This window comes from Perognathus longimembris, chromosome 1 (genome assembly GCF_023159225.1).
Source record: "Perognathus longimembris pacificus isolate PPM17 chromosome 1, ASM2315922v1, whole genome shotgun sequence".
In the NCBI taxonomy this organism is placed as follows: Eukaryota; Metazoa; Chordata; class Mammalia; order Rodentia; family Heteromyidae; genus Perognathus; species Perognathus longimembris.
The window spans coordinates 45,588,061-45,708,207 of NC_063161.1; the positions used below are offsets into that span (position 1 = coordinate 45,588,061).

At 46.4% G+C, this 120,147-nt stretch overlaps 6 protein-coding genes across 19 annotated transcripts; 1 reads left to right on the forward strand and 5 right to left on the reverse strand.

The window, feature by feature from the left end:
* Window positions 1-5,112: 5,112 nt before the first annotated feature.
* On the reverse strand, window positions 5,113-37,729 carry Ikzf4 (IKAROS family zinc finger 4). 5 transcript variants are annotated; one of them, XM_048362138.1, is made up of 9 exons: window positions 37,292-37,729; window positions 26,410-26,461; window positions 20,140-20,233; window positions 18,795-18,899; window positions 17,550-17,810; window positions 15,602-15,769; window positions 11,513-11,662; window positions 10,659-10,790; window positions 5,113-8,986 (listed from the first exon to the last, which is right to left on the reverse strand). In XM_048362138.1, exons 2-9 carry the CDS (start codon window positions 26,428-26,430, stop codon window positions 8,226-8,228), a joined length of 1,692 nt encoding a protein of 563 aa, XP_048218095.1. In that variant the 5' UTR covers window positions 26,431-26,461; window positions 37,292-37,729; the 3' UTR covers window positions 5,113-8,225. The 5 variants fall into 5 exon arrangements, with proteins under 5 accessions (XP_048218095.1, XP_048218104.1, XP_048218086.1 ...); XM_048362147.1 differs by lacking the exons at window positions 20,140-20,233; window positions 37,292-37,729 and adding an exon at window positions 29,783-30,070; XM_048362129.1 differs by lacking the exons at window positions 26,410-26,461; window positions 37,292-37,729 and adding an exon at window positions 22,017-22,649.
* A 361-nt stretch (window positions 37,730-38,090) lies between these two features.
* On the reverse strand, window positions 38,091-43,333 carry Suox (sulfite oxidase). Its single transcript, XM_048362176.1, has 4 exons — window positions 43,206-43,333; window positions 41,180-41,239; window positions 40,789-40,963; window positions 38,091-40,069 (listed from the first exon to the last, which is right to left on the reverse strand). Exons 2-4 carry the CDS (start codon window positions 41,227-41,229, stop codon window positions 38,660-38,662), a joined length of 1,635 nt encoding a protein of 544 aa, XP_048218133.1. The 5' UTR covers window positions 41,230-41,239; window positions 43,206-43,333; the 3' UTR covers window positions 38,091-38,659.
* Window positions 43,334-50,685: 7,352 nt separating this feature from the next.
* Rab5b (RAB5B, member RAS oncogene family) lies at window positions 50,686-74,238 on the reverse strand. 2 transcript variants are annotated; one of them, XM_048362474.1, is made up of 7 exons: window positions 74,115-74,238; window positions 72,923-73,001; window positions 57,554-57,816; window positions 55,278-55,429; window positions 54,765-54,887; window positions 53,902-53,995; window positions 50,686-53,288 (listed from the first exon to the last, which is right to left on the reverse strand). In XM_048362474.1, the coding sequence occupies exons 3-7, from the start codon at window positions 57,714-57,716 to the stop codon at window positions 53,173-53,175; spliced, it is 648 nt and encodes a 215-aa protein (XP_048218431.1). In that variant the 5' UTR covers window positions 57,717-57,816; window positions 72,923-73,001; window positions 74,115-74,238; the 3' UTR covers window positions 50,686-53,172. The 2 variants fall into 2 exon arrangements, with proteins under 2 accessions (XP_048218431.1, XP_048218441.1); XM_048362484.1 differs by lacking the exon at window positions 72,923-73,001.
* Window positions 74,239-75,856: 1,618 nt separating this feature from the next.
* Window positions 75,857-83,635, reverse strand: Cdk2 (cyclin dependent kinase 2). 3 transcript variants are annotated; one of them, XM_048362355.1, is made up of 8 exons: window positions 83,293-83,634; window positions 82,492-82,569; window positions 82,251-82,371; window positions 79,746-79,916; window positions 79,179-79,280; window positions 78,138-78,281; window positions 77,624-77,827; window positions 75,857-77,117 (listed from the first exon to the last, which is right to left on the reverse strand). In XM_048362355.1, exons 1-8 carry the CDS (start codon window positions 83,406-83,408, stop codon window positions 77,013-77,015), a joined length of 1,041 nt encoding a protein of 346 aa, XP_048218312.1. In that variant the 5' UTR covers window positions 83,409-83,634; the 3' UTR covers window positions 75,857-77,012. The 3 variants fall into 3 exon arrangements, with proteins under 3 accessions (XP_048218312.1, XP_048218317.1, XP_048218327.1); XM_048362360.1 differs by lacking the exon at window positions 82,492-82,569 and having other exon boundaries at window positions 83,293-83,635; XM_048362370.1 differs by lacking the exon at window positions 78,138-78,281 and having other exon boundaries at window positions 83,293-83,633.
* A 2,424-nt stretch (window positions 83,636-86,059) lies between these two features.
* On the forward strand, window positions 86,060-95,875 carry Pmel (premelanosome protein). Of its 2 annotated transcripts, XM_048362276.1 has the most exons (11): window positions 86,060-86,430; window positions 88,624-88,734; window positions 88,889-89,035; window positions 90,834-90,968; window positions 91,976-92,137; window positions 92,386-93,093; window positions 94,048-94,164; window positions 94,309-94,393; window positions 94,499-94,704; window positions 94,783-94,891; window positions 95,506-95,875. In XM_048362276.1, exons 1-11 carry the CDS (start codon window positions 86,361-86,363, stop codon window positions 95,645-95,647), a joined length of 1,992 nt encoding a protein of 663 aa, XP_048218233.1. In that variant the 5' UTR covers window positions 86,060-86,360; the 3' UTR covers window positions 95,648-95,875. The 2 variants fall into 2 exon arrangements, with proteins under 2 accessions (XP_048218233.1, XP_048218224.1); XM_048362267.1 differs by having other exon boundaries at window positions 94,499-94,891.
* A 76-nt stretch (window positions 95,876-95,951) lies between these two features.
* On the reverse strand, window positions 95,952-119,862 carry Dgka (diacylglycerol kinase alpha). Of its 6 annotated transcripts, none has more exons than XM_048362200.1 (25): window positions 119,847-119,862; window positions 117,319-117,442; window positions 110,464-110,608; window positions 109,283-109,356; window positions 108,810-108,942; window positions 108,467-108,541; window positions 107,681-107,730; window positions 106,837-106,911; window positions 106,564-106,683; window positions 106,348-106,462; window positions 104,271-104,359; window positions 104,024-104,143; window positions 103,750-103,848; window positions 102,993-103,076; window positions 102,673-102,746; window positions 102,466-102,540; window positions 101,167-101,252; window positions 100,992-101,081; window positions 99,873-100,033; window positions 99,329-99,393; window positions 98,719-98,809; window positions 98,233-98,431; window positions 97,997-98,117; window positions 97,721-97,781; window positions 95,952-96,435 (listed from the first exon to the last, which is right to left on the reverse strand). In XM_048362200.1, exons 3-25 carry the CDS (start codon window positions 110,525-110,527, stop codon window positions 96,352-96,354), a joined length of 2,205 nt encoding a protein of 734 aa, XP_048218157.1. In that variant the 5' UTR covers window positions 110,528-110,608; window positions 117,319-117,442; window positions 119,847-119,862; the 3' UTR covers window positions 95,952-96,351. The 6 variants fall into 6 exon arrangements, with proteins under 6 accessions (XP_048218157.1, XP_048218167.1, XP_048218185.1 ...); XM_048362210.1 differs by having other exon boundaries at window positions 108,467-108,544; window positions 110,464-110,539; window positions 119,847-119,861; XM_048362190.1 differs by having other exon boundaries at window positions 95,953-96,435; window positions 108,467-108,544.
* Window positions 119,863-120,147: the final 285 nt, after the last annotated feature.

Genomic DNA, 120,147 nt, shown 5'->3' on the forward strand with positions numbered 1-120,147 from the left:
TCCTTCCTTTCCCTGAGTTTTTCTGCTTAAGGCTAGTAGTGCTCTACCACTTTGAGCCACACTTCTCCATTTCTGGTTTTCAGGTGGATAATTGGAGAAAAGAGTCTCATGGACTTTCTTGTCCCGGCTTGCTTTGAACTGTGATTCTGAGATCTCAAGCTCCTGAGTAGCTAGGATTACAGATATGAACCACATGCTTTCTTATAGGTAACCTCCAAAAATAACCTCTATTTGCCCCTCTATTTCTTCCCATCAAAGCCAGGAGAAAGGTTTGAGCCTTGAGCACCAGAGGCTATCTGTGGCCAGCCAATCAATTACTTAGTTGTCTCCACACTAGAGTGGCAAGGGAGACTCCTACCACTCAGAACCTAGTTGGAATAAATGGAAATGGGACATTCACTAAACGTTCATAAAATCTATTTTCTAACTTTCCACTTGAGCCACAACACCACTTCTGGTTTGTTTGTTTTTTTTGTTTGTTTGTTTGTTTTTGGCCAGTCCTGGGCCTTGGACTGAGGGCCTGAGCACCATCCCTGGCTTCTTCCCAGTCAAGGCTAGCACTCTGCCACCTGAGCCACAGCGCCCCTGCTGGCCGTTTTCCATATATGTGGTGCTGGGGAATCGAACTGAGAGCTTCATGTGTAGGAGGCAAGCGCTCTTGCCCCTAGGCCATATTCCCAGCCCCACTTCTGGCTTTTGAGTGGTTAATTGGAGATAAGAGTCTCAGGGGGACTTTTCTGCCTAGGCTGTCTCAAACCATGATCCTCAGGTCTCAGCCTCCTGAGTAGCTTGGGCTACAGGCATAAGCCGCCAGTGCGAGCCACCACTGTCCAGGTAATCCCAGATTTATTTAAATAGATTCTCTGAAGGATAGAGCCCACACATCAGTGTTTTGTAAAAAGCTGTTGTAGTGATCCTTCCTTGTTTCCTTCCTTCCTTCCCTCCCTCCTTTTTGCAGTTATCCAGGCTGTGCTCAGGCTCACAAGTCTTCTGCCTCAGTTTCCTAAGTAATTGGGATTATAGGTATAGGCTTCTTTAGGCCTTTTTTTTTTTTCTTGCCAGTCCTGGGCCTTGGACTCAGAGCCTGAGCACTGTCCCTAGCTTCTTTGCTCAAGGCTAGCACTCTACCACTTGAGCCACAGCACAGCCAGCTTTTTCTATATATATATGTGGTGCTGGGGAATCCAACCCAGGGCTTCATGCATGCTAGGCAAGCACTCTACCACTAGGCCACATCCTAGCCCCCTTTTGTTTTGTTTTTTTTTTTTTTTGGCCAGTCCTGGGCCTTGGACTCAGGGCCTGAGCACTGTCCCTGGCTTCTTCCCGCTCAAGGCTAGCACTCTGCCACTTGAGCCACAGCGCCACTTCTGGCCGTTTTCTGTATATGTGGTGCTGGGGAATCGAACCTAGGGCCTCGTGTATCCGAGGCAGGCACTCTTGCCACTAGGCTATATCCCCAGCCCCCCTTTTGTTTTTTTTTTATACATAAACACAGGTGTATTTTGCTATTATTAACTGTTACTCCCCCCTTCCTTCTCTTTTCTCCCTACAAACAGTCCCATAGTTACAATCAAGCTTTATACACTCTCTCTCTCTCTCTCTCTCTCTCTCTCTCTCTCTGTCTCTCTCTGTCCATTAAAGTCTAGCTACTGCAAATGAGTGAAACCATCCAATATTTGGCTTTTTGAGCTTGGCTTATCTGTTTCAGCATAGTGGATTTTTTAATTTTAAATTTTATTGTAAAGGTGATTTACAGAGGTTACAGTTACATAAGTCAGGTAATGAGTACCTTTCTTTCTTTCTTTTTTTTTTTTTTTTTCGTCATGAGGCTTCAACTCTGGGCCTGGGTGCTGTCCCTGAGCATTTTTTGTTCACAGCTAGCATTCTAGCACTTGAACCACAGTTCCACTTTTGCCTTTTTTTTTTTTTAAGTTTTCTTTTTTTGCCAGTCCTGGGGCTTGGATTTAGGGCCTGAACATTGTCCCTATACTTCTTTGTGCTCAAGGCTAGCATTCTACCTCTTGAGGCACAGGGCCACTTCCGTCTTTTTCTGTTTATGTGGTGCTGAGGAATCAAACCCAGGACTTCATGCATGTTAGGTAAGCACTCTACTGTTAAGCCACATTCCCAGCCCCACTTCTGCCCTTTTGGTGGTAGTAGTTAATTGGAGTTTAGAGTTCCATGGACTTCCTATACAGGATTGGCTTTAAACCATAAACCATGATCCTCAGATCTCAGCCTCCTGAGTAGTCTTTTTTTTTTCTTTTTCTTTTTTTAATATGTATTCCAGGGCTGGGAATATGGCCTAGTGGCAAGAGTGCTTGCCTCCTACACATGAAGCTCTCAGTTCGATTCCCCAGCACCACATATATGGAAAACAGCCAGAAGGGGCGCTGTGGCTCAGGTGGCAGAGTGCTAGCCTTGAGCGGGAAGAAGCCAGGGATGGTCATGCTCAGGCCCTGAGTCCAAGGCCCAGGACTGGCCAAAAAAAAAAAAAATGTATTCCAGACTAACCTCAAAATCACAATTGTTCTGATGTGGCCTCCCAAGAGCTAGTACTGCAGGCATGAGCCACCATACCTCACTCTCTTGGGCTTTTATTTCTTCACAAATAATTGTGATCATTCCTTTGTAGATATTTCTCCAATTTAATGAAGACTAGGCCCAATACTTGGCATTTATAAAATGTTTGAGTGGTGGATTCTGTTATTATCTTCATTCACGTTATTATAACTTGTATCTCTGGGTATAAAATGTGTTTTATAGCCAGACACTAGTGGCTCATGCCTGTAATCTTAGCTACTCAGGAGTCTGAGATCTCAGGATGACAGATTGAAGCCAACCCAGGCAGGAAAGTCATGAGCTTTTTTTTCTTTTCTCTTCCTCTCTCTCTCTCTCTCTGTCTCTGTCTCTCTCTCTTTCTCTCTCTCTCTCCCCTCTGTCTCTCTCTCTCTCCCCTCTGTCTCCCTCTGTCTCCCTTCTGTCTCTCTTTCTCTCCCCTCTGTCTCTCTTTCTCTCCTCTTTCCTCTCTCTCACTCTCGCCAGACCTGGGGCTTGAACTCAGGGCCTAGACACTGTCCCTGGGATCCTTTTGCTCAAGTCTAGCACTCTACCACTTTACAGCTTTTTCTGCAATTAATTGGAGATAAGAATTTCATGGAGGGCTGGGGATATAGCCTAGTGGCAAGAGTGCCTGCCTCGGATACACGAGGCCCTAGGTTCGATTCCCCAGCACCACATATACAGAAAACGGCCAGAAGCAGCGCTGTGGCTCAAGTGGCAGAGTGCTAGCCTTGAGCGGGAAGAAGCCAGGGACAGTGCTCAGGCCCTGAGTCCAAGGCCCAGGACTGGCCAAAAAAAAAAAAAGAATTTCATGGAAGGGGCTGGGAAAATGGCCTAGTGGCAAGAGGGGTGCTGTGGCTCAGGTGGCAGAGTGCTAGCCTTGAGCGGGAAGAAGCCAGGGACGGTGTTCAGGCCCTGAGTCCAAGGCCCAGGACTGGCAAAAAAAAAAAAAAGAATTTCATGGAGGGCTGGAAATTTGGCCTAGTGGCAAGAGTGCTTGCCTCATATACATGAAGCCCAGGGTTTGATTCCTCAGCACCACATATATAGAAAAGGCCAGAAGAGGCACTGTGGCTCAAGTGGCAGAGTGCTAGCCTTGAGCAAAAAAGAAGCCAGGGACAGTGCTCAGGCCCTGAGTCCAAGTGCCAGGACTGGCAAAAAAAAAAAAAAAAAAAAAAAAAAAAGAATCTCATGGATTTTCTGCCTGGGCTGGCTTTGAACTGTGATCCTCAGATCTACGCCTCCTATGTAGCTAGGGTTACAGGTGTGAGCCACCAGTGCCAGATTCTAGGAGACTCTAATCTCCACTAAATTAGCAAAAACAAGCCAGAAGTGGAGCTGTGGCTCAAGTGGTAGAGTGCTAGCTTTGAGCAGAAATTCAGAAACAGACCCTTGGCCCTAAGTTTAAACCCTAGCATTGGCATGGGTGGCACTCCCCCTACCCCTGTCAATTTTCTTTGCCAATCCTAGGGCCTGAACTCAGGGCCTGGGTGCTGTCTGCTCTCCTTGAACCTCTTTGTGCTCAGGGCTAGTGCTCTACCACTTGAGCCACAGCACCACTTCCAGGATTCTGGTGGTTAACTGTACATAAGAGTCTTAAGGGCTTTCCTGCCCGGGTTGGCAAACCACAATCCTCAGATCTCTGCCTCCTGAGTAGCTAGGATTACAAGTGTGAGCCTGGCACCGGGCTAAATGGGTTGTTTTGTTTTTGGCCTTAGTGTTTAAACTCAGGGCCTAGTGCTAGGTAAGCACTGACTGTACTATTTGAGCCATACCTCTAGCGTATGTGTTTTGCATACAGTCAGTATGTGGCAAGTATCGGATGAATCTCTACTTTTTTTTTTTTTTTTTTTTGCCAGTCCTGGGCCTTGGACTCAGGGCCTGAGCACTGTCCCTGGCTTCTTTTTGCTCAAGGCTAGCACTGTGCCACTTGAGCCGCAGCGCCACTTCTGGCCATTTTCTGTATATGTGGTGCTGGAGAATTGAATCCAGGGCTTCATGTATAGGAGGCAAGCGCTCTTGCCACTAGGCCATATCCCCAGCCCCTGAATCTCTACTTTGTATAAATAGGCAAGTCAGAGCCAAGGCTGGTGACTCGTGCTTGTAATCCTAACTACTCAGGAGGCTGAGATTAGAGGATTGAAGTTGGAAGCCAGCCTGGGCCACAAAGTCCCCATGAAACTCTTATTTCTAATTACCCACCCAAAAACCAAAAGTGATGCTGTGGCTCAGTGGTAGAGCCGTAGCCTTGAGCACAAAGAGGCTCAGGGGCAGTGCCCAGGTCCTGAGTTCAAGCCCCACAACCAATAACAACAACAGAAAAGATAGGCAAATCAGGTTTTATCCCCTCCGTCCTGATGGCATTCCTGACAGGAAAATCTCCTTTACTTCCATTTTAGATAGGTCTTCTGTTTTTCTCCAACAACAACCTGAGCATGAATGCCTGTTTCCTGTCAATGTAGACTTGTACATCTCCTATACTGATTAATACAACATGCTTCAAGAAGTTGCCCTTCCTCCCAGTTGAAGGCAAGGCAAAGGAAGTCTGCAGGAACACCCAGGGGTGTTAAATTACTCATGTTTATTTATAACAGACCTTCAGCCAGTACAGTACAAAACTTACAGTAGTATATCTCCGTTACACAAATATTTACTTACAATATATTACATATACAAAATGCTTTGCAATAAGTCTCAAAAGCTAGCTTCACTCCTCTTGAGAAAGGAGAAAAACTCTTTAAAAAAGAAGGGACTGGGTGGGCAGAGAACCAGAAGAAGAGAGGAGGTAAACGGGTCAAAAAAGACACCAAACAGGCCACAAAGGAAACCGTGGGAGAGGGGAGAAGAGTGGTATTGCACTTGCTTCTGTATTTTGTTTTTTATTTATGTTTTTGTTCTTCATAATTTCTGATTAAAAATATAGATGTTTATATATTATGTACACATGGAAAGAAGCTGCCAGAAGTATTACAAAAATTCCACCTGCAGCTTGGACACTGACACAAAAAACAAAGGTCTGGAAAAGTGTCTATTTAGAAATTCTTCTTTTTTATTTTTTATTTTTGTAGTGATGATTTTGAATAGCAGTATAAAAGGAAACACCTCTTTTCACCAGGTGGGTTTCAGGGTAGGTGTGTGTTGTTTTTTTAACTTTTTTTTTTATGCAAAAGGGACTGGGAGAGAGCATGAGGAGGCTTGAGGCTCCAGAGCTGGAAGGCTCTGAAAAGTAGGACTTTGTACCTAAGACCCTGGTTAAAGTGCAGTGATGGTCTGGAGAGAGACCAGATGTCTCTCTCTCTTCTCCCTAGCACCTGGTCTTGCCCTTCCAGTGTCTGCTCTCAGGGGCACAGAGGTTAGCTTCAGAGCAGTCCTTCATGTTTCAGGAGGTTAGAGGTGCCAAGGCTGACTAGAAGAGGGGATGGGAATGCCCAAAGGCTCTGCTGCCCCTGAGGGAACTCATCCTTGGCATCCCCCCAAATGCACAGCAGACACAGAAGAGGTGGGAGGGGCAGGTCTAGTGGGAAGAGTGACCATAGAGTTCAGGAGAAGCCTGGATATTAACCTCATTCCAGTGCCCTCCTAAACAAGGAGCTGCTACCAAGAGGGAGCAGACCCTTCCCTCCTCCAGAGACCACTCCCTTCAGCTGACTCCCAGCTGGCCCTTGGCAACACCTGTTTATTGCGATGTTGTCAAGGAGGAAGAAATTGCCTACAAGGCCTCTCTGCCATTCTGGTTCTTCTGGGGAAACCAGAATATTGGGGGCAGGGGTGGGGGAGACGGAAAATGTTTTGTGTGTTTTGTTTTGTTTTTCCTTTCCTATGATACAGGTAGACTCTTCCAAGAACCCTTAAAAGCCCTAATCCCAGGGTCTGATCCTTAGCCCACCCTTTACTATTCCCCCCAAATATCCCTGAAAGGGAGTGAGAAAAGCAGGATAAGCAAAAGAGCTAATAGGAAAGGACACATAAAAAGAAAGATAGAAGGGAAGGGAAGAGAAAAGGATCAAGGGTTACAACTTATGAGGTGTTGTGTTTGGTTTTTCCTATTTTTTTTCTTTTTTTCTTTCTTTTTTTTCTTTTTTCATTAAACATAGAAAAACAGCCTTTGGTTTGAATCTCAAGGAAGCAGATAGTGATGATTGTGGCCTCGGGCAGGGAAGTCTTTGTAGAGAGAGATCTCTACTTGCAGTGGAACCGTTACTCCGCATGCCCCTTCTTCTGAATCCTTGGTTATCCAAATAGCTAGGGGTCTCTGCAGCCACCAGGGAAGAGTGCCCGCTGCCCCGTGTCTGTGGGCTGAGTGTTGGAAGGGCAGTAGGTGGCCCTCCCTCCCCCCAGTTAGTTGTGCCTATCCCATTCTTGTTGAAACAAGGGTGGAATAGGTGAGAGAAATATGCCATTGCTCATCCTGGGAACATTTTTGGTTATACTGAAAAATTAGAAGAGAGAAAAAAAGACACCCTTTTTCTCCTGGCCTTGGGTGAAACAGGGCCGGGGCGCCTAGGAATGAGAGGGTTAATGAATCCTGCTGGGAGGGAGAGGAAGAAGGCAGCAGGACTGAGGGCTTGGGAACCCTGGGTGTTGGACAGTGACCCGCTGCTTTCTCCTGGGATGGGGACTGAAGGAGTCCCTGAGAACCAAGGAAGGTCACTAGGGTGAAGAAGTTGGAGAAGTGGAGGAGAGAGATTTTGACCCACCCCCTTTCCATGCCCTGGTTCCCAACTAGGCACCTGTGGCTCCCAGTGTGTCAGAGACAGAGGGCTTACAGACTTCTCCTTGGCCCCACAGAAGCTGAACTGGGGGAGCACTCCAAGGAGAGAAAGCCACCACGGAGTACTGCGGCAGGTTGGAGATTTAAAGTGGTGTTGAGGTATGGGTTGGGAGGGGGAAGAGCTATAATCACATCCTGGAGGGAGATCCTGAATGTAGGCTTTGGGGAGCTCATATTCCCCGGGGGAGGTCGGATCCTCCGACCACAATGCCTCGGGAGAGTTGCTTCAGCCTCTCTGACTTCCAAATGAGGAAATAAGTCATTCATTCAAGAATAGTGCAAGCTGCCTAAAGTGAGAGGGCACGAGAGGTATGGAGTACCAAGTTGAAGGGTCCCAGAGAGGAGATATAATGCCACAGAGCTAAGGTAGGGCCATTTGGGAGGTATGAGCATCAAAAGTGAAGAATCAGATAAGTTAAAGAGTGAGGATTAAAGCAAGAAGCTCAAAGTCTCTTAGGATAAAGAGGAGCTTCAACCCCTGGGGCTGTTGGAGGATGCTAGATCCACAAGAAACAAACAAGCAAAAAAAAAGATTAGGCCTAGGGGAGAAGGGAGCTGTGGGCAGGAGGGTAAGGTAGTGGTAAGAAACTACCATACATATATATATATATATATTTAAAAAGGCAAAAGAAAAATCATTAATAAATAACTCAGCAAATATGCTGAGAGGAAGATGAGAGGAGAAGTTTAGGACAAGGAGAAACATAAGCAAAAGACCTATTTCGTCACAATGCTTAACTCGGTCAGAGTAGAAGAGAACAGGTAAGCAGGGTCAGAGTTGGGTGTGAAGTCGGATGATGGCCAGGGGTGGCGGCTACAATACAAAACACCAGCGCTAGACACCTGGAGGTGGAGCCATGGAGTGGTGGGCCGAGGGCAGGGGGAGAGGTCACTAGCCCACCTTATGCTCCCCGCGGACAATGTGGGAAGAGAATTCATACCGGTCTTGGCTGTGGTAACCGCAGATGTTGCACTCGAAAGGGTCTCTGAAACCGTGGCAGCCCATGTGGATGGTGAACATGACGTGGTCCAGGAAGAGGATGCGGCAGTGTTCACACTTGAAGGCTTTCACGGGCTCACCGCTCTCACCCACCACCCGAAGCACTTCCTTGGAGGGGCCTGGGGTGCCCCGCAATAACCCCTCTTGTGGCTTGGGGTCCTCTTTGGCATAGGCAGGACTGTGCCGGCCCACCACTATGGTGGGAGGTGGCTGGGGTGGGGGACCCTGAGGCAGGGAGACCACCCCCCCAACCCGATCTTCATGGTTGCTCTCTGTGTCTGTGGAGTCCTGGCAGCCATTGCTGGGGGATGCCCCAGGGTCAGTCAGTGGGCCTCGGGCCCGGTAGAGGAGGGGACCTCCATCACCCAGGTCATCGGGTCCCTCTCCTGCTTCTCGAGACCCGGGGAGCTCCAGCCGACTGGGGAGGGGCTGCATCTGAGTGTAGACAGAGCTGATGACAGGCGTGAGTTCTGAGATGCAATTGGTTGGTGGAAGGCGAAGGGGACGCAGATGCTCCGTGCCCACAAAGGCCAGAGAACCACCAAAGCCAGGATCTAGGCCATGGTGTGCCACCAATTCCACATCCTTTTCATAGCCACCCGAGTTCACATCATAGGGGAGGTCCGAGAGGCTGAAGCGCATCTGTTTCTCACCTGTGAAGGAGAGGATCTGAGCAGGGCCAGCGTGCGAGAATTCCTGAGTTATGTTCAGGATGGCTTCTTTGTTTCCTTATCCAAGGGACTGGATCAACGTCATCATCATTTTTTATATTAGGGATCAAACCCAGGGCCTTGCACATGCTAAGCTCACACTACCTATATCTCTAACCTCTGGTAACATCACTTATTGCACCTCACTTATTTTTTATTTTATTTTATTTTTTTTGCAGGTCCTGGGGCTTGAACTCTGGGCCCGGGCTTTTTTTGCTTAAGGCTATCTACTGTTCTACCACTTGAGCCACAGTGCCACTTCCAGCGTTTTCTAAGTAGTTTACTGGCGACAAGAGTGTTATAGACTTTTCCTGCCCAGGTTGGCTTTGAACTGCAATCCTCAGACCTTAGCCTCCTGAGTAGCTAGGCTTACAGGCATGAGCCCCTGGCATGGGCTTACACCTCACTTATTAACTCTGAGATCAGGTCAGATCCTCTGTGGGACCATTCCCTGACTGCAGGCTGTCATTTTAGCAAAGGATTCCGTCTCATTCCACCCTACCTTTAACTGAGGGCCTTATGCTCTTGTTTAGCTTTTTTGATCAAGACTGATGCTCTACCACTTGAGTCACAGCTCCACTTCTTGCCTTTTGCTGGTTGGTTAACTGGAGATAAGTGTTCCTCAGATTTGTTTGCCCTGGCTAGCTCTGAACCTTTTTTCCTTTTTTTTTTTTTTTTTTTTGTACCTGTCCTGGGGCTTGAACTTAGGCTCTGGGCACTGTCCCTAAGCACTTTTTTTTTTTTTTTGCCAGTCCTGGGGCTTGGATTCAGGGCCTGAGCACTGTCCCTGGCTTCTTTTTGCTCAAGGCTAGCACTCTGCCTCTTGAGCGAGGAATCAAACCCAGCGCTTCTTATATACGAGGCAAGCACTCTTCTACTAGGCCATATTCCCAGCCTCCTGAGCACTTTTTTACTCAAGGCTAGTGCCTTGAGCCACAGCTTCACTTCTGGCTTTTAATAGTTAATTGGAGATAGGAATCTCATGGATTTGATCTTCAGTTCTCAGCCTCCTTAGTAGCCAGGATTATAGACATGAACCACAAGTGCTGGTGTCAGGTACACCCTACCTATCTTTAATTCCTTCATGATCCCCCATAAATATACATATATACTAAAGCCCTTGTTATTCTCAAGAACTGGGAGAGCCAGTCACCAGTGGTAATCCTAATTACTCAGGAGGTTGAGATCTGAGGATCGTGGCTCAAAGTCAGCCAAGGCAGAAAAATCTGTGAGACTCTTTATCTCCAATAAACTACTCAGTAAAAGCCAGAAGTGGTGCTGTGGTTCACGTGGTAGAGTGCTAGCCTTGAGCAAAAGGAGCCCAGGGATAGCACCCAGGCCCTGAGTTCAAGCCCCAGGATGGGCAAAAAACCAACAACAGCTGGGAGGGCCTGAGCCCCTGACCACCTTCCCTTACAATTGCTCCCCAGAGTCCCCAACAGGACTCCCTCTCTTCTCATGAGAACACTTTCCCATTTCACTCCCTCTTGTACTAGAGGTGAATTCTGCCAGGCTGCTTTCTTTGTCTAAATCAAATCTCCAGGTACAAACTGCTGATCTATGGCAACCAGATCTCAGACTTATTTGCACTGTAGCTTTCCAAGTGGACTCTTACCTACAAACTTCTGTGGGGTTGAGCGCTTTCGTTTGGTGAGGCTGTTGGCCAGGCGATCAATGAAAGTTGGCCGCTCAGATGATGAGTGCAGCATGGAGTCTGGCACCATCTCCAGGTCCCGGATTTCATCACCTAGTGGGGTGGGGTGGGGGGACAATTAGCAGAGTAGGGGTAGAGCTGGTTCCTTAGCCTGTGCCTAGAGAAAACCAGGGCTTTAGTTATCAGGGAAGGTTATACGCCTGGGAAACAGGGCCTCTGTTTACCCTACCTAAAGCTCATGCCAACAACATTTCACACTATTTGGGGACAGACATATATATAAAACTATGAAATATATATATATATACATATATATGTATGTATATATATAATATATATACAGAGAGAAAGAGAGAGAATTGTCATTTTGTTTTGTAGTACTGGAGTTTAAACCCAGGGTTTCACACATGCTAAACAAGTCTTCAACCACTAGAATCATGTCCCCAGCCTTTTTGTTCATATTTTCATTCTGGAGATAAGATCTTTACACTTTGTTCAGATTCGCCTTAAGCTCAAGTTCCTGCTGAGTAGCAGGGGATTCTGTGTACAAAACCAGGTCTGGCTACAGTTACATATGTTTGTTGCTGGGTAGTATTTAGACTGAGGCTCTAGACCCACACTTCCTATCTGTGGATTGGATTTCTCCATAGTTCCTAACACAGGGTTCTGCTCTTCACCAGCTGGGGTGCTTAAGAGAGTGCTCCTTATTCCAACACACCTTATTCCTTTGCAGGAGGAGGTGCTATATTCACCCTTGTCCTGCACTCCTTCTGGCCCTCCCCACAGCTCCCCCATGGTACTGCCCACAGCCCCACCTGGCTGGCCAGCCAAAGCTTGGGCTTCAGTGCTGAGACTCTGTAGGTAGTTGTGGCACCGCTCTTTGTGCTCCTCAAGGGTACTCTGCTGTTTGTAGCTCCGGCCACAGTAGTTGCACTTGTAGGGTTTGCCCACGGTGGGGGAGGAAACTGTGGAGGAGGAGGACAGCAGCAGTTACTTATCCCATGCACTGTCTTCTAGGAGCAAGCTGGGCTCTGGTGGCTCACACCTGTAATCCTAGCTACTCAAGAGGCTGAGATCTGAGGATCAGGGTTCAAAACCAGCTCAGCAGGAGAGTCCTTGAAACTCTCATATCCATTTACTCACCAAGAAACTGGAAGTAGAGCTGTGGCTCAAGTGGCATAGCACTAGCCTTGAGTCAAAAAAAGCTCAGGAAAAGTGCCCAGGTCCCAAGTTATAGCCCCAGGACCAGCAAAAAAAAAAAAAGAAAGAAAGAAAGAAAGAAAAGTCTGAGGAGCAGAATTGTATATGGATGAAAGTATTAACTAGACTGATTTTTTTTTTTTTTTGCTTCTTCTCTTTCCTCAACTCCATCTGTAATAATGGACAAATGAACCAAACTTGGGAATGAGGGTTCATGACCAGCTATGGGCGTGGGGTGGGGGCACACAGTGGTGAGCTTCCGGATGGCCAAGTTGCTGCTGGCCTAGGGACTTCGTAGGGGATGGACCCTGACAGGCAAGCAGGCCCCACCCAAGGATCTCAGAGTGTGGGGCCCAGCCTGTGGTTTAACCTTTCCATGTGGCAGGTGGGTGAAAACGTTGTTTATCAGACAAGGGGATTTTTTTGCTTACGAACTATCTGCTTTGATTTGGGGGAAATTGGTGGGCTTGAGTGACAGAAATGAGAGCCCTGAGCTCTGCCACGTGGGGAGAGGCAGTTTTTATTGACCTTTACTTCTATTTTTACTATAGCCCTAGTCTGGTTTTACCGCTTATTTTCTTTCTTTATTTTTTTTTTTCTGGTTCCCTAGCAAAATAGTCCCAGAAGGACCACCCCTACAAGAATTTATTTATTTTTTGCTTTTGTGGTGGTGCTTGGGTTTAAACTTATTGCCTTGTAGTAGTTAGGCAAGAGAAATTCTTCAAAGAGTAAAAGAATGAAAGAAAAGAAAAGTCAGGTACTGGCAGCTCACTCTACAATCCACTCTACTTGGGAGGCTAATTAATCAGGAGGACAAAAGTTCAAGGCCAGCCCAGGCATAGATGTGAGAACCCTTTTTCAACCACTAGTTGGTCACAGCGACATATATATGTCATCTCAATTATATGGGAAGCTGAGATAGTGAGGACTCCTGCTTCTGGCCAGCTCAGGAACCCACAACTCCATCTCAATGGAAGAAGCTAGATGTAGGGATGTGTACCTGTCATCCCAGGTACAATAGGAAGCCTAAAATAGGCCAATTGTGGCTAATGTGCTTATCCATGGAAAAGCAAGACCATGGTCAAAATGGGGGGAAAAGGCTGGAAAGTGTAGCAGTAGGACACTTACCTGCCTACCATATGTGAGGCCCTGAGTTAAACTCCATTACCACAAAGAAAAAGAAAAAAAAAAAAAAAAGGAAAAAGAAAAGCTGGGTGCCAGTGGCTCACACCTGGAGGAAGTTAAGATCTATGGATCACTGATCAGAAAAGGTCGCTGGCAGGAAAGTCATTGAGACTTTTTAACTTTAAAAAAAATTAATTTCTTTATTTTGCCAGTCCTGAGGCTTGAATGGGGGGCCTGGGCACTGTCCTGAGCTTCTTTTGCTCAAGGCTAGCACTCTACCACTTGAGCCACAGTGCCACTTCCAGCTTTTTCTGTTTATGTGGTACTGAGGAATCCAACCCAGGGCTTCATGCATGCTGGGGGAGCACTCTACTACTAAGCCACATTCCCATCACTGAGACTCTTATCTCAACCAAGCATAAAAAGCCAGAAGTGGCACTGTGGCTCAAGTGGTAGAGTGCTAGCCTTGAGCACAGAGAGGCTCAGGGACAGAGCCCACGCCTTGAGTTCAAGCTTCAGGACCCTTAAAACAAACAAAACACAAAACAGGAAATAACAGCCAGGTGCTGATGGCTTACAACGGTTATCCCAGCTATTCAGGAGACTGAGATCCGAGGATCACAGTTCAAAGCCAGCCCAGGCAGGAAAGTCCATAAAACTCTTATCTCCAATTTACCACCAAAAAGTCTGAAGTGAAGCTGTGGCTCAAGTAATAGAGTGTGTTAGCCTTGGGTAAAAGAAAAGAGCTCAGGCTAGCACTAGGCCCTGAGTTCAAGCCTTGTGATGACAAGAAAGAGAGAGAGAGAGAGAGAAGAAAGAGGGAGGGAGGAAAGGAAGGAAGGAAGGAAGGAAGGAAGGAAGGAAGGAAGGAAGGAAGGAAGGAAGGAAGGAAAGTAGAAGGTGAAATGACTGCTCTGTCACCTTAAGTCTTGGCTCAGAAGAATTGAAGAAAATAGAAAAATAGTGAGGATGGGGCTGGGAATATGGCAAGAGTGCTTGCCTCATATACATGAAGCCCTGGGTTCATTTCCTCAGCACCACATATATAGAAAATGGCCAGAAGTGGCGCTGTGGCTCAAGTGGCAGAGTGCTAGCCTTGAGCAAAAAGAGGCCAGGGACAGTGCTCAGGCCCTCAGTCCAAGGCCCAGGACTGGCAAAAAAAAAAAAAAAGAAGCCAGGACAGTGCTCAGGTCCTGAGTTCAAGGGCCAGGATTGGCAAAAAAAAAAAAAAAAAAAAAAAAAAAAAGAAAAAAAGAAAAGAAGCGAGGAAAGTTTCTGAAAACAGACCTTACTGGTTCTTGTCTTCTTCCTGCCTTTGTCAATGTTGAGCTCCTGCCTTCCTGCCAGTTCAGCTCCTGGTCCCAAGTCCAAGCAGTGAAATGCTGGACAAGAACTATTTGTCCAATTGATTATGTTCAAACAGCCACGATTGGGCAGGCTTGAAAACCTTGCCAATCAGTTCCCTCAGTCCTAAACCCTGAGCCCCAGGGGCTCCTCTCTGGGTTTGCTTCTGCCTCTGGGAAAGTAACACCCTCTTGGAATGGGGAAAAGAAGTGGGATGCTCTTGCTGTTTAGAGGCCCTAGGTTCCCTTTTTCCTAGTTTGGGGACCAGTAATAAGTGGCAGAGAGACCAGACTATGGTTTCTCAAAACCCCTAGTTCTGTGGAGTGGGTGGTGGTAAAGATGTTGTGAGGGTGTGGATGAATGGGAGTGGGAAGAGGACCTTTCCTTTCAGTGGGGCTCAGGAATGAGAAGGTGACAGGAGAAAGAAGTCTCTTGCATTCTCATGTTTATAAAACCAAAGTTGGAAGGGGTGAGGGGTGTCTATAAACCTAGCTAATTAGGAGCCCAAGATCTGAGGATTGTACTTTGAAGCCAGCCAGAACAGAACAGTCCATAGGATTCTGTGTCCAAAATGACCAGCAAAAATGCTGAATGGAAGTGTGGCTCAAGTGATAGAGTGCCAGCTATGAGCAACAAAGCTGAATGAGTTCAAAGTTCTGAGGTACAGCACTGGCATGAGAAAGAGAGAGAGAGATGGGGGGAGACAAAAGCCAATGCCAGGCTTGGTGCTTCATGCACACAATTCTAGCTACACAGGCTAAGATCTGAGGACCATGACTGGAAGCCGGGGTGGGGGTGGGGTGGCTGGAAAGTCCCTGAGACTCTTATCTCCAATTAACCATCAGAAAATGGAAGTGGTGCTGTGGCCCAAAGTGGTAGAGCACTAGCCTTGAGCAAAAAAGCTCAGGGACAGTGCACAGTGCCCAGGCCCTGCATTCAAGCACCAGGACCACCACCAACAACAACAAAAAAGATGATTGCCCAGGCCCCTTTTGATTCATGTTGTAGAGTATGGCAGTAAAATGCTTGAGCAAGGAGTCCCCCTAAATTCTTCCTAGGCCCTAATGTCCTAAGTAGGGCTTAGAGAGACAGGACCCTAATTGCCCTGTGATTGCTCTGTGAGTGTTTCTTTTGTGACAGACCCTCTAACTGCCCAGGGTAGAGAAGTGCTGGAGCTCTAGTTACTGGGTGTGCCAGGGTCCCACTTTCTCTCCTTCTGCTGGATGGTCACTGACCTGAGTGTGTGCGGAGGTGGCCAGTGAGTGCGTCACGCCGTCGGCAGGCATAGTTGCAGAAGGGACATTTGAAGGGCTTTTCCCCAGAGTGCAGCTTGATGTGGCGCAGCAGATTCCCCTTCTGGGTGAAGGAGGCGCCACACTGGTTGCAGTGGAAGGGCCTCTCACCTGCAAGTGGAAGCACAGGTCCTAGAGGACTGGGCATGAGGAGTAGTGACCGCTGGACCCTGCTCCTCACCCTGCCAGGGGAAGGTTCTCCCAACACATGTGGAGGAATGTGGCATATACATGAATCCTGCTTTACAGACTTCACTTGGGGACAGGCCTATCCTGGGAAGGTATAGATTATAGGTTCATGGAAAGAAAGGGTACCAGGCCTGGAATAACAGGCTAAAAGATGGTTATCCTCTGTGCCCCAGACGCTATGAGTTTGAGGAGGATGATCCTAACAGGCTTCAGTTTTCTATACCTCTTTTAGAAAACATCATAGGATGAGTGTCAGTGGCTCACGTCTATAATTCTAGGCAAAGATCGGAAGGATACAGCTCCAAATCAGACCAAGCAAAAAGTGAGGGAAACCCTCATCACAACCAATAGCAGAGTGTGGTGAACACCAGTTGTCCCAGCACAGGGAGCATACATGAGAGGATCATGGTCTAGGTTGGCCAAGGCAAAACAAGACCTTATTTCAAAAATAGCCGGAAGAGCTGGCTGGGCTCCAGTGGCTCAGCCCCATAAATTCTAGTTACTCAGGTGCTCAGATCTGAGTATCAGGGTTTGAAGCCAGTTTGGTCAGAAAAGTCCATGAGACTCTTATCTCCAGTTAACCACCCAAAAACTGGAACTGGAAGTAGAGGTGTGGCTCAAGTGATAGAGTACTAGTCTTTTTTTTTTTTTTTTGGCTAGTCCTGGGGCTTGGACTCAGGGCCTGAGCACTGTCCCTGGCTTCTTCCCGCTCAAGGCTAGCACTCTGCCACTTGAGTCACAGCGCCAGTTCTGGCCATTTTCTATGTATGTGGTGCTGGGGAAATGAACCCAGGGCTACATGTATATGAGGCGAGCTCTCTTGCCACTAGGCCATATTCCCAGCGCTAGAGTACTAGTCTTGAATGAAAAAGCTCAAGGACAGTGACCAAGCCCTGAGTTCAAGCCTCTGGACTAGACTGACACATACACACACACACACACACACACACACACACACACACACACTCATTCTCTCACACACACAGACAGAAAAACAAAATTGAACAAAAAAAGGACTAGAGGTAAGATTTAAACAGCAGAGCCCCTAGCAAGTGGGAAGCCCTGAGTTTAAACCCCAGTACCTCCCCCACTAACACACACACATATACACACACACACGAAAGGGAAGACCCAAATAATACCCAGAATTGCTATAGCATTCTTTTTCTTCTGATTGAACCCAGGGCCTCAACCATGCTACCAGTGATATATATACACCAGCCCCAAGGATACTTCTTGAAGCTGCCCTTCTCTCTCATATCCTGAGAGAAAAAATAGCAACAATAAGAAAAGTACCAGAGGGGCTGGGAATATGGCCTAGTGGCAAGAGTGCTTGCCTCTTATACATGAAGCCCTGGGTTCGATTCCCCAGCACCACATATATAGAAAACAGCCAGAAGTGGCGCTGTGGCTCAAGTGGCAGAGTGCTAGCCTTGAGCAAAAAGAAGCCAGGAGCAGTGCTCAGGCTCTAAGTCCAAGCCCAGGACTGGCAAAAAAAAAAAAAAAAAAGAAAAAAGAAAAGTACCAGAGGTACTTTTTTTTTTTTTGGTCAGCCAGAAAATATTTTGGATGTGACCCTTCTATTTCTGAGGCCACTCCAACATGGCCTCCTCCAGCCCTCTAACTGCTATTGTCCCACCACTGCCCTCTACCTGCCAGCCCTACTCCTGGCCTCCTCCCTGAAATGTTCTGGCGTACTCACCAGTGTGACTGCGCTTGTGCACCATGAGCACGTTGGGTCCGATACAGACCATGCCGCACACGTCACACTTGAGCTTGCCGTTGGGCAGCCGGATGCCACCAGGGGAGTGAGGCTCTGGCCCACTCCCATCACAGTAGCCCAGGGGCTCAGACAGCGAGTCTTCCACAATCACGCTGTCATCCTTTTCCAGGAGCCGCTCGTCTGGTCCCAGCAATCTGCTTGACTCCTCATCGCTGTACATCTCCACCTTGATGGAGTTGGCTGGAAGTGGGCATGATGTTTAGACTAGAGACAGGCCAAGAGGGAACCCATCCCAGGCCAGAATGCCACTCCTGAAGCCCCACAATGGTGTCTTTAGGCCCAAAGACATATAGGCCTTTAGGAGGGGCCAGTGCCCTAGCTTCCCTCAGTGATATACCAGAATCCGGCTAGAACCTGAAATAACCTTCCCATCTCTCTCACCAACCAGGAAAATAGGTACCAAGAAAAAAAGTTGGGGTATATAAGATGTCTTTTGACACTGGGGAGAGGTGGCCGCTTAGGAGAGTCTTTTTCTCTACTCTCTTGTCATTAAGAAAGATGTCCGGGTTGGCCCTGGGCAGGAAGCCAGCAAGTAACAGTGGCGGGAAAACAGTTCTAGGAAGGCTGAAAGGGGACAGCAGGCTCAAGAGAGAACAAAATTGAAAGACAGGCATGCTTCACATGCTCCTCCTAACCCATAGGACTGAACCCCCTAGCCATCTCCACTCAAATCTAAGGGGGTATAAGAGGGGAGGGAGGAGCCAAAGGAGCCATTGAGGAGAAGGTTTTGGCTGTAGCTCTGACCTACATTCCTGGCTATTCCAACCATTTAGAGAATGTCACAGATCTAGGGCCAGATGGGGAGGGGCAGTAAGGGGAACCCTGCCTGGGCAGGAGAGGGATTGTGTGGAGATGGGAAGTACTTCTACTCTCTGTTTCCTACCTATTTCTACCTAATGACCATTTATATCAATCTGCTTCTCTAGTTATAGAATTTCTCCTTGGAGCCCATACCCATAGACCCACCCTATTCTATTGGCTTTTTTTTTTTTTTTAGAAGCCTGGGAATCCTGGATGCTGGATTCCTTCATGTTTTCAGGGACTCTGGGTAGGAAATCATAGGAAAGAGACCATGAGGAAATGGATGCCAATGGAAGGTAAACTGAAGGCCCAACAAAAATGGGGGTGCCTAATGCCAGGAGGGAGGTAGGGGGTTGTACTTACCACTGAGTGAGCGGCTGGGAGAAGAGTGCTGGCTGTTGGGGGTGCTCACTGAGGGGCCCACTGGGGCCCCAAGGAACTCCTTCTCCAGAGATGAGTCCCCGCTACCTTGGAGGAGAGAACAAGAGGGCAGGTAAAACTGGGGCTGCACTATCTACAGTCCATAGCCTAATCTTTAAAAAAAAAAAATCCAGTTAAAATCTTATAAGCATTTATTCTACAGCCATGTACAAAGCAGTGTCATACGCTGGGTACCATACCTTATATCCGCACCAGCCTGGTGTCAGGTGCTGCCTTCCGTTAACTCAGGGGTTGGGCCTCGCCTACCCTGCTTTATCTAGGCCTGAAGGGAAGAGCATCACTGCCTGACGTCTGCAGGAAGCAAAGCGGGCTGGTGTTGTGCAGGCCAGGGTGGAGAGAAGACTGGGGGCCCGAGGTGGCCATAGTTCAGAACAGACAATTCTTCCCTACTGCTCCTCTCTGAACTCCCCAGTACAGTTTCAGGGACGGCTGGGAGGGCATCTCAACTAGTCTCGGAATTGAAAAAAAGCACTAGTAACAATGGTGGTGGCTGTTTACTGCATATGTACCATGTGCCAGACATTAATTTATGCTCTTGAAATAAATTATCTCCGCAACCACCCTATGAAATAGGTGCTAATACTATGTTAACTTTTCAGATGAAGTGATACAAAAGAAACTATGTTCCTGGGCTAAGCCGGTTGTAGTGAAACTGAGGTTGGATCACAGACAGTAAGTGTCCATATCCTTAACCATCGCTTACAGCCTGTAACTTTCCTGGAGGTGAGTTGGGCCCATTCAACTAAGTCCAGCAAAAAATTTGAGTACTCTAGACACTATCCTCTTAGCTAATCTGATTCTAATTACATATTTATTATTTGGTGTTCTTTTAAGTGTTAGCTATAAGCTTACTCTCAACATATTCATTTTAATTGGTTACAAATTGCTTTGTAAAAGTGCATTTTGAGAGCATTATAATGTTTGTAAAAATCAGATAACATACCTGAAAATGAGTGCCTTTAAAACAAATCCCTCCTCCCCACAATCTTCTGCACAAATATATGCGTGAAATAAAAAAATAGATGAAGATAAACATACACAAAGACTCAGATCACATATGTAGAGACACAGAAAGACAACATAGCTACTGAGATAAACACACCCACAGCCTGCTACATGATCTAACATGGACATGCATGAATGTGTATACACAGGCCTACATATGCAAGACAGAAAGAGAGAGAGAGAAAAAGAGAAATCCTAAAATTCATCCCTAAAGTCCACCTATTAGTATTTTACCCAATTGCCCAGCTATGCACATACTTACTTTCACAAAATAAAGATTCCATTATAAAATGGTTGGAGTCTTGGGCCTGAGGCAAGAAATCCGGAACACACCCTCCTGAGGGATCCCTCTCCAGCTTTGGTCAGTGGGAAGAAAACAACCACTCAGGACTTTGGGACCATTTCCCATTCATATCCTGTCCTAAAGTCCCATTTCCCCCATACTATCCCATTCAAGCCTAAAGAAATTTGTTCACAATCTATAGAAAAAGCCTTATGGCTCACATCTGAGTTTCCCCAGCTGTGCTCTTTAGGCAAGCCATGATTTCCTAAGAAAGTTGCCTAAGAACAGAACCACACACATATCATGAAGTGAGCATTTCAGGATTGTGGGTTAGGACTTGTAGACTCTGGACTGACTGGGAAATATACCCTTGCAATTAAGTGGTAAGAAGAGCTGAAAAGGGCATCTTCTTATTTCTTTTCAAACATTAATGCTGACTTGCTCCAATCACTTGATGTGAGAAAAGGGGGAAGAACAGGGCTCTGTGTCAGGTGCTGAGGCCTTGATCCTAAAAGGATGAGTAAGCTGCCTGGAAACGCATCCCTGTTGCCAGCTTACTAGGGCTAAGGCTGCCTTGGGGGTCCAGGGGCTCACTATCTGGGGGAAAATATCCTTAAAGGGATACTTGGGGACACTGAGAGGAAAGCATCCTTTGTGGCTCTCCCAATTAAGGCCTGGAAACAGGTTGAGAAAGCAGGAGCCTCGAGGCACACCAGTAATTCCAGAGGCTCTTTGATGCTGTTGACCTCCCTAGAATAAAGGTAAGAGGGAAAACAGGCTCAAGTCTACTATCATGGGACTAAAACCATAAGAATGTGTCTCTGTCAGGGGCCAGAAAATCCTTTGTGGGGCTCCAGGGATTTTGACATCTAGCCAGGGATGTGAATGGGACTAGAGTCAGATTTAGGAAATTCAGCAGTTCCCTCTCTCAGCCCCCAGAAACCCCAGTGAGGGAATTTCAAATGTCTGGGACTTCCAAAGAATTCCAGCCCATCAGAGCTAAGAATGTAGGCTACTCTCAGGTCTCAGAGACATTTTCTTGGTCAAAGTCATCACAGATGAACTGAATACCCAAGAGAGCCAAGCTAAAAATCATTGAGGTTGCCATGGGAGGAAACTGGAAGGTGGGCAAAGGGCAGAAAAGCAGGAGGGAAGGAACAGGGAAGCAGCGGACAAGCCAAATGTGTCTCACATGGGAAAAGAGACTAGCCCTTTGCTCTTGCCGCCCTTCCTCCATCCCTTCGGAGAGTGGCTGCCTCTAGGAATAGCCACGAGCTGGGGCCAGAGCCTCTGCACCTCTCTGCCAGGGGCCTCATCCTCCCTGCTTTCTCTGCTTGACCATGGGCTCCAGGTGGCAGGGAGGATGCCTGCTAGCCTGCTAGCAGGGAATAGTGGGGACCAGAGCAAAGAAAAGACGCCCATCCTCGGCTCTATTGTGGGGAGGAGGCTGAGGCCCCTCAGCTCCGGGTGTCAGGCTGAGGCATTTGCTGTCAAGGCTCCTCTTTCCTCCCCTCAATTCTCTCCACGACCCATTCCCACCCAGGCCTGTTTCAGCATTTTCACCTCCCCCAGGCAGCTCTACCTCTCTCCCCAAGGCCTAATCAAGATGTCACCACCAGCTCCCACTGTCCAAGTCTTTGCTTAGCAACACCAAACACCCTTGCCCATCCTCCAGCAAGTGGAAGGAGGAACGCCCCCTCCCCCGACACACACACACACACACACACACACACACACACACACACACACACATATCCTCTCCCTCTCCTCAGGCTCGGGAGTTGTTACTGAATTGGCTCCCTGAGCCCCAGCACCCCCTTCCCCCCCTCCACTGGCCGCCTTCTGCCTGAACTTACATTATCCTTCCCTTGCCGGTGAGACCCTGGGGTGCGAACGCGGCCGCCGCCTTGGAGACGGCGAGGGAGTGCGGGTGGTGTGTGCATGTCTGCGTCTCGGTGGCAGGCAGGGGTGAGCCCAGCCACTCACCTTCCAGGAAGCGTGGATTCCTGGAAGTGAGGGGAACCGCCGTCATTTCGCAGGCAGCAGCGGCGGCGGCGGCGGCGGCGGCGGCAGCGGTGGCAGCACGGTGAGCAGGGGCCCACGGCTGCAGCCAGCGAGAACAGCTCAGCCCAGGGTTGTATGTGTGTTGAGAGGGAGTGTGTGTGTGTGTGTGTGTGTGTGTGTGTGTGTCTAAAGGAGAAAAGAGAGAGAGGAGAACATGCTTGGATGTTCTTGGGGAGGGGGCAGGAGAAATCGTCTCTGTGTATGGTGGGGAGGGGGTGCTAGGCTACAGCATCCCCAAGACATTGCAGGGGGTGGGGGCTAGGGGGTGCACAGCGAGGGCCAGGCAGATGCCTTTGCCCTCCTGCCCAGCAGACAAAGAGGAACTGCACAACAAATGCTTGAGAAGCAAGTGTGTGTGTGAGTGTGTGTGTGTGTGTTAGAGAGAGAGAGAAAGAGAGAGAGAGAGAGAGAGGGAGAGAGAGAGATGGATGGGCCTGTGGTAGGAGGGAGAAGGGGGGGCGCCCAGGGAAGGCCCAATCCTCTGCCAGCTCGGGAAGCCAAGGCCCCAGAGGTCATGGGGCCCAGGACATGGGGCAGCTTCAAGGCTCTTGGATTGGCAGCAAGCCCCTCCCCCAGCTAATTCAGGATCCACATTCCCTTTTCCCTCTTCCTCCTTAGGTCAGGGGACTGAAAGCCCTCTTTCCCAGCAGGGAAAGCTAGTCTCACTCAGGGCCACAGATCCCAGGAAAAAGGCTGGTCCAGTCTCCCCACCTTCCCTCCCTTGAGTGCCCCAGGGGCTCTAGCTGCGACAGCCTTGGATTAATTTGCCCTGTATCAGGACAAGGCCTCTGCTCCATTCGCCTCCAGAGTAGCTGCTGACTGCTGAGCTGACCTACTTTGGATGACTACATTACATTTTCTGATTCCAAGAATTTGGAGGTGGGAGGGGCCATGAAACTTTGGGCTGCCTACCCCTGGATCCTTTTCTCCTAAGGTTCTCTTAAACATTTCACAGCTCCAAAATACTTGGAACAGCTCTGCTCAATTAACTGCCTGAGCCAGGTTTGAGCAACTCCATTTCCCTGGAAAGATAGGAGGACAGAGAGAGAGAGAGAGAGAGAGAGAGAGAGAGAGAGAGAGAGAGAGAGAGAGAGAGAGAGAGAGATCTGTTCTATAAATTAATAGACTTCTTTTTTTTTCTACCAATGGTAATGACCTGTACTTTTATGAAGAGAGGGGGAGAGGAAAAAGAAATGGACTTTTTGAAGTAGGTTCTCCCAAGTGGTAAAATCACTTTCAAGGATGGGAAATCTATCTCCTCCATCAGGTGTTGAGGTGAGGGTCAGCCACCTGGCACAGAGGCAGGGAACTGAAGTGGGAGCTGAGAAGTGGCTGTGGGTACCTTAGAAGGCTGTACATGGGGACCCATCCCTCTGCCTCTCTATCAGTGTAGGAAAGACTGGTCAGGGGTGGACCCTCAGATGCTTCTCAAGCGAACTGTCTCAGCCCTGCCCAGCCCTGCAGGGGGCACTCTTCAGAGCTAATGTTAGCTCTGCCTTCACTTGTTCTTTCCTGCTGAAAAGGTAGCTGCTGACATCTAGAATTCTGTTTGTTTTGTTTTTTGCCAGTCCTGGGCCTTGGATCTGGGACTGAGCACTGTCCCTGGCTTCTTTTTGCTCAAGGCTAGCCCTCTGCCACTTGAGCCACAGCGCCACTTCTGGCCATTTTCTATATACGTGGTGCTGGGGAATTGAACCCAGGGCTTCATGTATAGGAGGCAAGCACTCCTGCCACTAGGCCATATTCTTAGCCCCTGACATCTAGAATTCTAAAAACATGGATGAGGAGTTTGAGGCCTTTATTTTCAGTCTAAAAGAAAAAAAAAATCTGTGCAGATGCTACTTCTCATCTAGTAAATGCTAACCTGCTATCAGCAGGTAAACTTGGTTTCACAGGAAAGTGAAGCTAATATTCTTAGACATTCTGCTAGTATCCAGTATTCCCCAAAGACACTACTGAAAAGATTGTGTAGGATAGTTCCCTAACCACCTTACTTTCTTATTCGCCTACCCTACCTTGCCTACTGGATAATATCCAGCTCTAAAGCAGGGTCCTAGGTGTTGTTGCTCAATAGTGAATAGGCTTAACCTGAGCAGGAGGTAGGACTGGCTGGTTCCTCAGAAGTGCCATGATTAAATTCCAGTAAGGTTTCAATTGAAGCAGCTCACCTGGTCCCTGTCATCCTTTACAGCAGGTGATAGGTACTGAATGCCTATGCTAATCCAATTCCTTCCCTCCTTAAATAAGAAAGGGGTCAGAGTTGGCATCTAACTCTATGTTGCCAGAGATTCTCATGCATTCTCATCTGGTCTCCTTGACTGTATGCCAATAATTCCTTCATTAGTCCCACTTTATAGTAAATATATATACTTAAGGACTGGGTGCCAGTGGCTCATGCACATAATCCTAGCTACTCAGGAGGCTGAGATCTGAGGATCACAGGTTTGAAGCCAGCCCACGCAGGAAAGTCCATGTGTAGCACATATATGCTACATACATACATACATACATACATACTTCATTAAGGTCAATTCTATATTACTTTCAACTTTTCTTTTTCTGTTTTTGACTAGTACGTGGGCTTGAACTCAGGGACATCACACTTTCGCTTACTTTTGCTCATGCTTATTTCTGTTCATGGCTGGGGCTCTACCACTTGAGCTATGTTTCCAGCCTGGCTTTTGCTGGTTAATTGGAGATGGAGTCTTGTGGACTTTTCTCTCTTGGCTAGCTTTGAACTATGTTCCCCTAAGCCTCAGCCACGTAAGTAGCTACAATTAAGGTGTGTGTAAGCCACTGGCACTTGGCTTTTGCTTGAATTTATTTCTTTTTCTTTTTTACCAGTCCTGGGGCTTGACCTCAGGGCCTGAGCACTGTTCGTGGCTTCTTTTTGCTCAAGGTTAGCACTTTACCACTTGAGCCATTGCCCTACTTCCGGTTTTCTGGTGGTTAGTTGGAGATAAGAATTTTTGGGGGATTTTTCTGCCTGGGCTGGCTTTTAACCATGGTCCTCAGATCTCAGCCTTCTGAGTAGCATGAACTACTCATGAACTACCGGCATGAACTACCGGCACCCAACTACTTGGATATCTTTAAAAGCCATTCATACTGTAGTAAGTTCTGTCTCTGTAAGAATATTTGGCAGGTGTGAAAGTTGTAATATTCTATGATAGTAGAAAAAAGATTAGGGAGATTGTGAACTGGGTTGGTTCTCTATCCTTATCTTCAAAGGATGCAAGTTGGTAGTCCACTGGCTGAATTCAGCCCATGTATGGGCAAGTTTGACTTGCCTCATGGAGTTTTTTTTTTTTTTTAATTGAGTCATTATTTTACAATGGAGTTATTTCAAATAAAAATTCAGATTTCTGATTTTTCCTGGAAAGTCAGAGGATTCACATCCCTGTGCTATACTGACTGGCAGGCCCTGAGTGACTGCTAGTCCTTGAGATGGGACATGGTTCTCTAGCTCATGACAGACCCTCCTGCTCTTCTGCCTCTGTCCTAGCCTACTTTATTTGCTCACATACTCTCCTGGCCACTGCTAGCTTAGAGGTTTGAAACACAGCTCTCAGACTCTCTATTTGGAAGGGGCAGAATTTTATGTTCTGCTGGTGTCTTCAGGAAACAGGAAAAAGAACCTCATCTTCCATCTATTTGCTTCAAATTGTCCCTCTCATAGGGCACATTTGTACTCCCCTCCTAGTCTTTTCCCTCTCCCCTAAACCCCAAGCAGTCTGGGGAAGAAATATCACTATTTAGAGAAAATTAAAATCACAAAAGGTTCATACATGCAATCTTAGCTACTCAGGAGACTGAGATCTGAGGATCACAGTAAGAAGCCAGCCGAAACAGGAAAATGCGCCAGACTCTTATCTCCAATTAAACACCAACAAGTTGGAAGAGAAGCTGTGGCTCAAGTGGTAGAGTGCTAGCTTTGAGCAAAGAAAGCTCAGGGGCAGTTGCCCAAGCCCTGAGTTCAGGCCCCTGGACCAGCACCAAAAACAAACAAGTAAGTCACAAAATAATTGCATGATACTACCAAGTGCTACCAAGCAAGAGTGTCAGCTCTGTGACTGACATTTAATCACGAAGAGGCGTTGTGCCTGGGATGAAGGTTCTCTGCTCTGCCCCACGGGACAGTGTCTGCTCCCAGGCCCGTCCAAATGGAACACACAGAAAGCATACCAGACATATAGGAGCGGCCATTGCAGTCTTCCATATCCATGCTAAAAAGATTCTGTTGAGATAAAAAAAAAAAAAGCTAGATAAGGTTTCTCTTTACTATGTTAGAGTAAGAAAGCAACCTAAAGGATCATTTAAGAAAAACAAAACAAAACAACAAAACCCCTAAAACTCCTTGTCATGTGAAAAAGACAATATACTTGGAGATTTCCTTCAGAGCTAGCACTCTACCATCTGAGCCACAACTCCACTTTTGGCTTTTGGGTGGCAAATTGGAGTCTCATGGACTTTCCTGCCCTAGCTGGCTTCAAACCACAATCTTCAGATCTCCACCACCTGTGTAGCTAGGATAAAAAGCTGAGCCCCTGTGCCTGGCTCAATTCACATCTTTAGGCCTTCTGGGGTGAAAACACTACTTTAGTCCTCTCAGAGTGGTCCTGGATTTTGAGAATGTACTCTTGCCCTATAACAGACTTGATGCTTAAAGACTACATCTCAGCTTTAAAAAAAAAACACGTTAAATTAAATTAATTAATTGAGCCAGTCCTGGGCTTGAACTCAGGGCCTGGACACTGTCCCTGAGCTTCTTTTGCTCTAGGCTGGCACTCTACAATTTGAGCCACAATGCCACTTATGGCTTTTTCCGTTTATGTGGTACTGAGGAATCGAACTCAGGGTTTCATCATACTAGGTAAGCACTCTACCACTAAGCTATAGTCCCAGCCCCTTTTAGCCATTTTTAATAGTTAAAGATAAGGTACCGAGAGGTTATAGTCATATAAGTCAGGTAAAGATTATATTGCTTTTTGGACAATGTAACCCCTTATACCTTAGCTCTTTTTTTTTTTTTTTTTTTCGGTCAGCCATGGGGCTTGAACTCTGGGCCTAGGCACTGTCCCTGAGCTCTTCAGCTCAAGGCTAGCACTCTACCACTTGAGCCACAGCATCACTTCTGGTTTCCTGGTGGTTAATTGGAGATAAGAGTCTCAGACTTTCTTGCCAGGGCTGGCTTTGAATTGTGATCCTCAGATCTAAGCCTCCTGAGTAGCTAGTATTACAGGCACTAGCCACTGGCACTGGGCTATACTTCAGCTCTTAAGGGCAAAGAAACAGCCCATTAAAGCACCAGACTTCAGTTAAAGACAGGGTAGGAAGCCAGATTCAGTCATTTAAGGTGTGTGTGTGCGCGCGCACGTGCTTGTGCGCCCACCCACACATGGTAGTACTGAGGTTTGAACCTACATCCCTACACGTGCTATGCAAGTACTGTAGTACTGAGCACTTGTGTGTACCCCAGCACCTCAGCTCTAAACCTTTTAGGTAGTCTTTCCTTACATCTGATCAGTTACTTTTTGTGTATGTATGGGGCTTGAACACAGGGCTTGGGCACTGTCTCTGAGCTTTTTTTTTTTTTTTTGCTTAAGGCTAGCACTCTACCAGTTGAAACACAGCTTCACTTTCAGATTTTTTTTTTTTTGATGGTTAATTGGAGATAAGAGTCTCACAAACTTTCCTGGCCAGGCTGGCTTCTAATCGAGATCCTCAGATCTCAGCATCCTGAATAGCTAGTATTACAGGCATGAGTCACCAGTGCCTGGCATATATTTGAGTATATATGCATACATATGTGTATAATATATGTATATAATATAATATATGTATGTGAGTATAATTTTAAAGGTAGGTTAATCTATTTTGAAGGAAAGCAAGCAGTTATTGGCAGTAAAGTATTAAACAATCAAGAACTGAGAACAATTAAAAGTGATAATTTGTTGCAAAGAATTATATCCTTAGGATATAATTAGGAGCCTGTGGGAGTAGAAAACAAATCTATCTGGTAGAAATTTGCATACATCAAAACTGCTTTTACCACTTATCTAATAAAAATCAATGCCTCAGAGACAGATTTTGAGGGAGCAGGTGTGGGCAAAGGAACAAGCCCGGTGGCCACTTGAGACTCTTGCTCTCTTGACTCCCACAGAGGCAGACAGGTAGAAATTTGGTTTGCCTGCAATATAGATTGAGTGATGGCAGGGTATGGTGTGTGTGGGGAACAGAGGGAATATCTGTTTCTCTTCCGCCTCCCATTCTTTTTTATCTTTTTTTGCCAGTTCTGGGGCTTGAACTCAGGGCCTGAGCACTGTCCCTGGCTTCTTTTTGCTTAAGGCTAACACTCTACCACTTGAGCCACAGTGCCACTTCTGGCCTTTGCTGTTTATGTGGTGCTGAGGAATTGAACCCAGGGTTTCATGTATATGAGGCAAACACTCTAACACTAGGCCATATTCCCAGCCCCATCCTCTCCCATTCTTTTTTTTTTTTTTGCTAGTCCTGGGCCTTGGACTCAGGGCCTGAGCACTGTCCCTGGCTAGGACTCTGCCACTTGAGCCACAGCGCCACTTCTGCCCGTTTTCTACATATGTGGTGCTGGGGAATCGAACCCGGGGCTTCATGAGTCAAGCACTCTTTCCACTAGGCCATGTTCCCAGTCCTCCCTCCCATTCTTGTCTGAAGCAAAGCTCATGAGAAAGCATGGGCTTACTTTTCACTCATTCCATGAGAGAGATTCCTAACCTCAACACTATTTCCTGAGAAAGCTTCAGTGGGGATGAAAAATTCTCTAAGTTTATTCCCACCTTTCTCCAGTCCTCTTTCTCCATCTCCTACTGGGGTTTGAACCTAGGGCCTCATCCTTACTAGGCAGGTGCTGTACCACTTAAGCCACACCCCTAGACTTCAACTTCTCTTCTTCTTCTTCTTCTTTTTTTGTTTTGTTGTTGTTGTGGGGCTTGAACTCTGGGTATGGGCACTGTCCCTGAGCTCTTCAGCTCAAGGCTAGCACTCTACCATGTGAGTCATAGTACCAGTTCCAGTTTTGGGGTGGTTAATTGGAGATAAGAGTCTCATGGTGGGGCTGGGGATATGGCCTAGTGGTAGAGTGCTCGCCTCCTATACATGAAGCCCTGGGTTCGACTCCCCAGCACCACATATATAGAAAACTTGACCAGAAGTGGCACTGTGGCTCAAGTGGTAGAGTGCTAGCCTTGAGCAAAAAAGAAGCCAGGGACAGTGCTCAGGCCTGAGTTCAAGCCCCAGGACTGGCCAAAAAAAAAAAGAGTCTCATGGTCTTTCCTGGCTTTGAGCCATGATCCTCAGATCTCAGCCTTCTGAGTAGCTAGGATTACAGGCATGAGCCACCAGCACCCACTTCTCTTTGACACCCGCTTCAACTTTTCTTTTCTTGACATCCTCCCTGGAATGGACTGAGCTTTGGGACCAGACCACTATCAAGCCACTACAATAAGTGATTGCATGAAGGCCTCTTAAGGCGCAATGATTAGAGAAGCCCAAGTCCACATGGTCAGATAAGTCATACCCTTTGGAAATAGCCACGGTCTTGAGGTGGTCAGAGATCCAAAGACAAGGGAGGGCAGTCTAGTGCCTAGGGCTCCTGTCATTTCCAAGTCATTAGCTCCATACGTGCCTGTTAAAACAACCACAAAGCTTAAAGTGTCATGTATCCCCTTTTTCCACATACAAGAGGTACAAGCAAGATTTCCTCTGTTTTCTTAGAAAAACTGAGACTCAGAGCAGTCAAATTGCTTGTTCCAGTGTTCCAGGTAACACAAGTCTCCTATCTCCCTAAATGTGTTTTTTTTTTGTTGTTGTTGTTTGTTTTTGTTTTGCTGGTCCTGGGGCTTGAACTCAGGGCCTGAGTGCTGTCCCTGAGCTCTTTTGCTCAAGGATAGCACTCTACCACTTGAAGCCACAGTACCACTTCTGGTTTTCTAGTCGTTAATTGGAGATAAGAGTCTCATGGGCTTTCCTGCCTGGATTGGCTTTGAACTGAGATCCTCAGACCTCAGCTTTCTGAGTAGGTAGGAATACAGGCGTGAACTACCAGCACCCGGCAGATGTGATCTTTTGAATACACCAGGTTGCTCAAGGCTTCTTGGATGTTCTTGCTTTCTGCTGTTTCAAACATCATTTAAGGCAACTTTCCCTTTGATGTGATCTCTGTGGGAGTGGGGTCTGTTACTTAAAAAAGGAAGAACAAGTTGATCTGGTTCTAAGAGAAAAAATTTGCCTCTGTGTGTGTGTGTGTGTGTGTGTGTGTGTGTACATCTGCCCATGTAAACCAGAGCCTACATAGCAGCAGAGGGACAAAGCAGTCAAAACATAGCATTGAAATGGGCTCAAAACCACTTCCAGGAGTGTCTGAAAAAGTGTTTCTGAGTTGGACTTTCTTCCTAGTAGAAAACCGAGCTCTCTGGCTTCCTAATGGCTGTTAACAGGTGCTCTGTGACGCATCTTGGGCAAAATCAGTACTTAGCTGCCTCCAACTGGTCTAAATGCCAAGTTGGTAATCCTGGAAGTGAGAGTGTGTGAGTCTGCTGTCCTCAGTCTCAGTTTTCTAAAAACTAGGAGCAAAGCAGCAGATGTACTTCACTCTCTGCTCAGATCCTCCCGCAGCACATGACTCCCAACCTCCCACTCCCTATCCTGCAAAACACCTCCTCCCCTTCAGGACCAGGCAGGCAGCTTTAGTGTCTCTTTAGGGAACTGGGTCAAATTAGACAGTGCCAACTAGACACAATAAAGAAGGAGGAGGTTTAAGGAAAGAGAAGTTAGTGATAGGAGGCCTATTTGGCGCAAAGATCTTGGATGGAAAGTGGCTTTAAAGCAATATAACCATCATTCAGTGATAGAGGTGAGAATTATGTATTGTAAATTCGGCTTAGTGAGTTTTCAGAAGAAGTGGAAACTGATAATCTCCCAACTCAAAAAGGGAAGTAAGTATCTGTGACAAGGGCACAAAGGTTGATTCCAGTAACCTTTGGAAATAAACACTTTTCTTTTTGTGCACGTGTGTGTGTGTGTGTGTGTGTGTGTGTGTGCCTTAATATGTTAAACAAATGTTTTCCCATACCCCCAGCTCTCCCAATTCTTGGGAATGGACTTGTCATCTTAACAACAGTTTTCCATGGCCTTGGCTTTCTCATCAATATCACAATTGAGTAGGAATAGGTGAAAACGATATCCTTTCATCATCATCATCATCATCATCATCATAATCATCATCATCATCATCATTATTTTGTCGGTCATGGGGCTTGAACTCTGGGCCTGGGTGCTAGCCTGCTCTACCACTTGAGCCACAGCACCACTTCCAGTTTTCTGGTGGTTAATTGGAGATAAGAATCTCATGTATTTTCCTGCCCCTGCTGGCTTTAAACCAAGATCCTCAGATCTCAGCCTCCTGAGTAGCTAGGATTACAGGTGAGCCACCAGTGCTGGGCCAAAGTAGAAATTTCTCTTTAGTTCCCCTTTGGACTAGAGATAGAGTCCGGTGATTCTTAAGTTCAGACAGAATTTCCCATGTATCTTGGATGTGAACAATTCAGGTACCATAAGTAAACAAAGCCTAGAGCATCACCCTCTGTGCCTTCCTGAACTGAATGAAATCTGAGAAAACCATGGCAGAATTACATAGGTTAGCAGGGAGCTGATGGCTCATACCTTTAATCCTAGCTATTCAGGAGGCTGAGATCTGAGGATCATGGTTTGAAGCCAGGCAAGGCAGGAAAGTCCAGGACACTTTTATCTCCAATTAATCACCAGAAAACCGGAAGTAGCACTGTGGCTTAAAGTGGATGAGTTCTAGTCTTGAGCAAAAAGCTCAGGAACAGCACATAGGCCCCGCTTTCAAGCCCCATCACCAACAAAAAACAACAACAACAAACTACATAGTTTGCTCTGCTCTGTCAGCGCTTTACATGCCTGGAGAGGGAGAAAGAGGCAGCGGGTTAGGGAAATAGGTGGAATTAAATAAGTATTATCTACAAATTGACTGCAGATACCTTTCCAGAAAACAAATCTAGACATTAAGCAATCATAGCTCTAAATGATCTTTAGGTTCAACCTAGTGACCTCTGAAGGAAATTACCAATTTTTGCTCAGTTCATGTGTCTTTTTTTTCTTGAGGGAGGAGTGTCAGTCCTAGGGCTTGAGTTTAACACAATCTCTGAGCTTTTGTGCTCAGCTTTTGAACCACAGCTCCAATTCTGGCTTTTTGGTGGTTAACTGGAGTCTCACAGACTTATTTGCCCAAGCTGACTTTGAACCACAAGCCTCAGATCTCAGCCTCCTGAGTAGCTAGAAAGTCTTTTTTAATTTTGTATTTTGTATTTTATTTTGCCAGGCTGTAGATGGTGATCTCCTGCTTATGTAGAATATACATGAATCAGCTCAGCTCTCGGGTGTAGAGAATGCTAAGGTCATCCTAGAAATGGCCAGTGTATAAAATAAAAAGAAAGGCGAGAAGAGCTGGAAACACAACTTCGGGGTGGAGGTAGGGGGATGTCACCTTTTAGACTTCAGATGGGTTCTTTCTTTTGTTCTCTGTACTTCCTGTCTTCCCTATGCAGACTGTGGAACAGAGAGAAGGCTAAGATTTGGGAGTGGGAGGAGATATAATCCTAAATCTCCACCTCATGTCTCATTTTAGGACTTACGGAACTAAGGAAAGGGCCCAACTAAACACACTTTAAATCACCAGGTATGATGCACACAAGATTATTCTTTCTGGATTTTTTTGGATATACCCTTGGGTCTGTAAGCCCTGTGTTTATGAAAAGGGCACCACTGTTTAGTTGTATGTTTGGGCAGAAGCGGGGAAGTACAGTAAAGGAGTTTAATTTGACCTTTATAATAATCAGTTTTGAAGTCAAAGATACCTGAAGCAGGGCTATCTCTCTCAAGTGTTTGAAAGTTCAGGGTAGGGTAGCAAAAGCACAGGAGAAAAAGGAACAGTCTTCTGGCTGGAACATGGTAGTCCCTAATACATAAAAGAACTCACTATTGTTTGGGCCAGAAAGATATTTTCAAGCACTTCTGGTAACAGACTGACTCTTGCTCTGATAAGTCATGCTAAATCTCTCTACTTTCTTTGGAAGGCCCTGGAGGGAAGTGCTCCGGGACCAGGAAGCTTGAAGCTAGTGTGGGGTTCAAACAGAGTTCAGTTGAACCCTAGGACTTTTTTTTTTTGGCCAGTCCTGGGACTTTGACTCAGAGCCTGAGCTCTGTCCCTGGCTTCTTTTTGCTCAAGGCTACCACTCTACCTCTTGAGCACCACTTCCAGCCTTTTCTGTTTATGTGGTGCTGAGGAATTGAACTGGGGACTTAGTGCATGGTAGGCAAGCACTCTACCACTAAATCACATTCCTAGCCCCCCCTGCCTTTTTTTTTTAACTCTAGATTTTAAAAGAAGAAACTAAGCCCAGAGTCACTTATCTGGTTGGCAATGGAAGTAGCACAAGCAGAGCCCAGGTTACCAGTAAAGAGTTCTCTCCACTGGGGCACAAAGTTTAATCTTGGCCTACCTGGAACATTTGGACCACCCAGTTTGCTATCTTTCTTGGGTTATGAGATGAACAAGTTTTTTAGTCTATATCTTTGTGACTTAAAACACTGAACTAGAAACACAAGCTTATGGATAAGAGAATACATAATCCCCTTCAGAAATTATGAACTAGGGCTGGGAATGTGGCTTAGTGGTAGAGTGCTTGCCTACCATGCATGAAGCCCTGGGTTCGATTCCTCAGTACCATATAAACAGAAAAAGCCAGAATTGGCGTTGTGGCTCAAGTTGTAAAGTGCTAGCCTTGAGCATAAAGAAGTTCAGTGACAGTGCACAAGCCCTGATTTCAAGCGCCAGGACTGGCAAAAAAAAAAAAAAAAAATGCACTAGAGGAAATTGCCAAACTGTTGCTCACTGATTCTCTTCATGGTAGAAACAGAGGCTTCTTGGTTCATGGACTTACCCCAGAATATATGTGCTGCATTGGTGGCTATAAGGTGGTTATTACATCTAAGGACTAGATTCATATCAGTACTATGTGTTCTTAGATGTTTCTGTCTGATAAAACTTGACCTTGACTGCTTCCTGAACAGAGTTTATAACTCTTCCAAGAGGGGGTAAACGGCCTGGAATTCAGAGCCTTCTCCAGCAAACACAGTCAGGAGACCAATTAAGAAAAGGAGTGGCTCTGCGTTGTCCATACTCAGAGTCCCACATGTCCATGGTTTTCTCCAGAGTAAAGCAAGGTTAGATATACCTGACCAATGAAAACTTACCTTTTTAAAAATTTCTTTAGACACAGTGAGAGTGTGTATGCATGAGAAAAAGTGAGAGTGTGTGTGCTGCTGTATGTGGAGAGAGAGAAAGAACCAGAGTTAGTAGGAGGGAGGAAAAGATAAGGAACAAACTAATATGTGCCACTTTAAGAGAAAAGAATTCCTCTGTGGATCTTCATAAGGGAAGGGAGCAGGTTAAAAGATGGGATAAGTTTCTCCCATGCTGGGAAGTACAAGCAGATTCCAAACTAAGAACAAATAAAGAAGAATCTTTCAGTTGCATTTTCTTTGGAAAAAAGTCAGGACTTCTTTCTGAGCTACATCTGAAACCTAAACCTATCCTAAACCTACTGAGAGGAAGGGGCTGGTCCAGAAGCTGCCATTAACTAACTGCTCTTAGTGAGCAACAAAGACTATCATGTGCCTGAAACATCAACATCCACTGCCAGGCAGGATAGGTACCCAAAGCTGCCAACATGAGAACGGCTTTCATTACCTCAGGTCCATCCCAGAAGCTCCAGTGAGAGCTCTCCTGCTTTCCAATAGTATTTTTTTTTTCCCCTGATAGTATTTTTACCTCAGAAGCCATTTATCTGACTGGTCTCAAGTCCCAAGGGACTGTCTAGATTCTCTGGCTTTAGACTGGTGGAAGGGAAGGCCAAGGGCCCCTGTAAATCTCCAAGGAAAAGTCACTGACCTACTGGCCCATGAGATCAGAACTTACCAGCTGAGCATTTTATACATGATTACCTAACAAGGCATTTTCCTTCTTTTTCAGTATTCGGGACTGACATCAGGACTTAGCAAGCACTCTACCACCTTAGCCACACTACCCCAGCCCTATCAATGCTTTCAATTTTTGCCTCCCCCCCACTCTGGCCTTGTCAGTCCACAGATCTAATATATTTTTTGCATATACACACACACTCTGGGAGCCTTGGGCTCTCACTTGGCTCTTTTGCTCTACTATTTGAGCCATATGCACATTTCCAGCTTTTTGCTGGATAGTTGGAGACAAGGATTTGTTTGCCCTGGATGGCTTTAAACTGGGATCCTTAGATCTTGGCCTCCGGGTGTAAATCACTGGCACCTGGCTTGAGTGGACATATTTAAAGTAGTTGGACCCCTGACTTTCATGCTTCCTAAGGATCTAAAGAAATAGTAGGCAACATGAGCAAGCACTAATTAGTAAGGGGAGATGGCCTCAATGGTCATCTGGCTGGAGGCCTAGAGCTGACAGGTGAACAGGTAAGGAACCAAGTTCAACAGGCTGGGGAAGACATTCAACAGAAGTTACTAACATGTGAGACTTGATAAAATTCACAACAGTAAATAGTTTTGCTGAGCAGAGAATGAGGTGACAGTGAGCAAAGCTTGACAAGGTAGTTAGTAATGGAAGCAGAGTTGGTAGACTCTTAACCTTGAATACCTTATTTCTGTAACATATATCAAAAGGTCCATGTTCTCTTAAACATTCTCCTTACTCCCTAGGTGGGATTAGTTATGATTTTAAAAATAAACAATACATGGGGCTGGGAATATGGCCTAGTGTCAAGATTGCTTGCCTAATATACACGAAGCCCTGGGTTCAATTCCCCAGCACCACATATATAGAAAATTTCCAGAAATGGTGCTGTGGCTCAAGTGGCAGAGTGCAAGCCTTGAGCAAAAAGAAGCCAGGGACAGTGCTCAGGTCCTGAGTTCAAGCCCCAGGACTGGCAAAAATAAATAAACAATACAAAGAAAGTCAATGTAAAATTTGAAAGTGAGTACAACTCTAGGAGAAGGGGTAAGAAAATAACTGGGAATGGGTCTCTGTGGAGACATACACGGAGGACTATTGGGCTATTTTCATATTCAGGAAGCAAGCAGATTACTCCTTTTTTTGGGGGGGGGCCCATAATCCCAGCCCCAGATTATTCCTTAAAATTTTCTTCTTTTTTTCCCCTTTGGGTACTGGGGCTTGAACTCAGGGCCTGGGTACTCTACCTTTTGAGCCACACCTCCACTATTTTTTTTTCTTCCAAGCTAGGGCTCAACCATTTGGACCACAGCCAGCTTTTTTTTTTTTTTGGTAGCTAATTGGAGATAAGAGCCTCATGAAGTTTCCTGACCCGAGCTATCTTCGAACCTCCGATCCTCAGATCTCAGCCTCCTGAGTACCTAGGATTACAGGTGTGAGCTAATGGTGGCGCAGCTGCCTTCCCCAAATTTGCAGCTCGTGCCTGGATATCCGTCCTAGGACTTCTATTGCCTTCCTCTCGCAGGTGTCTTCTGTAGTGACATCTTTTCCTTCACAATCTGGCTTCTCAAGTTCCTACACGCCCAGCACTCCGTCCTAAGTTTCTTCCCGGCTCCATATTTCCCCTACTCTGTTCATGGCTTCGCAGACATTCCCATGAGGCCTACACCTTTTCCCTCCAGCCTTTCTCTGAAGCTGGCTGGCTTTCCTTTCCTAGCTCGGCCCCTCCGTTCTACCCTAGCCATACCCCAGAGTGTGTCCTCAAACCCCACCCCCCCATCCATCTCCCGCCTTAAGACCCTCAGCTTTCTGACCCCTCCCCGACTCCGTCCCCAACAGTGGTGACTCGGGACCGTGTCTTCCAGGCAAACTTCGGTCCCTCCAGGCCTCAGCCCAACCCTCCCGCAGCCCACATCTCCCCACGCTTCACGGTCCCGCCCCGAAGGCCCCGCCCACCTCGGCCGAGACCCCGCCCACCGCCCCTCCTGAGCCCCGCCCCTCACTCACCTGAGGCGTCTCCGCGCGCGCGCGCGCGCGCGGAAGAAGGCTCGACGGGGCTGTGGAGTGAGGGAACAGTGGAGGGAAAGAGAAGAAACGAGGGTCCCCCACTCTGGTCCTGGTGGCCCAGTGCGAGGGAGGGGTAGTAGGATCACTGAGGCGGCGGTAGCCAGGCCGAAGCCGGGACCCGTGTGCTCAGTGGCGGCGGCTTCATTTCCATCACCCGGGCTTCACCTGAGGAGCGATTGACCCCCCCATGAGGTCCCCCCCATTACAGCCGCCCCCCTCCCGACTAACTTCCGGTCCCACTACCAGGCGACAGGCGACTGGGCTGAACACCGAGCATCCTGGAGCCCGGGAGACTGCTGGGGGAAAAATAAGGGGGAGAGGAGCCAGGGCAGACTAGCCGAGCGCCGAAAAGTTCAAATCCGAAAGGCGCTGTCGCACGCGGAGGACGAGGCTGCCTATTATCTGTCTGCATCTCGTTTGCAAACTGGGTGCCCACTGGGCGTCCCCCATGCCCCCTGTCCTTCCTAAATTAACCGCGATTTTACTCTCCGCATTTTTTGCCTTTCCTGTCAAGGGCCTAGGAATCAGGGGAAGGGTTTGATTTTTTTTTTTTTTTTAATTTGTCTTCGTAGCTGCCTCCAAGTCCTTCACTTAGGCCTTAATGCAGATGCTGACTTCAGAGGAGGAGGAAGTTTTTCTCTGACTTCTCAGAGACTGTTCACCCCCTCGGCAGTTCTGGGCTAGTCTCCCAAGTCCTAACACCACTGTCAGCCTCCCTCTTGCCAGAAAGGCCCCAGAGTGAAAAATCGCAAACATATTTTATTGATTTAGAAGAAGTATTGATACAAAATAGAGGGTGTTGTGCTCCTTGCTATGGGTTCTCACAACCCCCTGGAAATTTAGAGGTGGTAGAAAATAGTATAAACATTTCTTTCATAAGCCACACACATTCCTGAAGATCCCAAGAAAAGCAAAATAAGGCCTGGATGGCAATAGATATTTGAAGCAGAGGGTGCCAGGAAGAAATAATTGTCTCCAGATGTGTGTCTGTGTGTGTGCTGGTACCAGAGCTTGAACTCAGTACCTTGTGCTTTCAGTTGCTTTTTCCACTCACAGCTGAGCCATATCTTCATCACTCACTTGAGATATATCTCCAGTCCCATAATTTCACTTTTTTTTTTTTTTTAAATCTCTAGGCCCTTGCTCCAACCTGTTAGCAAAGGGTGGTGCCTGGGTAGGGCTTAGTACAGGTTTGTGATCCAAGAAGTGGAGAGGAAGGAAAGGTTTCTGTGTGACAGTGAGAACAGAGTGTGTGTGGGAAAGGGGTTGAAATAGGTCTGGGATATAAGATGACTCCATTCCATGCTTTCACGGGGTAACATGGACATGGACACGGTGCCAGGCATTGCTGAGCACACCCCGAAGGTTCCAGATTGGGGCCACAGTATCTGGTTGCACATTGTAGCTGTCATCCACAGCCTTACAAACAATGTTCAATTCCTTTTGCTCAGCTGGCACAGGCACTTGCAGCTGCCATAAGCGCCAGGCCCACGCCTTCCTGGGGTGCTGTTCTTTTCCATCCAGCTCAGCTGCCTGCCAGGTTAGCCCCCCATCCAGAGAGACATCCACACGGATCACAGCCCTGCCACCACCACTCCATGCATAGCCCTTGATGGTCACTTCTCCTGATTCTATAGTCTGTCCATCCTGAGGTTCTGTGATGGCTGACTGGACAGGTAACTCCTGGATAGATGGGGCTGAGCCAAAGTCTACAGTGTCCCAGTCCACAGATGGAGAAAAGCCTTTGTAATCCCGCCGCTGCCAGTGACTGTGACTTTCCTCTGTCTCCACACTCACTCTACCTAGCCATTTGACATGGCGGGCACCCACCACACCAGGAACCACCACCCGCACAGGGAAGCCATGATCACGGGGCAGAGGCTGCCCATTCATTTCATATGCCAGCAGGACCTCAGCTTCAGGATCCAAGGCCCGAGCCAGAGGGATGGATGCTCCGTAGGCAGTTCCAGTGGGGTCTGAGTCCAGACCTTCAAAGCAGACATGGGCCTCATTTTCACAGAGTTGGTGACCGGCCTCCGCTAACACATCACAGAGCCGTGCTCCAGCCCAGCGTGCAGTGCTGATGGCTCCTGTCCTCCATTCTAGACCTTTTACTTCCTTGACCTGAGTCATTTCAGAGCGCCGGTTGCCAGCACACTGCAGGGTGACTGTGATCTCATGTTTAGGAAACTTACGTAAGTCATCCAGAGACAAGGACAGGGAATGACCTCCAGGTGCTCCTACTATGTGCAAGCGATAGGTTTCTGGGTCCAGCTTAGGTACAGGCAGATGGTTTCGAGTGAAGAAGATAGAATTGGGAGTAATGTAGTTTTCTGTTAACAACTCAGGAGGAGGTTCTGCGTTAAAAGGGCGATGGCTGTTGACCCTCAGGGCTGGGTGACGTACAGGATCTTCAGCATAAGGATCAGAAGTCTCTACGGTAGAGGCTACATTGTCTTCCGGGTCCAGCTCCCCAATTTTATACTGGGCAAGTAACTCACGCACATGGGGCTGGTTGTGTACAGCATAGAGGGCCCAAAAGGGCTCTAGGGGACCCCCAGCTGCTAGCATCAGCTTGGATGGGCCACCTGGGTGTAGGTCTACAAATTCTGTGACATCAAAGACATCAGAGCCCAGAGTCACCCAGATCCCAGTGTGAGGGCTTTTGTGGGAACGGACCTCCTCTTTGGTGTAAATTCGTGGTGACTCCTGAGCAGCCTGTAGGAAGGGGAGATGCAAAATAAAAGGGAACAGAATATTAAATCACTCTAGCTTGGGCTGGGAATGTGGGAGTAGAGTGCCTATCTAGCATACACAAAGCCCTGGGTTTGATTCCTCAGTACCACATAAACAGAAAAAGCCAGAAGTGGCACTGTGGCTCAAGTGGTAGAGCACTAGCCTTGAGCAAAAGAAGTTCAGGAACAGTGCTCAGGCCCTGAGTTCAAGCCCAGGACAGGCAAACAAACAAACAACAACAAAAAACACTAGCTCACAGCCTTAGCCATTGGGTAAGGAAGGTGGCAGACAGCATCTCCACTGTGCATGAAGACAGTGTTGGCCTGGGCCCTGTGTAACCAGCAGGAAAATGGCTCGTGTCTGGACTGGGGAGTTTGCTTGAAGTTCACTAGTTCACTAGGACCACTCTGTTCTTGGTGTGTGTGTGTGTGTGTGTGTGTGTGTGTGTGCATGTATGCCAATACTCTAGGCTTAGGTGCTGTTCCTTAACTTATTCCACAGAGCTCTGGTACTCTATCACTTGAACCACACCTCCACTTCCCACTTTTTGTTAGTTAGTTGGAAATAATAGTCTCATAGACTTTCTTTCCTAGGTGGACTTTTAGTTGCAATCCTCAGATCTCAGCCTGCCGAGTAGGCAGGATTACAGGCATGAGCCACCTGTGCATTTGTTCTGATAATGAAACCCTTTTCCCACTTACCCTACACCGATGGTCATGATAGGCCAATACTGCACCAAGGCCTAGTAAGGTTCCTATGGCTCTCCATCCCCCAGTACTGGAGTTACCACCAGAGGTGAGTCTGGGGCTCTGAGGTTGAAATGAATCATTTGTAGAACAGGCCTGAATACACAGCCTTGAGGGAGTTGACTTCAGTCTGGAAGAGAGAGATCTTAGTAGTGAAAGTGCCAGCGAGGGTCGGTGATCTATCTCTCCCTAACCTTGGTTCCTTCAATTGGAATTCAGTTTCTTCAGAGATGAGTGGGGCAAGAGGAATGTGTATTTCCCTTTCCTGCTAGCATATCTTTCTCAACTAGCATATCTGCTAGATAATTACCTGGGAGATACTAAGTACTAGGAAGGGACCGCCTACCTGTAGGTCTGTCTAAAGCCCAGGACCAGAGCTCTGTGTAGCAGCAGCATGGTGGCAGACCTGTAGGAGGAAGAGTCCAATATGAACAAGAAAACCAGGCTGGCTTAGTGGCTGCTTACCATACATGAAGCCCTGGGTTCTGTTTCTCAGTACCACATAAACAGAAAAAGCCAGAAGTGAAGCTGTGGCTCAAGGGGTAGTGCTAGCCTTGAGCAAAAGCAGCTCAGGGACAGTGCCAAGGGCCTGATTCAAGCCCTGGGACTGGCCAAAAAAAAAAAAAAAAGGAAAAAAAAAGAAAACCCTTTTTGAAGGGCCATTAGGAGGCCCAAGGGAGTGGACAGGAGGAAGACATCAAAAAGGACAGAAAAAAAAAAAAAAAACGGGTCAGTAAGGAACTCAGAACAAATGGGGAGATTTGAAAGTTGAGGGTAGTAGCATCCAATGGCCCTCAGGGAAAATAAGAGTACTTCAAAGATTGTGCTGACAAGTGAATGGGGGACAGAGAAATAGGGAACAGATACTTCTAGAATCATCTTATCTCCCACTCACTACTCTCTAATTTTTCCACTATAAAGAACAATGCTTGGGGCCATGGGATAATGTCTACTAAGATGCCAATTTAGTTCTTATTCAAGCACTCTTGCCACTAGGCCATATTCCCAGCCCCTAGTTCTTATTTTATTATTTTTAAATTTCATTCTTCTTCTAATTACTTTTATTCTAATTATTATTATTGTTTTGCCAGTCCTGGGGCTTGAACTCAGGGCCTGAGTACTGTCCCTGAGATTCTTTTTGCTCAAGGCTAGCACTCTACTGGCTTTTTCTATGTATGTGGTGCTAAGGAATTGAACCCAGCACTTCATGTATATAAGGTAAGCACTCTACCACTAGGCCATATTCCCAACCCTTCTGATTATTATTATTATTATTAGTGTGTGGGGTGCTGGGGATCTAACAAAAAATACTCACAAATGTTGGACAAATGTCCTACCTTGAGCTACACCTCCAACCTCAGTTTGCTGACAATTATTTCTAGTCAGCAGAGACCAACTAAGGGCCAGATTGATATTAACAGGGACAAAAAAGAAAAAAAAAAAAGGGTGAAAAACATAGGAGTAGCCCAACAGGGTGAAGGAGCCCAGATTCTAGAGGCAAAGTGCCTTGGGTTTGTAAAACCAGGCCTTGCTTTTACCTGGTTCCCTGGGCAAGATACCAAAGCCTCTCTGAACTTGTGCTCTTATCTCTGAAATAAGATCTACCTAGCAAGTGATATAAAGAGTAAACAATTGTTTTTAAAGGCCTTTCCCCTTCTCTCTCTCTCTCCACCCTTCCCATCTAAAATAATTGACCTCGCTTGGATAACTGAACCCTAACTTGGAATCTCCACCCAGCTCTAGGTCATTCTAGAAGGCTCAGTAAATTGAGGGAGTCAATGGCCAGGATGTCAGGGGATGGGCCAGAGAAGGAAGTTAATTTTTCTGCGCAGCAAAGCATTGACCGAGAAGGATCAGGATCGAGGTGAGAGGATAAGTGTGCCAATTGCTGATGAGATGCCAGGAGTGGGAGTTGGTGGGTGGGGAGATCACCACTGGGGAGGCAAGAAATTGAGAATAGAAACAGAGCTCATGCTCTATCCCTGGATCAGGGGGGCCCTCACGCTCCCTGACACCTACCCTCGATTCGATGCCAGTAGCCTAGTTGCACCAGACTGGAGTCCTAGGTTTGGGAGGCATGGCCACTCCTCGGTGGGGGTAGCAGCCCCTCACTCCTAGGGGACTATACACAAGCAGCAGTTTCGGGGCAGGCAGCCGGTCCGAGGCCACTGCCCAGCTGCTGGCACAAGCGGTCTTGTGGCAGTTACCCCCCCAGTTCCCACAGCCTCCCGGGCGTCGGGAGGGGAGGCTCCGGTCCCTTTGTTGTTGTTAAGGTTTGGAGATCTGCAAAACGCCAAAGCCCCCACCCCCACCCTCCGTCCCCGAGCCGCCGGCCTCCCTCCGCCGCTCCCTCCCAGCCGCAGTCCGCTCACCCGGCTCCGCGACCGCCGCTCCGCAAGGTAGCCAGCCCCGCACCCGGAGCGCCCTCAGAGGGGAGGGGAGGGGCGGGACCGTGACATCACGGGCCTGTGGATGAAGGCGGCACGTTCTCCGCAGCCCCCACCTCGGGGGCGGGGCTGTGACGTCACAAGCCCATCCATGAAGGCCTCGCGCCCCCCAGCAGCCCCCACCGCCGGGCGGGATCGTGACGTCACAATCCCACCAAAGAAGGCCTCGCACCTCCCCCTCCCCCGCACCTTCCCCCCGCGGGGCGGGGCCTCACGCCCCCTCAGCCCTGCCGCAGCTATTTGGCTGCGGACGGTGAACTCCCCGCGCCAGCTGGAGGGCGGCTGGGGGAGGCGGGCGTCGCGGGGTGGGCCCCTGCTACACAGCTGTTGACCCCGAGTTGATTACGGGCCGGGTGACCCGGGCCAGGAGCAGGAGCCGCACCCACGTCCGGACCGCGGGCACCGGATGAGGACCTGGGCTCCCCGGACCAGGGCCAGAGACCGCGACGCCCCGCCCTCCGCAGCTGGGGGTCTGGGCGGAGATCCGAGCGCCTTCCGCGGGCGCCGTTGGGACCGGGTCGGCGGCTCCCCGTGCGAGCTCCTCCCCGGCTACGTGCAGTCGCCACCAGCTCGGCCCGGTTGCGCGCTTCAGGGAAAGCAAGGTCTACCTCTCAGTTCTCTTATGCCCAGGGTCGCAGTGGTCAGTCACCCCTCCCCAGCAGCCGTGTTGCCGGCGAAGGCCTTTTTGCCCGAATGTGGCCAGGGGAGGCTGTCTCCGGAATGTGGGGTTCGGGCAGACCGAGTGGGGCAGTAACAGGTTGAAAAAAATCACACCCTTGGCTTGCAGCCGGTCACCCCGCCTGACCTTGGCCTTTCTGAACAGCAACCCGACTTTCTTGTGTGTAACCAGCTTGCATAAACCCCAGGGTTTCCCTTTCCTCGGGATGCGAGCTTTCTAGCACCAGCCTGCTCTGTCCTCTCTAAAAACTGGTCTTACACTTTACTGGTGTGTGCTGCTCTAACAGGAAAACAGTGGAAATGGAGCTAAATTAGTGGCTCCAACTTCGATTCCTTGGACTTAGTTGAAATTTTCCCTAAAGTTCGAACCAACAACGTTGAATACCAATTCTTTTGACATATTTAGTTATTAGTACTATAGCCAGTCCTGGGGCTTAAGCTCAGGGCCTGAGCACTGTCCTGGCTTCTTTTTGCTCAAGGCTAGCACTCTACCAGTTGAGCCACAGCGCTACTTCTGGCCTTTTCTATATATGTGGTGCTGAGGAATCGAACCCAGGGCTTCATGAATAGGAGGTGAGCACTCTACCACTAGGCCATATTCCCAGCTCCCTTGACATATTTATTTTAATGAAAAAAAAATCTTTATTTGCACAAAAAGTTTTGTATGTGTTGTTTATGTGCCAGTCCTGACACTTGAACTCAGGGTCTGGACACTGTCCCTGAGCTTTATGGCTGAAGGCTAGTGCTCTTTCATTTGAGTCACAGCACCACTTCTGCCTTTTTCTGTTTATGTGGTACTGAGGAGTTGAACCCAGGGCTTCATGCATGCTAGGCAAGTACTCTCCCACTAAGCCACATTCCCAGCCCATTCATTCTTCATAGTTATTTAGCATGAAAATTTCAAGCCCAGAGAAGATAACATGATCAGCACTAGTATGCCCATTCTGAATACTAGCTTGAAATTTCTGCGTATTAAAAAAATCCCCTTCAGGAGCAATAGAATAATACAGCAAAATATGAGTATAATGATCTGTATCCCAAAGGACACATCATTTGCTTATCCCCCCAAATTTGGCAAACCCACTTTAACTGCACCAGGAAATGTTTCTACACTGCCCTCTAGAGGTAAAAGGGTTGAACTACAATTTAAGTGAAAATCCACCTTAAATTTGGAAAATCTGTTCTCCAACTAGGGAATCCTGGGGAGATGGTGAAAAGTGTACTAAGAATAGAAGGAGCCAGGTGCTGGTGGCTCACGCCTGTAATCCTAGCTACTCAGGAGGCTGAGATCTGAGGACTGCAGTTCAAAGGCAGCCAGGGCAGGAAAGCCTGAGACTCATCTCCAATTAACCATCAGAAAACTGGAAGTGGCGCTGTAGCTCAAGTGGTAGAGCGCTAGCCTTTAGGCCTGGGTGCTGTCCCTGAGCTGCTTTGGCTCACAGCTAGTGCTCTACCTTGTAAGTCACAGCGCTACTTCTCCCTTTTTCAGTTATGTGGTACTGAGGAATTGAACCCAGGGCTTCATGCACTACCACTAAGCCAAATTCCCAAACCTGCTTTTTTTTTTTTTTTTTTTTGGCCAGTTCTGGGGCTTACTCGGGGCCTGAGCACTGTCCCTGGCTTCTTTTTGCTCAAGGCTAGCACTCTACCACTTGAGCCACAGCACCACTTTAGGCTTTTTCTATATATGTGGTGCTGAGGAATCGAACCCAGGGCTTCATGTATATATGGCAAGAAACTATCACTAGGCCATATTCCCAGCCCCTCAAACCTGTTTTAAAGATGGATGACAGTGAAAAGTTTATTTGTTCTCTAAAGTTCTTGAAAATGGAAAAGTTTCCCATTTGTGTATAATGAAACCAATGGAAAGGTATGAAGTCCAACTTAATAGTTGTTTTTAAAAAAAACTAGGTTAACCAAAGGTCTAACATCCAATATATAAGAGAAGCTCAAGAAACTAAGCTCCCTCGCCCACAACCTAATAAACCAATCACTAAATGGGCAAGGGCGCTAAGGAGAGATTTCTCAAAAAAAGAGGTAAGAATGGCAAAGGGGCTGGGAATATGGCCTAGTGGCAAGAGTGCTTGCCTCCTACACATGAAGCTCTTGGTTCGATTCCCCAGCACCACATATATGGAAAACGGCCAGAAGGGGCGCTGTGGCTCAGGTGGCAGAGTGCTAGCCTTGAGCGGGAAGAAGCCAGGGATGGTGCTCAGGCCCTGAGTCCAAGGCCCAGGGCTGGCCAAAAAAAAAAAAAAAAAAAAAAGAATGGCAAAGAAACACTCAAGGAAATGCTCATCATCCCTGGCTATAAAGGAAATGCAAATAAAAACAACTCTGAGATATCTCACCTCAGTTAGATTGGCCAACAAATGCTGGCGGGGAGATGGGGAAAAAAGAACCCTATTGCACTGGCAGTAGAAATGTAAACTAGTATAACTACTCTAGAAAGCAGTCTGGAGGTTCCTCAAAAATCTCAACATAGACCTTCCCTACCATCCAGCCATACCATTTTTAGGCATCTACCCTGAACATCGTGAGCCAGGATATAATAAGGACACCTGCACATACATGTTCATTGCTGTACTATTCACAAGAGCCAATATATGGAAACAGCACAGATGCCCCACAATAGATGAGCGGGTCCAAAACGTGGTACCTATATCCAATGGAATTAGAAAGAATAAAATAGGGGCTGGGGATATGGCCTAGTGGCAAGAGTGCCTGCCTCATATACATGAGGCCCTCGGTTCGATTCCCCAGCACCACATATACAGAAAATGGCCAGACGTGGCGCTGTGGCTCAAGTGGCAGAGTGCTAGCCTTGAGCAAAAAGAAGCCAGGGACAGTGCTCAGGCCCTGAGTCCAAGGCCCAGGACTGGCAAAAAAAAAAAAAAAAAAAAAAAAAGAATAAAATAATGTCATTTGCAGGGAAATGGATGGAACTAGAACAAATCATGTTAAGTAAGGTTAGCCAAGATCAGAGAGACAGTACATGTTTTCTCTGATATGTGAAAGGAAGTTAGATTTAAAACACACTAAAACACACTGGGATATGACAAATTATACAAGATTCAGTGAGACCAAAAGATGACACTCAGGAGAAAATCACAAAGGCACAATGCCTAAGTGCCTCTTCATATTTATATAATATAGTATACATACGGAAACGAACTCCAAGATATGGAAACAAGACTTTTTTTTTTTTAGTTTTTGATGATTCTGTCTTCTTTACCTTACATATGGTGTATTCATGTATAGCTTCAGGAGGGTGGAAGGGAGGGCACAGAACTTGGGAAAAGGGCGGAAAAAGTGTAGCAGTGGAGTTCATTGGACACTGATGAAAATGAACTATATAATTTGTGGGTGGTGACAGGAGGGAGGGACTGAGAGGGAATGTGGGAACAGATGACACTGTATGAAAGGAAATAAATGTACTCATTACCTGACTCATGTAAATGTAACCCATCTGAACATCATCTATAGATGGGACAAGAACGAAAAGTCTGACAGGTACTAGTACTCACTTTAATTAGTCATTTAAAACCCTGAACCATACCTAATCTTTTGTTTGATTCCTCTTCATCCCTCTTTAGACTATGATAGATTAAAAGAGCCCTTCAGGTACAGTACAAGTCAAAAACAGATCCAGAGACTAGTGGAAGTCACACGACCAGTCAAAAGCACTAATTTAGCCAGGCACTGGTGGTTCACACCTGTAATCCTAGCTACTCAGGAGACTGAGATGTGAGAATTAAGGTACAAAGGCAGCTAGGACAGAAAATCCCTCTTATCTCCCACTAAGCACCAAAACAGCCAGAAGTGGAGGTGTGGTAAAGCACCATTATTAAGTGAAAAGCTAAGGGACAGTTGGAAGTAGAGCTGTGGCTCAAGTGGTAGAGTGCTAGCACTGGGCAAAAGCAGCTCAGAAAAGTTGGGTGCTACTTCTGTTCAACATAGTGCTGGAATCCCTAGCCATAGCAATAAGGCAAGAGGAGGACATCAAAGGGATCCACATCGGCAAGGAAGAAATCAAGTTATCCCTATTCGCAGACGACATGATCTTGTATCTGAAGGACCCAAAAACCTCAGTACCCAAACTCCTACACCTAATAAACCAATTTGGCAAAGTAGCAGGATATAAAATCAACCCACAAAAGTCAGCAGCTTTTCTGTACACCAGCAATAGACAAACAGAAAAGGAAATTATGGAAACAATTCCATTTACAGTAGCCAAAAAAAGAATAAAGTACCTAGGGATCAACTTAACCAAGGAAGTGACGGACCTATTCAATGAAAACTACAAAAATCTAATAAGGGAAATCAAAGAAGACACAAGGAGATGGAAAGACCTCCCATGCTCATGGGTAGGCAGAATCAATATAGTGAAAATGGCCATATTGCCCAAATTGTTATACAAATTCAATGCAATACCTATCAAAATCCCAGCCACATTCTTCACTGAAATAGAGAAACCAATCCATAAATTCATATGGAACAACAAAAAACCTAGAATAGCCAAAGCAATTCTAGGCAAAAAAAGCAATGCAGGAGGTATCACAATACCTGACTTCAAGATCTACTACAAGGCCATCATAACAAAAACAGCATGGTATTGGTATAAAAACAGATCGGAAGACCAATGGATTAGAACTGAAGACCCAGAAATAAAACCGCACTCTTACAGCCAACTGATATTCGACAAAGGAGCTAAAGATATACAATGGAATAAACATAGCCTCTTCAACTACTGGTGCTGGGAGAACTGGGCAGCCATATGCAAAAAACTCAAAGTAGACCCAAGCCTATCACCATGCACCAAGATCAACTCAAAATGGATCAAGGACCTCAACATCAGACCTGAATCCTTGAAACTACTGAAGGACAGAGTAGGAAAGACACTAGAACTTATAGGCACAGGAAGGAATTTCCTGAATAGAGTCCCAGGGGCACAACAAATAGGAGAAAGACTCGACAAATGGGACTACTACAAATTAAAAAGTTTCTGCACAGCTAAGGACATAGCCACCAAAATAGAAAGACAGCCAACGATATGGGAAAGGATATTTACCAGCACAGCAACAGACAAAGGCCTGATATCGGTCATCTACAGAGAACTCAAAAAACTAAGCCCCTCCAAGCCCAATAAACCTATTAGGAAATGGGCAAAAGAGCTAAAGAGAGACTTCTCAAGAGAAGATATAAAAATGGCAAAGAAACATATGAGGAAATGCTCAACATCCCTGCTAGTAAAGGAAATGCAAATAAAAACAACCCTGAGATACCACCTCACCCCAGTTAGAATGGCCTATACTCTGAACTCAGGAAACAACAAATGCTGGAGGGGCTGTGGGGAAAGAGGAACCCTTCTCCATTGTTGGTGGGAGTGCAAATTAGTACAACCACTTTGGAGAACAGTATGGAGGTTTCTCAAAAAGCTCAATATAGACCTACCCTATGACCCAGCCATACCACTCCTAGGCATCTATCCTAAACAGCAAAATCCAAGATATCAAAAAGGCATTTGTACTACCATGTTTATCGCGGCACAATTCACAATAGCTAAAATATGGAAACAACCCAGATGCCCCTCCACAGACGAATGGATCCAAAAAATATGGTACTTATACACAATGGAATACTACATAGCGATTAGGAATGGTGAAATATTGTTATTTGCAGGGAAATGGTCGGAACTCGAACAAATAATGTTGAGTGAGACAAGCCTAGAACACAGAAAACAAAGGGGCATGATCTCCCTGATATATGACTGTTAACAAAGGGAGACGGAGAGACAGTAGAGACCAAGTCTGTGAATACTGTATATGTTCTTGATACATTGTATATTGCATATATGTCAACCTGACCTAGACAAGGGATAGAAAAACAGGTTGTAAGATATCATAAGAAATGTACACACTGCCCTACTATGTAACTGCACCCTCTTTGCACAACACCTTGTAAAAAAATTTATGTCCAATTAATAAAAAAATAAAAAAAAAAAAAAAAAGAAAAGTTGGGTGCTGGTGGCTCACAACTGCATTCCTAACTACTCAGGAGGCTGAGGTCTAAGGATCACAGTTCCAAGCCAGGGACAGTGCTCAGGCCCTTAGTCCAATGCCCAGGACTGGCAAAAAATAATAATAGTAATAAAAGAATTCTCTTTAAAAAGTCCTGTGGTGGGCTGGGAATATGGCCTAGTGGAAGAGTTCTTGCCTCGTATACATGAAGCCCTGGGTTCGATTCCTTAGCACCACACATATAGGAAAAGCCAGAAGGGGCGCTGCGGCTCAAGTGACAGAGTGCTAGCCTTGAGCAAAAAGAAGCCAGGGACAGTACTCAGGCCCTGAGTCCCAAGCCCCAGCACTGGTTAAAAAAAAGTGCCTGTCTAACAAATCTGAGATCAAACCCCAGTACCATGGGGAAAAAAGAGCCTAAAAAAAAAATAAAATAAGGTCAGATTTGATCAACTATCTAGGTCTTTGAACAAGAATAAAAAGTGGCACTGTGATCAAAAGATAGAGCGCTAGCCTTGAGCAGAAGGAGCTCAAGGACAGTGCCCAAGCCCAGAGTTCAAGCCCAGGACTAGCAAAGAAAAATAAATTAGAGGAAATAAAGAGGTACCAAAATGGAGGAAAAGATATGTATCTAATTCAATAAGACAGTGGGTACTCTTTCTTTCAAATTTCTAGTATCAGGCAGACACACAAATGACAGAAAACAAAGCAACACTCCAATGCATTTTTCTTTTTTTCTTTTTTACTTACATTAAATACATCGGTAAATCAGCAGTCGCATTCTGTTACCACGATTGTTATGTTGGAAGGAGAAAGGGAAAGAAAGGCAAATGCTTTCTCAGAAGCAAAAAAAGAGATACCCCTTCCCCTTAAAAAAACAACCAAAAGAAAAATGATTAGAAGAAAAAAAAAAAAAGAGCTGGGAAATAAAAAACTAAAATCCCCAACCCCAACAGTGCTCAAAGGAGGGCAGAAGAGCCGGTAGGAGTAGAGGAAAGGCAGCAGAGTGGCCTGGAAGCTAAGGCCAATACTGTTCCTAAGAGGGAGAGGAATGGGGAGTCCTGGGAAAGCATTTCCCCAGCCCCAAGGCAATGAAATATCTTCACTCCGGCTCCACAAGGAAAGCTTCATGGAGAATTTCATTTCTAAGAGACTTACAGAGCCATCCTAGTTCTTCCACTTGTAAAAAGGATGCACTGAGTGCTTTGGAGAACTAATGGGTTCTGTGGAAGAAAGAAAGGGGAAATGTATATGTAGTTCAGGGCCATGGGAACTAAGGCTGCCCCTGGAAAAGGAAGGGAACTGAGGCCCAAGTGGAAGAACCAAAGCTGAATCCTTCAGCATCTCAACTACATGGATTTCTCAGCTGCTCTGGGACAGAGGCCAATTCCAAGCCATAAGGGCAGAAAGATTCCAATCCTGGGTTACTGTGGTTTTTCCTGTCTTTTGTCCCCAAATTTTCCCAAAAGTAGGCTAAAACAAGAGGTAACTTAGAGTTCTTTCTCACCTTGATAGCTTCCCACAGACATCCTAAAACACCTGATGAAGGATGTGAAGAGAGGCTAAAGACTTAGAAAGAGCCAAGGTCCTCTGATGATGTGAGACAGTTGTAAAGAACCTTCAGTGCTAGTCACTTCCTGTTTACAGAAATAGGTGGTATTATATGAGGGAGGCCTAAGCAGGCCTTTGTGGTACTAGCCCCTAGTGGTACATAGATTAAACCATGGGTTACATGGAAAGATAGGTATGGTAGGATTAGAATGGAGGAGATAAAAAAAGAAGAAAATGGGCTGACGGGAGGTAGGAAATACACAATATAGTGAGAATAAAGATTTTGCTTATTTACAGGGAAGTAGAAAAGACATGGTAATGGATAGCAAATTGAATGTAAAACCCTGGAAAAGGATAGAAAACTTCTCCCTTTTGTCTGACTTCTCTTTATTCTTCTACCTGGGCCGATGCTAACCTGAGGCCACTCTCCAGTTGCTTATTAGTTAATTCTCCACTAAAGGCAACCTATATCCAACAGCTAGGCTGGCAAGAGTAGAGGTTACATCAGAGTAGGAGGAAGCTAGCAGTGGCTACAGGGCTTGGGTAGCTGCCACTGGTCCGGCTCTCTAAAACCCCTCCCCAAACCTCATATATCTCAGATTCCACTTAATTAAAAAGGCTGGAGGACAGGCAGAATCAGTCAAAAACCCTGTAAAACAAGTATCTTGACTGAATCACCATCAGCTAAAGTGCAAACTGCAGGGGGGATATGGTGTATGGAGGTGAGGCCATCTTAAGGCCAGGGGTGGAGGGGAAATGCATAAGTATAAATCAGAGGATGGGCATCAGAAACTGGTCCCTCCTCCAATTAGATCACAGCAGAGCCAAAGGTGCAGGCAACCAGTGAAGATTCTTTGGAGGACTCTGGGATCTGATCCCCAATCTACGAGAGAAGCTACCTAAGGGGCTGGGTGAGGGAAAACTGGGCCTCGGAAGAGTTCCAGAACCATAGATGACACCTCTCTTTCCCCTGGCTAGCTAACAACCTATGACTTCCTGTGGCCTGAGAGCTTGCCTCCCCATTCTTACCTCTAACTAGGAACACCCTCCATGAGGCCAACTCTGCAGTGTTTAACTATGAGAAACTCCAACCCAATAAAAACAAAAGGAAATGTTTCCTTACTTCCTCCTGCTCCCGGCCTTCTTTTCCCTCCAGGGCTTATAAATGTAACTGACCTAGAACACTCCCTTCTTAGTTCCTGGGCTCACCACCTTCTCCATCCTGGGAAAAGAAGAGGATCAAGAACAGGGATTGATCAAAAGTGGAAGGGAAGCGGGATGGGGCAGGAGAAAAAAGTATGTTCTGGAAAAATAGGGGAAGAACATAGAGGAGGAGGAGGAAAGATAAAGAAGGTCACTGTCTTGCACCTATAATACAAAGTGGAGAAAGTTGTTTTGGAAGGTAAGTCCTGGGGGGATTTGACCCCCAAGCCCCAGAGTACAGGGCAGGAGGCCAGTGGCAACAGCTGCCTGGTGTTGGTTGCTGAAGCGTTAAAAAGTGCCATGATGGAGCTGTCAGGAGGCAGCCCTTGGGAGCCAGGGCTCAGTGTGCTGTTACCGTAGGGGCTGTGTGCTGAGGGGTGGGGATGGAGGTTACTTCTTAGCTGTCGTGCTAGCGCCATACTTGTTTGCTGCTAGCCACCCCCTCAGTTGCTACAACACTGGCTCTTGTTCTGCTGGGACTGCTCATGGAGATCCACACCGCGGCTTCGGCCTGCTGCACCCCCCAGATTCTGGGGTTCACTCTTTGGCAACTTCTTAGCTAATGATAAAAAGAGAAGAAAACAGTATGGAAGATTTTACTCACATTTACACACATACACAATTAGGAGAAATGTAAGAGGTAAAGCAAAAGATTACAAGAAAGTTCAGGAGGGGAGACTTTACCGTGCAAACTATATAGAACACAAGGAGGCTAAGACTGCAGCCAAAGGACACAAGTCACAATAGATAGCTAAGGTATTTCCATACCTCTTTATTTTTTTCTTTTTGTGGGGCTTGAACTCAGTGCCTGGGCACAGTCCCTGTGCTTTTGTGCTCAACGCCAGCGCTCTACCACTTGAGCCACAGCTCCCCTTCTGGCTTTTTGGTGGTTAATTGAAGATAAAGGACTTTCCTTACCCAGGATGGCTTCAAATTGTGATTCTAGATCTCAGCTTCCCTAGAGTAGTTAGGATTATAGGTTTTCAGTGCTCAGGACAAATTTAGAGCCTTGCACCTGCTAGGCAAGTGCTCTGCCACTGAGCTGCACCCCTGGCCTGATACTTGAAATTATTACAAGAGTAGACACTCCTACCTATCCTTGATTTGGTCACTGATGACCTTTCTTATCAACAAGGAGCAGACAGGATGACCTTAGGATGTTCTGACCTTACCTATTGCCAGGAAAAGATCATTCACGTTCATAGCTGTCTTGGCTGAAGTCTCCATAAACAATAAGCTGTTGTCATCAGCATATGCCTGAGCCTCCTGAAAGGAATGGGAGAAATAAGTATTGCCTTTTCATTCTCATATAGTTCCAAGGCTAGGCAAGATACTAGGTTTCCTCCCCTTAATTAATGGCCCTCCTGCCATATAACACTGGATCCATAATTTGGTGAGGTTCCCTCAGGATGAACCTGTTTACTTAGTTCAACAAACAGATGTCAGAAATCTTACTTAGGGGCCAGGTGCCTAGTGGCTCATGCCTGTAATCCTAGCTACTCAAGAGGCGGAGAGCTGAGGATCTCAGTTCAAAGCCAGCTCAGGCAAGAAAGTCCGTGAGACTGTTAAATCTCCAATAAACCACCAGAAAACCAGAAGTGGCACTATGGCTCAAAGTGGTAGAGCAGTAGACTTGAGCTGAAGAGCCAGGGACAGCGCCCAGGCCTAGAGTTCAAGCCCTACGACCAACAACAACAGCAAAAAAGAAATCTTAATTTAGGGGAAGTAGGTTTGAGGCTTTTGGTTCTAACAACTGAATAGATTCTTTACCTCAAATTAACTGTTCTCTCTTTATTTTCACACTGGAAGTACCACAACTGATACTTTTCTACCACTCTGCTCTAGGATTTTCTTCTGATTCCTCTAAAACCTGGCTGTCACTAGGGTCACAGTGTTGCTGTATTAAATTTGGTGTAGAACTGGAGAATGAAACAATGAATGTTCTCACATAAGTCTTTCCAAAATGGCTGGTTTGGAAAAAAAAGAGGTCTCACAGACAGAGGGAGTGTGTTTGAGATTTCATGGAGTGGCTTACCTCATACTCCACCATGCGCTTATTGGCCAGGTCAGCTTTGTTCCCCGCCAGGGCAATAACAATGCTAGGACTGGCCTGCCGCTGTAGTTCCTTTACCCAGGTCTTTGCTCGGGCAAACGTTTCCTAAGAAAATATTAGGAAGAGAATGAGGAATGAGTAACTGGAAAGACTGACCATCCACGACAAACTATCAAAAGCCAGTCTATAACTCATCTCAGTAAAACCACAGGTCTCTGATAATTCATTACCTCATCTTAGCACTTTGAACTTTTTTTTTTTTTTGCTGAAGGCTAGCATTCTATCACTTGAGCCACATTGCCACTTCTATTTATGTGGTACTGAAGAATTGAACCTAGGGCTTCATGCATGGTAGGAAAGCACTCTACCACTAAGCCACATTCCCAGCCCGCACTTTATACTCTTATTTTGTTATTTCCAAGAACTTGTTTCCTCTCCCCCACCTTGTTTAATTCATATAAATAAAATCAGGGACAGTCTTCTCAGCTCACTTACCTGGTTAGTAATATCATAAACCACAATTGCAGCTTGGGCACCCCTGTAATACATGGGGGCTAAGCTGTGGTATCGCTCCTGCCCAGCTGTATCCCAGATCTCAAACTTGACTGTTGTGTCATCTAGACAAACAGACTGGGTGAGGAAGGCCGCTATGGAAGAAATAATAAAGGAGAAGTGGTAAGTGGAAGGAAGAATGGGAACACCACCCCTTTCAAAGTATCTCTATTCTCAGTAGAAGACCAATTACTATCCAGGATGCTCAGCCACAGGTTTACTGTTCTGTGAACCAGATTAAGATCGTCTTTGGCCAAGACATTTCTGGCAAAAACTGCTCTAAATAAAGAATGGGTGCTTAAACTGTGAGGGAGAAAGTACACCACTGACTCTGATACCAGTCATCCTTCTAACCAAAATGGGGGGGGAGGGGACAACAATAATAACAGAGTCAATAACTTCATAGGATTTTTATAATAAGATTTTCAAAGACTAATTAGAAAAATTTCAAGCCTGATAGCAAGTCCCAGAGCCATCAGTATTTGGCTAAACTTTTTGTGTGTATGTGCTGGTACCTGGGCTTGAACTCAGGGTATTATACTCTCACTTGCCTTTTTTGCTCATGGTTGGCACTCTACTACTTGAAACATACCTCCAGACCTGTTTCTTTTGCTATTTACTTGGAATGACAGTCTTGTGATTGGCTTCACACATCAGTCCTCTAGGTTTTGGCCTCCTGACCAAGTTAGAATAACAGGCATGACCCATCAGGGCCTGACTTTGGCCAATACTTTTTCCTATCACCACCTGCCACAGAACACTCCCCTTTCAAGATGAGTAGTAAAGGGGGGAAGGAGCAATATGGACATTCTCATAAAAGATCCTTTATTGAATTAGCTACCTATTTGAAGCTAGTTACAGTAAAGGCAAGTGCCTTTTATATTTGGTATTGATATTGATTCCAGACTTTTTTTTTTGCCAGTCCTGGGCCTTAGACTCAGGGCCTGAGTACTGTCCCTGGCTTCTTTTTGCTCAAGGCTAGCACTCTGCCACTTGACTCACAGCGCCACTTCTGGCCATTTCCTGTATATGTGGTGCTGGGGAATCGAACCCAGGGCTTCAAGTATACGAGGCAAGTGCTCTTGCCACTAGGCCATATCCCCAGCCCCACTTTTTTTTTTTTTTTTTTACTAGCTATGTGTAGCATAATCATCTAAGGACTTTCTCCAGACATACGCCTGTGCTACTGCCATCAACCTCACTCTACCTCCAATATTAGCCAGCAGATCTAGAGTATAGCTCAAGTATACACTGGTTGAAATGCTGCCAGGGCAATTCTTTTGTTATTGCTATTATTATTATTATTTTGGCTAATACCACAGCTGAACTCAGGGCTCCATGACCTCCCATGTCTTTTTTTCTTTCATTTTTTTTTCTGTTCAACTTTTTCCTTCACAGTGAGTGCTCTACCACTATTCATGCCTCCAGTCTAGCATTTTTGCTGGTTAATTGGAAGATAGTCTTGTGGATTTTTTTTGCGGGGGGGGGGGGGGTTTGGCTTCAAACTTTGATCTTCAGACCTCTGCTTCTTGAGTAGATATAATTATAGGTGTGAGCCACCCAGATGTGACTCTTGGCCAACTGTGATATAATTTTTTTTTTTTATAATGAATCATTGTTTCAAACCAAGATTTCCTTATATAGTTCAGGGTGGCCTGGAACCTACTATAGTCTTCCTGCCTCGGCCTCTTAGGTGCTGGAATTACAGGCACAAGCCACCACCCAGACCCAAACCAACTTTTATCTGCTCAAGATGTCATTCAGCTCAACCTGTCACCAAGATGACAAGGAGGGACTGGGAATATGGCTTACACACATGAAGCCCTGGGTTCAATTCCTTAGCACCACATAACAGAAAAAGCCGGAAGTGGTGCTGTGGCTCAAGTGGTAGAGTATTAGTTAACCCTGAGCAAAAAGAAGCCAAGGACAGTATTCAGGCCCCGAGTCTAAGCCCCAGGACTGGCAAAAAAACAAACAACAACAACAAAAAGATTACAAGGAGTAGGATGAAATGATTTTTTTTTTTAGATGTATAAAGTTTAATCTCTTTTTTCTAGGAGGCAAAAAGATGAACACCTGATTTTTGGTGTTTATTAAAATTATTTTTGTTTTTCTATTCCTGGGGTAATGAATGGTGCTAATCCACAATCAGGTCCTATATATCTCCCTCCAATTTGTCTTAGAAATTATTGGATTTCTTCTTTCTCTGGAGTACTTACCTCCAATGGTACTCTCCTGGTACTCATGGAACTGTCCTTTGACAAAACGTAATACCAGGCTAGACTTCCCCACTGCAGATTCCCCCAGTAGAACCAATTTAAACTGGCATATTTTGCTGGCCTGGGGCTGCCCATTGGGCCTGGCCGTACTTCTGCTAGTCATGGCCAGATTATTAGAGTGGGAAAGGGTAGAGGGAGGGGGATGCCACAAAGCGGCAAAGGGGAGAAGGGGGAGGGGAGGGGACTTCCAGGATTCAACAGTCCTGCAAGAAAAAAGTGGGAAAAAAATTAAGACACAGATCCATTGCTGGTACAATTGCTTTTTAGAGAAAAGGCAGAATGTCTTCATTTTCTTGGTCCTCTGAGGACTTTCCATCATTGAAAAGTTACCACTCTAAGAAGTTCCCAAGCAGCTGATAATTAGCTTTAAGAGTGGGGGACAATGATTAAGAACTGCTTCTGAAATAAGAGTTTGCCCTACCACAAAGTCTGACTGGCAAGAAGCTGAGATGGAGACTGAAAACAGAGATTTTAATCCCAATTAATTCCGCATAAAGTCTTCAAAGGATTTTTTCTGAGTCAAAATAAACTGGTTAGCCTGGATTCACCCCCAGGTACCCTAGATACTTAGTGTCTCCTTGGCATCTTAATGCCATGCCTTTTATTTAGTTCTCAAAATGATACATTTACCCTAGGGATGAGGAACCATCACCTCTCCTAAGGATTTGGGGTAGCATCTGGTTCTGTATTCATATGTGATCTGTCTTGAGAAGACATTTCCAAAGATCTGATCATGGTCCTATTGCCAAGAAACCTATTCTTCCTCGTTTCTGGTTATAGGTGAGGCAAGAAACACAACCCACAGATCACATTAGGTATCAACTTTTTCACTGTATTTTTGCTACTTCCCCAAGTCTTGAGAGTCTATCAAATCTAAGTCAGTAAACTTGACTTACTCTCGGCTTGCAGCTGTCTTACTGATGCCTAGAGATTAGATTACTCTCCACACCAAAGAGGCCTAACAGCTATAAACCTCCAAACTAGAGGCAGGTTTATTTCTAAATACATGCAGGAGTATCCAGGGGATATGTCTTCAAGCAATCAATAGTTGATGAAAAAATAACTGAATCAATTCCTCTTTCTTCTAACAGGGCTAAGAAAGCTGCTAGAAGAGGAGGGGAGTTATCAAAAAAAAAAAATGGTGGCTCTGAGATTCTAGTCATCCAAATCTGAATGTATTTTATAATCTTGACTCTACAGAGAAAGAAGGAGTTAATGAGAGCACAAAAATCTCTCTCCAAAGTGAAGCATTGTTTGAGTTATACCTTTCCTTTCTCCATGGCTGATCCTAGCGACTCCACAGACATCATTCTCTTATGTGTGGGGAACCATTCTTTGTCACCACAGTTAATAGTTTTGGTGTCAAATTACAGTTAACTGTCTTAGCAATGCTACTTTCTAGATAGTAAGAATGAAAATCGCAGAAGATGCAATGCAGAGGAACAAAACTCCCAGAGGAATTGGGCTTGTTTTCTAGTTCTACTTAATGACTCTGTGGGCAAATACCTGGGGCAACTTACAAAAATAAATGTACAGCAGGTGCTGGTGGCTCACACCTGTAATCCTAGCTACTCAGGAGGCTGAGATCTGAGGGTCATGGTTCAAAGCCAGCCTGGGCAGGAAATTTCATGAGACTTATCTCCAATTAAACACCAGAAAACTGGAAGTGAAGCTGTGGCTCAATGTGGTAGAGGACTAGCCTTGAGCAAAAAAGCTCAGGGTAGTGCCCAGGCCCTGAGTTCAAACTCATGGAGTTCAAACCCCATGGAATTCAAGCCCTACAAACAAACAAATAAACATACAGAGTGCTAGCCTTGATCAGAAGAGCTCAGTGCTCAAGAGCTCAGAGTTCAAGCCCCAGGACCAGCACACATACACACACACATAATATTTATATGCCTACCTCCTTTGTAAATGGGGCCTTACAAACACCTACTGAATAAGACTATTCTAAAGATTAAATGGGAGTATACATACAAAGAACTGAAAGTGTATAACATAAATCAAGCTCTCAGTAAGTACTATTAACCAGTATTGTTATGATATTAAGCATCTGTCTACCTCTCTGAGCCTTCCTACCTTCACTGGAAAATGAAAAATACTATCCCCGAGAACCTATGAGGATTAAATGAAATACATTTGTATAGGGCTAATTAATAATGGCTAGGTTTTATTTCATGTCCTTGCTTTTTTCTTATTTATTTTTTTGCCAGTCCTGGGGCTTGGACTCAGGGCCCGAGCACTGTCTCTGGCTTTGTTTTGCTCAAGGCTAGCACTCTATCACTGTTATGCCAAGTTGCGAAACCACCACCAAGAAGACCACCGAGACTCAAGACATTCCGAAATGCAAAAGCAAGGCAAGGCTTTATTTAAGCGAGCTGTAACTCGGGCCTCGTCCTACCCACCAACACAGCGGAGGTTAGGAGGAAGCCCCGAGCTGTGATTACACCGGGCTTATAAAGGCAAAGAACAAGGTTACAACAATCAGGTGTTCAAGCAAGCAAGATTAGGACTCAGGTACAAATCTGATTGGCTCAGGGTTCGATTCTAAAATGGGGTTCACATGGTAAAATGGGGCTCACGTGGTAAAATGGGGCCTGACTTCAAAGTCTAGCACTTCATCACTTGAGCCCCAAAGCCACTTCCGGCCTTTTCTGTTTATGTGGTGCTGAGGAATGGAACCCAGTGCTTGCAAGGCAAGCACTCTACCCTTAAGCCTTTTTCCCAGCCCTGCTTTTTTCTTTTATGTGTAAAGAAGATCAAGTTAATACATTGGCATATATCTCAGTGTTATTTATCAGCGTATTTCCACAAAACAGCCAATATATTAAGAAAAAAAAACAAAGAAAAAAGGACAAACTAGAAGTCAGCAGAGAACTGAGATAGAAAAATCAAAGTTCTAGAGTTGACTAGACAGTTTAAAGAAATACAACAACTTACTGTAATCCAATGGGGAATTTTGGAGTCAGCTAGCCAGTGAATTCTAAGAATCCAGACACATATGTATCATTTTGTGATTAATTTTTTACTGCTCTATAATGAAATGATCAAAATAAAAATATAGATTTTTCACAAAGCCAATTTCACTCAGTTGGAGGGTGTCCTTTTTTCCCCCTTTTTACTTTTTATTCTTTTTTTGAGACAGTCTTACCACCTTGCACAGGCTGGTCTCAACTTTCCGCTCTATTTCAGCCTCACAAGTGTTAGGATTTCATAAAAGTACCAGCAATGCCTGCATTGTGGACATCCTTATTATGAAGTTTCTAACTCCTTTGTGTCAATTTTCTCTGTTAGAACAAAATATATGGATGGAACTGGTGGCTTATACCTGTAATGGTAGCTACACAGGATGTTAACCATCAGAAAGCTGAAAGTGGGGGTGTGGCTCAAGTGGTAGAGGGCCAGCCTTAAGCCAATACAAAACAAAAAAGAACAACAAGCAAGAACTTGAGGCCCTGTGTTCAAGCACACACACAAATAAAACATGGTTTGATATTTTCACATGAAGACACCAAAGAATACACACTCTTCTGTTAAGAGTAATCACTTTTTGGGGCTGGGGATATGGCCTAGTGGCAAGAGTGCTTGCCTCGTATACATGAGGCCCTAGGTTCGATTCCCCAGCACCACATATACAGAAAATGGCCAGAAGTGGCGCTGTGGCTCAAGTGGCAGAGTGCTAGCCTTGAGCAAGAAGAAGCCAGGGACAGTGCTCAGGCCCTGAGTCCAAGCCCCAGGACTGGCCGGGGGGGGGAAAAAAAAGAGTAATCATTTTTTTTCCTTTTGGTACTGAAGCTTGAATTCGGGGTCTTGAACTTGCTAGGAAAGTGCTCTTACGATTCATGTCACACTCCCAAAGACCCCTTTATTTTTCTTTCATTATATTTAGACAGAGTTCTGCATTGTACCTTGGCCAGTCTTTCTATCTATGCAAGCCGAGTAGCTGGGAATATATGCGTGCTCCACCACACCCAACCTAACATAACTGCTGAGCAAAGTAAAATTAAGGTGAACAGTATGTGGAGGAATTCCAATTATTTTCATTCTAAATAATCCTATTTTTATTTATTTATCTTTTGCCAGTCCTGGGGCTTGAACTCAGGGCCTGGGCACTGTCCCTGAGTTTTTCTGCTCCAGGCTAGTGCTCTACCACTTTGAACCACGGCTCTGCTTCTGGTTTTCTGGTGGTTAATTGAAGAGAAGAGTCTCACAGATTTTGCCTTTCCTGGCTTTGAACTGTGAGCCTCAGATCTCAGCTAGGATTATGAGCTGCCAGTGCCCAACCTTTTTTCTTTTTAATGGTACAGGGATTTGAGCTCAGGACTTGCTTTACTTGCTTGCTTGGCACTGTACCACTTGAGTCATACCACCAGGCCAGCTTTTTACTGATGATTTTGGAGATAGAGTCTCATGGGGTTTTATGCCTGGGCTGGCCTCAAACTTCAGGTCTTCAGATCTCAGCCTCTTGGGTAGCTAGAATTACAGGCATGAGCGGCATCTAGCTGATGAGTCACTTTTAAATAACTTTTTTAGTTACCTAAAATGCATATAGAAGAAGTACATTGCAAACAGTAGGCAATAAGTCTTAAATCATTTTGTCAGCAGGGCACAGTGGCTTACATTTGTAATCCTAGCTACTCCAAAGAGAGAGACCAAGAGGATCACTGTTTGATGTTAATCCAGGCAAAAAGTTACTGAGATCTCCATCTCAATCGATAAAAGCTGAGTGTGGTAGCATACAACTGTCATCTTAGCTACCCAGGAGGTATAAATAGGAGAAATCACAGTCCAGGCCAGCCTAGGTATTTAAGACCCTACTTAAAAAACAACTAAAGGAGGGCTGGGGATATGGCCTAGTGGCAAGAGAGCTTGCCTCCCATACATGAAGCCCTAGGTTCGATTCCCCAGCACCACGTATACAGAAAACGGCCAGAAGTGGCGCTGTGGCTCAAGTGGCAGAGTGCTAGTCTTGAGCAAAAAAGAAGCCAGGGAACAGTGCTCAGGCCCTGAGTCCAAGCCCCAGGACTGGCCAAAAAAAAAAAAAACAAAAAAAAAAACTAAAGGGCTGGTTGCTCACAACTATAATCCTAGGTCTACAGCAAGCTAAGATCTGAGGACCCTGTTTCAAAGTCAGCCTGGATAGATCAATTTAAGAGACTCTTCAGTTAACCAGCAAAATTCTGGAAGTGGACGTATGGCTCAATTAGTAGGGTACAAGCTGTGAGGAAAAAAAGCTGAGTGACAAGAGGCTCTTAGTTCAACCCCTAGTACTGGCAACAAAAATAAATAAATGATAGATAAAGCAAGTACATAATAAACAAGGGCTAGGGGAAGGAGGACATGTCTCAAGAAGTAGAGGGCCTGGGGCTGGGGATATAGCCTAGTGGCAAGAGCGCTTGCCTCGTATACATGAAGCCCTGGGTTTGATTTCCCAGCACCACATATACAGAAAATGGCCAGAAATGGTGCTGTGGCTCAAGTGGCAGAGTGCTAGCCTTGAGCAAAAAGAAGCCAGGGACAGTGCTCAGGCCCTGAGTCCAAGGCCCAGGACTGGCAAAAAAAAAACACCAAAAAACAAGAAGTAGAAGGCCTGCTTAATAAGCATAAATAAGCCTGAGTTGACCCCCCCCTCACTACCATCAAAAAAAAAATTACTCTGTGAAAGTTTCACTTATATATGTATTTTTAAACATGAGTTATGGTGTAAGAATTTTTTTAAACTAAGTCATGATCAAAGTTTAAAAACAGACTTAGAGAAGCCTGATACTGAAAGATGGTTCATCAGGGATGGAATGACGTTGTCTCTGGACAGCTTATAGTTGTGGATGCCACTAAAGCACTCCTTGGTGATATTCAGATGAAGGCTGAGTAAAATTTAGGGGTTGGAGGATTCCCCAATGCTGCTACTAAAATTATAGAGCATCATGAAAAGTGAGAAAATAGGCTAAGACGCATGTGCTAAGGACTCTAGAATTAATGCCTCAGTTTTCTCTGCTTTGCCACTCAATTCACTGTGACTTAAGGTTACTCATTCCCTTTGCTTTTCAGAAGCTCAGCTTATCTATAAAGATCATTGGTAGGGGTGGAGACTAGTAAAATGCAGGAGAGCAAAATTTGAATTCATTCCCAAAGTTTTGTGGACCTTGCTTCTCTTAAGGAATCTGAAGATAATCCTTTTTTGTTGTTGTTGGGTGGTGGTGGTTGTGGGGCTTGAACTCTAGGCCTGGGCTCTGTCCCTGGGTTAGCACTCTACCACTTTCATTTTTTTTTGGTAGTTAATTGGAGAAAAGAGTCTCATAGACTTTCCCAGGGCTGGCTTTGAACTGTGATCCTCAGATCTCAGCCTCCTGAGTAGCTAGGATTACAGACATAAGCCACCAGCGCCCAGTCTAGGATGAACCATTTCTAGAGACATATTTATGTGGTACTTCATATACACTGTCCTATAGGGAAAGAGGACTGGTCAGTGGAACACTAAAAGAGAAAACAGATGACATAAGAGGAAAAAAAGGTCAAGTGATAAACTAATCAGTTTTCTTTTACACACACTCCCAAGAAACAAGAGGAAAAGTTTCCAGTTGTTCAGTTTCATCCCTTAAATTTTTATCTACTTCAGAGCATGTGATTCAAGGGACAGAACATTATAAGCCTAAATGTAACGATTATTCTACAATATAAAAACATGGGAGTTAGAACAGACTGAATTCTCATGGCTAAACACATCACTCTAGGCCTGGGAACAGTAGGAATTTGGAGGAGTATGAAGACAAAAACTTTCACAGGCAAACTTGGGCTTGCAAAATCCTTGTCACTAACCCTCAGATCGACAGCCCAAAAATGGGTCAACAAACTTTCCTTTTTTTTTTTTTTGGCCAGTCCTAGGCCGTGAACTCAGGGCCTGAGCACTGTCCCTGGCTTCTTTTTTGCTCAAGGCTAGCATTCTGCCACTTGAGCCACAGCACCACTTCTGGCCATTTTCTGTATATGTGGTGCTGAGGAATCAAACCCAGGGCCTCATGTATACGAGGCAAGCACTCTTGCCACTAGGCCATATTCCCAGCCCCTCAACAAACTTTCTTACTACTAAGCAACTTTGGATTGTTGGAGATTTGTAACTACTGGGTTAGAAAAGTCTACCTCCCACTTCAGTATCAGGAATCTGCTTTTTCTATAATTGATGGGCTACTCATCTTTAATCACACTATATTTATAAGGTCAATTTTTGTCCCCCTGGAACTGGGGTTTTAAACTTAGGGCAGGCACTCTACCACTTGGACCATGCCATAGCTAGACTCTCAAAAGATCAGAAATAATACATGAGATTCAACTGATTTCTTCCCTCATCTAGTGGTGTATTTTTGTTTTGTTTTTGGCCAAGAGTTGGTAATGGGCAAATGATCACTTCAAAGACAAAGTTATAAACCAAAGCAAATTAGTCAAGTGATGTGATATTTATTACCTTTCAATTTGAGGGTTTTTTTTTTAATTTAAGAAAGAAAAAAAGTTATCCTTCCCTTCAACACTCTCAGAGATCAAATTTAAATTCCCTCAGAAATATATTTCCACAAGAAAGGCTTATCAGGGCTGGGAATATGGCCTAGTGGTAAAGTGCTCATATACATGAAAGCCCTGGGTTCGATTCCTCAGCATCACATATATATAGAAAAAGCCAGAAGTGGCGCTGTGGCTCAAGTGGCAGAGTGCTAGCCTTGAGCAAAACGAAGCCAGGGACAGTGCTCAGGCCCTGAGTTCAAGCCCCAGGACTGGCAACAAAAACAAAACCAAACAAACAAAGAAAGGCTTATCAAAGACCCAATAACTAGGAGGAATGGAGGCCTGATTATGGGTCAGCCTACTGGGGCAGGGTAAGGAAGGGTAGAGAATGTTCTTTAATATGGGCAGTTCTCCAAGCAATGCTGGAAAGTAGTATAACAGGCAAGATTTCCTCACCTGTCAATTCCAGCTAAAGCAACACTCCATTCCCCAGGCCTCCTTTCACATGCTAGCTTTGAGTCATACCAAATCTATATAAGGCCTTCAAAAGTCTATCACCTCTCAGTAAACTGAGTACTCAGTATATAGCTACCAGATCTAGCCTAGTCCCAAAGGTGAGCTGTATAAAGTCTGCCAGCCAGATAAAGAAACCAATCTAGGCTGGGTGCTGGTAGCTCACACCTGTAATCCTAGCTACTCAGGAGACTGAGATCTGAGGATCTCAGCTCAAAGCCAGCTGGTGCAGAAAAGTCAGTGAGACTCTTATTTCCAATTAAGTATTAGAAAACTGGAAGTGGCTCTGTGGCTCAAAGTGGTAGAGCACTAGTCTTGAGGGAAAAAGCCCAAGGACAGTGCCCAGGCCCTGAGTTCAAGCCCCATGACTGACCAAAAAAAGAAACAAAGGAAGAACAGAAAACCAACAACAATTTATAATAAGTCATCTACATCTAGTCCAGTCTCTATTTCATAAAATTAGTCAATTTGTCAGGTATTACATAGTCAGCTATCACAGAGCTGCTAAGAATCGAATATAGGGGGCTGGGGATATGGCCTAGTGGCAAGAGTGCCTGCCTCATATACATGAGGCCCTGGGTTCGATTCCCCAGCACCACATATACAGAAAATGGCCAGAAGTGGTGCTGTGGCTCAAGTGGCAGAGTGCTAGCCTTAAGCAAAAAAGAAGCCAGGGACAATGCTCAGGCCCTGAGTCCAAGGCCCAGGACTGGCAAAAAAAAAAAAAAAGAATCAAATATAAGTACTTCTACTCCCTGTCCACCTTTTGTGTGTGTGTGTCCTGGTCCTAGTACTTGGGCTCTGGGCCTGGGCACTGTCCTGAGATGGTTTTTTTTTTGAATACTCAGTTCAGATTTTAATGTTTTGTCCTAAGCTTTTTTGCTCAAGGCTAGCACTCTACCACTTGAGTCACAGCTTCACTTTAGGCTTTTTTTGGTGGTTAACTGGAGATAAAGCATCTCAGACTTTCCTCCCTGAGCTGGCTTTGAACCATAATCTCATATCTCTGTCTCCTGGGGAGCTGAGATTACATGTGTGAGCCACTGGTGGACAACATTTAGGTTTTTTTTGTTTGTTTGGCTTAGCTTATCTCTTCTTTTTTTTCTTTTTTGCCAGTCCTGGGACTTGAAGTCAGGGTCTGGGCACTGTCCCTGAGCTTCTTTATAGCTCGTCTCAGAGCACACTAACACTTTAGTCACAGCGCCACTTCCAGCCTTTTGTGTGTAAGTGGTATTGAGGAATCAAACCCAAGTCTTCATGCATGCTAGGCAAGCACTCTGCCACTAAGCCATGATCTCTTCTTTTTTAGCATGCATGGGGGGGGGGGTTCACTGTTATTTTTCCATACCTGTTTACAATCCAATTTCATCCTCTATCACTCTCCCTGCCCCCTTCCAAAACAATTTCAACAGGTTTCATTGTCTCTTTTTGTGTGTATGCTGGTACTAGGGCCTGAATTCAGGGCCTGGATGTTGTCCCTGTCCTTTAGGTTTTTCACTTAATGTTGGAATTCTATCACTTAAGCTATAGCTCCACTTTTGGATTTTGTTGGTTAATTAGAGATAAGAGTCTCATGGACTCTCCTGCCCAGGTTGGCTTTGAGCCTCAATTTTCAGATCTCAGCCTCCTGAATAGCTAGGATTACAGGCACGAGATACTTGATGCCCAGATCATTGTCTTATTTTCATAGTTGCAAATAATCTATTTCAACGTCTTTCATCTTTGTTAGTCCAAACTCTCATCTCTTCTATATCACTGTATTTTTTAAAAAAATTTAAATTCTGAGACAAGGCCTTGCTATATAGCCTAAGCTGGCTTCAAACTGGAGAGTCTGCCTCAGTTTCTTGAGTGTGGGTTCTTCAGGCCTACACCAACAAATATGACCTCCATTCTTTTTTTTGGGGGGGGGGGCAGTACTGGAGATTTGAACTCCAGGCCTAATGCTTGCTAAGCAGGCATTCTCCCACTTGAGCCAAATTCCTAGCCCTACTATACTTCTGGAAGCAGGAAATGTTAAATTCTAAAGAGATTGTACCAGGGGCTGGGAGTGTGGCTTAGTGGTAGAGTGCTTGCCTAGCATGCATGAAGACCTGGGTTCTTCGATTCCTCAGCACCACATAAACAGAAAAAGCCGGAAGTGGTGCTGTGGCTCAATTGGTAGAGTGCTAGCCTTGAGCAAAAAGAAGCTCAGGGACAGTGCTCAGGCCCTGAGTTCAAGCCCCAGTACCGACCGAAAAAAAAAAGAGAGAGAGAGAGAGAGATTGTACCAGAACAGAAACAAGAGCTTAGACTGGATCATACATACTGGCTTTGAGACTAAAAGCAACTTAGGAAGACCAAGACCTTCCCTGGGATCTACAATCACATTTTTCTGACAGAAAATGCTTCTCTTTCAGTGCACTGGGGGCTCATACCTATAATCCTAGCTACTCACAAGGCTGAGATCACAATTTGAAGCTTTGAGCAAAAGAATTCAGGACAGCATCCAGGCCATGAGTTCAAGCCCCAGTACCAGCAAATCACAAATCTCTCTCTCTCTCTCTCTCTCTCTCTCTCTCACACACACACACACACACACACACACACACACACACACTCCTCTCTAGGTCTTTACCAACCCTCTGCCAGGATAGTAGGAATAAAAGCACATCAAATGGGAGACACAAGGGAAAGTAACTTGCAGGCCTTACAATTACCTTCATCGCTTCTCCAACTTTGTTTAGACTCAAATCACCAAAATGTCCCTCTCTCCTTTCTCTTTTTTAAAAGAGGTACTGGGGTTTGAACTCAGGGCTCTTGAGCTTAGAAGACACTCTTACCACTTAAGCAGGGTTTCCAATTCCAAATCAGCAAAATCTTTTTTTTTTTTTCTTTGCCAGTCCTGGGCCTTGAACTCAGTGCCTGAGCACTGTCCCTGGCTTCTTTTTGCTCAAGGCTAGCACTCTGCCACTTGAGCCACAGCTCTACTTCTGGCCTTTTCTATATATGTGGTGCTGAGGAATCAAACCCAGGGCTTCATGTATATGAGGCAAGCACTTGCCACTAGGCCATATTCCCAGCCCCCAAATCAGCAAAATCTTGAACTAAGACTGAAACTACTAGTTAAGCTCTTTCATTCTGTGAATCCAGTATTATCCAATGAGTCATTGACTCAAATGAGAGTCCTTCTACTTCCTCCATCCTCTCCCTAATATCTCTCCAAGAGGTAAAAAGCACACTTATCTCTTATCAGCATCCTAGTGCAAACTCCATAATATTGACCTAGGAAAGGTTGGATTGCCCTTCGCTACCTTGTCTATCTAGAAAAATGTATCTCAGAAGGCAAGTGCAAATGTCACCTTCTGTGAAACTGTAAGTACCTTCCCACCTCAGCAGAATTCATCATTGCTTCCTCTAGTGTCCCAAAGAGTTCCAACAGTGTTAAGACTAGGTTTCTATCATAGCATTTATTATTCTGTGTTGTCTGCATCCATTTGTTCTGCTATACTATGAACTTCTCAAAACTGGGACTTAAAAAACTAACATTGTAAGTCTTCAAAGCAGAACACCTGATTTCTAGTAGTTGCTTATTAAATGCCTTAATTAAGTCAAAGTGTGCCCTCCCCTAATCAATTCTTGCTGTGTCATCTGGATGGACCTTAGGTACAGTTGGATACATACACACACACACACACACACTTTTTTTTTTGTAGGATTGGGGTTTAAATTTGGCCTTGCTAATTAGGCCTTGCTAAGTAGGTGCTCTGCCACTTGAGCCACTCCTACTCCCTTTTTGTTGGTTATTTTTGAGATAGGGCCTCACTTTTATGTCTGGGCAAGTGTGGACTACAATTCTATTTATGCTTCACTTTGTCACAGGGATGGCAGAAGTATACCTCTGCGCCCAGCCCTTGGTTGAGATGGAGTGTCTCCAGAACTTATTATGCCTAGGCTGGCTTCAAACTGTGATTCCCCCAATCTCTGCCACCCAAGTAGCTAGGATTATAGGCTTGAGCCACCATGACAAGCTGGGAATATTTTCAACAGGTCTCAGAGAACCAATTCTCTCTTTGGGCCCCATTGAGGCTCAGCCCACAAGGTCCTGTTGTAATTCACATGGGCTAACTGCTTTTCCTGCCACTGGTTACTAGGTGCAGATGGCTTAATCACACCCAATATGTCACCTTCCTACAACAGAAGCAACTGTGGCTAAAAACAAAGTCCCTGAATTTTCAAATCAGTACTTAAAAAGTTTTGGGTCATTACAGGTAATTCCTGAACTTGAAAAACACATCAAAAAAACAAATTCAAGGGGCTAGGAATGTGGCTTAGTGGTAGAGTGCTTGCCTAGCATGCATGAAACCCTGGGTTCAATTCCTCAGTACCACAAACAAAAAAGGCCAGAAGTGGCACTGTGGAAGTGGTAGAGTGCTAGCCTTGAGCAAAGGAAACTCAGGGACAGTGCCCAGACTCTGAGTTCAAGCCCCAGGACTGGCAAAAAAAAGAATATAATTAATTAATTAAAGCCACCACAGAATCTGAGGACAATCTGAAAAGTATACAACTGCCCCTGAACCAAAGCTACAACCTCACCTAGAAATCTGCATATACTTTGCACACTTTGGTGACCCGTATTCTGTTTAGTTACTATTGAGTGAATGACTAAATCTTTTGAAAAACACTCTTGGGAAGTAGGAGTGTAATATGGTGAACTTTATGGTATCCTTCCTCCCAGAGAGTGGTGGCATTTCCTTATTTTAAGTTCATTGTCTCACATTTTGGATAGTTTTCAATCTGGTCATTTTTTTCTTTCATTTTGTCTATGCTAGGAGTCAAATACAAAACCATGCACATGCTAGGCAACCACTCAAATACCACGCCCCTTCAGATCTGAAAGCTTTTGCTTGTCTTTTGTTTATTGGTACTGGGGATCGAACCCAGGACATTGCACTTACTAGGCAAGTGCTTTGCCACTGAGCTACATCCCAACCCCAGAACTGAAAGCTTTTAAAACGAGGAAAGTGGATTGTATTCGGTTGCTTCACCTTATTCCCACTAGGCCTCCTTCTAAGAAGTCAAATTCAAAGTTGAGGAGCTGATGTCTCACACCTGTAATCCTAGCTGCTCAGGAGGTTCACGTCTGAGGATCACGGTTCCAAGCCAGCCCAGGCAGGAAAGTCCATGAGATGTTTATTTCCAATGAAACAGCAAAAAGCCAGAAGTGGAGCTGCTGCTTAAGTGGTAGAGTGCCAGCCTTGAGTAGAAAAAGCTGAGGACAGCGCCCAGCCCCTGAGTTCAATCCTCAGTACTGGAACACACAAAAAAAGTTAACTTCACATCAATACACACAAACAAGTACTCCACAAAGGAGCCATCCTTGCTCTTATAAGAAGTAAAAGGAGTATGATTTTAAGGACAGCGCCTTCTCCAAATACATGGTTGCAACCCCAGGTCTATGTTTCAAATTAATTCCACTCAGCTCTTGGAAAAAAATATTCTAAGTCTATAAGTATTATTTACATTTTAAATTGTAACAACTTCAGATCCTTCTTTCCATCCCTCTTTGTATTTCCCTGCTTTGGGGCTAGGGCGTATCTTGTACCAAGTAGCACTGGGCCTGATGTTCACTTGACCTATTCAGATGGTGCTCTACCACTTGAGCCATGCCTCTTACCCAACTTTTTTTTGTCAGTCCTGGTGTTTGAACTTAAGGCCTGAACACTGTCCCTGAGTTTTTGTGCTCAAGGCTCGTACACTACTATTTGAGCCACAGCTTCATTTTTGACTTTTTGGTGGTTAATTGGAAGTAAGAATCTCATGGACTTTCCTGTCCTGGCTGGCTTCAAATTGTGATCCTCAGATCTCAGCCTTCTGAGAAGCTAGGATTACAGGGGTGAGCCATGGGTGCTAGGCTCCCACCCTGCTTTTAGCTGTTTAAGAGTCACAGACATTTCTGTCTGGGCTGGCTTTGAACCTCAATTTCTGCCTACTAAGTACACAAGATTACCACCATGAGAGATACCATCTAAATCTCAGACAGTAAGGGACAATTCATACTACCATGGTGTTAACTGACCTTACTAGCTTTTGAAGCCCTTTCAGATGCCCAGACTTTGTACTGTGCTCAGCAGAAACCTTAATTCTAACTCCCCACCATAGCTGTTTTCATAAACTACGCCAGTCCTAGAGAAAAGTCTAAAGATATGTACATGTATTCATTCATCCTCTCTAATCTTTGGCATTTTCTTTCTTTCTTTTTTTTTGCCAGTCCTGGGCTTGGACTCAGGGCCTGAGCACTGTCTCTGGCTTCTTTTAGCTCAAAGCTAGCACTCTACCACTTAAGCCACAGCGCCACTTCTGGCCATTTTCTATATATGTGGTGCTGGGGAATCGAACCCAGGGCTTCATGTATATGAGGCAAGCAAGCACTCTTGCTATGAGGCAATATTCCCAGCCCCTCTTTGGCATTTTCTATACCCTGATCTTTTCTTGTGTCTTCACCACCTTCAGAGGTATGGAAGGGACAGTCAAATATTTTAAAATCACAAACCAGAAGATGCCAATAACTATCCCAAACAAAAAACATTCACCTTCATGTTTCTTTTCTCACCACGAAAGAGAAGTTTTGTCCATTTATGAGGACATTTTTAGGCTATCTAATGTACAACTCTAAGTATGTGTTGAAGAAGGCTAATGATAACCCCGAGTACTGCTCTCTGATTGTCTGAATTTGATAGAAAACAGCCTGAACTGTGACAGAAGCACAATAAATAACAGAGTATCATCAAAAAAGGGAAAACTATGGGAAAGAGACACCCCAGTGTAGGGAGAACATTTAAACAGAATTGCCTTTAGAGGCACATCCCCAAAAGACAGTGAGAATATTCTGATTTGTCTCTGCTCTCTGACTTTCTAGATGGAATATGTGGGAGAACATATTTTTTTTACAATTCAGTACAACATAAATATTTAAACATATGCATACATTACTTTGTAAGTTAAAATTTAATAATAAGATACATTGGTTTAGGAGGGAAAGAGAAGAAAGTGACTTAAGGGAAAGTCCAAAGGGTTCCAATCTACGGAAGACTAAAAGGTGAGCTGAACATTAAAAGTACAGAATTGAAATTTCTTTGTACAACTACGTAAAATAAAATAGAAGATATGGTTGAAGGAGAATCTACTGACTTATTAATCCATTAAGTTCATCTTTTTCTATACTTCTCTCTTCCCCCAAATACCTCAAGGTTTGACCAATTTTCTAATCACACAGACACCTGGGCTCCAGAAAAAGTAGATAAAGCACAAGGGGGTGATGCCAACCTTCCGGAATGGAATTTCTCACTGGTCCTCAAATCCCTTCCTCAGTATATCACCAGGATTGATGAACTCCATCACCTGTCTAAGAAATAGCCAAGTCTAAGTCTCACAGTATTTTCATCAACTAAGGTTGGAAAATTTCTTACTGACTTGGGATCTCTAAGACCCTTTACATTCAGACAATGAAATCATTCCCCATTTATAGGTAAACAAGATCTGAGTAGTCACTATAGATCAAGTTATTAAGGTGGGGCAGGGGAAAGCAGCAGAAAACACCATTCATATTGAACTTCTTAGCTTTCAGAGAACATAAAAACAGTAAAATAAAATTTTTTAGAAAAAGAAAAGAAAAACAGTTTGCAGTCTAAACCATAAGGCCATGAGAAAAGTATAGCGGCTGAGTTTGGAGCAGCCAATAATCAGAGAACAAGAAAAAAGAAATCTACTTTTGTCATCACCTTCTTATTCTGGGAGGACCAAAAAAACTTCAAGCCACCACATCTAAATACTAAAGAAACAAAAGAGTGAATACTCCTAAATCCACAGCATCCAGCGATCCTGAAGCGGTCCCAGGAGCTCCCACAACGGAGAGCAGGCCATGCTTTCTGCTTCTAGTTCCTCAACACTACCCTGCGTCTTTTACATCAGAAATGTTCAAATCCCTCCCGGCTCCTTACCAGGGCACCCTGGCTTTATAATAGTCACTTTCCCAGAAAATAACGCCTCTGATCAGGTAAGCACACTGCTCAGGCCCTTCCCAAGAGACAGCTCTCAATTGATCCCCGTCCCCCGTCTTACCCGCCCCCCCCCCCCAGCCTCAAGTTACCCTCGGGGCAAGGAGTCAGGGTTGACCCCCACCTCCCTTCGGGGCAAATGGGCTTACCTCACCCGTCCCTTTCCACAGCTCCGCCCTCTCCAGAGCCGTTTAAAGAGTAGTGAGGCCCGTCCAGCCCCGCACACAGACTCGGGGCCTCCAGCCCCTACCGCCTCCCCAACTTCAGGCTCCCAGTCCTCCAGATCCCCCTCCTCAGCGCCCCCACTGGGCCTGAAGGGGCCCGGCCCCCTTCTCCCCTCTCCAGTGGGCCGCCCTAACCCCCTCTCATAGGCCCACACCCGCCTCGGGTCTTGGGTCAGGCTGTTCCCATCTCCCCAGCACCTCTGCCTCTGCCCTTGTGGGCTCCATCAGCCTCAGTACCTGGGGCTCCGTCTCCCCCGTCGGGCCCAAGCCTGTGTCGAACAAACAGCTGCAGTTCAACCAAACCCTCTGGCCCCTCCTCCTCCCCCTCCACCTCCTCCGACTCGCCTTGGGAGGGGGGACTTCAGCCAATAGCCTACCACCGAGGGTGGGTTATATATGCATTAATCTGCCAATCCTGTGGAGAAAGGCGGGACTTTTGAGGCCCTTCCACCAATCAGTACGAGAGAGGGACCGGACCGACGGGGCCTCAAGCCAATAACTAGGGAGAAACCTTGAAGATGGACGAGGTGAGGAGCCAGTAAAGAGCGAACTTCCAGAAGCAGGGGGCGGTGCAGCGTCGACAGGCAGATGTATTAGCCAACGAGAACTCGACACCCGACGACCCCGCCTTTTGACTCATAAACATCTAATCAGGTGAGTGTTGGAGGCGGGTCAAAGACAAATTTTAGCCAGTACTGCAAGAATCCCGTACTTGAGTGACAGACAAGGGTTCGGAAGGGCGCTGCTGACCTTCGCCCCTCCCCCTGGATTTGGCGGGGTGGCCCTAAGGCCCTGCCCTCGGTGACAGATTCGGGGACTGAGAGCGCAGCACCTCTCCTAAGGACCAGGAGCCTGTGGATTTAAGCAGCACTTCCATCAGCGCTTTCCCCCTTTAATGGAACAAGCGGAGGGCAATTTTTAGTGAGTGGCATTCGGGACTTTGTGTGTGTGTGTGGAGACAAAGGCCAACTACAAAGAAGTGGTAGCTTGAAGTCAGTTTAACCCCTTCGTAGCAATTTTTTTAAAAATATAGACTATTGACCTCTTGAATCATATTGTAAATGCAAATTGAAGAATCTTCAGGCGGGCGCTGGTGGCTCACACCACCAGCTTAGATGAAGCTGAAATCTGTGAGGATCACGGTTCAAAGCCAGCCTGGGAAGAAAGTGCCTGAGACTCTTATCTCCAATTAATCACCAGAAAACTGGAAAAGCTCAGGGGCAGTGCCCAGGCCCCATGACCACCACCACCAACAACAAAAAGAATCTTATCAAAACTTTGCTGTTTCTACAACCGGCTCTGGGCATTGTGGGACATGCCTGTCTCCCTCAGGGAGACAGAGGCAGAGTTCCAGGACAAGCCTACTAAGGTGAGATGAAGAGACCCTGCCTCAAAAAATAAAATAAAAGCACTGCTGAGCGCTGGTGGCTCCACTCTTGCAATCCTAACTACTCAGGAGGCTGAGACCTAAGGAAGGGGGTTAGAAGCCAGCAAGGGCAGAAAAGTCCATATTTCCAACTAACCAGCAAAAAGCTGGAAATGAAGGTGTACCTTTAGTGATAAGAGTGCCAGCCCCTAGCACAGTAACCAAAATCAAACAACAACAAAAATAAACAAAACTTGTGAGCTCACTGAAAAAGGCAAGTGTTGGGAATCCCTCCCTGGTCCCAAACATATTGGCTGGAACTGCCATTCTGCAAAGTGTATGGTAGATGGGGAGGGCTTGCTGCTATGTAGGGAGGTAGGAAATACAGAGGCTTCAGTTTCCCCAGCTGTAAAATTGGGACAACACACATACTCTATTCAACATGGCACCATTCCAATTGCAGCTGCATGAGGCCAAAATGAATTGGGAGCGCAGGTGGCCTTGCACAGAGATTAGGTAGGAAAAGGGGGAAATCTGAATTCAATGGTCACATACACATGTCAAGATTTTCTCCCACACCACTTTCAGTAAATAAATAAGGATAAAAAAGATGAACACTAAAAACTAAGAACAATCTCTTTAATGAATTACAAACTAAATTACAAATAATGTTAACTGGAGGACAAGGGGGAGAAGAATGTCATAAAAAGAAAAATTAAAAAAAACACAAAAACATTTGAATTACAAAATCCCCAAGGTGCGCATGGCAGCAAATTTAGCCACTTTGACAAAACAAAAAACAAAAAACCCTGGAACCTGAAATATAAATATTTGTTCATCCTTCTTTTAAAGAAATATATTTTTCCCAATGTCCTACCCATTCACAGCCCTAAAAAAGTGTCAGTATTCCTAAAAAGATGACTAAACCCTTACTTGTACTCCTATGGGGTTAGAGGTGGCTTTCAAAGGGCAATAGGGATCCCTGGCAATTGAAGAACTAAAATTTCTAAAAGAAATGAAAAATTCAAACTTCCCCCCCCCCACATGCTTCATAAGGCTGTGCTAAAGCAACAGATGAGAGTGAAGAATAATCCGTGTCCCTTGGACCTTCCCAGATTCTTCGCCCCCATCGTAGAGACGACAAGGAGACTTAAGGGAATCTATCTTTTTCTCTCTCCTCCCCTCAGACTTGTGTCTTGAGTCTCAGCCTGTTAGGCCAGGTGAAACATTAAAACTAGGGTAAAAGCTGATTGGATCTATTTTTTTTTCTAACCTAATTCTTTAAAAACAGACCCCTTTCAAATGGTTTGGTTTTGCTTGCTTCTCAAACGTTCCAACTTAGCCCCCTGCTATCAGTTGGCCTTTACCAAAAACAAAACGGTAGCAGCAGGGGATCTGGGGTCCCTGCTATTGCAAGCACAGGCAAATAATAACTATAGGACATCCAGAGACTGGAATAGCAAACCTGATATGGAGGAGGAGAACGGTTTGGTTTGGTTTAGTATACCAGCCCTCCTCAGCAATGACTAAGAAGGGTGAGAGAGGGTGGTAGAGGCTGAGTTAAGTGCATCTAATACTGAAATTTCCTTTCATTTTAACCTGTTCCTCCCTTCCACCTCAGAATCTCCTGAGTAGGAAAGGTGAACAGTGCCTACAATGGCCATAAAAGATCAAGGGCCCACCTAAGTCCAAATAGCCCAGAGCCCTGAGTCAGGTGAAGCCCACACTAGATGGGTAGATGAGATGAGATGAGGGCTTTGGGAAGAGCATCAGAGGCGAAGGTGGGGTACTGGCTTGGTCACATCCTGGAAAAAAGGGTGAGCCAGAGCTGCTTTTGCTGAAATCCGCTTGTTGGGATCATAATGAAGCATTTGCTGGAGGGAGAAATATATGCTGACTTTAGTGATGGAACAGAGGGAAAAAATGGGTGGCAGGTAAGTCTCAGAAATCAGGAAAACTGGGGCTGGGGATATGGCCTAGTGGCAAGAGTGCCTGCCTCAGATACACGAGGCCCTAGGTTCGATTCCCCAGCACCACATATACAGAAAACGGCCAGAAGCGGCGCTGTGGCTCAAGTGGCAGAGTGCTAGCCTTGAGCGGGAAGAAGCCAGGGACAGTGCTCAGGCCCTGAGTCCAAGGCCCAGGACTGGCAAAAAAAAAAAAAAAAAAAAAAAAAGAAATCAGGAAAACTGATCTCTTTTACCCAGTTCTCACTTCCCTCCTTCCATATCTAAACCAGCATGCTGAACTGGGACAGAAGCAGGGACTAGGGAAATACTGACACCCAGATTTCAGGGTCTCAGCCTTTCTTCATCCCAGAAAAGCCCTTCCCTGTGGAGGTGAATGAGGGTGGAAAAGTTGCCAACTCCTAGATACTTACCGATAATAAGCTCCGCCCATCTTCATCCAGAGGAGGCACAACTTTGCTAAAATCTTGCCGGGCCCACTTGGGAAAACTAGGCTTATAATCAGGCATAGAAGTAACTCCTGGCCAAACCACCTCATCTGGGGTCCCCAGAGTCCGAAAGATCCGGAAGAGTTGGTCAATCTCAGAGTCTCCAGGGAACAGGGCACGGCGAGTCACCTGAAAATGGCCATGGAAAGAAGAAAGGCCAAAGACCCACATTGACGTCAGTCAAAAACTGTCAACTTGTAGGAAGGAGGTTCCCACAGGCAGTGGAAAGGTCAGCAGGGCCCCATGATTCCCTCCCCAGGGCCTTTCATGGGGTCAGTCACACAGAGCCTGAGACAATAAAGTCCCTTCATCTGTCTCCTCGCCCCTCCTTCCTTCCCCCAACCATGGCTTTGTAGATCCCCAAGGTTGGGTGGGCATGGGAGGGGGTGAATGTTTGGGGTGCCACTGACACGTAGCAAAGGGATCCCAAGCCACTCACGGGGTATGGGGTAGACACTGCGGTCATCCCCCCTCCTTGTGATGCAGCCACTTCTAGATAGGAGCACAGCGGGCAGAGACTGTGTCTTCCATTTCTTCTGTGTTCCCCACAGCACTTAGCATGGTGCTGGGTACACACTAGGTGCTTAAATATTTTTTGATGAATTGAGAGAGGAATATGGGCAATTGTAAGGTAATGCACTGGCGGATAAATGCACATTATATATGTATAGCTATATATAAGCTAATGGTTTCTAAGCCCCCAGTGAAAACCCAGATAAAGGATCACAAAATATATTGCTAATCAGCCTAGTCCACTGTTTTGTTAAAGGAGATGGGAGCTCCCCAAAAAGCCAGGCCCTCCAAGGAGCCTTCATTCTGAAAAACCAGAGGTAGAGGGGAGACATGATCAAATCTGCAGAAATGAAGGGTATTGGCTTTACTATAATCCTGGTATCGTACGTTTATAGAGCCAGGTGCCAATGGTTTGTGCCTGTAACCCTAGCTACTATGGAGGCTGAGATCTAGGGATCAAAGCACAAAGCCAGCCCAGCCAGGAAAGTCCATGAGATTCTTATCTTCAATTAACCACCAAAAAGCTAGAAGTAGAGTTGTGGTCCAAGTGGTCAAGCACCAGCCTTGAGAAAAAGCTAAGGGACAGCGCCCAGGCCCTGAGTTCAAGTCGCAGTACCAGGACAAAAATGGAAAAGAAAACAAGGTCTACAGGCCAGATGAAGGAGACACTAAACGGAACTCTCAGTCTTCCAAATGCAGGCAGACTAAGCTAAACCAGCTGAATGGCTGCAAAAATGAGCTAGTTCCTTTTAGGGATGTGAGATGCACACTAGATACAAAGTCCATTTGGGGACCTTCTAGGGTTATGCTTGATATCAGGTGTCAAAGCCCTATCTAACCCCCTGCCCTGGTGATTCCCTGAGACAATTCTGTGTTAGCAGGGCCATGGTTCTGGGCCAAGAAATAGTTCTGTTGTTCTTAATGCGAGGAGGAGTTGCCTGGGTGGGACAAGGGCAAGACTCCATACCATCTCAGCAAAGATGCAGCCCAGGCTCCAGATGTCCACAGCTGTAGAGTAGTATTTGCAGCCCAAAAGGATTTCAGGTGCTCGGTACCACAGGGTTACCACCTGGGGGGCAATAGGAAGGGGTAGTTTACATGGCATGGAGATTCACATTCCTCAGATCCTCAACAAAACTCTGCTAGTTCTCAGACTCTTGAGTAGTTTCCTTTCCTCTCTCCAATTTCTCCAAAGAAATAACTACATATAACTTCCTAGCCCAGAGTTAGCTTCATCTAGTGGCTTTTGGGGCCATCTTTTCTGAACCCTGAATTTAGGACCTTCCTGGAAAATGGTTATGATTTCAATGCTGTGCCATCAGCTCTCCTGCCTTGGTATCTGAGCCTTTTAAGCTTCATAGTATGAATTCTGTATATACCCTAACATCCCTAGAGTTTAAGAGATTGATTCTGTCAAGAGAGAAACTGCCAGCCAGGTATTTTTTAAGTCATTTTTTGGAATACCCTTGTTAACACTTCCCAAGATGCTCAGAAAAATAAAAAAAATTAAAAAAAAAAAAAAAGAGGGACTTACCTCATGGGTGTAAGTACGAACTGGTACTCCAAAGGCTCTGGCTAGTCCAAAGTCTGCCAGTTTGATAGACCCTTCTGTGTTGATAAGCAGATTTTGGGGCTTAAGGTCTCGGTGCAGGACCCGGTGAGAATGGCAGAAAGCTAGGCCTTGGAGCAGCTGAAACAGATAGCTCTGACAAAAGAAAGAGGGAAGATTATGTTTCTCCACAGTTGGATTAATGTTTTTCTCTATGCTTCCCCATACCCCAAACACTACTAAAACCTTTGCTATGTTAAATCATAACTAGCTATTAACAGGTATTCTCCTACTGGACTTTCAGTTCAGTAAGGGGAAGGACTAAGTTGGAGGGGTGGGGGTGTTGAACTTAGGGCCTCAAGGCCTCAAGCTTTCATTTAGATTGTTCACTTATGGCTGGCATTCTACCATTTGAGCCACAGTTCCAGCACTAAGTCTATGCATCCTTTACATATCCTATACCTAACATACCGAAGATGTTCAACATCTTTATGTTAGGTTAACATTTACTGGCGGTGTGGCTCAAGTGGTAGAGTGCCAGCCATGAGCAAAGAGGCTTAGTGACAACAGTTAAAACTCAAGTACCGGCTGGGAATATGGCCTAGTGCCAAGGGTGCATGCCTCGTATACATGAAGCCCTAGGTTTGATTCCTCAGCACCACATAAACAGAAATGGCCAGAAGTGGCGCTGCGGTTCAAGAGGTAGGATGCTATTCTTGAGCAAAAAGAAGCCAGGGACAGTGCACAGACTCTGAGTCCAAGCCCCAGGACTGGCAAAAAAAAACAAACCAAAAAACAAAACTCAAGTACCAGCACACAAAAAAGTAAGCATCTGTTGATAGAATGAATTAGCTCTGAGAGCCTAGAGCCAGTGGCTCACGTCTATAATCCTAGCTGAGATCTTAAGGATCATGATGCAAGGCCAGCCTGTATAGAAGCATCTTTTTTATTTTTAACATTTTATTGTAAATGTGATGCACAGAGCATTTACAGTTTCACAAGATAATAAGTACATATATTTCCTTTTGAACAGTGATAACCCCTCCCCCAACTCCTCTCCCCACCTTAGAAAAGTTTCTAAATTTCATCCAGAAAATAACCAATAGTGAGGGCTGGGAATATGGATTAGTGGTAGAGTGCTTGCCTAGCATGCATGAAGCCCTGGGTTCGATTCCCCAGCACCACATATATAGAAAACGGCTAGAAGTGGCGCTGTGGCTCAAGTGGCAGAGTGCTAGCCTTGAGCAAAAAGAAGCCAGGGACAGTGCTCAGGCCCTGAGTCCAAGGCCCAGGACTGGCAAAAAAAAAAAAAAAAGGTTCTGTGGCTCACGAGGTAGAATGCTAGCTTTTAACAAAAAGAAGCTAGGGGAGCTGGGGATATGGCCTAGTGGCAAGAGTGCTTGCCTCGTATACATGAGGCCCTGGGTTCAATTCCTCAGCACCACATATACAGAAAATGGCCAGAAGTGGCGCTGTGGCTCAAGCAAGTGGCAGAGTGCTAGCCTTGAGCAAAAAGAAGCCAGGGACAGTGCTCAGGCCTTGAGTCCAAGCCTCAGGACTGGCCAAAAAAAAAAAAAAAAAAAAGAAGCTAGGGACAGTGCTCAGACCCTGAGTTGCAAGCCCCAACACTGACAAAAATAAATAAATAAATAAATAAAATAACCAATAGTGAACAGAGCTGAGCCAGGCACTAGTGGCTCATACCTGTCATCCTGGCTACTCAGGAGGCTGAGATCTGAGGAGTGAAGTTCAAAACAAGCCTGGGCAGAAATGCTCATGCGACACTTATCTCCAATTAACCAGCAAAAAGGGAGGTATGGCTCAGTGGTAAGCATCAGCCTTGCGTGATAAAGCTAGGATCAGTGCCCAGATCTAGAGTTCCAGCCCCAGAACTGCTCCCCCCACAAAAAAGCTACTACTAGTGGCTTGTTATCCTAGCTACTGAGATCTGAGGATAACCAACATTTTGCCAGATAGACTGGAGGCGTGCTCTGAGCAGGAGCTTGAGGCCTCAAGTCCAAGTCCAATACAAGCACAAGGGGAGGAGGGGGGGAGGGGAGGAAGAGGAGGAGGAGGAGGAGGAGGAAGAGGAGGAAGAGGAGGAGGAGGAGGACAGCTCTAGGAATGAAGAACTAAAACAGACAACAGACACACTAGTTATTTCCCCCATTAACTGGGTATAGGAGTTTCTTTGAGAAATCTCCTGCCAGGCTTGGCTTCAAATCCCATCCTATTTATCTTAGTTTCATCTGACCTCCCACCTGAGCTGCTAGGTTGACTCACTAGAATTTCAACTTTGATTCCTCAGCTTAACCCTAAGGTTAATGAGCAGGGAAAGAGAAACAAAATAAAAAGGATGAGGGGGAAAGAGGTGTTTGGGGCTGGGAAGCAGGCCAAAAATACAAATTATCCAATCTGAACTGCTTGCCTCTAGTCTCCCCAAAACATATGCAGAATCATGCAGAATCGACAGGAGTTAATGAGGATTACCTTGATGAGGGGAAGAGGAATGCCAGTGAGAGCAGAAGCATCCATGAATTTCTTGAGATCTTGGTGCAAAAATTCAAACACCAAGTAGAGTTTATTTTCTGTGTGGATGACATCCAGCAGCCTGAAGACGAGAAAGTCAAGGAAGTGGCATTGAAGGAGAAGTTGCTCAGGCTACACAGACAGAACTCATCCTCATCCTCCTTCCCTGTCAGATTATCCCCCCCCCCCCCCACTTACTTACTTGACAATATTAGGGTGATTAAGTTCCTTAAGCAGAGAGATCTCTCGGATGGCAGTACTGGGAACACCCTCAGTCTCACTTACAAAGGTTGGGAAAGCAGAAATGGGAATATGGTTACAAACATTCCTTTACCCCCATGGCCAGAGACACCACCCTAGGATTCCCTTGGAAAATTCAGATTAAAAAAAGCTGGGTGCTGTAAGGAGTTAATTCCTGGGAAGTCAGAGTGTGGTTTCTGGACACAGTAAGGTCATTATTTCTTTTCCCAGGGGAAGGTAAAGAAACCTGGTGAAATGAAGATACAGAGAGAAGATACTAGAGAGAGTGAAAAAAAAAATTGAGAGTAGCACCCAACCTCCCTCAGAGGGCCAGTGAGGCCCAACTGCCATTCTTTTGAAAGAGGGGAAGAATTCTAAGATGAGGGTGGGGTTGGGGCAGCGAGGAGGGCTCTGCCTTTAGAAAGGTGTTCACGGCTAATCCCCACATAGCCCAATTCCATGAGGAGTCCTGGGCCCGAGCCCAGAGGCCTCCTTTCTCTTCCCTGGTTTTCTGTTTGCACCTCTTGGGAGCACACCCGGTTCAGGATGGGAAGAAAAGTTTTCCATGGGTTCCATATCAGTGTGCATATTCACTCTCCCAGAGAAAAGTCACTACCGTTCGTCAACTCACCCACCCCGGTCCTGCAAAATAAAGCCCCTCCCGGCTACTTTCCGGTCTCTGGACGGCTACCCGCCTGTTGGGGGCGGGGGGAACAATCAAGCAGCTCCCGAGTTAGGAGTCCCAGCTCCTGAGGCCACTCACGTGTCCAGGCGGATTTTTTTAAGCGCCACCACTTCTCCGGTCAACTTGTTTTTGGCTTTGTACACCACTCCGTACGTGCCCTCTCCGATCTTTTCTACCTTTTGGAAGTTCTCCATGAAGCACTAGCGAGTTGAATCTGTCCGGCTCCAAGAGCTGGGGGCCTGGAAACCCTGAAGAAAAGAGGGACCCGACTTTTCGCGAGCGGAAGAGAGGGAGGAAAAACAGATCTCAGGCCAGTAACCCCCAGGTCAGGATGGAACGCGGTCTAAGTCTAGCCCTTGTCAATTTGTCCAACTTGAAACAATGTTGCCGCCTCCCCCCCCACCCCAACCAGTTCCCGGCCGCCAGCGGAGGCCCCGCCCCTCCTTCCCGCGTTTACCTGGCCCCGCCCCCTCTCGCTCCGATTGGCTCGCGTCAGAGAGGGCGAGGCCATCCCAGCGCTCCTCGCCGGCCACGGGCCCCGCCCGTGCAAATTTGGTTCTGAAGTGCTGGGTTGAAAAAGGTTGTCCCAAGTTCTTGGTTTGGGCCGGGGTTCGTTGGGTCTATAGGAATTTCTGCTCCCTAGCTCACTGTTTTTGTTTTTGCCACCCCTTGGGTGAGATTAAATTCCACCTGGCCCACGGAGTCCTCTTTATATATTTATTTTTTGCCCCCCCCCCCACTTTTGTTTGGTGGTTTATTCGAGATAAGAGTCTGATGACCTTTCCTGCCCAGGCTAGCTTCAAATCATGATCCTCAGAGCTCAGCCTCTTAAGTAACTAGGATTGTAGGCATGAGTCACTGGGCCCAGCAGGGTGTCCTTTATACTGGAGTTATGGGGTTCAGGGAGGGGGTTCCCATCCCTCTAAGAGTCCACCACTCAGAGACAGTCTCAAGCAAAAAGATGGGTTTATTGGGGAAGCATAAAGCAAACTGAACTTGGGAGCTGAAACTGCAACAGTGAAAATCGGGCTGAGGGCTGGGAATATGGCCTAGTGACAAGAGTGCTTGCCTCTTATACATGAAGCCCTGGGTTCAATTCCTCAGCACCACATATATACAAAAAGGCCAGAAGTGGTGCTGTGGGCAAGCAAAAGAAGAAGAAGGAGAAGAAGAAGAAGCCAGGGACAGTGCTCAGGCCCTGAGTTCAAGCCCCAGGACTGGCAAAAGAAAAAAAAAAAAAAGAAAGAAAGAAAGAAAAGCAGGCTTGACCAGCCAGGGACACAGACTCTGGAGTTGCCACCTTCACCCCAGAAGTCCTCAAATTAGGGTTTATAAAGGTAAAAGCAGGGGCTGGGAAAATGGCCTAGTGGCTAGAGTGCTTGCCTCATATACATGAAGCCCTGGGTTCGATTCCACAGCACCACATATATAGAAAACAGCCCAAAGTGGTGCTGTGGCCCAAGTGGCAGAGAGCCTTGAGCAAAGAGAAGCCAGGGACAGTGCTCAGGCACTGAGTCCAAGGCCCAGGACTGGCAAAAACAAAAACAAAGGTAAAAGCTGTAGCACAGATGTAGGAGGTTGATGCAGGGTGTAGAGCAAGCAACAAACAAGTTAAGCAAGCCATTTACAGAAGCAGAATTTTGGGGTCAGGATGACCTAATCTATTCCCCCCAACATTTCCTACCATGTTTCCCTAGTCAAGATGGAGTCAGCTGGACTCCCTACAACAACTAGGGGGCCAGTACTGGGGTCTCAAACTCAGAGTCTTGGTGCTTAGCCTTTTCCCTCTGGTGTTCTACCTTTTTAAATGTGTGTGTGTGTGTGTGTGTGTGTGTGTGTGTGTGTGTGTATTGGTTCTGGGACTTAAACTCAGGGCCTGGGCACTGTCCCTGAGCAATTTTTCTCTCAGACCTAGCACTCTACTACTTGAGCTACATCTCCACTTCTGGTTTTTATGGTGGTTAATTGGAGATAAATGTTTTATGGACTTTCATGCCCCAGCAGGCATTTAACCTTGGTCCTCAGATCTCAGCCTCCTGAGTAGCTAGTATTATAGGCCTCAGCCCCCAGCCTCAGGGTGTCTTTATTAAAAAAACAAAAGCCAGAAGCTGGTGGCTCAGGCCTGTAATCCTAGCTACTGAGGAGGCTGAAATCTGACCAGAACAGTTCAAAGCCAGCTGGGATAAGAAAGTCCATGAGTCTTATCTCCAGTTAACCACCAGCAAAGAGGAAGTAGTGCTCAAAATAAGAGGGCACTAGCCTGGAGCAAGAAAGCTCAGAAAGAAATGCCCAGGCCCCTGAGTGCATGCCTCATGACTTGACAAAAAATTAAAAACAAATAAAACAAAAACAGAAAGCCAGGGCTGGGGATATGGCCTAGTGGCGAGAGAGCTTGCCTCCTATACATGAGGCCCTGGGTTCGATTCCCCAGCACCACATATACAGAAAACGGCCAGAAGTGGCGCTGTGGCTCAAGTGGCAGAGTGCTAGCCTTGAGCAAAAGGAAGCCAGGGACAGTGCTCAGGCCCTGAGTTCAAGGCCCAGGACTGGCCAAAAAAAAAAACAAAACAAAACAAAACAAAAAACAGAAAGCCATGTCATGAATGGTGGTCTCTGTAATCTCAGCACTCAGATGTGGGGGGATTGAGAGTTCAAGGCTAGCCTCATCTACACAGTTTTAGGCTGGCCTATGACATATGAGAACACCTTATCTCTAAAACTAAACAGTCAAAAATCCAGGAATCTCATCATAAGCAATTTGTGGATCTCAGAAGAGTCATCTCTCAGTGTACTCCAATACAATCTCTGGCTGTTTGTTTTGATTCAACTGATTCTCTATCCCATGATGAATTGTGTTGGTTGAGTGTGTGTTACTGTGTTATCCAAGCTATCAGTCAACTCTCTTCTAAGAAATGAAGTGTATCAAGGTGAGAGTGACCCAGGGAAGCCAGAAATTGTCATTAAGTACGGGGATGGAAAAGGAATCTTGGGACCAGGATCTCAAGCCCTGTCTGCTTCTCTCTGATCCTCCCACCCCTGTCATGGGAGAAGAGGAAGGGCTATGCAAATGAGAATCCCTTTCTTATATAGGGGCTTATTCTAGCCCCCCAGCACCTTTGACTGCTGGAGAGAACAACTGAATAGACATGGTCCTGGGAAGGTGTCTTCTCCATTTATCTGTGCTGAGTGCTCTGCTGCCTGTGGAGGCTACAGAAGGTGAGTGTGTGTGGACTGGAGCTGGTGTGAATTAGTTGAACAACCTGCTCTGATTTCCCACCACCCCTCTTCATGGAAGCTACCAGTTATGTTTCAGGCTTCACTAACCTATTTGGTTTGGTGAGGATATGGATTAACTGATCTCCCTCCCTACATAAAATTTTGGACTAAGTGTGAAAAGAATCCTATCCTATCTTGCAAGTGAGCAGAGATGTAGTATTAATTCTGGTCAGTGAACTAGCTGGAGCAGAAGCTCCCAATGGCGTGAAATGGGTCCGAGGGTTTTTTCAGGCAATGTATTTGGGATAGGTAACTTAATGTGGGGAATAAAAGAATGTGGTATTTGATTAAGAAGATGAAGAAGACAGCACTTTCCCACCTTAGGATGGGGGGAAGGGTGAACATAGCTCAGGCCTTCATGTTCAGGGCTGGGAGAGACAGGCAGAAGGGTCTCAGCTGAGCATCACATGAATGGACTCTGGGGGATTGGGGCCTCGTGACAGTAGCAAAGGGGGGGGGGTGAGAGGGTCTGGAATGTCCTGTGTTGCCAAGGAGGGAGGGTTGGAAAAAGAGAAAGAATAGAGCATCTTATGACTTCTCTTGCTCTAGTGGTGGGGTGCTTAGTGAGATGATTCCAGATCCGTTCCCAGTAGAATCACCCAGGTTCCCAGTGTGTGTTAGAAATGGGATGAAGATAGTTTCTGCTGTGCTTTAACATACATACCTTAAAGCCACAGCCTTTTTCTTTCTAGATTACTGGTTTCACAGATTTCTAGGAATTTTTCTCTTTCTCTCTCTTTTTTTTTGGGGGGTGGGGGTGGGGTTGCATGCCTGTCCTGGGGCTTGAACTCAGGACCTAGGTGCTGTCCCTGAACATTCTTACTGAAGGCTGTATCACTAGAGCTGCAACTCCACTTGGTAGGAATTTCTCTTTTATCTGACTTTCCTCACTTGTGTTGAACTTTCAAGTCTTTTCTTTTTATTGTGTTCTTTAATGTGTGTTAGAAACATTCTGTTCATAACTTCTTCTTACACATTCACCCGAGGCTTTATTCATTTACTTATTTATTTTTACTTTTTGTGCCAATTTTGGGATACTGGGGCTTGAACTCAGAGCCTTGAACTCTCAGGTTTTTCACTCATGGCTGGTGTTCTACCACTTGAGCCACACCTCCAGCCTAGCATTTTGCTGTTTGAAGATAGAGTGTCTCAAACTGTTTTACCTGGGCTGGCTTCAAACTTATATCCTCCAGGTCTCAGCCTCTTAAGTAACTAGGATTACAAGTGCAAGCAGCTGGTGCCCAGATCATCTAAGGCTCTTAAAAGATTGTGCTTACAGCTAGGTGCCAGTGGCTCACCCCTGAAATTCTAGCTACTCAGGAGGCTGAGGTCTGGAGGACTGGGATTCAAAGCCAGCCAACAGGAAAGTCCGTGAGACTCATATTTCCAGTTAACCCTCACCCCCCCCACACCTATGATAAGGTGTGGATCAAGTGGTAGTGTACCACCTTGAGTGGAAAAAAAACCACCCTAAGAGACAGCTTTCAGACCTTGAGTTCAAGCCCTAGGACCGGCACACACACACATACACACACACACACACACACACACACACACACACACACACACACATTGACCTATCGTTTTATATACTGAATTTTTTTTAATTAAAAAGGCATTATTTTCAGGGCAGAGTTATGGCTCAGTGATGGTGCACTTGTGTTCAATTTTTACCACTGAAGGGAAAAAAGACATTTTTGAGCTGGGTGCCAGGAGCTCATGCCTGCAATCCTAACTATTCAGGAGGCTGAGATCTGAGGGTTGAAGTTCTAAGCCAGCCTAGTCAAGAAAGAAAGTCCTTGAGGCTCTTATCTCTAATTAACCAGCAAAATGTTGGAAGTGAGTGGAGCTCTGGCTCAGGTGGAAGAGTGCTAGCAAAAAAGCTTAGGGACAGCACCCAGGCCCCAGTCCAAGCCCAGTACTGGAACAAAAGAAAAATAAAAGTGGAAAACAAAACCTGGGAGTGGAGTTGTCACTCAAGTAGTAGAATGCTTGCCTTAAGTAGAAAATCTCAGCACCCAGGTTCTGAGTCCAAGCCCCAGGACCAGCATACACACACACACACACACACACACACACACACACACACACACACACACACAATCCCAGGTTTCTCATAGCATTTTTCTTTAGGACCCAGAGACCATGACTGGCTTGGTGTCTCAAGGCGGCTGAGACCTACAGCCTGGAATAGGCAGCTGTATCCAGAGTGGATCGAAGCCCAGAGACCTGACTGCTGGAGAGGTGGGAACCTAGAAGTTTTGGGGGAAGGCATAATGGGAATGAGATGGAGAGGAGAGCAAGAACTGGGATGAATGCAATCTGGGAAGGCAGGAAGGGAAGATACGTATGGGGAGGGAAAGCCAGGGAGTCCTAGTTAATGTACCTTCCTTCCCAGGTGGCCAGGTGGATCTGAAGATTAGTAATGATGGGCCTACACTGATTGGAGCAAATGCATCCTTCTCTATTGCCCTGAATTTCCCTGAAAGCCAAAAGGTGCTACCAGATGGACAGGTTATCTGGGCCAACACCACCATCATCAATGGTGAGCCATTCTATACTCCAACCCTTATTCCTAGGACACAGATTCCGTAGTGTCCCCAGTGACCCAGATAAAGGCCCTTTCCCTTTTAGTTTTTTTTTTTTTAATGATATGTAAGCTGGGCGCTGGTGGCTCACACCTGTAATCCTTTTTTTTCCTTCCTTCCTTCCTTCCTTCCTTCCTTCCTTCCTTCCTTCCTTCCTTCCTTCCTTCCTTCCTTCCTTCCTTCCTTTGCCAGTCCTAGGGCTTGAACTCTGGGCCTGACACTGTCCCTGAGCTTCTTCTGCTCAGGGCAGCACTCTACCACTTGAGCCACAGTGCCACCTTTGGCTTTTTCCCTCTATGTGGTACTGAGGAATCAAACCCAAGGTCTTATGCATGCTAGGCAAGCCCTCTACCGCTAAAGCCACATTCCCAGCCCACCACACCTGTAATCCTAGCTACTGAGGAGTCTGAAATCTGAGAATTGAAGTTTGAAGCCAGCCTGGACAAGAAAGTCCGTGAGACTCTTTTGTGTGTGTGTGTGCCAGTACTGGGACTTGAACTCAGGGCCTGGACAGTATCCCTGAGATTTTTTTTCTCAATGTTAGTGCTCGACTGGCTTTTTTTTTTTTTCTGGGTTGGTTATCAGAAATTAGAGTGCCATGGACTTTCTTGTCTGGGCTGGTTTTGAACCATGATCCTCAGATCTCAGTCTCTTGAGCTGCTAGTATTATAGGTGTGAGTCACCAGTGACCAGTGTATGAGCCTTTTTGTCCCCCTTATCAAGGCAATTTACTTTTGCATAGAAAGGTGTATAGCCAGTCTGTGAGACTCTTAACTTCAATAAACTCCTCTGAAAAAGCCAGAAGTGGCGCTGTGGCTCAAGTGGTAGAGTGCTGGCTGTGAGCAAAAAGAAGCTCAGGGACAGCACCTAGACCCCTGAGTTCAGTCCCCAGGACTGGCAAATACCAATATGGTATGTGTACTACTACTCACTATGGAAAAACTAGAAAACATAAATAAAGCAAAAAGAAAATTATAATCACCCAAACTAGGAGAAGCAGAATCCAGAAGTTGGAAAGACTTAGATTTAAATTTGTCAATGAGTATGGAATGGGTAACTAACTTGTTTTGTTCTTTCTTGTCCCTATCTATAAAATGGGAATGGAACCTCCCTTGAAAGATGGTTATAAGAATGAAAATATGTTTATCTGTTGTACAGAACAGAGTTTCTCTAGACTGTAATAAAGCTAAATAAATGTTGAGCTCAGTAAATGTTGATGTTATTTTTATTTTTACCTGTTAGAGAAAAATAACTGTAAACATCTTATCTTATGGTCTCCTAGTCATTTATATAAATGTATATAGGAATCGTGTGTGTGTGTGTGTGTGTGTGTGTGTGTGTGTGTGTGTGAGTATGTGTGTTGATACCGGAGTTGAACTCAAGGCCTGGACATTATCCCTTAGCTTTTTTCACTCAAGGCTGGTGTTCTATCACTTGAGCCCACACCTCCATTTTTGACTTTTTTTGTGAGTAGAGGTAAGAGTCTCAAGGACTTTTCTGGCCTGGTTGGTTTTGAACCACAAACTTCAGATATCAGCGTGTGAGCCTCCAGTGTCCTTTACATTGTGAATCTTAAATTGTAGTTTCCATATACCCTCATTCCCAACTACCACCTCAAATGGCTTATAACATGGAGACTGTACTTTCTAGGGAGACCATATTCCCAGAGCCCCATTGATCCCTATTATCTATTTTATGGGGTTTGGTGTGTACAAAGAATACCAGGGCTTGAAGGTGATTCCGTCTACCCTTTAGGGAGCCAAGTCTGGGAAGGACAGCCAGTGTATCCCCAGGAACCTGATGGCATCTGCATCTTCCCTGATGGCAGACCCTGCCCATCTGGACTTTGGTCTCATAGAAGACGCTTTGTTTATGTCTGGAAGACCTGGGGTAAGGAACTCCCTTCTTTGGCTTGTCCTCCACACTTGTAATTATTATTATTATTATTTTTGCCAGTCCTGGGCCTTGGACTCAGGGCCTGAGCACTGTCCCTGGCTTCTTTTTGCTCAAGACTAGCACTCTGCCACTTGAACCACAGTACTACTTCTGGCCGTTTTCAGTATATGTGGTGCTGGAGAACCCAACCCAGGGCTTCATGTATAGGAGGCAAGCACTCTTGCCACTAGGCCATATTCCCAGCCCCTTGTAATTACTTCTTGCTACCTGATCACCTCTCTTTTCATCCCTTAACACCTATGATTATGATTTTCCCTAACCTTTTTTTTTTTTTTTGCCAGTCCTGAGACTTGGACTCAAAGCCTGAGCACTGTCCCTGGCTTCTTTTTGCTCAAGAATAGCATCCTACCTCTTGAGCCACAGAGCCACTTCTGGCCTTTTCTGTTTATGTGGTGCTGAGGAATCAAACCCAGGGATTCATGCATGCTAGGCAAGCACTCTACCGCTAAGCCACATTCGCAGCCTCGCCTTCATTGAACTCAGTGCCTGGGCTATGCTTGAGCTCTTTTACTCTAGGCTAACATGATAGCACAATTTGAACCACAGAGCTACTTCTGGTTAATTGGAGATTAAGTGTGTCATGGACTTTCCTGCCCTGGCTGTCTTTGAACCATGATCCTCAGATCTGAACCTCTTGAGTAGCTAGGATTACAGGCTACCAGTGTCCAGCTCCAAATCTTCATTTCTCTCTTTGCTTCTTCCTCTTCCGTAGCACTCAGTTCCCTTCATCACTACCATGATTCCTTCTGGCAGGTTGTTCCCAACTATATCTCCTCTCCCATTATGAGCCCTTCCCGGTCAGTACACACCCATTTTCACACCTTCTGTAGTAATTATCTTTAGTGTACCTCTATATTCTCCTGCCCTTTGTTGAATTCTGTTCCTCAGGCCCCTTGGATCAGTAGTCTTCCCCTTCCTGTTTTTCTCTCCAAAATCTTCAGGTCAATACTGGCAGGTTCTGGGTGGACCAGTGTCCAGATTGAGCATTGGGACAGGACAGGCAATGCTGGGTACACACACTATGGAAGTAACTGTCTACCACCATCGGGGGTTCCAGAGCTATGTTCCCCTTGGTCACTCCAGCTCAGCCTTCACCATAACTGGTAAGAGTTTAAGAAAAGATAAAGACCAGGCATAAGGCAGGAGAAAGTGGGGGAGTCTTAGCCATATTGGAAAGGGGAAAACTATACAATCTGCAAAGGGTAGGAGCCAGGAAGGCCTGGGAGGAGGAATGTGGGACTCAGAACCAATGTGAAGGGTCAGGTAACTCACTTGGGCCTGGAGGATATGGCTGTTAAAAGAGAAGCCGTGGCCTAGGCCTGATTCTCACCTTTTCTGCCTCCAACCCCAGACCAGGTGCCTTTCTCAGTGAGTGTGTCCCAGCTGCAGGCCTTGGATGGAGTGAACAAGCACTTCCTGAAAAATCAACCTCTGATCTTTGCCCTTCGGCTTCATGACCCCAGTGGTTATTTGGCTGGGGCTGACCTCTCCTATACTTGGGACTTTGGAGATAGTACTGGGACCCTGATCTCTCGGGAACGAATGGTCACTCATACTTACCTGGAGTCAGGCCCAGTTACTGCCCAGGTGGTGCTACAGGCTGCTATTCCTCTTACTTCCTGTGGCTCCTCCCCAGTTCCGGGAACCACAGATGGAGGTATACCAACTGCAGAGGTGCCTGGTACCACAGCTGGACAAAGGTCCACTGCGGAAGTTGTTAGTACTACACCTAGTAAAGTGCTAACTACAGAGCCTTCTGGAACCACAGCAATGCAGGTGCCAACCACAGAGATCATAACTACTACAGCTGTGCAGGTGCCAACTACAGAGGATATGGACACTACACCTGAGCAAGTGCCAACCTCAGAGGCCACAAGTACCATACTCACAAGCATGTCAACTGCGAAGAGTATAGACACAACACCTGCAGAACCCTCTGGAGCCACAGTGGCACCAATAACCACCACAGAATTGGTGGTGATCACACCTGGAAAGTTAACTACCCTCGAACCTGAAGATCCACCTGTGAGCTCTTTTGTGCCTACAGAAAGTATTACAGGTAAAAGGAATGTGAGTGAGGTTCATTAGTGTGTGGTACTTGTCACTCCTTTTGTAAAGACTTAGGCAGGGCCCAGATGCTACCCAGTCCCTGGTAGAGCACTGTGGTCCCTCAGCACTCTCACTGGCTCCAAAGCCCTTAAATTTCTCTTCATGATTTGCATGAGTTTTAGGGTTCAGGGACCTGGTGTCTTCCCCTCGCTGAGAAGAAAGTTTGTTGCTTCTCTACCCCTAAGGAGAACAGCTGGGAAGGCCAGGGAAGAGGCTGTGATCATTTACACATTTATATCACAGTTTCTGTTCAGGAATAAATACACAGTAACCTTTCTCAGACCCTGATATCCTCAATTCTCACCCTTGGGTTCTGCTTGGGGGGGGGGGGGGGAATAGCAATGTACAAATAGGCCAAGTGCCTAACCCAGAACCTAGTGTGGTGTGAGGCATGATAAACATTTGGGGATTTAAAAACAAAAAACAAAAATACTTTGTCAGGTGCCAGTAGCTCACTTGTGTAATCCTACCTACTCGAGAATCTGAGATCTAAGGATCACAGTTTGAAGCCAGCCTGAGCAGGAAAATCCACAAGACTCTTATTTCCAACTAGTCACCAAAAAAACAAAGAAAAAACAAAAATAATAAACAGAAGTGGAGGTATGGCTCAAGTGTCAAGTGGTAGAGAGCTAACTTTTGACAAAAAAAAAAGAGCTCAGGCCAAGTTTAAGCCGCAGTACTGCATGAAAGAAAAAAGAAAAACCTTCCAACTCTCCCCTTATGTGACTCTTAATGCAGTAATTGTCTTCTGGGTTGGTTTCCTCATCAATGATATTTCCTAGATCTTGGCTAATTCTAAGCCAAGTTCCAGTAGCTTTAGCTCTATTTAGGAAAATGCCTGCTTGGCTTCTTCCTCTAAGTGAGTCTGTCTCTTGATCTTGCCTCTCCAATCCTTTCCCATCAGGGTCCCTGAACCCCCTGCTGGATGGCACAGACACATTAACACTGGTGAAGAGACAAGTCCCTCTGGATTGTGTTCTGTATCGATATGGTTCTTTTTCCCTCAATTTGGACATTGTCCGTGAGTCTTGGGGATTGAGGCTGGGAGGCAGGTACTTTCTGGGGCTGGCTCACAGGAGCTACCTTGGGCAGACCTGTGAAGACACAGGTGGGCTTAGAAGAACCTGGTAGAGGAATTCCGATTTATGTTCTTGCAATTCTGCAGAGGGCATTGAAAATGCTGAGATCCTGCAAGCTGTACCGTCCAGTGATGGGGATGCATTTGAGCTGACTGTGTCCTGCCAAGGCGGGTGAGCATCCTGATGGCAACCCTCACTCTTGGGTTGACCACTGCTCTTGCTTTTTGAAGTTGTGTTTCGTCCTAGGTCTGTTGACACAAGTTATATCTCTTCTAGGCTGCCCAAAGAAGCTTGTATGGATATTTCATCACCAGGATGTCAGCTCCCTGCCCAGCGGCTGTGCCAGCCTGTGCTACCAAGCCCAGCTTGCCAGCTGGTTCTGCACCAAGTACTGACAGGTGGCTCAGGAACCTACTGCCTCAATGTGTCTCTGGCTGATGCTAATAGCCTGGCAGTGGCCAGCACTCAGCTTATCATACCTGGTAGGTACTTGGCAAGAGGCAGGATGAATGGCAGCAGGCAGAGGAGTAGCTGGGAAGAACAGACACTGACCAAAGCAGTGCCTGGGATTCTATTCACAGGTCAAGAAGCAGGTCTTGGGCAAGCTCCTCTGATTATGGGCATCTTACTGGTGTTGCTGTCTGTGGTGCTTGTATCTCTGATATATAGGTAAGAACCCTGGCATTTGGCCCATGTTCCAAATCCCTTGTTAGTTCTACTCACTCTTTCTCATGTGGAGATACAACCAAACTAGCATTTCCTTTGGGGAACCATGGTGCCCAGGAAGGAGCCACCGTTCGGGGAATCAGATAGGCCTGGGTCCTAGTGGTGGGACCTTGGAGAAGTAGCTTAAACTTTCTGAGCCTTTGAGAAGTAGGAAAAGGAATCCCTACTCCACTGAGTTGTTGTCAGGATTAGGAACTGCGTGAGTAAACCACCTGGGACAGACACAAAGAGTGCCAGAATCATGGGCAGGGTTGACTGTTAATATTGAGTGGGACAATTGGGGTGATCAGGAGGAAAGTTCCTGCTTGTAACAAAGGCAGATAATCAAGTCTGAGGTGGCAAGGTCCTCAAAGCAGAGAACTTAATAAATAGGACAGAATGAACAGAGATAACCAAAGAAATAACAGAGGTTAAACCTTGGAGGTGGAGAAAGGGAGGGAGCTAGGATCAAGGTCAAGTAGACCAAGGATATGGGCAGATCCTTTCTTTGGAAAAGTACTGATTGGCTACCTTTTCCTTTGCTTATTAGTCCTCTCCCCCTTTTCTCCCAATATCAGGCGCAGATTTATGAAGCGGGGCTCTGTGCTCCCTATTTCCCAGCTGCCACAAAATGGCACCCACTGGTTGCGTCTGCCCCAGGTCTTCCGCACTTGCCCCATGAGTGAGAACAGTCCCCTCCTCAGAGGGCAGCAGGTCTGAGTGAGCTCATGATGCCATATTTTTCTGGGATTGACAGCAATGTCTATATTTTCTGCAGTCTTCCCTGGGAGATTACCATTGCCTGGAATAAATATTCAGAACCTGGTACTGTGTTTTGTTTTGTTTTTGCCAGTCCTAGGGCTTGAACTCAAGGCCTGGGCACTGTCCCTGAGCTTCTTTTTGCTCAAGGCTAGCACTCTACCACTTGAGCCACAGCACCAGTTCCGGCCTTTTCTGTATATGTGGTACTGAGGAATCGAACCCAAGGCTTCATGCATTCCCAGCCCCTGGTTTGTTTTTTGTCTTACTTCTTGAATCTATCTTTGAAGGAGTCAAGATGTAAAAGAAAGAGATTTATCATTTATTTAATAGATATCCCAGTGGGGAGAAAAAAAGTCACTTTATTTAGATGAGGCACTTTAAACATGTTTGTGGGGGTATGGGCATTCATGTGTGTATGCACAAGTGTGTGTGTGTGTGTGTGTGTGTGTGAGAGAGAGAGAGAGAGAGAAAGAAAGAGAGACAGAGACAGAGACAAAGAGAGCAGTGAGATGGTTTAGGATAATAAATACTGTGAGGGTAAAGGAACACACCTCCCTGAGCTGGCAGGAGGGCGTGGCAGCAATGTACAGTTTAGAGGATGGCGTTCAGGGATGGGTTGGTGGGTTCAAGGCTGGCTTGGAGGCTGAAGGTGTTCCTCCCTCTCAGCCCAAGAAGCCAAAGAAATTGTGGGAACGGGGAGGTGGGCCCATGAGCATGGGCATCTGGTTCTTGTGGGTGATCTTGATCTGGAAGGGAAGGGAACATATTCAAAGGGAGGACCTGGGGAACTGGGAATCTGAAGTGAAAATCTGTGGACTCTAAAGTAAGTCTCTGGTATCCTGGAGAGCCCACAGGAAGGAGGCTAGGGGCTGGGAAATCAGGGTTCGGGAGAATTAGTACCCAGAGGAATTTTGCGTATCAGGAGGAAGTAAAGAAGCTATAGAATGGAGACATAGAATCACAGAGTTTGAGGGTTCAGTTTACGCCGGTCCTGAGGCTTGAACTCAGGGCCTGGGTGCTGTCACTGAGCCTCTCTGTGCTCAAGGCTAGCATTCTGGTACTTGAGACACAATGCCACTTCCAGATGTTTTTGGTGCTTAATTGGAGATAAGAGGCTCATGGACTTTCTTGCCTGGGCTGAATCATGATCCTCAAATCTCAGCTGAACCATGTGAACCATGATCCTCAAGTCTCAGCCTCCTGAGTAGCTACTAGGATTACAGCATAATCACTGGAACCTGGCCCTTTTTTTTTTTTTTTTTTTTTAATATTGGGGTTTGAGCTCAGGATCTTGAACTTGCTAGGCTGGTCTGATACTGCTGAACCATTCCAGTCCTGTTTTCACTGGTTATTATTTCTTTTTAGGATCAGGTCTTAGTTCCTGCTCAGGCTACTTTTTGCCTTTCCTTTGCTACTGGGAGCACAGGTATACACCACTGTGTCCCGCTTCCCTCCATGGAGCCGGGAGGGGAGTCATGGATTTTCTGCCTGAGCTGGTCTGGTACCATAATCCTTCCTCCAATCTCAGCTTCCCACATACTGAGTGTTCAACTCCCCTTCCCGCCCTCCCTCCACCCCCCACTGCCCAGTCCTGGGCTTGAACTCAGGCATGGGCACTGTCCCTGGGCCTCTTTGTGCTCTACCACTTGCACCAGAGTGCTGCTTCCAGCTTTTTCTGAGTCATTTACTGGAGATAAGAGCCTCACAGACTTTTCTGCCCGGTCTAGCTTTTTGGCTTGAACTCTGGGCCTGAGCGCTGTCTCTGGCTTCTTTTTGCTCAAGGCTAGCACTCTACCACTTGAGCCACAGCGCCCCTTCTGGCTTTTTGTATATATGTGGTGCTGAGGAATCGAACCCAGGGCTTCATGTATACAAGGCAAGCACTCTACCACTAGGTCATATCCCCAGCCCAGGCTAGCTTTGAATCATAATTCTCAGATCTCAGCCTTGTGAGTAGCCAGGATTACAGATGTGAGCAACTGGCGCCTAGCAAGAGGGATTCCATTTTTGACAACCTTAGGCAATACTCACTGTACAGGGTGTCTGCATCCAGGGTTCTCCATCAATTTGCATGGGAAGGGTTTTTGTGGTACTGTGGAAGTCCAAGGAAAAGTGGTGGGGATTTCCTTACCAACCAAATAGCAAAGTTCTGCTTCTCAGGTTGGTTTGGAGACCTTTTGTCACAAGGAAGCATCTCCCCCACTGTTCCCATAATTCTCTGCCATCCTGCCTCCACTCTGCCATCCTCTCCCCGACTGTTCCCATAATTCTCTGCCCCACACGCCTTCCCTCCAGGGTCTTCCTTACTGGAAGGTGATCTCAGAGCACTTGGCCAGTCGATGTCCAGCACTCTTGAGCTTGGTATAGATCTGGCCCATCTCAATTGCACCTTCCAATCCTACTACTTCCAGTCGTTTGTCACTTAGGTCTAGGGGTAAGAAGTAGAGACACAGGTTTCATAGATGCAGAAATCTCTCAAAAGGAGTCAGTCATACCTTCCCACTCAGCCCTGCCCACTTAGCTCCCAAGGATGCTTCTCTGACCTGGCACACAGGTTTTCAGGATGTCTGGGTCGGTGATGACTTTAGCTGTAGTGCCTAAGGCCTGGTTGATCCCACAGATATCCCCCTGTGGTTTCTTGGTATCACCCCAGAGGTTAGAGCCGCCATGTGTACTAGGGATGTTCAATACTGCAATGCCTTCCAGCGATAGGTTGGTCAGATCCAGCGGTTTCCCACAGATCTGAGGGAAGCAGGACACAGCCCCCCCAGGGAGGAAAGCACAGATGTTTTATCTCATAGCATAATTATAGATGTCACTGCTCCCTCTAGCAGGACAAAAGGGGAAGGCCCGGATTTGGAGGTTTCTAAAAGATGGAAAAAAGGGACTTGTGTAGCTTAAGAATTTGGGAAGTCAGGATGGGAGAACTGGGAGGTCAAAGGAATAGAGGTTTAAGAATGTGGGGCATTCTCAGAGGTGCCTGTGGTGGAAGGAAGTTGGATACAAGAAGCTGAAAAGGATATACGCACCTCAACTGTCAAAGAGTCCTCCAGCCTTTTGCACGTTGAGAAGATGGATTCAGATGTAGCAAATTCAAAGTACCATAGCTTGTTCTTCATTCTATGTCAGCCCCAACGCAAGGCCCAGCAAGGAGAGGGAAGGTTGTATAGTACCAGCAGGGATGGTAAGTGACAGGAAAGGACATCAACCTCTCAACTCCAAGGGGAACAAAGGGAGTCTTATTTGGGGGTGGGGAAGAGTTTCCTAAAAATGTTGCGGCCCAGGGGCTGGGGATATAGCCTAGTGGCAAGAGTGCCTGCCTCGGATACACGAGGCCCTAGGTTCGATTCCCCAGCACCACATATACAGAAAAAAAACGGCCAGAAGCGGCGCTGTGGCTCAAGTGGCAGAGTGCTAGCCTTGAACGGGAAGAAGCCAGGGACAGTGCTCAGGCCCTGAGTCCAAGGCCCAGGACTGGCCAAAAAAAAAAAAAATAATAAAAAAATAAAAAAAATAAAAAAAAAAAAATGTTGCGGCCCAGATAAGCATTTTGAGTCAAACCTGGTTACAACGTTTACCAACATTCATTTGGAAGATTGGACAGACTAGCCAGGAAAACAAAAAATCCCTTCCCCTTACCTGCTGTTGAACTTCTCAGGATATTTCTCTCGCATGACATGGAACTGGTGAGCAATAGAGGCATCCTGGAGAGTTAAGAACACATAATAAATTCTGGATGCTGGTGGCTCACACCAGTAATCCTAGCTACTCAAGAAACTGAGATCTGAGCACCACACTTCCAAGCCAGCCTAAGCAGGAAAGTCTGAGAGACTCTAATCATCATAAACCACTAAAAAGCTGAGGCTCAAGTGAGTGCCAGCCTTGAGCAAGAACGCTAAAGGATAGTGGTGAGGTCCTGAGTACAAGTCCTGGGACTGGCCTGAACACATATCAGAAGCAGGACTTCTCTTTCGCTCTTACCCCCTTTCCCTCCTCCCCTCCCTCCCCAGTGTGAATACAGTTATTGTTCCAAGTTCACTTTCAGTTGCTTGGAGAACTGTATCCAACTTCCAATTTTCCTGTGATGTATTACTCTCCTTTAATCTCTCCCTTCCCTTCCTTTTCTGTCCTTCTCCAACTTCTACCTACTTCTTCTCCTCCTTCTATGCTCCAGTCCACTCACCACACCAATGGAGAAATAGTTATTGATGATATGAAAGGGGACTGGGTCACACTTTTCTTCAGTTTTTTGAGGTATCACTTCCACGGACCATCGATCTATATGTACTACCTTACTCATCTCTATATCCTTGAGAATCTTGGCCAAATTCTGTCCCTCATACCCTAGAGATAGAGAAGAAGGAGATAGGTTAGCAGTAAGCTCTTAGTTTCAGAAATCCTTGTTACTCGAAGAGACACTACTTGAGCTTGAACTCTTGAACTGAGGACCAAGGTGCTGTGCCTTAACATTTTTTGCTCAAGGCTGGCCCACTTCCCCTTAAGCCACAGCTCTACTGAAGATTTTTGGTAGTTAATTGGAGATAAGCAACTCACAGACTGATTTTGAACTGTGATCCTCAGATCCTAGCTAGGATTACACGTGTTAGCCACCAGTGCCTGACAAGAGCCATCTTCTGAGCCCCTTCTCCATAGATTCCCAAGGAACAACAGCTTTGGTTCTGCAGAGCCTCCCAGCCCTTGTCAGTAAGAGCAGCATGTGAGGCTCCCACAGACCAAGGTTAAAGCCAGCAGCTTTCTGACCCTTCTCCACATTGCTATGTATGCGTATCTGGAAGTGACTCCAAATTCAACTGAAAGATTAGAGAGAATAGTCTGAAAAATGCTGAAGAACAGTGACAATTGGAGATCCAGCCTTCTCACCAGCCTCATGCTTTCTTGCCCGATTCCATGAGACAGAACACAGAAAAAAGCAAGAGCCTAAACACTGTGATACTGGCACCATGGATAGAATAAAAAGTTCAATAATAAAGCATAGAATCAGGGCTGGGAATGGGGCTTAGTGGGAGAGTGCTTGCCTAGCATGCATCAAAGCCCTGGGCTCCATTCCTCAGTACCACATAAACAGAAAAAGCTGGAAGTGGTGCTATGGCTCAAGTGATAGAGTACTGTCCCTGAGCTTCTCTTGCTCAAGGCCAGCACCTGAGCCACAGCACCACTTCTGGCCATTTTCTATATATGTGGTGCTGAGGAATTGAACCCAGGGCTTCATGTATACGAGACAAGCACTCTTGCCACTAGGCCATATTCCCAGCCCCCAGAAAAACAATTTCTAACAACTTACCTCCTCCCCACCTTAGACAACGTGCAAGATCATTTCCAGTGCCCAGGGGCAACACAGCAACAGGAGGCACAACAGGCAAGTTGGCTTTGTCTAGGGAGGCAGGTAAAAGGAATGGGAGTTGGATCTGGTAGACCACTGCTCCCACATCTGGCCCGAAGCCTCTCCCTCCACTGACCAATGGACTCGAGAATCCAGCCTACTGTGCCATCTCCACCACACACCAATATCCGGCAGTCGGGAACATCTTTGAAGAATCTGAGCCTGAGAGAAAAGGGGAGAGAAGATAAACAATAACAGGATAGAGGCTACTCAACTCCTAGAGAAACATATCTTGTCTCTCATTCCTATATACCTTTTTCCCTTTAGAATCTGGGATGTAGTCCAGTGGTAGAGTACTTTCCTGGCATGCATAGGGCTGGGGTTGAATCCTCAGATGGACAAAACACAGTAGCTAAAAAAACTGCCAAGCACTGATGGCTCATGCCTGTAAATCCTAACTTCTCAGGAGGCTGAGATCTGAGGCTCAAAGTCAGACTAGACAGACAAATCCATGAAACTCTTTTTTTTTTTTTTTTGCCAGTTCTGGGCCTTGGACTCAGGGCCTGAGCACTGTCCCTGGCTTCCTTTTTGCTCAAGGCTAGCACTCTGCCACTTGAGCCACAGGGCCACTTCTGGCCGTTTTCTGTATATGTGGTGCTGGGGAATCGAACCCAGGGCCTCATGTATACGAGGCAAGCTCTCTAGCCACTAGGCCATATCCCCAGCCTCCATGAAACTCTTATTCCAACTAACTGGCAATAAACTAGAAGTGGACATATGGTGCAAGTGATAGAGTTCCAGCCTTGAACAAAAAAGCCAAATAAGAGTGCAAGGGCCTAAGTTCAAGCAGATGCATACATGTGCGCACGTGCGTGCGTGCGTGCACACACACACATGTTTTAAAGATAAAGTCCCATTGAAATCCTAGCTATTCAGGAGGTTGAGATCTGAGGATTGTGGTTTGAAGGCATCCTAGGCAGGAAAGCTTGTGAAGTGATTATCTACAATTAGCTACCCAAAAAATCCAGAAGTGGAGTTGTGGCTAAAAGGGTAGAGCTCTAGCCTTTAGAAAAAAAGCTCAAAGACAGTGCTCAAGCCCCGAGTTCAAGCTCCAGGACCATGCGCACATGCGTGTGTGCGCGCACACACACACACACACACAAATGGAGAGAGAAAAGGTCAGTGGAAAATGTTATACCTATTCCTCAGTGGATAAGAAAGGCTGGGATCGCCATCCTTTGAGAGCAGGATAAATATGGACCAGATAAATATGAACCAAGAGAACAGGATGCCTGCCCTGTGACTGGGAAGGAAGAAATTGGAATTCTGGCAGCATAGGCCTTATCTCCCAACATGTACTCCTTCCTGCTCTCAATCTACATAAAAACACAGACACACAAAAACCACTGTGAGGTGGCCTCTAACCTATACTCACCCTGGCTCAGGACCATCCTTCAGGAGGTTGAACACTTGCCGAGGGTTTAGTATATACTGGAACTTCCAAAGAACCCTGTGTGATGGGAGAATGATATTCTGTATTCTTGATATTCTCAAGGTGTCCTCTACACACACACACACACACACACACACACACATACACACACACACACACACTCCTTTCCTCCCTCTAAACTCTCCTCACCTCTGCCCTTGCTTTCCACCACTCTTAGGATTGACAAAGACTAGAAGTGGGTGGGTATTAGAAACAGGGTCAATCTGTAGTGGGAGAAGAAAATACAGATAAAGAAAACAGGATTTGGTCAGAGTTAATGTAGGCCTTACAGACAAGGGCAAAGGACTGGAATTTCCCAGGGTGCTTTTCCCCTTGGCCTTTTTTCCTATCCCTGACAGAGGAAAGTGTGCAGAGAAGCAGGCACCACTCCCCAAACTTTGCTACTTCAGTCCCTCCCAGGAAGGGTTCCAGCCCAAACCTGGTGCAACCATGAACCCTCAGCTCTGTACCCGCAGAGCCTCAGAGGTGCACAAGTTTAGATCATCCAAGGTCTTCTGGCTTGTTTTGCTTTGTTTGCGATCCTGTCCAGATGCCTGGGAAGGGAGCAAGGGTAAGAAAGGTAAATTGTAGGGGCTGGGAATATGGCCTAGTGGCAAGAGTGCTTACCTAGTATACATAAAGCCCTAGGTTCGATTCCTCAGAACATATATAGAAAATGGCCAGAGGGGCACTGTGGCTCAAGTGGCAGAGTACTACCCTTGAGCAAAGAGAGGCCAGGGGCAGTGCTCAGGCACTAAGTTCAAGGCCCAGGATTGCAAAAAAAGAAAAGAAAAGAAAAGAAAGGTAAATTGTACATGAATCTCTAAACAGGTGGATCTGGCTTAAGTGTGTGTGTGTGTGTGTGTGTGTGTGTGTGTGTGTGTGTGTAACTAGGGCTTGAACTCAGGGCCTCATGCTTGTACTTGGCCTTTTTGCTCATGGCTGGTGTTCTACCACCCGAACCACAGCTCCACCTCTGGATTTTTGCTGGTTCATTATATAGACAGTAATCTCCCAGATTTGTCTGACTAGGCTGCCTTCACACCCTGATCCTCAGATCTCAGCCTCCTGAGTAGCTAGGATTACAAGCATGAGCCATCAGCGCCCACTGGCTTCAATCTTTAAAAGAATAGTCTTTCTATTCTAAATGACATTTTGTGGGGGCAGAGGGAGTTGGGCCAGTTTGGAAAGAAGAGAGGCATTTCTGTTCCTTCCCAAGGCTCTCACCAGGACACTGGGGTAGATGGAAGATGGAGGCAAGATGTGATCACGGAGCAGCCCACCGTCACACTCAGAGCCCATGGTCTGCAGGCAGTCGTCGTGGATCTGAAGGACAAGATGGACACACAGAGATCATGCAGGTGACCTCGCCACCTCACAGTGCAGGACTCTGGATTGGAAAGCAGGCTCTTGGGAACAGGCACAAATGCATCTGTAAAGGAGATGAGGCTGGGAAGATTTGTGCAGGGAGGGCTGTCTGAGCTGGGGTTCCTAAACTGACCTCTAGGTGGCACCATACACAATGCAGCCCGGTGAGACTGTGGTAGGTCCGGATCTTCTTCTGGCATCGGTCACAGCGCCCAGACTCACAGCCTCCTCGCACCCATACGTGTGATTGGATCTTGGGGAGAAAGGAAGCCCCTTGTCTGGAGGGTTTGAGTAGAGACTTGGGAAGGGAAGGGATGAGGGCAGTAGCAGGCCAAGGACCCAGGCCAGGATAGGAGTGGAGGGAGCATGGGGTCACTCACACCAATGTCCTTACGAGACTTGGCATACGTGCTGACTTCACAAGGCATCGCTTTCATGGCACACTGGTCGTGAACAGTATACTTGCACACTGGAGAAGAGGCAAGAAAGTCAGAGCCGTATCTTGGCTTTCCCCCCCCCTTTTTTCTTACTTAAGAGTGAGGAAAGATCATTTACTGGAAGAAGACCTGAAATCCCTTGCTATGGCAAAGAGCCCGGCTGGTGGCTAACACTTGTAATCCTAGCAACTCAGGAGGCTGAGATCTTAGGGTTAGAAGTCAGCCTGGACAGACAGATCCAAGAAGTGGAGGTGTGGCTCAAATTGGTAGACACCAGTCTTAAGCAACAAAGCTAAGCAAAAGTGCAGAAATCTAGTTCTGGCGCACACACACACACACATACACACATCTGGAGTAGAGTTACCTCACTTCTAAGACCTGTGCCTTACTCATCTCCCTTAAAAGAGCAACTGCTGCCCCATGCCTGTCCCCACACCATCCATGATTACATATTTCATAGTATATACATGTGTTTTGGGAAAGCTTTTTCTTTTCCCAGTACTGGGATTGAACTATGAGTGGAACCATGGCCCCAGCTTGTAATCAACCTGTGTGTGTGTATATGTGTGCATATGTGTGCCCATACGTGGGCATGCCTGCAGCTCACATTCAAGGCCAGAGCACTTTAGTGCTCAAGGCTAACGGTCTTTCACTTGAACCACAGCTGCACTTCTGGCTTTTCAGTGGATAACTGGAAGTAAGAGTCTCATGGATTTTCCTGCTCAAGCTGGCTTTAAATCACAATCCTCAGATGTCAGGCTCCTAAGTAGCTAGGAATATACCTGTGAGCCACTGGCACCCAGCTGTATCTTTTGAAAAAAATGTTATTTTAAAGGTGATGTGCAGAGGGGTTACAGTTAAGTAAGTCAGGTAATACATTACTTTTTAGACAATGACCCCCCTTCCCTCTCTCTTCCCCAGTTTTTTCCTCCCATCCCCACCCGTAAGTTGTATAATGCATTGTCACTACTGCTGCATTTGCATTTGTTCTATCAGTCTTTTTTCTTTCTCCTTTTTTTTTCTGGTCCTGGGGCTTGAACTCAGGGGTCTAGGTGCTGTCTATGAGCCTCTTTATGCTCTAGGCTGGCACTCTACCACTTGAGCCACAGCACCACTTCCGGCTTTTTCTGAGTAGTTTATTGGAGATTAGAGTCTCACAGACTTTCCTGCCTGGGCTGACTTTGAACCATGATCCTCAGATCAGCCTCCTGAGTAGGTAGAATTACAAGTGTGACCCACTGGCCCTCGGCTATGTATCACTTTTTTTTTTTGGTGGGGGGGCCAGTCCTAGGCCTTGAACTCCGGGCCTGAGCACTGTCCCTGGCTTCTTTTTGCTCAAGGATAGGACTCTGCCACTTTAGCCACAGCACCACTTCTGGCCAATTTCTATCTATGTGGTGCTGGGGAATCAAACCCAGGGCTTCATGTATTCGAGGCAAGCACTCTTGTCACTAGGGCATATTCTCAGCTGTATCAACCTTTTTAATGCTTAAAATTAGCTTTTTTTTTTGCCAATCCTGGGCCTTGGACTCAGGGCCTGAGCATTGTCCCTGGCTGCTTTTTGCTCAAGGCTAGCCCTCTGCCACCTGAGCCACAGCGCCACTTCTGGCCATTTTCTATATATGTGGTGCTGGGGAGTCGAACCCAGGGCTTCATGTATACGAAGCAAGTACTCTTGCCACTAGGCCATATTCCCAGCCCCATTTAGCTCATTTTCAGTTGAGGAAACTGGATGCCTGAGAGGTCCTGGGTTTGATCCCTAGCACCATAAAAAAAGGGAAAGAAAAATGGAAGAGATGGTAGGAGAGGGGAGGGGAGAAGAGTGAAGAAGAAGTAGGAAGGGGAAAAGAAGAAAGGACAGAAGGAAAAAGAAAAGTAAAGAAGAAACATTCATAAGGCCACAAAACTAGTCAGTGGCAGAGCCCAGGATTCAAATCCAGGTCTAGGGTCAGTATGCCGACAGTCCCACAAATGGCTGGGTTCCCCCTCTGCTCCCATACTCCCAGGTGCTATTACTTACAGTTACAGCTGAGCCCCTGTTTGCCAAGACCAATGCTAGACTCGCACAGGTTGCAGTAGACTGGCCTGGGGAAACGCTTGGGTCTCCACATATGTTGCCCATCATCCTTCAGAGTCTAGAGGGCACAGAGCATATCAACCTCTTAGAGGCCCAACCTTGAGCATGCACAGCCCCAGACAGCTGCTTCACCCATTCTCCCAAGCCTTTCCTACTCACCATCTCCATCCCCAGCAGCACTAGCAGTGGCACAGTGGTGGCTCCCGCTCGGACCCACTCAGCTAGGGAGACAGAGCCACTACCATCATAGTCAATCTCTTTCATCATCTCCTGAAGAATCTGAGTGAGAGTGGAAAGGGACTTTTGGTGTAAGTAGTCCCTCAGATACTTCTCCCAGCATAGCCATCCTAGCCTGTTGGGGATGGGGGAAAGCAGATACTGGACCACAAGGAAAGAGGGTATATAAGGCCAAGGGAGGAATGAATGCCTTACCGGCCTCAGCTCAGAGACATCCCAATCCAGATATTCAGCCATTCGCATCATTTGGAGGATAATTTTTTCCACTTCCTGGGACAAAAAGGATTAGAGCCACAGCCATAGCTGCTTCACTATCACTAGCCAAACTTATCTCCAGAAAACAGGGCTCCTGAGTTCCACCATTAGGTCTAGCTCTTGTTCTTTTCTTTCTTTTTTTACAGTCTTAGGGCTTGAACTTGGGCGGCCTGGGCACTGTCCCTGAGCTTTTGCGCTCAAGGGCAGGACTTTACCACTTTGAGCCACAGCTTCATTTCCAATTTTTTTGGTGGTTAACTGGAAATAAGAGTCTCGTAGACTCTCCTGCTCAGGATGGCTTTGAACCACGATCCCCAGATCTCAGCCTCCTGAACAGCTAGGATTACAGGTGTGACCCACTGGTGCTCAGCCCTGCCCCTCATTCTTAAGATCCCCTTGTCAGAAATAAAGGTGTTTGAATGTTTTCAAGGCAGTCCCCAATTCATGTCTCCAGTCTTCTCCTTCTCCCTCTCCCTTCTCACCCCTCTGCAGTGGTGGAGATCAAAGACAGGGCTTTGGATGTGCAAGGCAAGCATTCTATCCTCCATCCCTTTTCAGCTTCTTCTGCATGTGTGTGTGTGTGTGTGTGTGTGTGTGTGTGTGTGTGTGTGTGTGTGTTACTGGGGTTTAAACTCAGGGTCTGGCATTTTCTCAGGTTGCTTGCTTAATTGGTGCTCTACCACTTGAGCCATGCCTTCAGCCCAGCTTTTTAAGGCGACGAGAGAGTTGAGACAGGAGAGTACAGGCACACTCTCTTGCTTGTCATACAAGTCCCGCAACTCACTGAGCTGTCCAGGATCCCATTTCTGTCCGTGTCGTACAGCTTGAAGGTAACTGTGGGGGTATTTTAGAGGGACCAGGGTCAGTTTGTGAGAAAAACCCAAACAATTCATTCCAGAATACAGGAGAAATAAAAGACACAGGGGATGAGGGGAGCTTCTAAGATCCTAGAGCTTGGGATGGGGCTGAGAAAGGAGACAAAACAGGAAGGGGAAACAGGCACTAGATGCCACCCTGGGTAAACTGTTTGGGTGTGTGTGTGTGTGTGTGTGTATGGGGCTAGAATTCAGCACCTGGGTGCTGTCCCTTAGCTTTTATTTTGCTTAAGGCTGACCCTCTACCAGTTGAGTCATAGCTCCACTTCTAGTTTTTTTTGGTGGTTAGTTGGAGATAAGAAGTTACAGATTTCCTGATTGGGTTTCCTTAGAACCATGATCCTCAGATCTCAGTCTCCTAATTAACTAGGACTACAGGCATGAGCCAATGGCACCTAGTGTCTTACGTAAATCTGATAGAAGAGACAGAATAGGTTCTCATATCCCAAGAACAACCCAAGTTACCTAGAGGAGAATGTGTAAGACATAGGAACTAGAATGACTCTGATGAATGGCAGGAGTTCGGTATAAGCAGTCTGGGGGAAGAAATAAAATAGGTCTATTCTTTGGCACCACTTCTGTCTGGCCTTGTTAGCCTTTAGGGATCCTGAAGCAATGAAAGGAGACAGGCTGGAAAACACCTCTCTTCCCTCTTCACCTTTCCTCCCTTCTCCCAGTCCAGAATGGCAACTCACATTCCAGCTTGTCTTCTGGCCGACCACCCTCCAGGAGAGAGAAGTAGCAGGAGACATCACTGAGACACACTACATCTGCTATTCAAAGAAAAAAAAAAGAAGTTAAGCAGATCAGAGGTCAGGTTCTCTTTCTACTTTGGATCTTTATTCCAACTCCTCTTAAACCTTCCTCTTGCTAATTCCTAGTCCAGCCTGACCACCCTCTACCTCTCTCTTGATCTTCCCACATGTGAGTCACTTCAACTCTCATCCCCAAACCCAGGTTAATTTGAAACACACACACACACACACACACACACACACACATCCCCAGCCTAGCCCAGTCCTATGTGCTTAACCATACCTTTGATCATGGTCTCGTTTAAATAGTGACCAGTGTGGAAGGATTGAAACAGTGCCTGGCTCAGGTGGATGGGAACTTGTTCCACTTCTAGGTAGATTTTCAGGAATTGCTGGAATCCTTCGTACCCAATGGCCTATGAGGACAGTGAGACTCACCCTGGGAATTCAGCTGGTTCTGAGAAGCTGGGGACTGAAGAACTGGGAGTAGTGGAGATGGAGGACAAATGCATAGCTAAGAGACTTCTGAGACAGGAGTATTGTTTCTGGGAACAATTCTAAATATCAAGATTTCTGGTTTTGTCCTACAGCAATAATTGCCCAGGATAATGGACAAAGGGCTATTTAGATGGGAGGTATCAATGGGGTTAAGTCCAGAAAAAACTGTCTCTGGAAGTTGGGGATCCCAATGGAGTAACAGAAGCAAAAATGGAAGGATTTGGTCAAGAAGATGATTCCCCAGCTGCTGCCACTCACATCTCCTTGGAGATATTTAGCCATCTCACCATGCTCGAAGAGCTTTAGGACATCACTGACCTTTTTGGTGGAGTCTAGGTATGAAAAGAATAAGAAAAGAGCATTAATCTAATCTAGTTCAGCTTTTCTGGCTTTCCTTCAGAATCCCACCAAGACATCCAGCAGGAGAAAAAAAAAAGATATTAATAAGGAGAAGAAACTTAAGAGCCAGGCCTAGTGGCTCACACATATAATCCTAGTTACTCAGAAGGCTGAGATCTGAGGATCAGGATTTGAAGCTAGCTGGGACAGGAAAGTCTGTGAGATTCTTATCTCCAGTTCATCACCAAAAAGCCAGAAGGAGAGCTGTGGCTCAAGGGATAGTGCCAACCTTGAACAAAGAAGTTCAGGGATAGTGGCCAGGTCTTGAGTTCAAGCCCCAGGACCAGCAAAAAAGGAAAAGAAATTTCAAGAAGAAACACAGAGTATGGCCTAGTGGTAGAGTGCTTGCCTCACATACATGAAGCCCTGGGTTTGATTCCTCAGCACCACATATATAGAAAATGGCCAGAAGTGGCGCTGTGGCTCAAGTGGTAAAGTGCTAATCTTGAGCAAAAGGAAGCCAGGGACAGTGCTCAGACCCTGAGTCCAAGATCCAGGACTGGCAAAAAGAAGCAGAAGGAGAAGCAGAAGGAGAAGGAGAAATCCAGAAGGAAATCCAGAAGGAAAAATATCTCACATCCTCCAGAGCAGTATGATGCTTTTGTTTTGTTTTTTGCCAGTCTTGGGGCTTGGACTCAGGGCATGAGCACTGTCCCTGGCTTCTTTTTGCTCAAGGCGAGCACTCTACCACTTGAGCCACAGCGCCACTTCCGGTTTTTTCTTTACATGTGGTGCTGAGGAATCAAACCCAGGGCTTCATGTATACGAGGCGAGCACTTTACCACTAGACCATACTACTCCCAGCCCCAGCAGTACCACTCTTTTCTCCCCTCTCCTCTGAGGCCTAGAGCAAGCAGTGAAGGTGGGTGACAGGTGAGACTTCAACCATTTGCCCATCACATCTCCCTTTGCCACTCCTGGGCATTTCTGAGGTGCAGAGAGGCTCAAGATCACCCGGCAAAATGCAGAGTTTAATGAGAAGGAAGAGAGATTCTCTGAGGTTAGTCTCCAGAAGTGAAGGGCTGGGAGGGAAGACTCACATTCCATATATTTTTGCAGTTGGGCAAAGTCTTCAGGGCTTATTAGGCCCTTCTCCTTGGCCATCTTTCTGTTTACCTTAAGGGCGATGGCAAAGACAACCTGGTAGTAGAACTTCCTTCGGTTGCTTCTCCTCAGAGGGTAGTTCTGGAGGAAGACACCGGGAGCCTTTCATGGACAAGAGCCAGCTGTCTGCATTGTTTTGCTTCTGTCAGCCGTCTCTGTCCCTGCTATGGTTTCTGGCCTTTCCTTCTCCCTGAATCTCTTCCTTTCTGGGTCTCTCTCCCCTCTGCCTCTACAGTCCCTAACAGTGCCTGTCCTGTCTTTACTTCTCTGACTCATCTTTGACATTCTCTTCTTTATTTCTGGATCCTCTCCTTACTCCCTCCCGCATCTGTCTTGATTCATTGGACCAGCATCAGTTGTCTGCCCGTCTGTCTATCCAGATCCCTCCTCCCCCCCCTTCCCTGTCCAAATATGTTTCCCTTAATGAGTATCATGGCCTGTTGCCGGTGTTTTGTCTGGCCACCCCCCAGGCTCTGCAGTGTCCCTGCAGTCCCAGTTCCCGGTCCTCCGGCCACCAGTCCCCGCCCTCCTGCTGGCTCTTACGGTGCTAGCGCGCCTCCCCCCACACAACTCCATCACGCCCCGCCTCCAGCCCGGGTCCCCAAGCGGGTCCCGCCACCCCCGCTGCCCTCCCCACCCCCACCCCCCCTGCAACGACCTCTAGCGCTTCGGACGCGAGACACCGAACCAGCTGTGGCTGAGCTCCTCGCCCCGGGCCCAGCCCCGCTTCGCCCGCTCCGCCTCCCAACCAACACCCCCTCCCCCCCACCCCAGCATCCCCGGGATGGGGCAGGTGAGGGAGGGAGGATTCGGCTTCCCCAGGCGCTGCACTGCAACTGCAGGGCTGGGGGAGCTTCGTGCTGAGGACTCACTTCTCAGGGGTCTTCCCCCACCCCCTGCTAGCAGCAGTGCTTAGGGAGCCCCAACTTTTGGCTTTTAGACCTAAGAATCCAGAAGGAGAGGTCATGTGGATCCTGTCATCTGCCCAGGAACTCCTTGATGGTTTAATAAAAAGAAAAAACAAAAAAAACAACAACAACAACAACAACAAAAAAAAACAGGGACAGCTGGGAATGTGGCTTAGTGGTAGAGTGCTTGCCTAGCATGCACAGAGCCCTGGGTTCAATTCCTTAGCACCACATACACAGAAAAAGCCAGAAGTGGTGTTGTGGCTCAAGAGGTAGAGTGTTAGCCTACAGCAAAACAAAACAAAAAAGCCCAGGGATAGCACCCAGGCCCTGAGGTTCAAGCCCCAGGTCTGGCACCCTCCCACCCACACCCACACTCACTCTGACAATAATAGTTTCAAAGATAAGGGGGAGGGGATCTTAAGCCAGCTGGAAATGAGAGTGAATGCCTGTAATACCCAGCACAGAAGAGGCTGAGGCAGAAGGACACAGTTGGAGGCCAGCCTAGGCTCACAGCAAGACCCTGTCTCACAACCACACACCAACTCAAAGTCAAATCCTAAGAGAGGAAGTTACTGGTATAAACACTAAAGATGAAGAAGCTGGAGCTAAGACAGGCTGGGATGGAGGAGTCCAGGCTCCGATCCCAGGACTACATGAGAGGACCTCTATCACTCTGCACTCTCTGGTTCTCTCCCAGTCACATGCTGCTTTCTAGTATCACTGCCCTCCATTCTAATCCTCAAGCATGCCAAGTTCTTGGCTGTCCAGGGCCATGAGACTTGATGTTCTGCCTGCCTGGAAACACCCTTCCCTACCTCTTGGCAGAGCTGTTTGGACATTTCTACTGTCTACCTCTATGGGGCACATTTCTGTCTCAGGGGCTCTATGGGAACACTTGGGAGGGGCTCCTGGGACACTGATACCCTGGAAAAAAAGACTGCCCATCTGGCCTTTATCAATGACAGTACTTCGGCTTCTGCTGTCCACAGATCTTATTTGGCTTAATTCTGATTATTACTTGTGGATTCTTGTGTGTACATGCACGTGTGCCTGTGTGTATCCCCATAAGCATGTGGTAGTACTGGAGCTTAAACTCAGGGCCTCTCACTCTGCCTTGATTTCTTTCTTTTTTTTTGGCCAGTCCTAGGGCTTGGACTCAGGGCCTGAGCACTGTCCCTGGCTTGTTTTTTGCTCAAGGCTAGCACTCTGCCACTTGAGCCACAGCGCCACTTCTGGCCGTTTTCTAGACATGTGGTGCTGGAGAGTCGAACCCAGGGCTTCATGTATACGAGGTGAGCTCTCTTGCCACTAGGACATATTCCCAGCCCTCTGCCTTGATTTCTTTGCTAGTACTCTACCACTTGAGCTACAGCTCTACTTCTAGCTCTTTGCTGGTCAATTGGAGATGAGAACCTGGCTTTTCTGCTTAGACTGGCTCCAAACTATGATCCTCAAATCTCAACCTCTAGTAGCTAAGATTACAGGCATAAACTACTTGGCGCCCACTTAGATGACTTTGAAATTTTAAGAAATGCAATCTAGAACAGAAAGCCATAGGGAGAGTAACTGAGAAAAGACAAAAAAGAGACAAGATTCTCTCTCTCCCTCTCGTTGGTCCTATGGCTTTAACTCAGGGTCTAGACACTGTCCCTGAGCTTCTTTGCTCAAGGCTAGTGCTCTACCATGTTGAGCTACAGTGCCACTTCCAGTTTTTCTGGTGGTTAACTGAAGATTTAGTCTCATGCACTTTCCTCCCTGGACTAGCTTTGAACTGTGATCCTCAGATCTCAGCTTCCTGAGTAGCTAAGTTACACTTGTGAGCCACTGGCATTGGAGTCGCTCCCTATCTTTTTTCACAGTTATCCAACTATTTCTTGCTCATTCCTGGATCCCAGGTCTTAAACCTGGATACGTTGTGTATATAACCAAAGTTAAGATTGTTACCTTTTTTTTTTTCTGAGACAGTCTCATTATTTAGCTCAGACTAACCTTTAACTCTGATTCTCCTGCTGTAATACGTAGTCAGATCTGGCCAGCGCCATCATTGGCCACATGGCGAGTTATACTCTCTGGCATCTTGTCTTGATGGGTGTGCCTGAATTCCTAGAGAAAGGGAAGTCCCATCCCCAGGTGATAGGTGTTGCTGAATCCCAAGAGGTGGGCACATGGCCCATAGGTTACTGAACCTGTCAGTCAAGTGCTTGGGACTGGGAGCTTCCTGTGACCCTGCCCCCTGACCTGACCCTATTTAGAGTCAGATCAGCCCTGGTGCCATAATACCACGCTACTTGTCTCCGCGTCCGAGTCCTGTCTTCTGTCTCCTCTCCGGTCACTACACGCGTCCCAAGTCAGCTCTCCACTGAAGCTGAATTGATCTGGTGGTATTGTTTTTTGTTCTTTCTTTCCTCTCTGGCCTGTTTCCTGATACTGTTAAAGGTATTTGTGGGCTGCAGGCCTTTGTAACAACTGGCTGCCTGCAGACTGCTAATGCTCTCATAGAAACTCCAAGTTTCGATCCTTCAATACGTGGCTTCTCAGATAATTTACTACATAACACTGCTTTAGCCTCAGAGTTCTGGGATTACAGATACCAAGTACCAGGTCTGTCTCAAGAATGGAATTTTTATTTATTTACTAGTTTGAAGACAGTGTCTTGCTAGGTAACTCAAGCTAGCCTGAAGCTTGTTATATAGAACAGGCTGGTTTCAAACTCTCTGTTCTTCCTGCCTCTTGTTCCTGAGTGCTGGGATTATAGGTATGCACTACCACACCCAGTTTAAGAGTGGACTTTTGAATTAGAAATAGGTTAGAATCCTAGCTCTCTCAGATGAGTCACTTCATCTATTTAAACCTCAGGATCTTTTTTTTTTTTTTTAAAAGCTGAGGATTGTACTGGGCTTTGAGCAAGCTAGGTAAGGGCTGTATTACTGAGTTATACTTCCAGCCCAATCTGTTTTCTAATCAGTAAAAATGGTTATCTAGAGAAATCAGTCACAAACTGGGATTAATATTCTTTAAAAAGGAAAATGTTACATACACTATATATATATATAAATGTTTCCATGGCAAAGAGTAAGAATTAAATAAACATTAGCTGTTATTAAATAAGGAGTACCTACCGAAGAACATCTGGATATTAGGAAAAATGCCTCTGAGCCAGAAAGACAGAAATTCTAGAGATTTCTATCAGTAGTAAAGCCCAGTTTTAAACTCCCTGCCCTTATTATGTAGATCATGTACAGACATGTAGTACCATTAGAATCCTGAACTTTGCCTCTGGGAGGATGACGAGCTGGCTAGAAGAAACTAGACTATCTGGGTTCAAGGACATTACTGGGCTGGGGCATTGGACTTGAGGACTCCTGGGATCTATTGAGTTCTTCCACCTGACTTCTCACCAGAAGTTAACTGCTCCTAGAGCTGAAGAGCTGCAAACTGGGGCCTTAAAGAACTAGAACAAGGGCTGGGAATCTGGCTTAGTGGTAGAGTGCCTGCCCTGCATGCATGAAGCCCTGGGTTCAATTCTTCAGAACCACATAAATAGAAAATGCCAGAAGTAGTGCTTTGGCTCAGGTGGTAGAGCACTAACCTTGAGCAAAAGAAGCTTAAGGACAGTGCCCAGGCCCAGAGTTCAAGCCCCTGGACTGACAAAACAAAAAAAGACACTGGAACCAGAGCTAGGGGTTTGGGTCAAGTAGTACCATGCCTAAAAGCAAGAGGGTCTGAGTTCAAACCACCATACCAGAAAAAAAGGAGAAAAAAACCCAAACAAACAGCTGGCATAAGTCCAATGTTGTCCTCCAGCTCCATCCCAACCCTGAGGCTATAACTTGGGCTAGTCCAGGCGAAATCAGGGCTGGAAGGGTGGGGTCTGCTGCCCGCCTGCCAGTTATTTGTGACTCACCCTTCTCTCCTCTAGTTTCTCTCCTCACCTCTACCAATTTGGAAAGAGCCAGGAAGACACTGACTTGAAGGGAAAAGAGTCCTAGAACACCCTCAGATTAGGGAGTGGCTCTCATAATTTTCCAAAGGAGGAAACTGAGACCCAGAGAAAATATGAGTCTCAGGATCACAGTCATTCCACTAAGCCTCGGTGCCTCTCATTCTCGAGATCAGATGGTAAAATTGCTGTTAACTAAGAGACACATATTTCCAAAATCAGTGCTAGTGTATTTAAAGTTTTCTTTTCCTTTTTGCATTCATTGTTCCCATGCCAAGTCATTGAAGTTGACCATTTACTCAAAAATTAGCTATGCCTTAGGACAACCAAGCTGTCCTAGCAGGAAATCCTAAGGGTCAGGCGCTCCTCATTTGAGGACCTAGGCCAGATTACCTGGATTTCAGAGTTCCTTAGCCATATCAGGAGGGTTTTCCCACTTCTCCACCAGCAATAAATGAGAGTCTATTCTTTCCTGCCCACCTCTGCTACTAGTCAGTGATCTCCAAGAGGGAATTATTTAGCTTGAAGCCTCAAAATTCATTAAGCCTCCACAAACATCACAGGTGAGGGTGTTGCCTGGTTTGGGGGATGGTACCAATGTTCTTATGTGGGGGGTGTTATTGCGCAGCGCAGGACAGGAGGAAGTTACGATGTTGGCATGCTTGGGGAATGTGAGCTTATTACATATATTCTGAGGCTGAAGAGATGTACAATAATATTGCATTTCTTCCTCAGTAAGGCTCATTTCTCCTATTTTAAGGTGAAAAGTAGGATTCCGTTTGGGCTATTTTCAGAAACTTCCCGGTGACAGGTGTAGGAAGGATGGAGATGGGAAGTTGGGAACCTGGAGGCCAAACAAGGCGCTTTCTCCACCCTTGCGGCGCTGTGGGGGGTTCCAAAAGGGACTTTCCTACCCAGCAGGTCCCCGGAGGCAGTTTCACCATCTCTCAGGGTGTGCAGGGGCGATGGAGGGGGTAGATCTGGGGAAACACTTCCTGTGGGGTTCTGGCCCAGCCCTCGGGCAGCCCCCCTGCATCCCAGCGCAAACCTTTCTAGCCACCCTCTCCAGCTGTCGCGCTTCCTCCTTTCTCGATCCCGCAGCCCTAACCCAATTCGTGGGGTGTCCCCATCCGCGGCCCCCACCCTCTCGCCCCGGGAACGTGCAAGTGGTGGGGGGGGGAGGGGGCTCGCGGGGTCTCTACCTTGCCCGCGGAGGGCGCGCAGTCCGAGCAGAAGCGCCGGCGCTGGAGCTGGAGCCGGGGTTGGGCTGCAGGGGCCGGGCCAGGAGACGGGGCCGCCCCGCTCCTGACGACACAGCTGCCCGCCCCCCCAACCCAGCCTGCCCAGCCCGCCGCTCCCGAACCCCCAACTCCGGGAACTTCAGTACTGGACAGGCCTGGATTTCCAGGTTTCCAACGATCACGATGGTCTCCAGAGCTAAGGGTTGGTGCCACTTTCTCCACTTCCTGAGCTCCTCATCTTTTTCCCGCGCCTGGGGCAGCTCTGCCTCTATTTCTCAATCTAACTACCCACAGCTTCTCTCTCTCTTCTCCGCCCCCCATCCCTAACCTCACAGGCCAAGATGGAGGGGAGGGGGAATGCTGCTGTTAGAACTGGGTAGCAAGCTGTCCAGCCAACCAATCAGCTGGCTGGCTCTCCTAATTGTCATCCTAGACTTCCCTGGCCACCTCCTTTACACTGAGAGGACTTTCCAGAAGATCCCACTGGGGCTGAACCCAGAGCACCAAACTCCACATCCGGAGGCCTATAAGGTTTTACACTGTCTGAGACAACCTGTCACCACCACCCCTCCCCCTTTCTCTTCCAGGTTCCCCTCCTTCCGCCAAGGCTCATCTTCTCCTTAATTCTACCCATATAAAGAGTACTCCAGTCTGTGCCCACTTCCCCCATGCCCCAACCCTCCCGTTTTACCTCTTGACCTTGGCAATTGGGGCAGAAGGCTCTGGCCAAAAAGTTGGAGCTGAAAGCAGACCCTTCCACCTTCTCCTGACTGGAATCCGCCAGGGAACTATCAACGTTCTTGTAACAGCACGGATAGGGAGGCTGGTAGAGCAAGGGAGAGAAACAGAAGCCTAGGGCCTCACTGGTAGGAACTGGGACCCAGACATCCTGCTCCTTGGCCCCGCCCCAACCACTAACTCCCTCCTACTCTTTATTGAAGTAGGGCGAGGTAACAAGATCTTGGGTTCCTGGAATTACCCCTCTTATACCTAGGGGTGGGAAAGGAGAGAGATTCCTCTGGCTAGAAGGTGTGTGTGTGTGTGTGTGTGTGTGTGTGTGTGTGTGTGGCTTTGGGTGAAGTGTGTGGTATAAATGTATGTTTTGGTGGGGGGGGGGTAAAGAGGAAAAAATGAATGAATACATAGGCAGGCCCTCTAGTGGAAAGAGAGGGACCTAAGCAGTTCTCCACTATATCAAGATTAGGTGGTGCTGGACACTCACATATGTAATTCTAGCTACTCAAGAGGCTGAGATCTGAGGATCATGGTTCAAAGCCAGTCAGAGCAGAAGAGTGCATGAGATTCCTATCTCCAATAAGCTAACAAAAAAAGCCAGAAGGGGGCTGGGGATATGGCCTAGTGGCAAAAGTGCTTGCCTCCTATACATGAGGCCCTGGGTTCAATTCCCCAGCACCAGATATACAGAAAATGGTCAGAAGTGGCGCTGTGGCTCAGTGGCAGAGTGCTAGCCTTGAGCAAAAAGAAGCCAGGGACAGTGCTCAGGCCCTGAGTCCAAGGCCCAGGACTGGCCAAAAAAAAAAGCCAGAAGGGCTGGGAATATGACCTAGTGGTAGAATGCTCGCATTCAATACATGAAGCCCTGGGTTCGATTCCTCAGCACCACATATATAGATAAAAGCCAGAAGTGGTGCTGTGGCTCAAGTGGTAGAGTGCTGGCTTTGAGCAAAAAGAAGCCAGGGACAGTGCTCAAGCCCTGAGTCCACGCCCTAGGACTGGCAACAAAAACAAAACAAATAAACAAAAAGCCAGAAGTGGAGAATGGAGCTGTGGCTCAAGTGGTAAGAACACTGGCTTTGAGAACAAAAGAAGCTCAGGAATAGCACCCACATCCTTGAGTTCAAGCCCAGGTTAGAAAGATAGACACACACACACACACACGAAAAAAGAAATAAGCTTGTTGAAATGACTTCCCCACCTTTACCATAAATATCATTGCTAAGTACTGACATATGAGGGTATTATTGGAGATTCCTGGTAGGTGTTGGAACGTCAGTCTCTCTGTTCCTGTGTCCCTTCCAGGTCTCATCCTCAGTTTTAAAAATGCAACGGCACTAGCTCTCCTCATCCTTTTCTTTCTTCTCTTTTTTTGGTAGTGTTGAGATCAGGGCCTGACATGCTAAGCAAGCCCTCTACCATTATCTCCCCAGCCCCCATCCTTCATTCTTAACAGTACTTTCTTAACTGTTAGCAAAGCTTTGTCTCCTCTTCCTATATGACTCCTTAGTCAACATTTTTTTTGAGACAGGGTTTCATGTAGCCCAGGGTGGCCTCAAATATGAGATCCTCCTGCCTCAGAATCCCTAGTGCTAGGATTACAAAGTGCCACCAACCCAGGCCTCAACAAACACTTCTGAAGGCCTAATATATATCAAATCCCATACTTGATTCTATAGGACAGGCAAAAACATAGATCAGCTATGGACTGTATGGAAGGGGTTTGGAGTGTATACACCTCCCTGTTTTGAGCCACTCTAAACAAACATACAATTCAAGATTGGGTCCATAACTGGGCTGGGAAGGTGGCTTAGTGGTAGAGTGCTTGTCTGGCATGCATGAAGTTCTGGGTTCAATTCCTCAGTGTCACATACACAGAAAAGGCCAGAAGTAGTGCTGTGGCTCAAGTGGTAGAGCTCTAACCTTGAACAAAAGAAGTTCAGGGACAGTGCACAGGCCCTGAGTTCAATCTCCAGGACTGGCAAAAAAATAAAAATAAAAAAAACAGGCCCATGACTTTGCTTTCCATCAATCCTTACAGAAAGTTAGAGACATTACCTTTTGTTTGTGTTGCTAGAGATGAACTTGGAGCTTCACACTTGCTAGGCAAGCACTCTTATTACTAAGCTACATCCCCAGCCCTAAAGTTATTTCTTTGAAGACATTTTTGAACTTCAAAGTAGAGTGTAACAGCCTGGTACTGGTCTTGCCTGTAATCTTAGCTACTCAGGAGGCTGAGATCTGAGGATTGTGGTTCAAAGCCAGTTTGGGCAGGAAAGTCCATGAAACTCTTATCCAATAAACTACTCATAAAAAGCTGAAAGTAGTGGTGTGGCTCAAGTGGTAGTGTTAGCCTTGAGCACAAAGAGGCTCAGACACAGTGCCCAGGCTCTGAGTTCAAGCCCCAGGATGCACCCCCCCCCCCAAAAAAAAGAAAGAAAATAGGTGTGAGGTTATTTCTGTTATAAGGAATAAGAGAAAACCAGTCTTACTTTAGCCTTCTTTCCATCTTCTTTGGAATAAGAGAAAACCAGTCTTAGTTTAGCCTTCTTTCCATCTTCTTTGGGATCTGTGCTCCATCACACCCCTTTGGTTGTTGGTGGGGGTGGGGGAATAAAGGGCAAGAAACATCTAAGGAGGCTTCTACTGCCTAAGGTTCCAGGTGCTCATCTCTTTAATCAACCACATCATAAAAGTCAGAAACAAAGAAACCACAATGAACAAAGGCAAAGGAAAAAACAACAGCCTGTTCTCCCCTGGCCTCTTCTTTCCTCTCTTCTTCCTCAGGGTGGG

What these genes read in the sequence shown, in the direction of transcription:
- Ikzf4 (XM_048362129.1), bottom strand. Translation starts at nt 22,103, where the DNA reads ATGCACACACCACCCGCACTCCCTCGCCGTCTCCAAGGCGGCGGCCGC. An exon ending in TCCCAGCCGCTCACTCAGTG is followed by an intron (nt 17,811 to 18,794) that starts GTAAGTACAACC and finishes GCCCACTTCCAG; the next exon opens with CCAACTCCATCAAGGTGGAG. An exon ending in GCACAAGCGCAGTCACACTG is followed by an intron (nt 15,770 to 17,549) that starts GTGAGTACGCCA and finishes TTCCACTTGCAG; the next exon opens with GTGAGAGGCCCTTCCACTGC.
- Suox (XM_048362176.1), bottom strand. Translation starts at nt 41,229, where the DNA reads ATGCTGCTGCTACACAGAGCTCTGGTCCTGGGCTTTAGACAGACCTAC. An exon ending in GGCTTTAGACAGACCTACAG is followed by an intron (nt 40,964 to 41,179) that starts GTAGGCGGTCCC and finishes TCTCTCTTCCAG; the next exon opens with ACTGAAGTCAACTCCCTCAA. An exon ending in ATCATGACCATCGGTGTAGG is followed by an intron (nt 40,070 to 40,788) that starts GTAAGTGGGAAA and finishes CCCTTCCTACAG; the next exon opens with GCTGCTCAGGAGTCACCACG.
- Rab5b (XM_048362484.1), bottom strand. Translation starts at nt 57,716, where the DNA reads ATGACTAGCAGAAGTACGGCCAGGCCCAATGGGCAGCCCCAGGCCAGC. An exon ending in CCAGGAGAGTACCATTGGAG is followed by an intron (nt 55,430 to 57,553) that starts GTAAGTACTCCA and finishes TTTCTTCCATAG; the next exon opens with CGGCCTTCCTCACCCAGTCT. An exon ending in AGCGCATGGTGGAGTATGAG is followed by an intron (nt 53,996 to 54,764) that starts GTAAGCCACTCC and finishes CATTCCTTTCAG; the next exon opens with GAGGCTCAGGCATATGCTGA.
- Cdk2 (XM_048362355.1), bottom strand. Translation starts at nt 83,408, where the DNA reads ATGGAGAACTTCCAAAAGGTAGAAAAGATCGGAGAGGGCACGTACGGA. An exon ending in AAAAAAATCCGCCTGGACAC is followed by an intron (nt 82,570 to 83,292) that starts GTGAGTGGCCTC and finishes AACCTTTGTAAG; the next exon opens with TGAGACTGAGGGTGTTCCCA. An exon ending in TTCCTCTTCCCCTCATCAAG is followed by an intron (nt 79,917 to 82,250) that starts GTAATCCTCATT and finishes TTCTTTTGTCAG; the next exon opens with AGCTATCTGTTTCAGCTGCT.
- Pmel (XM_048362267.1), top strand. Translation starts at nt 86,361, where the DNA reads ATGGTCCTGGGAAGGTGTCTTCTCCATTTATCTGTGCTGAGTGCTCTG. An exon ending in TTATGTCTGGAAGACCTGGG is followed by an intron (nt 90,969 to 91,975) that starts GTAAGGAACTCC and finishes CAAAATCTTCAG; the next exon opens with GTCAATACTGGCAGGTTCTG. An exon ending in GCCTACAGAAAGTATTACAG is followed by an intron (nt 93,094 to 94,047) that starts GTAAAAGGAATG and finishes CTTTCCCATCAG; the next exon opens with GGTCCCTGAACCCCCTGCTG.
- Dgka (XM_048362210.1), bottom strand. Translation starts at nt 110,527, where the DNA reads ATGGCCAAGGAGAAGGGCCTAATAAGCCCTGAAGACTTTGCCCAACTG. An exon ending in TGCTGCTGGGGATGGAGATG is followed by an intron (nt 106,463 to 106,563) that starts GTGAGTAGGAAA and finishes TGTGCCCTCTAG; the next exon opens with ACTCTGAAGGATGATGGGCA. An exon ending in AAGGATGGTCCTGAGCCAGG is followed by an intron (nt 101,253 to 102,465) that starts GTGAGTATAGGT and finishes CTTTTCTCTCAG; the next exon opens with GCTCAGATTCTTCAAAGATG.